We start from the raw sequence: 139,108 nt of genomic DNA on the forward strand, positions 1-139,108 counted from the left end.
TGGGCGAGGAGGCTCTGGGCTAAACCCACAAGAGGCGGCTACCCTGCCGACATCAGCGTTGTTGTGTCCAGTTATGCCAGGTCAGTGTTTGGTCGTCCCTGGCAGCCCCGGAGCTCAGCATTCCTGTTTCTGGAGAGACTGCCCCAAATTCAGGTTCGTTTGCCTACCACAATAGCCCAGAGCTCTCCTCCATCAGTAACAGCTGAACCTGACCAAATGGCAGATGCTTTTCAGTGAATTCAGGTACCAGGCAACTGGCTTAGCAGGATGGTTGCTGGAATGGAAGCAATAGTGTAAGGATTTGAATAGAGCCAAGAGATCTGAATGAGTCCCCCAGGTAGGAACAGTGCTCCACGGCCCCGAGCACAATGGGGCCCGGACCTTGACTGGGAGCTGCAGGTGCTAGGGGAACAAGAGTAATAATCAATGCTGATGAGCTGGTGGAAAGATTCACTCTTGTGAGTGGGTTACTGCCTCACTGGGGTTTTCGTCTGAGCTGTTGCACAACACATCAAGTAGCCGGGTAAGACACTGTCAGTCGTATTTTGCTGGCCAGGGAATTCCAGATGAGTTCGTAACTGATAATGGATCACAATTAATGAGTGGCTCATTGTGGCCATTCGCTTTGATATTTTGGTTCAGGAATGTGTGGATGAGCCTCCTTACTGTGCACAGTCAAATGGGTTACAAAAAAAGAAAAAAAAAAAAAAAACAACAACCCAGTACAAATAGCAAATAACTTGCCAAAATAAAAACTCCCACTGGATTCAAGGGATCCATCCTCACATTGCTGGAATATCACAGCACATGCAAAATGCATTGTGTGACCAAGTTCCTCCTCTTCCTTGGTGGGTCCTGCACTTATTGGCAGATTTGCTCGCCTCAGAGATTCATAGCAGCCCTCAGTTGGGCCACTTTTGCCAGTGGCTCACACCTGCCATTCACTCAGCTAACCTCGTCACTGGCCAGTATGGGGAAAAGGAGGAGAACAATCCCCGCAGTCTCTGCTGGCCCACCTAATGGGCCAGGGGACAGGCCAGAGACCTTCCCCTCTGGTGGGACCCACAGTCCAGGTCAACTCCTCTTATATCAGATAGAGAGGAGGGGGGGAACCTGGGCCCACCCTCCACTCCGGGTTCCAGCCCAGGGCCCTGTGGATTGCAGCTGTCTACAGTGGCTCCTGTAACAGCTGCATGACAGCTGCAACATCCTGGGCTACTTCCCCAAGGCCTCCCCCAGCACCTTCTTTATCCTCACAGCAGGATCTTCCTCCTGAAGCCTGACCACGCTTGTACTCCTCAGTCCTCCAGCAGCACACCTTCTCACTCCCTGCTCCTTGCAGGCCCTCCACTAACTGATGGGAGGTCCTTTTTAAACCAGGTGTCCTGATTAGTCTACCTGCCATAATTGATTCTAGTATGTTCTTAATTGGCTCCAGGTGTCTTAATTAGCTTGCCTGTCTTAACTGGTTCTAGCAGGTTCCTGATTGCTCTAGTGTAGCCCCTGCTCTTGTCACTCAGGGAACAGAAAACTGTTTATTCAGTGGCCAGTATATCTGCCTTCGGCTGGGTCCCAATATGGCTGGGGGGAATCTTTTAGCAGTGGGTGGGCTTCGCCCGCCCACTTCCTGGATCCCAATAAGACTACTCTGCTGTACCCAGCTGGCCTGGGTCTAGCACAATTGTCAGGCTCAGCAACACAAACTCATGGGCAGAAAGACAGAAATCTTGGTGCTGATATCTAACAAAATTTCCTGAGTCTAGCACAATTAACCCTGACGGAACTACAAAATTGCTGGATGCCAGGAAACTAGAATAGAAGAAATGCTACAGCCAGAACGCCAAACTTACCCCCGTGCAATGGGAGAGAATGTTAGACCAGGCGACTGGCAGTCAGGATGCCTGGGTGCTAGTCCTAGGTCTCAGACCAATTCTGCCCTCCTTATTCATACTGCTTTGCACCATCCCTTTGGGAGGAGTAACATACCACTCAGCCTGAGTACGGATGGGTGAAACTGGGCGCTCAGCAATCTTGGGTATGTCTCTTCACCTGTCTGTGTCTCAGCTTCCCCCTCTACCCTTTGGGATTCTGATCATATCTAACTCAGCAGACTGTTACCGGATTTGCTGTGAGCACCTGGCCGGAATGGTGCTGCAGAATGTTTGATTCTTCCCTGCGGCATTGGCTGCTTTTCTTTTCATTTTGATCAGAGCCCCCAGGTTAACTTTTTCTGAATCCCCCAATCAATGCAAGAAGGTAGAACCTGACCCCTGCTAGCAAATGAAAAACAAAGTTATGGATATGACCCTACCAAATTCACTGTCCATTTTGGTCAATTTCACAGTCATAGGATTTTAAAAATTGTAAATGTCATGATTTCAGCTATTTAAATCTGAAATTTCACAGTGTTGTAATTGTCGGGATCCTGACTCAAAAAGGACTTGTGGGGGGGGGTCAGAAGGTTATTGTAGGGGGGGTTGCGGTACGGCCACCCTTACTTCTGCGCTGCTGCTGGTCAGGTGCTGCCTTCAGAGCTGGGCAACTGGAGCGCAGCGGCTGCTGGCCGGGAGCCCAGCTCTGAAGGCAGAGCCCCCGCCAGCAGCATCGCAGAAGTAAGGGTGGCCTGGTGTGGTGCTGTCTGCAGAGCTTAGCCCTCAGTCAGCAGCCGCAACTCTCCGGCCGCCCCGCTCTGAAGGCAGCAGCGCAAAATTCAGAGTGGCATGGTATGGTGTTGCCACCCTTACTTCTGCACTGCCGCTGGCGAGGGGCTGCCTGCAGAGCTGGGCACCCAGCCAACAGCCGCTGCTCTCCAGCTGCCCAGCTCAGTAAGGGTGGCAATACCGGGACCCCCCTAAAATAACTTTGTGACCCCCCTGAAACTCCTTTTTGGGTCAGGACCCCCAATTTGCTATACACTGGTCTCCCCCCGTGAAATCTGTATAGTATAGAGTGAAAGCACACAAAATACCAGATTTCACGGAGGGACACCAGATTTCATAGTCCATGACGCGTTTTTCATGGCCATGAATTTGGTAGGGCCCTAGTTATGGAATAGACCTTCCCTTTACCATGGCTTTAATGCTACCCTTCGCCAGGAGCCTTTGCAAAACCCCTCCTTGAGAAGGCGCTCATGTGTCTTTCTACCTTCCATCCCTCCACCCCACAAATAAAAAGTCCTGATTGTTTGCACTGCCAAATTCTTCCTTTGCAAATGAAGGTCTGCACACCACACGTTTCATTTTACTGACTGGCCTTTATTCCCCACTCAGGCTTGGGAACTTCGTGCATAACTAGGTACGTTTCCCCTTCCTTCCCCAAAAAGGCATTTTCCTTCCAGAAAACATTATTTTGTCATTATGTTGACAGTCCCATGTGCATGCATATGGCTTCAGACACACACAGTCCAGGGGCTGAGTCTTGCCCCTGGCGCCTTCTCTCGTCGCTCACACCTGTGGAAATGGAATGCAAAGTGGGTGCACTGATTTTCACAGATGTAAATAAGGATGTGTGGGGTGAGGCCCTGGTGAAAGGAATCAGATCGGGAAGAGGGTGATTCTGAGAGCATCTTCAACCCCCTTAACTTTAGCCTCTCAGAAGGAAGCCTCTATCATACAGGGGATACAAAGAATGAGAGAAGCCGAGGTGGGGAGAGAAGGCAGTAAGCAACAGGAGGGGGATGTCACTTGGGGGAACCCTGCTGTTTATTGCAGAGATCCGCTTGTGTTGTTTTGTTGTCTATCTTTCATGTTAGTTACATTATTTTCCTTTTGTTCCCCGCCACGGCCCTGCTCCGGAGCCAAGAGGGCTGCAGAGACTGGGCTGTAGATCAGCTCCGGGTTTTCCTTCTCCCAGCACAGCACAGGGCATCTAGGCCAAGGTCACCCGGCAGAAATGAGTGCAGCTCAGTGCCTGTGGAAACAGGATTTGACAACAGGCTTTGTGTTTTCTTTCCTTTGTCAGAGCAGGGGCTGCCTGGCGATGACACACATCCATTCCTCCCTCCCACCTATTTGCCAGCCATCCCCAAAATCCTCGGAGCAGAAGGAAGTCCCAACAGCTACGCCAGGCAGTGAGGCGGGGAACTGACTGTCCCATCTGCCCAGATCGCACTGCGCATGGGGATCTGTGTGCAGAGAAGAGATGTGGTGGGCGTTCGGCACTTTGGAAATGTGACAGACAGACAGAGCCGTCTGCTCAGAGGGGTCAGAGCATTGTTGCTCCTTTGGATCCTTTAAGAGCGAAGGAAGAACCTGCATTTCAGGAAGAGGGAAATGCCACGGGCTGAATGTTCCGACCCTTTAAAATGCACTGTAATCCAGCCCTCCTGCTTTCTCACCAGGTCCTTTGGTCTACCCTCACCCCCAGAAACAAATGGAGGTGTCTCTTGAACTCTTTTGTAGTCTTGGCTTTCGAGCATCTTCAGCTCTGTGTTTCTGCTTAGTCCTTTGGGCTGAGTCAGTGCAGTTCACACGGAGACATTAGCAGATAGCACTTTATCTTACCAACCTTATGGATCTGCTCTGCTCCTTCGGAAAGGGGATGTGGCTCAGTTTCTAAATGAAAAGGGCCCGAGCAGGAATAATGGATCAGGGACATTGCCTCACTCAACCTTCCAAGACCTCGAGGGGCAGCTCTGACCTTTCACCTGTCTGATGGAGACTCACGGCAAGGGACACAACAAAAAAATCGCCTGGCAGGAGAGCAGAGGAGAGAGCGGGCAATGACGCCAGCTTCGCTGCTTGAATGGCTATAACGTTTTCTTTAACCCACTTTCCCGATTCAGCGTTTCTGCCATGTGTAATTTACAGCCATGTCCAGTGAGACAGCCGCAGCTTTACACGGGACACAGGCAAATTTGGGTCTGAAATGAGTGACGTACCTTGTCATGAGGGAGGGAGGGGGTTGTGCAGTCTGCTCCAGAGAGCTCTGCACTAGCTGCTTTCCGGTACGTCTGGCCGGGCGATTTCTGTAATCACCGTGCTACGACAAACCAGCTCTATTTTAGATTCTCGTGACAGGCTGTGGTTCTGAAGCACAAGGCCTGTTGCTAGAAAGGGCTCTGTCTTGTCATTTTATAGACTTTGCAGTGCAGCGCCTTTCCCGTCGGAGCCCAGCAACGGCAGCTCTCGCGAACGCACTCGGGACGTGCGACGGGACGATGTGGCATTATCACAAGTTTCTGTTTGATCTTCTTAGATGTACTTGGCATCACGTGTGGATTCAACCCCGGCTCATGCTGCACCGCAGAAAAAGTCTCACGTTAACGACTTTTGTCACAAAAGTCATTAACATAATAGGACTTCCACATCAAAATTGAATATTAATGCTACACCAGGCTGCGGCAGTAAGAAGGATAATTGCTCTAATACATTTTCCAGTAGGATTTTCGCATCATCGTAGCAATTGCATTAGCAAAACCGATTATTAACACATCTGAGACAATGGAAAGGGCTCATAGGAGTTAAGTTGGTTCCTTTTTTCTCAGGACTACAGCCTGAGCTGATGAGCTCTGTCTCTCCCCTTCGCCTCTCCCAAAAAGAAAAACGCCCACAAACCAAACCACAGACCCTGCCAGAATGGACGCTACAAGCCGTGGGAAGCAGACATCCAACTGGAAATGTTTATGGACAATTAGGAGATTGGGGGCCTGATCCAAAGTTGGTCAAGAGAAAAATTCCCCTTCACTTCGGTGGGCTTTGGCTCAGGTCCTGTTGTGTAAGTATTCGCAGCAGCGGGCACCTTTCGCTGTTACAGAGACGGCGAAGTGACAGTTCACCGGCATTACGTACAGCACACTGGATTGTCAGTGCAGCTACCACATGCAACAGTTGCGGGTTGCTTTCCTGCAGCCCCTCCCAGGGCTAACCAGAAAACTAAATGTCATGTGGCAACGCATTCATAATCCTATATACATATCTCACTTTCTCACACAGTGTTTGAACTGTAGACGGTAATGGGGGGGCTTCTCGTGCCTTTCATGAGTTTCATGCAGCTTTCCTGGATCTACTCAATCACAGCTACCTGGCTGAGTCTTTCATCAGCCCTTGGAATGCATCGGATTGCACCTGATGCCATAGATGTGTGTGTACCTGAGAGGGGGAAACAGAAAGAGAGAGACCTTGGGGTGAAAGTGGACAGCAAATTAGACACGTCTTTGCAATGTGATGTGAGTTTGCAATGCAACTCTGAGCTGTGTAATGAGAGACATCACCTCCCTGCAAAGATAGGAAATGATCCTCTCCATGCCTCTCGTGTGTCCCCAACAGGGGTATCCCCATAGCTGAGAAAGCTGTATATCCAGGATTAGAAACCAGCCCTCCTGACTCCCAGCCGTGTGCTTTCAAGACCAGAACATGCATCCTCTATTGCTCCTCATGTGCTCCCTCCTGATCTTTGTCAGCCTTTTTAAGTCTGGATGGAAAATGCATCCTAGAGAGGATGGCTTCGTCAGATGAGCACTAGCATACCAGATTCTCTAGAACCACAGGTCCAAACCTAGGGTCTGCTCACCCCTCCTTCTTTCTTCAGGGAGTTTATCAAGGAGCACACAGCTCACTCAGTGAGGGCATTGGGGTGAGGCCTTACAACCAGGGCCCTGTCTCTTGGGCATGGATGTTAAGATTCTGCAGCAGATCCTGGTGTCCTTGACTCAAACTCCCCTCATAGAATCATAGAATATCAGGGTTGGAAGGGACCTCAGGAGGTCATCTTAGTCCAACCCCCTGCTCAAAGCAGGACCAATCCCCAACAAAATCATTCCAGCCAGGGCTTTGTCAAGCCTGACCTTAAAAACCTCAAAGGAAGGAGATTCCACCACCTCCCTAGGTAACGCATTCCAGTGCTTCACCACCCTCCTAGTGAAAAAGTTTTTCCTAATATCCCTCCTTCTAATGTGGGGCTGTTTTGTCCACTTCACTCCCACCCTGCACCTGAAAGATGGCAGAATATACGTGGCATGGATGTAGTACATGTATAGATCTACACAGTGTATGTATGTATGTGTAGTGGGGGTGGATAGATAGATAGATAGATAACTTTGCTACACTAGAAAGTGGCCCAGAATAGAGGCCAGTCCATGCACAGGGAGCTGCCTTGAAGAAAACACAGAGATGGGCATGGCAGGGTGGAAGGGGATGCGATGGAAGGTGAGGTCTGAAATGTTGGCTAGGGGGAGATGTGCAGGGCTTTGAAGGCGTGACACACCCACGATGCACAGTGAGACTACAGTCTTCCATACTAAGTTCCCTGATGCCCACAGACCCCGTTAGTGTGGGGCAGGACAGAGGAATCCACACCCCCCTTTGGTGGGTGAAGGGATCGGAGTGTGTCACAGGGTTACATATTTTGAATACTAATCTGATTACTTGTAACTAGTTACTGTCACTCTAATCACCTGCTCAACAGCCCTTGGGAGCAGCATTGTGCTTAAGACTCACCATGGCCTCCAGTCCCACTGAGGGTCAATACAACCCTTGATCACACATAGCCCTGGGCGCAGAGATAAAACTCATTCATTCTGTGAATCTGAAATTAGTGGGAAGCCTGAACGCCAGGAGACCTGCCCTTCCCTTCCAGGCACTGTGCAAAGGAGAGGCTGATTGCTTATCAGACACCTGGCTGGGTTGGGCCTTGCACTATTTTGGCTTAGAGGACTCACATGAAGCTTGTGCCTTGGCATTCTCGCTCTCTTCTACTCACCCCTCTGCCCCGAGTTTAAATTTCCTCCCTTTATATGACACTTTTACCAAACGTGTGCAGCTTTTATTCTAACCACCCCTTTTTATAAGAATGGTCAGGGCTCCGGTGAGTCCCAGTGGGAAGGAGATGTTTCCTCTCACCTTGGAAAGAGACTAAACCCTGGCAGTGGAAAACTGATGAAACATCCAGAGCAGAAACTCATTCAGTGTCGCAGACCACCAGATTTGCAAATTAGCAAGTAAGCACAATGAGAATAATTTTAAAAGCCTACAATAAAATCACCCAGGATGCTGCATCCCAACCGCAGAATAAAAGTCGTGCACTCTGAGTAATACCAGGCCTCACTACTATTAAGAGGAAAGGGCTTAGTGATTCAGATAAAATGCTTGGAGTTATGAGACGGGGACATTTGGATTCTGCTCTGGATGCTTCCCTGGTGACTTGGACTAGCTCTGTGAAATCCTTGCTGAGAAGCAGGGTGACTGGATGGGATGTTTTGTCAGAATTAATTGGGGCTTGTGGATTAGCCAAGTGAGAATTAGAAAGGTTTTGTTGTGCTTATTGTTATTTCTATAGCTCTGCCTGTGCGCTGGATGCTTTACAGGTGAGTACAAAGAGGAGGTCTCTGCCCCAAAGCGATTGCACTCTAACTAAATGCTCCCTGCTCTCTGTGTCCCTGCAGTGGCAATAAACAACCCCCTTAAAGACTCTGGGCCTGATTCTTATCTCAAGCTGCTTTCACACCAGTCTCACTTCATTGTCTTCAAGTTACTCCTTGTTTACAGCAGTGTAAGTGAAATCAGAATCCAGATCTCACTTTTTCTATGATGTCACAAAAGGAAAATATATTTAATCTGCCAGATAATTAATATATAATATAATAATAAAATATAATCATAATATAATAAATTATAATAAATTAATAAACTGCCAGATGCATACATGTAGGCACAGGGGGCTGCCCTCATGGGTCTGTTTGCAGGACTGGCACCTAAAGATTCTCTGTATGACCTTGTCTGTCTTTTCAATGGTAAGTGCTTTGGGCCCAGCAACCTGTTTACTTGTGTCTCAGACCACACCCAGTGTAGGGCTGGCCCCCGGCATCTAGCAGGGAGTCCCATAGAAACTGGCCCCACAGGGAAAAAGTTTGCACTGTTAAAGTTGCACAGAGGGTCCAATGCAGAGGTACTTGGTTTCTGTACAAAGGAGGAGGGAGACAGGCTGTGGTGCCTGTGGTAAAGGCACTGGTCTGGGACTCAGTTGGATTCTTGGCCCTGCCACAGACTCCCTGTGTGCACTTGGGCAAGTCCCTTAGTCTCTCTGCACCTAGAGTGCCCACCCACACAAGCGATAATGCTGCCCACCTCCCACCATGTACCTGCCTTGTCTAGGCCCTGATCCTGCAAATGACTCACGGGCCTCCAGGGGGTTTAGTGGAGGGCCCTGGGTCACTGACCCTGCAAGGGTCTATGGCAGGATGGGGCTTTAGGCCTCTGTCTGCCGCAGAGCTCCCTAGTGCAGTCACATCCTGCACCCACCGAAGGCGGTTTTCCTGCTGGTGCAGATGTGACCAAAGCACTATTCCAGGGGCCTGGCTGGGTCTACAAGGGGGCATAGCTAAGTGGAGGGGGGGGTGTTGTATCTGGCTCCATGAATGTGCAGCGCCCTGTACCACCAGATCTGGCCGGGGCCCCTAGGTGCTACACAGCTGCCCACAGTCCAAGGGAGGGGAGCGGGAGACCCTGGCAGGGCTGGCTCCAGCGGCTGGGGGCCACCCACCCCAGGGAGGTCCGTGGCCTCCCCAGTGACCTGCCAGGAGGAGCAGGCAAGAGGAGCCCCGGGAGGCTGAGGCGAGCCCGGCGCCTTTAAGAAAGCGGAGCCTCCAACCCCGCCGGGCTCAGGGCACCGCTGGAGCTCGCTGTGAGGGAAGGAAGGTGAAAAACCAGCAGCCCCCCGAGAGCAGGGAAAGAGGGGCCGGTGCACCGCCAGCTCCCGCCAGCCCCGAGGGGAACGGGGGCTGGGAGGAATGTGCTGAGCCGGGCGCTGGAGGGGGGGGGGGGGGTCCCGGCTCCTGCCTTCGCTTCTTATTTTCGTGTGTGCAGAAGTCCGAGCAGCAAATCTCTGTTTCCTCCTCTTGTTTTGCGCGGTGCGATGTAGGGATTTCCTCTCCCCTCCCCCCAGCCCGGTTGGCTTCTGCAGCTGCAGCGGGGACGTTACTTTGTCTTGATCCCAGCAGACCCGGCCGGCTGCCAGGGCGAGGGCGCGAGCTCCGGGCCGGGGGAGCCGAGGGGCATGTAGCCGGGGCGATGCGCGCCGCAGCCGCACCATTTGCATTTGCCAAGGCGGACGAGCAGGAAGAAACGGGAGTTACCCCGGCCCGCGCCGAGCGCCAGGCAGGGCCCGGCCGCCGGCGGCTCCGCTCCTCTCCCGGGGAAGGGGGAACATGCGACTCGGCCCCAAAAAACCCAAACCCCGCCAGGTAAGTCCCGTGCCCGGCGCAGCGCCCCGCACCCCGGGCAGCCAGAGCCGGGCTGGGGCAGCGCCCCGCACCCCGCGATGCGGGGGGGGGGGGGGGTTGGCAATGAATGAAAAGCCCCGCTCAGCTTTGCAGGGGGGCCTGGGCTGCACGCGTGCCCCCCCCCCCCCGGCAAAGGCAGCGGCAGCGGGGGGGACAGATTCGCTGTTGTCGCTTCTCTCCCATCCGTGTTCTGTGGCGTGTCCCCCGGCCCCACTGGGGGGGAGCGCGGCGCGTCCCCGGCCGTAACTGGGGAGGCTCCAGCCCCCCGGGCGCGCTGACTGACCGGATTTACTCCACGCAGGCAGGTAGGGGACCCTGGCACCGGAGCAAAATCATAAAATAATCCCAGCCGAGCCGGCCCCAGGACGCAGCTTCCAGCTCCGCCGTGGAAAAATCCGGGATCCGGCACCAAAATCCCCCAAGAGCAGCAGTTTCCGCTTTCGGGAGAGCGAGCGGACGCATCAAAGCAGCATCCCCCCGAAATTGCCCTGCGTCCGAGGCGTGTTCCACCGGCCCGCGCTGCACGCCGGCTTCGGGGTCTCCAGCGGCCCCGGGCTCTGCCCTGCCCTGGATTTGGGCTTATCCCGCAGATCCGGCCCGGGAGTCGGCGACCTGGCGGTAGGTGCTTTGGGCTTGTTTGCCTTTTTCATTCTTCTTTTATTTTTTGTTCCAGTCTTTTTGCCGCATTTCCTTCTGCCCCCCCTCCCCCATTAATTCCTAAATGAATGGAGACTGAATTCCAGGGGGAAACTGACCCCCTTGCCCTGGTCCACTTCTACATCCACTCCCCCTCCCCCGGTGCAGTTCAAGGAGCTTTCATGGCGACCCTAATCCCCCCCCCAAAAAAAACACAACAAAGGGGGTTTAAAACCGGCCCCGCTTTCTCCGCTGCCCGCTCGCGGTGTCGTTAGGGAGCGGCGTGTTGTTTACTAACTTTGTGTAGGGACCAGCGGGATAATTGCCGCCGGCCTCCGCTCTCTTCCAGCGCCGAGCCAGGCCCAGCCGACACATGGCTCTCATTTCCAACTTTTTAAAAATAAATCGCTTCTGCTTTCATAAAACCGCAACGGCTCAGCCGCCGAATGAGCCTGGTCCCAACTTAACCTTTGTCTTCAGAGCGCAGCTGGCCTTCGGGGGGTTTTGAGCCCCGCAGCCTGGCCCGGAAAGTCTCTTTTGCAATTTGCAGGCTGTGTTTAAAGCAAGACTCACTGCGGACATTTTTGTTGTTGTTCAGAGACGAGAGATTTCTTCTTCTTCTTCTTCTTCTTCTGCAAATAAAATTCCTGGCTGGGAGTTTTAATTCTTGACTGGGTTATTTTTTAATAATTATTTTCGTCTTTGTACATTTAAAATCCCAGCAAGATTGTGCGAAAATAAATCGATAGAACAAAATATATCGTGTCTCCAGGTTTCCTTTGCAAATAGATTTACAGCGAACAAGGAAAACGCGAGGGAGGCACGGCTCGTGCTGCAGATTGCATTTAATGATTGCGCCCGAAAACAGGACAGGGTAAAGCGGGCAGCAAACCCCGGCTTCGTACAAACAAAAATCTGATCCGGGACCTGTAAAATCTGCAGGTTAAAAGCCCCGTAATGCAGCAATCTTTGCACGGCTATTTTTACGCTCCAAATGTGGGCTGGCAAACCAGCTGTTGTATACCCAAGGAAACCCACAGCTGTGTTTCCGTCCCAAACTGGGAAGCGAATTACAAATAAATACAATTGTCCACGCTTTTAAAACAATATAAAATTGCAGTCCAGATGGGGCTAAAATACTTATAAAAAGGAAGAAGTAAAACAGGGTTATTGTGCTTTCCTGGGCGCCCTAAAAATGCGGCCCCAACTCTCCAGTCTTTTGTTTCTGTTTTCTTTAAGGAGGCTGATCGCAGGAAGCCGCCACTAAAAGTTTATATCGACGTCCTGCAAATTCAGAGTAGAAAGTATATTTGTGCTAGTAAAACATAGATTTATGTAACGATTTTTAATTAAAGTGATCGACTTTTCTGTTAACAAAAGAGGTAGTGAAAGCCGGAGCTGCCAGGATTAAAGCTCTGGGTTCCGCTCACGGGAAGCGACCCCGCTTTGATTCACACACCCGCCGTCTCGTCCTCAAGCGGCTGTTGGTCCATTTCGAGGGAGTTCGGTCAGACTCGGTGTTTTGTGGCGTTTGTTTCTTCTCCGCTCTCCTCTTGGGCTCGGTGAAAGTCGGTTGCAAAGGGAGAGGGAAGGAGACTCCCCCCTCCCCCCAGGCTCGTTAAGAAAACCCGCGGGCAGGCTCGGTTCCGCTTGGTTCTTGTTGTTGTTTTAAAGCCAAGAAACAAGAAATGACAATTTTTTTTTTGGGGGGGGTGCATTTAGAGGGGCCTAGGGGCTGGTTCAGGCCGGAGCAGGGGGCAGCCTCTGACCTAACAACCCTAACCTGAGGTTTCTGTTGCCAGTGGGTCCCAGGCTAGTCTGGGGAGCCCGACCCCCTGGCTTGCAGCCCCGTTGCGCGGTGGATGAAAAGGCCCGGAAACGTAGCTGGAGGCGGGTTCTCCTCCCCAGGCAGGCGGGGGATGCGGAGGACGAAGGCGGCCGGGGGCAGAGCGGGAATGGGCAGGGAAGATGGCCGGCGGGGCGAGGGCGGCGAGCCGGGGAAGCGTGCGCCGGCTCCCGGGGGGCGCGGGGAGCTCTCGGGGGTCCCTGGCCTGCTCGCCGGGGCCCGCGTTCTGCGCGGCAGCGGGCCGGGTTCCGCCGAGCCGGGGGCAGGGGGCTCTCCGGGGCCTGCAGCCCACAGGGCTCCGGCCTTTCCCCGCCGGGACCGCAGAGCCACCGCGGGTCGCTGCAAGTTTCACAACAAAGCCCGGGGCTGCAGCGGGGCGAGGAAATCAACCCGCCAGGCTCCGCTAGGAGCTGCAGGCCCGCAGCGCCCTGCCTGCCCCACCGCCCCGGGCTGCCGGAGGGGAAGGAACCCGCCTTCCCCATGCGAGCTTGGGGATGGGGCCTTCCCAAGCCGGCTTCCCCTTCCCCGGTGCGAAGGCAGAGCTCGCTCGGTGGGCTGGTTTCGGGGGGCTTGTGGGGCTAATTCTCTCGCCTCCCTCCCCCCGTTTTCGGGGGCTGTGACAGAAAAAAGCAAAACCAAAGCTCCCCGCCTTTCTCCAGTGGGCTCCCCTGGGAAAGGCCGGTCAGTGCTAACAGCCGGGACCCACGGAGCCAGCACCCCACCAGCAGGGCCGGGGAGCAGGCAGGGCTGGCGGGAGAGGCAGGCTCCCGTGCAAGAGCAAAGCCAGCAAAGCGGAGAGAGCAGCCCCGACACCAGCCACGCTCAGCTTCCCTAAAAGCATTTCTTTCTCTTGGTTGTGGTTTTAAAAAGCCATTCATAATTGATGTGCAGCCTAGTCCCCCTGCGTGGCTGCTGGGTGCAGGCCTTGTGTCTTTTAGCCACACACACACACACTTTCTGATGCTGTGTGAGCAGATAAGGCAGGAGGGGACTTCCAGTCCTGGCTCTCCCCCCCCCCCCCCCCGTCTGGGGGGCAGCTAAAAGTCCAAAACAAAAGAGTTGAAAGAGAAAGCAAGGAGCTCTGGCCCCTTCTCCGGGCTGTAAGTCCGCCATCGGATGCCTGGGTCTGGTTTGCATTGAAGGGACAGGCTGCTCATTAGCACCCACCCCTCTCGGGCTTTTCCCCAGTTTCTTTTCAATGGGGATTGTGGATGCAAGCTGCTGGCTTGCTCGCTGTGTTTGCTCACAGTTGCACTGGGAGATGGAGCAGGAGGTAGCGTTAATTCAAACACCAGGAAAACGGAGGGCTCTGGGCCCTTTTTCTTGGTGACTTTGTGCTGGACTTGGGGCGGTGGGGGCAGCTGTGAATCCCCTCCTAAGGGAAAGAACATGGTCTGTCTGGCCCAAAGAATGTGAACCCCAAAATGCAGGAGCTGGGAGCTGGATTTGCTCTGTGCTGCCAGGAACGAACACACACACACACTCACTGCCCAGAGCTGTGACACCCACACCCCGGCCTGCCCTTTACACAACAATGAAAAAGTCAAACCTCAGCCAGCCGGAAGCCAAAGGAAAAGCCCCGGCTCTTCAGCCCTGCGTCCCGGGCCTCCTCAGCCAACCCCTGAAGCCAGCCTCCCTTTCCCAAGGCCCTGACTTATTCCATCCTGCAGGCCCAGCAAGCCTGCACACACACACACACACACACACACACACACACACACAAGTCAAACAGCGGCCCTAATGATCACTTAAGGTTGCGTTTGCAAATCCCATTCCTATTGGCGCGCAGAGCCGCTGTTCACGGGCCTGGCTGCCAGCTGCAGGATTCTGGCACTAATTGCGTGTTTATCAAAACATGCCCCCTTTTGACATGTCAAAACATATTTGTGCAGAACGCGGTGCGCCCCCCCTTCTGTGTGCTGCGGGAGGGGCGCTGGGTGACAGGCAGGGCTGGTGTAATATGCCTGGGTGTGCAGGTAGCCAGGACTTGGGGGTCCCTGGGATGCCCTGCAAAGGGGTCTTTGGGGTGCTGTAGGGACAAGGTGCATCTGGGAGCCTGTCACTGGGATTATTTATTATCACTCTGCATCTAAAATCCAGCCTCCCCTTCTCCCTGCCATGTGCTGGGGGCTTTCTCCCCTTGGAAGAGTCTGCTTCTTATTGAACTGGGTCGGCTGGCTTTGCTGCTTTTGCCACTCTCTGTCACTTCAGCCCCTTCCTTCCCTTTAATGTGTCTCCCCCCCCCCCCCCGCCCACGCCAGTGCCTGGGTCTCCTGCCTTTTCATAATAATTCCCAAACTCTGGAGTGGGGGCAGAGTATTAAACTCCCTTGAATTTACCCCAGCTGGGTCGCTTCATTAAGACCCTCACACAACAAACCCATGGAGGGGTGTGTTGGGGGTGTGAACACGCTAGGATATATTTAGCTGCACATTAGGACTCTGCATTGTACAGGGCATTAACTAAGCGTTTGGAAGTGGAAAAGCTCTTTGAGCTCCTAACCTAAAAACCTCTGCTCTGGGCTGATTGGACTCCAGGCCTTCCTCTCAAGCGGGGGGATTCTCTCCACTCTGCCCCCCCCCAGCTATAGTAAACAAGGGCACCATTTATGATGTGCGCGGGTGTCTGTATATGTAACACTGTATGCGACTGTACATGTGGGTGTGTGCGCTGAAATCCTGTTTGGGTTATAAAGGCTCACTGCCCCTTAGTTGTGTTTCAGTCCTTTCCTACAATGCAACAAGCTTGTGAGGCAGCGGCCAGGTTTCTTTTGAGATTAAAAATGTATTTGGGGCTTCAGTGCAACGTCTGTCTGTCCGTCTGTCCGTCCCCAGACACCTCAGCGAGGTAGATTTATTCCATTAACAAATTTGTCAGTCTCCTGTACAAAGAGGGAGGTCAGGGCTCCTGCAAGATGTGGCTAGCTCTGGGGAGGCCGGAAGGGGCGGGGCTGTATTATTGCCTTGGCTAGTGATGTTTATAGGTGAATGGCCAATAACTAGCCCGAACTGGTTTGACTGGGAGGGGAAGGTCGCCTTGTCAGGATGCTCTTTGCCTTTTCCTGGCTGCTGTCCTCTCCAGGCTAAGTCCACTGTGACCAGTGCAGCCAGAGCGGGCTTCCACCCCCCAAAACGACCTGTTTCTACCCTGGATATTTTGCGTTTTTATCACCCATTCCAAGCCCCCCTGCCCCCCCCCAGGCCCCCTCTTGGCTCTTGGGTCTCAATGGCAACCCAGACACCATAAATAATGCCCCTGCACAAGGTCTTCTGGCTTGCATCTGTTGGTGTTTAGCAAGGGGGGTGGGGGAAGCCCCTGCTCCTTGTCTGGGGTCCCCCGGGGCATGGGCTTGGACTGGGGAATAACCCCACGCAGCACTCTTGAGGCTAGCTCAATCTTCCTCCTGTCGGCCTGGCCAGGGGAGGGGAATGACTAGGCGGATGATTTGAGCCCCCCAGTTGGTTGATTTACCTGGCCCTGGCTGAGGCGCTTTTGGAAGGGGGCAGGCTAAGGCAGGTGCCACCCCCCAGAAAGGAGGGGCAGAGATACTGGCTTGAGGGACAGGTGGCAACAAGGTACAGCCCTAATTTGCGGGAAGGTCTTTTCCCGGGGTGTAGTCTGCAGGGCCTTGTGTCTCCTGCTGTCTGTTCTCCGGGAGACTGGAGTGTGGCCCATCGCCTGTCCTCCCAGCTCCCAAGGATGGGAGGGAGGCACACACCTCGAGGCTCTGGGGGGGTTAGTAGCTCTCTGGACAATCCCTCCCACCCCCGTGGGGTATCTGGTGCTTCTAGGGTCCAGAGACCCTCTGCTGCAGTCAGAGGGCAGCTTGCCCTGTGGCATCTCCATTGCGCAGAGTTTGCCCTGACTTCTGGACCTGGCTAGGTGAGACCCGCACAGGGGGACACGTTCTCCAGGTCCTTAGGCCAGCCCGGGTGGGGGGTCAACTCCCGATCTCTCGGCTGGCTAGCGTGGGCAGTGCATGTCGTGGGGCTGGAGATGGAGGGGCGAGGGACATGTAAAACTCTGGGGGCAAGGCACGATGTCAGGAAAGGGGTGGGTCGGTGCTTGTGTGGAAGGCAGAGACCCCCAGCAATACGCCCTGACTCATTCCCTCTGTGGGTTTTTCCCCCTCCCCCCCCCAGTAGCCTGTTTTTGTAACAAGTAATGCAAAACAGCGCTTATTTTCAGGAGATTGGCAGCAAGTTACAGCACGTGCTGACTTCCCCCCCCCCTCAGAAAAAAATGTAAAATTCGCGAGCCGGCTCCTGTGTTTACCGAGATCTCTGGGTTCGAGCAAATAAACACGGCTTTAATGGAGGGTCTGATTTATTGGATTGTTTGCATTTTGATCGGAGCACGAGGTTTTTTTCGGGGAGCGGGGGGGCGGGGAATTTCGCTTTTTCCAAAGCGCTGGATCTGGACGCTGGGGGAGGGACTGCTGCAAAGACCACTGCCCCCCCTCGGGTGCCAGGAGCACTTGGGTTTGAAGAATTAAGAGTCATTTTTTGTAGTCAAGAAATTGTTTCTAATTTGCTCTTTGACTAATGGCACTTGGAACAATGAGCCGGCCCCAAACAATTGCATTACTCAGAGGCGCCCAACGTGCAATTACCCAAATGCAGAGATTTGCATCTTGCAGCCCTATTAGGCAATTATTTAGTGTGCTGGCTTAATCTACAATATTATTTAACATACCGGGGCCCTTTCCCTTTCCAGATGGAGCGATATTCAATTGCAATATTTTAACCCATTTCCCCAGAGTGGGGAGGTTGGCGGAGGGCTGAGAATTTCCAATGATTGCATATTCATTTGGACAGGAAAGGAAGCTGCTTTGGGGTGGCCCCCCGGAGCAAAAAGCCGCTCGCCAGCCACTCCGGTTGGCTTAGGAGCTAGTCCAGGGGGCGACCCGGGAGCATGGAGAGGGCTCACCGCAGAACGCACAGCTCCAAACCTCCCCCAGCCATTAAAAAGAACCGGGCTGCGGACCAGACCCTGAACAGACAGAATCGCTGCAGAGCAAAGGGACAAGTCTGGCTTTCAATCTCCTTAGTGCTGCTCAAATAAACGTCCTGCCAAACCTGCAGCAGGGACCCGGGGCGGCGCTCGGAGGCTAGGACCGTGCCAAAGATTTCCAATCACGGGGCGGGCAGGGGGGATGTCGACAAAGCCGGATTTTTGCAGCCCCTTCCTCTTCGGTCTTTCCCCAGCGCGGTGACAAGCAGAGATGGGGGGGGGGGGCTTTGGGGCGCCAGGATTCATTTGCAAATCGCTGGTGAGGGGGTTGCTCAATCTAAGGCCACTCTCCGAGCAGTGTAAATATTTGTTTCTGGGCGCATTATCTGCGCTCGCTCTTGTCTCAAGGAAGCTAAGATACCAGTGCTTGGTTCCTGTTCGATGGAAAACATTTGCTAGGTCTGGACAGTTGAAAAATCGTCCTTCGGGGAAGCCTTCACTTCTGCTGATAGCAGGCTGCCCGGGTGCAGATACCCTCCGCCCCGCCTCCTTCCCTTGGTGTGGAAACTACCGTGATCTATTTCCCCCCCTTACTACCGCCAAAAAGTGAGCACACAGGCCCAGCGGGTCATTTGCCAGCAGACCCCTGCTTGGTCCACCAGTCCTGGCTGCAGCTCTTTGCTGTCACAACTGCTTGGAAGGAATTTTTTTAAAAATGATATAAATCAAAGTGCTTGTTTTATAGGTGGGGGCAAAATCTAGACGGGTTTAAAGCAAAAATCAATCCAGCGATGTTGGGAATCAGGAATAAACACTGAAGAAGGGCTGGGGAAGTTCCCTCCTGGTACATTTCACCCTTATTTTCCCCGGGCAAAGCGCGGCTGTATTTCCAGTCGGTTTTGTGCATTGTTCGTCTGGATCGTGCTCCTGGCCAAACAAAAGTGACCCCCTTTAAAAAAAAATCCCCTCCCTCATTGGTCCAATAAATAGACCAATCTTTTTAATGCTAAGAGTTTGGAGATTTTGCAACCCTCGGCCTAAGCCGGTGACAAATGCACCGCTCTGCTACTTGCCTTTGGGTAGAAGATAGAAGGGAAGTGTCAATCAGAAACGCTTCAGCGATCAGGGACAATCCTCTTTGCAGGACTGGCCTTCCTCAAGAGCAATCAGTCACTCTGCATTAATTACCCTTCCATCCATTCCCCACTGCAGGGCAACTGCTGCTTCTCAGAGACCTGGCACATTCGTTACATGGCATCACCTGAAAGAATGGAGCAATCCATCCCTTCCCCCCTCCCTCCTTCCCCAAAAACAAAGAGTCCAGAAAGGAAAAGGACTTCAGAAGTCTGGACCTTCGAATCCCTCCCTCCTGTAGGCAGCCCCGAGAGCTTTTCAGCCCTGCTAATGTCTCCCCCTCCCTCCGCCCCATATCACATCAATGTACAAGCGACAGCAGCCAGACAGAATTTATATTTGATAATGTTCAACCGGGTTGTTTGTGTTGGTTTAAACAGCTCTTTCAGTGCATTGCTTCTAACTCGCTCTGCTAGGAACCGCCTGGAAGTCACAGGCCGGTGCTGCTAATTTAGCCGGTGCTACAGTACCCTGAGAGCCAAATCCAGACACGCACCCAGAGGGAAAGCCGAGGCGTTGGAACCAGTGTTCCCCATAGAGACTAGGGACGCGGATTTGAGGTCTCGCTTTCAAAACGAGGAGCTCCTTTAAAAAAAAATTAGTGCAACTTGGAAAGACACAAAGTCCGCTTTCCCGTGCGGCTGGATTTCATTCCGGCGATCTCCAGCGAAAGCAAAGACGAACGCAATCTCGCCCGAGCCACAGTGCAGCCGCCCCGGAGAGCGGGCTGCGGGAGGGGAAGGGAAGGGGGTGAAAGAAACAGAACTTTTGCGGAGCTGAAATGTAAGCGACGCAAGGGGACTGGGGCCGAGGCACAGGGCTGGCGAGAGCCAGCCCGCGGGAACAGCACCAGAGAGGAAGGAGCCTGTCTCCTTGACATTTCCTCAGTTCCGATCTTTTATTTCGCAGGGGTTGGAGTTTCGCACCCCTGAAACGCGGCGTGTAGGGGCCACGCTCGGGACCCACACAGCCCAGAGCGGGACATCTATCTGCCTGCTTGGCAGCTGCCTTTCCCCCTTTCACACCCTGCCCCTGGGTAGCGGCTGCTGCTTTGCGAAGAGGCCCGACAGTGTGAGCTCGCTTCCGAGCTCAGCCACCCGCCAGCCCCGCGCTCTCCCCCGCTCGGACGCGGGTTTTCTCTTTTCCTGCTGGGCTTTTCAGTCCGATTTCTTACAGCGGTGTCAGCCACAGCAGCAGGCCGGCCCCCCAAATCTCGCTTGTATCCCCGCGGTCCCTGGGGAAAGCCGCCCCTTCGGGCCTGCGCCGCGCGTGTCGGTGTCTTTGCCCGGGCTCGGGCCCTGTGTTATCGGCCCCCTGTTACCACTGAACCGCTGCGCACCCGCCCCGAGCCCCTGTGTGTGGCTCAGCCGCGTTTTGTAGCCCGGGAAAGTCCGCCGGATCCCGCCGGGCTCTGGCCCCGGCTTTGCGCTGGGAAGAATCGGCCTTTCTGCGGGGTTTCTGGCCGCTCCGGTCTGCTCTCTCCCGCAGCCGGTCTGCGCGCTCGGTCTTGCTCCTAATTCAATTTGCTCCTTCGCCTAATGAATAGCTCCCTGGTAATCGAATCTCTCGTACGAGTTATTCTGATTTATTCGGCGTTTGCAATCAATTACAGCCTTGTGTTTTTAAAAAATAATTTTAATCGCCCTTCTATGGAATCGCTCCTGCCATTCACCACCCCACCCCCGGACTGCTAGCTGTGACATTGGCTGGTTTCTGCCCGGTTTATCCCCAGCACGCCGCCCCCCCCCAGGATCCTACGGCTGGGAAGATCCCAACCCAGCGCTCTGGCAGGGAAACAAATGGACGCGCCTGATCTCGTTAGACCCCGCGACTGACAATTGGGCTGAAAGGTCTGGGAGAGCTGGGTGCCTGCATTGGAAATGGGGGGGGGTCCCTACACGGATACCCCCCCCCCAGCTGCCCAGGCTCGCAGAAAGCCAGCTCGCTCTGAAAATCGCGATTGGCATCGATAGTTCCGCCCCGCCCTCCCCCTGCCCAGCCGCGGCAGGACCGGTCCCCTCGGACCTCCCCCCCCCACCTCTTACCGAGTTACAGCGCAGAGCTGCCGGGGCCACGCACCCCGCCGCGCTCCGCTTCCCGGGGCTCGCGGCCGCTCCCCGCACCCAGCCCGGCCCCGCACGCTGCAAACTTTCCGGGTGCACCGGCGGATTTTCTCTCCCCCTCCCCCCTTATCCTCCTGCTTGCCGCCCCCCCTGCAAGGGGAGGGGGCTGCCCCCCCCGTGCACCAAACCTGCATTGTTTTGGGAACCACTAACAGTGGCTGAGTCCGTGGCCCCTTTCTCTCTCCCTTTGATCCTCTCACTCTTTGCTCTTCTTGGCTCCGGGGCCAGTGGGGTCTGCCTCGGGGCCTCCTGGAAACAGCCCCCATCTTATCTCCTTTCATCAAGCGGCCCCGGGCCGCCTTGAAACCGCGGGGCCAGTAATTGCTTTTTTCAGGCAGCCCAGTGCGGACTGGCTAACAGCCAATCAGCGCCTTGTTTACACTGGGTGATTGACAGCGGGCTGGCAGGCTGCCAACCAATCGCTGCCATCCCGTGGAGGGCGGGGGAGAAACTTGAAATCGGTGGGGTTAACCCCTGCATTGCCAAAGGGCAATCGGGCAAGGGAGAATCTGCATTTCCGTGTGTCTTGCTAGCTCTTCAAATCTGTTTCTCACGGGGCTGGGCGGAGGGAATGGGAGCTACAGGTGGGGGCTGTGACCCCCCCCGCTGTAAATAAATCGCAGTGCGCTGGGCGTAGCGCAAATCCCCAGAATGGTCGCAAGCGCAGTGTCTGTTCTGGTGTCTGCCTTCGCTCCGGTTCGTTCTCTGCGAACCGACCCAAGCACTTTACAAACAACGCGGGGCTTTCCCAGGAACCGTCCAAGGGCGCGACATGCTCCCTGTGAACGCCTTTGGGGGGGTGGGGGGGAAGGGTCTAGCTGACGGGAGCGTGATCCTCCCTCTTGCCCAGGACGGGCAGGGTTTAATTTTGCTGGTTACCTCTCTCGGGGAAGAGGGCGAAAGAGAATGCATGGGAGCGAATACAAGTCTCCGGCTTCTCGAGAATAAAAGCACCGACAGAGCCTGTCCTGAGACGGGGCATGAGGCAGGTGACCGGGAAGAGAGTTGGCAGGTCGCTGTCCCCGTTCTGCAGCCCCTGCTCTTTCTAAAGCCGTTCCCGTATTCTCCAGCCGGCCTCCAAACCAGGACAGGAGCCCTAGCGTGCCAGGGGCCCATTAGAAGACTGCAGCACGTCTGTGTGAAAAGGGATGCTCGGTTTGGTGCAACGCCCACGTACCCAGCCCAGTCCACAACCCCGCATATCAGACTGCGCAATAGCTCCATGCAGTGGTTGCTACCAGGGCTTCCAGCTCGGCCCAGTCCAGCAAAGCAAAAAATAAAACGCTCCCTGCCCAGCTGCTCGGAGCGTGTGTGGGCTGGGGCGACTCCCTGGAAGAACTCATTGCAACCCCCCCTTCCCACCCCCCCCCCCAAACACCGACCCCCCCCCCCGCCGCTGCCTTCGCTGTACATCCCCATTCACCAAGCAAGCGGGGACGGGAGCTGCGCAAGAGGAGCTGCGCAGCTGCAAGGCTTGAATTAGGCGCCATTGGGCTGAGTAGTAGCCCTGCTGCTCTCTGATTGGCAGCTCGCTGGCCCCGCGCCAGCCTATTGGGAGGCCTGTTTACGCAGGGAGAGTGGCACGAGTTTATTACCGTGGCGGGCCAGACGTCCAATCAGCGACCGTGCTCACCCTGGGTGAGTGGCACGAGCTTATTAGTATGCAGGGAGAGTTGCTTGCAGGACTGAGCTGCGGGCTGGGGAGCTGCTGAGGCTGGAAGGAACCCACTGTAGGGTCCTTTCCCTTCTGCAAGAGCAGCCAGTGCATTTACAGTGCAACAGTCAGCACAGTGCAAATACCAATAGGAATACAATGCAAAGTCCCATTTACTGATTTAATTGTATTGCATTCACTGTGTGCAAGGAACATATCTCCAGTAAGTAACTGCAATTCTATTTTTGTTTGCTTTTTAAAAAAATGCTTTTTCTTTTTTTAGAATTAAAATAAAATCCAGGATTGTAAATTTTATTATTATTTTTTTCCATAGTGAGAACTTTTGGTGGTTGAAAATACCATGTTGCTATTCTTTTTCTTTTGAGAACATTCTGTAGTTCTGTGTGATGTTACATCTGTAAAAAAAAATTTGTTAGTAGCAGTGTTTTGCTTGGAACTGTTTATAACACATATCAATTGAAAATAATAATAAGACTAAAAAAGACATGTTGGAATACGCTACACTTAGCACCTCCAATGAAAAGAAATGCTACAGGGCATTTTTAATGGTTACAGTAAATTGCTTTCTCTACCCCTGGAAATTTGTACCTAGCGCCGGGTAGCACCAACAAAAATACAATTGTTTGCAAATTTTCTAATGCAATTCTAAGGTTTTTTAAATGCAGCCATGAATGGTGCTTTGCAAGGAAAAACAAACAGAGCCATTGTAGCACTTTAAAAAAGGCAATGGACGCAAATTTGCAGCCTTTCTGTTTAAAAAAAAAATAAATACGTGGTTGCAGCAGAGATTTAGCTTTGCATCGAGCGCCGAGGAGTGCTTTCTTTCTCCCTCAGCGCATTTGCTAAATTTGAATAGAGGACAAATCTGAATTAAAAAAAAAATCCAAAGGAAAAAACCCAACCCAAAACAAAATTAGGTTTGGGGGAAGGTGCAAGTTGAGGCTGTTGGTTTTTTTTATGGTCACACGGACTTTGCTTGTTAATTAATAGATTTTAAAGGAAGATTGAGTTGGAGATACTGGGGAGAAAATCCGGCTTTTTTTAAACCTTCGGGCTCGGTAGGTTTTGTTGTTGGTCGCAGGGAGGCCGGCTCGTTGCAAATCTGTCTGCGTTTGCTGGCCGTGGCGGTCGTTGTGTGTCTCCTCTCTGTCCGGGTCCGGGGGTGTCCCCTCTAATCGGGAAGCTGCTTTTTGTTTGTTTAATTTTCATTTGGAAACGCGAGCGGGGGAGGTTTTTGTTAGACAAATGCACAATCTCGGGGTGCAGGGCTCGAGGCTGCGCCTCTTCTCCGAGGAGCTGCGGCTGGTGGCGCTTTTTCCCTCTCGGTGCAAAAAAGGGGGTTGTAAAACCCAGCTAGAAAGCAGGAGAAAGCCTCGGGGTGGGGAGGAACACACCCGGCCCGCGGCCAGTCGGCCCCAACCCGGGCTCTCGCTGGGCTTGCTGCGAGGCCGATCCGGGCAGCTCCCCAGCGGCCCGCTCTCCCCGCGGCTGCCGGCGGAGAGCTCTCGCGGCCGGGCTGGGGCAGGCGCTTGCACCGCGAGCCGCCCCTAGCTTCTGCGGATGCAAAGCGGCGAGCGAAGGGGAGGAGGTCGGGGAGCCGAGCCCGGGTGCCTGCTATGGAGAGCCCGCTGCCTTGGCGCGGGGCGGGAGGGCGGCAGCCCCGGCGCTGCACAGCCCCGGCGCCGAGGCGAGCAGGGCTGGGCCGGACCAAACCCCCCCGCAAAGGCCCAGCAGAAGCGCGGGTCCGTGGAAGCCCGACTGGGCCGGGTCGGACTCGGGGCCGTTTGCGGTGGAATATTTGTTCCCACCTTCTCCCCGCGATGTATTTTTAACCGCTTCCCGCTCCGTGTTTTTCCTTCCTCGCATTGTTCCAGCCGCTGCTGACTCGAGCAGCCCCGGCCCGCCTGCCCTTGGCTGCCGGGAGACGGTCGGAAGGAGAGATTTTGGGGGGTGGGGGAGGGGATTTGATGAATGGGGTTTGGAGATTGGGGCATGTTTGAAAGCTGGGGGGGGGGATTTACCGAACCCCCGCCGGTCTCAGGCAGAAGAACAGCGGCTGGGAATATAGGTGTGTGACACCTCGGCCCCCAGCCCTTCTCCGCTGCCTGCTCCACCCGGGCCTGCAAACAGGACACGATCCTGACAAATAAGAGTAATAATTCCATTGTGCAAACAAAGCCGTAAGCGGACTGCGGGGCGGGGTGTCCAGCCCCCCTTCCTGTAACTGATCCCAGGACATTTTCCTGCTCACCCAGGCCCTGGCCAGATTGCTGTCCTTTTATTCATTTTAAAAATATCTGAACCCGAGATGAATCAGAGAGTGGGAATCTTTCCCTCTGCAAAACAAGCTTTCCCGTCCGCGTTGCTATGTGAAACCATTCACCCCGCCAGGCTGCTGAAACTGCGAACTGAGCTTTGTCTTGCAGGCTGCAATTTTTCCCCCTGTGAATTTCATATCTATATATTGCTTTGAAGTGGGTGTTTTCCTGTATTCTCACCCAGACCCATTTCCGCTGCTTTTTAGGTGATTTCGGCTGACTGCTGAGAAAAAAACCCCTTCCGTAAGATTCTTGCAAAGCGAAGGATCCTTCCAATAATTCCCTGTAATTGCAAAGTAGGAAATATTCGCTAGGCTAAAAGAGAGAGATTATGATCTCAATAGGGGGAGAAAAAACCCACCCCCCCTTTGTATTAAGTTGTAAGGCAAAGAGAGCTCATTGTGTTAGTTCGAATTTATTTACAATGCAAAAGCTCCCCATCTAAATATATACATAAAATACTTATCAGCTGTGCAAATATGTATTCACTTAATACATTGTGTTTTCGGTTATAGATTAAATCAAACACAAAAGTAGTCTGCAAATAAGACACTGTAGGGCTGGAAGCATTAAATATAGCAATTGAAAAGGGTATTCGCTAAATGAAAAACATCTTAATTGCTTTGTTGTTATGATCCGGGTTAAAATAATATCCTTTCTCCCCCCTGGAATGTTAACAATTAAGGGTAGTGAATCTATTATTCTCCTTTGGTTGGAGGTGAGATGAAACGTTAAAACAATACAGATTGAAGGAGAAGACTGGGCAAAAACGAGTGTCTGGGAGCCCTGGACTGGGGCGGGGGGCTGGGATTTGAACGGCGAGGAATGGTGTGGCAGGAGCAGAACCCACTGCAGGCTTCTCTCGGGTCCCGGGTGTGCCGGCGCTTTGTTTGTATTTATTTATACACGCAGGCAAAATGCAGGGAGTAGGGAGCTCGTGAAATTCGTAGATGCTACCTGACCGTTCGCTTTTTTCCCACATTTATGAAGCAAGACCCCCCGCCCTCCTCCTCCTCCTTTTGGCCTAATGTTACAGGCGCTGGGCCCGAGCCAAACAGCCTTGTGTGCAAACGGAGTGAATGCCCAGGAAGCACCTTACATAACTGTTTGGTCTGGGAACAGTGTATAGAAGAATTTAAAGCCCCGGCCTTGCCCACCGAAGGCAGGGTTTGCCACCGCGGTGGCCGGAGGGTGAGATTTATTTCGGGGCCAGCGGCACGAATTCTGCCCCGTCCTCTCTCTCCCAGGCCGGGCGCTGGGGTCTGCTCCTTGCACGGGCTGTCCGGGGGAGCCACTGGAGCCCATCGTGCGACTTCTCTCTCCCCCCGAGGGCGGAGGGTGGGGGAGGCAGGCCCGGCTCCTGCGGCAGAGAACTGACCCCGCCGCGGCCCAGCGCGACCTGCCCGAAAGCAGAGTTGGGGGGAAGCGTCCCCTGCGCCCGCGGGGCGGCTCCGCGCAGAGCTGGCGCTGGCTTGCCCGGGTAGTCGGCGGCTCGGAGAAGTACATTCTCCGAGAAACGGGGAGAGATTTTATTTTATTTATTTGTGTTTTTTTTCAACCCAGCCCCGTCAAAAGGCCTGACCCAGGCGGCCCGGGGCCCATAGATCCGGGGGGATTTTCAGGTCCGGGGGCAGGTTTTTGTCTTTCCCTCGCAGATGCAATTCACGTTTTGGGTAAAATGTTGCTCTGCCTTGGGGTGGGGGGCTGGTCTCCTCAAGTTGCCAGTTAAAAGGGGGGGCGCTGCCCGGGTTCTGTATTTTTAAAACCCTCTCGTGCCCCCATCAACGCCGCGGCTCGGTGATCAGCCCGGAGCCAGGGCCGGGGATTTCTCCCGTCCCCCAGGTGGGCTGCAGCCGGTTTCACGCTCTCTCTCCCCTCCGCAGAGGATGAGCCGGGACGCCAGGAGCAGAAGCGGGGCCCGAGCCCGCCGGAGCCCTGAAGGACGAGCGCTGCCCCGCTGAGGAGACGCCGCCGCCGCCGCTGGCCCGCCCGCCGGGGTGCGTGCAGCGGGCCCCGGCATGGAGGGCCGCGAGTTCGCGCCCCCGCCTCACCTCCTCGCCGAGCGCGGCAGCGTGGGCCACCGCAGCAGCGCCGGCCGCCTGGCCGCCTCCGGCCACAGCCCCGTGCAGCACCCGGGCCACTTCCAGCCGGGCAAGTTCTTCCCCGCGCCCATCTCCATGGCGGCGCACACAGGTCAGTGGGGTCCCCGCCCGTCCCCCGCAGCCAGCGGCCGGTGCACGGAGCCAGCCGCGGGTCCCCGGGCGGCGCGGCGGCCAGGCCGGCGGGAGGGAGCGCGCAGCTCCGCGGGGGGCTGCCCCGCTCAGTCCCCCGGGCCGCTTCCGTGCGGGGCGCTAGCGGTCTGTGTCCCCGAGCGGGAGCTGTTCTGTGCAGCCGCTGGGCTGGAGGCGAGAGGCGGCGAAAGGAAAAGAACCCCGCCGAAAAGCCCTCGCTGCCCTAAGAACCCGGGGAACCTCGGGGGGGGACGGGGGGGGGACGACAAGGAGGCGTTCGGGGGGCTGAGCAAAAGGGCTGCTCCGTGCCAGGACGCGGGGAGCAGCGAGGGGCTGGCTGGGGCCTTGCCGATTGGGGCAGTGGCGTGTGCCGGGCTGTGTTAATAGGGCTGGTCGTGTAGGACTAGAAAATCCTGTTTCTATATAAAGCCCTGAAGTGTCAGGGTGCGAATGGGTTTGCAGGGCCATGCAATAGCTTTAACAAGTGCCTCCGGTATCCTGCTAAAGGCATACAAAGTGTGGCAAGAAAAATAGACCCAGTGAGATGCAATAGGGTCTTTGGAGATCATCAGCAGTGGCCGTTTAATCAACTAATGCTTCAGAGCAGCCTGCAACCAGAGAGGGGTGAGGGGAAATCTATCAGGTACCTACTAGCTACATGCTTAATATTAAACAAAACACAATAAAAAACTATCAGCGGGTCAATTATATGCATGAGCAGCTCGGGGTTTCTGGGGAGGTAAGGTGTATTCACTGTCTTCGGTACTGATGTATATCAAAAGGGCCGGGGTCAATCCCCACTATAGTGCTGTTCTCAGGCCTCACTTAGTGGGAAACTGGCCTGAGAGAGGAGTAAGGGAAAATGGAACTGAGGCTTCAGGATTTGGCCCTCACATTTTGCTTTTGCTTCTGAATATTGTGGGCTTCTCAGGTTTCCAAAGGGTTGATCCGCCGTGGACTGGATTTTAAAGGGAGCTTCTGCTGTGTGCGAAATGAAAGATTGGAGTTAGAAATCTTATTTCCTCCATATTCCCTCTGCAAATGTATTTGCAAGTGGGAATGGTGGAATTCTTATGTGCTACTCTCAGCTGCCTCCGTATTAACCCACAAGTGAATATATTTTTGTCCTCAAAGTTTTTCTGCACAGACTGCTGGATTTGAAATCTGTTAGCTGTTTTTTAATGTCAAGAAAGAGAGGCTGTGGGAAGCTGCGTGTGCATTGTGTGTACGTATGAGAGATATTTGAGGATGGATGGATGTAGCTCTAGTGCTGCACAAGCATATAGCTAGCTCGGTTTGTTTACAGTTTGCTTTAAACATCAGAGTAAATGTTTTGCAGTTTTTTTAAACTCAGCAGCAAGAGTTATTATTGCTAGGTTGATGAACTGTGAATACTAATAAAATTATATCTGCTTTAATGGGATTACAATTAGTGCGTGGATTAAAAAGGACGGCATGAGATGGACTAGAATGGAGAATTGTCATCTGGGAGCGCAGTCAAAAGAAGACTGTAAATTTCCTAAAAAGAAAAAAATGACACACAAAAATTGCATAATTACTAATGGGCTTTTAGCATGATGAGATGAAAAAAAGTGCCAATAACAAACGCAATGATCTAGACATACTTATTCTTAAATGTGCTGTATTTTAAATAATTACATCATATGTTTGCAGAATTTTCCCTGGGTGAAATGTGTATTTCCTCTTACTGTTTCTTCCCTTCCCCTTTGTTTTTTTCAAAATTGCAATATGCTGATTGCAGCTCAGCCTTTCAGAAACAGATGCTCCCAAATGACACCAGGGTTTATTTTAAAATATAAAGCTGGACAAACAGGGCAAATTGTCAGATTTGTGTTTAAATCTTGTTTCTTCTGTGCTCCTTGGTTAGTGCCTCTAGTTCAGACAGTGCCCCATCCCGCTTCAGAGAAGGTTTGATCCAAAGCCCCACGTAGTCTTCACTGGATCAAGCACATAGTCCCTCATGTAGCGCAGAGAAACCCTCTTTCTAAAGCCCTCAGCGTTGTGTTTAAGTCTCATTGGGGAATTCGGGGGAGATGAGAAAACTTGCAGGTAAGCAAATTGGTGATTCCTGTAGAATAAATTATTGATGGTATCTTGACACTGAGTATTTAATTATAATACAGGGAACGACCTCACAAGGACCAGAGGCCGTTGAGTAGGAATATACCGACTAGACTGGATGGAGCTTTGCCAGTTTTTTTTTTAATCTGAAAAAGGTTATTAATGTCTCTTAACCCCCTGCTCTCAGCTTTTAAACATACACACATGGGATGTCTTAGGAACGACGACGAGCAAAACCTGTCCTGACGGAATTGTTTTGACTCCTTCAATTTTCAGGTTGAGATTTGGATAAAAATTGAAATGTACGGCTTGGAAGGCCCCCAAATGAGACAGATCCATTGGGGGTATATTGGTTCTAATAAGAAAAGCGCTGCTCAGAATGAACTTTGTTTTTATGTCCAGTCATTCTTCTAGTCAGGCAAAATTCCAGAAGGCATACATAGTTGATCGAGCATTTATTGTAACACTCCTGTTGCTGTGGAATTCTCTCCCCGCGGAAAGCTTTCCTCTCTCCCCTCAAACTGTCCTTTTTTTTTTTTTTTTAAAGTCAGCTGCAAAGACCTTGATTTTGGAGTTAGCTTTTAATGTTTCACAAATTGTTTTTCTTAAAACGGAGTGCTGAGAGTTTTATAATCCTGCTGTAGAAATTTTATGGTAAAGTGCTGTTATAGTAACCTTGTCACAAAAGGTGCAATTAAAATGTTTTGTAGCGTTATTTTTAGTGCAGTGGTAGATTTTTTTTTGTCTCTAATGCAGATGGTCCAAAGTCAAAGCTGTGAAAGTTGAGAGAGAGAGAGAGAGGAGCAGGGTTATTTAGCAGTCCTGCTGCCTCGAGCTGCTGAAATTTCAACATTGCTGTAGACTCTTATTTAGTAAGAGAGACATTCTTATCTTTTAGGGAAACCTCCAAATATAAACATTGTCTCTCTCTCCCCTGCCACCCCTCCAAGGTAGCTGCATGTTTCAGCGTTTTGGCTTGAATGGGGCTGACAATAAGAAATAATCTGTGAACTGCTGCAGCTAGGAACACAAATATAATCATCATACTAATTAATAAAGATTAATAGTAATCAGGAATGGCAGCCGTCTCTAGCAGGGACCATAAAGGACTGCAAGCCGAGAATTTCTGGTGGAGTACTTCCATCTTTTACTCCACCACCGTCCAAGCCCTGAAACTTGCAAGGAATAATAGATCTTCATATAGATTTAGCTATCATTAAATCCAGTAATTTCCTGGTGAGAAAAACCCTGTAAAGGGGTTTCCCCCCACTGCCTTTAGTGTTCTTCTTTTTTAAAAAAGAAAATACATTTTAGTAAATACCTCATTAACTGCATGACACCAGTGAGTGTTTTTGCAACACAGTTACCAGCATTAAATAGGTGCTAAAAGAGTTACTGTTCAAAGACATGTTCTAAAGACTCTAACCATCTTTACTTATAAATGACAAGTAGCATGAGACATCAAAGGCAATGCACAGCTAACAGCTAGGAACTGCCAGGGCTGATCTTTTGCACAAGAACTGTAAGATATACATTGTTATGCAAGGCAGCTGCGGTTAACACACACACTGGGAAATTAAAGCTCAATTTTGGAATGTGCATTTTTCCACTGGGAATTGCTACACCATCATGTCTGATTATTCCTATAAGAAGTGGAATTTTTCTATAGGACTATCCACGCTGGGTGATGCTAATTTAGTGGCAGGCAGAGCCTTGGTGCAAATAGCGCATCCTAAGAAATTGACTCCAGCAATTCTTAGAAACCTGCCCAGCCTTGTAGGAGAGGCTGTGTGACATATGGAAGTCCAAATGCAAAGAAGTCTGTTAAAATAACATGTATGAGTCTAAAAATACCCCTCCAGAAACTCGCTTAAAAAAAAAAGCCAAACCCAACAACAGAAAGATCTAAAAATATTCCGGGCTTTGGCAAGGCCCATGAAGTTAAATAAATTATACAAGAGCCATTCATGGGAGAGTCTCCACTTTCTCTTACGGGAACATTGTTCAAGCTAATAAAAATTATAATTTACTAGCCACCGAGCTTTTCATGAGTCTAAATTTAATTGGTTGGGCTTCTGGAGTCCATCATTTCCTGCTGGATTAGTAGATTTGTATTGGAGTCTGTGACACGGCAGAGAATGAAAAAAGGCAGAATCATGAAATGCCATATTTCTGGGCACAGGCAGGACAAGGAGACTTGCCCTGCAAACAGTTCCCTTTTGCCAGCCCGTGGGGTGGTGGAGTTTTGGGAAGGGGGTGCTAGGAAATGAGGAGGCGATTTGGATGCTCCGGGCCTTTGGAAGGCGACACGGTCATTTCAATTTGATAAATGATTGGACACCTTTGAGAGTATGTTTGAACAAACGAGATGCAGTCCAGCAGGCGGCTAGGATGTATGCTGTCAACTTACCTGTGTCATTAGTGCAGCCTGCGAGCATTAATAATGGGACGACAGAGCGCCTCGGAATACCCTGCACTCCTCTGCTTGGTACCCACAAAAGAGCCCTCTCGCCTCCCTTCAAAAGGGGGATGTCTGAGAGCAAAGTCAGAATCTCCTGCCCCGCCGCTTCAGGACACACTCCTCTTGTAGCTGCTGCCAGCAGTGAGCCTTCACAATAGAAACGTATTAAGGTAATGGAGCCCCCAAATGTGTGCTCGGGAAAGCTGGGTGTAACCCCTCCAGCTAGCCGTGGCTGGGTCTCTAAATTGGAGGGGGGAGAAGTAGCCCAGTTGGTTGCAAGGAAGAGACATTAGAACACCGTATGTTTACTTATTTAGCTGTTAACCCAGTTTCATTCTTTTCTCGCTGCTGCTCCATGGCCTGGCGCCGAGTGCTTTGGAAACGTGGCTAACGGTAATGAACGATGATTAATAATTACTCTCCCTGATAAATAACCAGACAAAATAGTGGGTTGGCTGCGGTAAACCGAAAAGGTGGAAAGACAGGCACAGAACGTTAATTGCAGGATAGGGCCGGATCCCCAACTTGTGCAAATCAGCGTAACTCCCCTGAAGTCAGGAAGCTGCCCGGACTTACACACGTTGAGGAGAGGACCCAATGTCTCGCCCACATCTGTCTTTTCCTTTGCTTTGGTACCGGCTGCCTCTTGGTCAGGGTTATCCACAGTGCAATTCACAGGGCATGTGTGGCCCTGAAATGAGGCCCTAGGGTTGTCTGTCTGTAACATGGCTCCCTCCCCTGGTGCCCCTTCAAGCGTGGGACTACATGTCCCAGAATACCTTGCAGATGGCTCCAAGGTTGTGGGTAACTTGGAGGATGCGCAGAATATAAGATAAAAAGGTTTCATTTTATTTTATTAAACCCATCATTCAAAGCTGGGAGTTAGAACAGCCAAATGCTTCGGTTTGCATCTGGTTTTGGCGCAAAGATCATGCAAATGAATATGTCAGAGAATATTCTGCAGCTCTGGCGCACAGGACTGGGAATCGTGACCCCATGGCTCCATTTCCAGCTTTCTCACTTCCTTGCTCTCTGAGTCTTTTCCTGTGCCTCAGTTTCTTCATCTGTACAATATGGAGACCACTTACCCACCTTTGTAAAGGGCGCTGAAATTTTCTAATGCAAGTTACTAAACAAGAGCAAAGTGTGATTTATGCATTATAGGCGCAGCCCTGTGTTCTGGGAAGTTGCCTGTGTGACTTCTGATACGTCAGAGTTTGGATGCTTGACATTTCTTATTTCTGATGCAATTACAGAGAGAAACAAACAGAACAGAACAGAATAGATTTTGTCCTTTGGAACCTATAGGGGCATATTTTAATTTTTCTGCCTAACTCCCATTAAAGTCACTGACAATCCCTCATGGAATATGCCCTGTAATATAGAACAGATTTTCTATAAAAGTCACTTTGTTCCACAATTAAAATTCTGTGAAGGAACTGAAAGATTATCGCTGAATCAATATGAAAAGCCTGCCAGACCCCATCGCTGTCTGGGAAAGAGACCGGAAAGAGTCCTGCTAGTAGCAAACCAGCCTCATCAAAGTTTTCCTGGTGTAAATCTGCAAACTTACTCCAACTTCACACTGGTCTGGCAGAGGGTGGATGTTGGCCTGGGACCTTGAATCTCACGTGGTGCTCAGACACCACGGTGGAAATGCCCATAAATAAATGAAATAAGGGAAAGAAGAAGTGGAAAACTTCGACAAAGAGGTTCTGTGAACTCGATACTTTACACGGAGTCTAAATTTTTGCCCTTGTGACATTTTTATAGGCTAATATATAGGTTAGCTCATGTAGTGCTATTTGTCACTGCAGAAAAGCTCTCTATTTGTTGTAATATATAATAATACTGTACCCTGAGAGCAGCAGCCTGGAAGGGATTTTACATAAGGCAGGAGCAGGAGTTTTGCTGAGGCCAAACATTGCTGAGTAGCTGAGGGAGCCCCGGAGCACTGCTGTGACGTGATCCTGGTGATTTCTGGTTTTCAATCAGGCCCCATCGTGTGTCAGTTACGAGCCCTCAGGGCCCAAGTTGCCAGCATCTCCTGCTCCAGTTCTCACTGCAGCTGTCTCGGTGGATTAAATTCCAGACTGGGATCGGTCCGAACACTTAATTTTTGTATTCCGGCATTCCCGAGAAGGGGATGGGTCAGAAACAGGTGGGGCCGTGTTTTCTTTTTTAAACGGGCTGGAGATTGTTTCTCTAATTTCCTAAGACCTTGGAAGCAGCCGAATCCACGTCATCGGAGGCTGGTGAATTGGGTACAGGAGCCCTTGATCGCACGCACACACACATACATGTGCAGCTGTGTGTGTCTTCAGCAGCAATTCACCGAGCAGGAGAGAAGCAACAAAACCAGTGCTGGGTGGGAGCAAGAATGAAGAATGGAACTTGAGGCAAACCACCTCACAACTGTCTTTTAATTACTTTAAGATTAAATCTGACTCATTTAAAGTGGGTGGGTGGGTGGGTGGGTGGGTGACTGTGTGTACATCCAGCCCCAGTCACACCGGCTGGGCGCGGTGGAAGACGACAGCCTTCCATCTTTTACAGGCACAGCCTGAGCTAGCATGAAGATCCAGGGCTGCAGGGATCAGTTAGCTATCCATCATCCCAAAAGGAGCTTTTCCTTCCTCTCCGCCTGTGTGTTACTGTGGCTTGCCGGCCCAGCCTCTGCATTGCATTTTAAGAAGTAGGTGTCAGAGTTAAAACAGATTTTGAGATTAACTTGTCTGCTCCTTATTAGGGACCCTCCTGCGGAAGATTACTGAGGCGGGGAGGCGGGAGGTAAATTCACATGTGTCAGGGAGAAAAAAAGCAGAATACGAAGAAACCAAAATCTTGTGGAATTACGCTGGAGTGGTTTCATCTGTTCATTAGTTATTATTTGGATCTGGGCAGAGACACTGGTGTGTGCATGTCTGTGGGGAGCCAGAGAGGCCGGGGCTAGATGAACGGTACGGCACCTTTTATGATCTCACCTGCGGACACTAAGTGTCTCTAATAAATACTGTTACGATTGCCCCAAAATATGAAATGAATGCTTGACCCCGGGGTGCCAGAGCGGCCACGCTATAACATGGAATTGGATTCCTGTTTCAGGGATGTGAATCTCTTTGATGTACTGAGGGATTTTTTTTTTTTTTGGTATAAATTTGTTGTTCATCATGGTGAAAGAGATATAAATATTCCAGCTGCCGGTGATGTCAGAGGGAGATCCTGTGAGTGATTGTGTGTGTCTGGGCATGAGAGAGAGAGAGCGAGAGAGATCCTGTGGGGAAGGGGGACGTGTATATTAGGAGAAGAAAAATGTACCGTGCAAGTCACTGATCTCTGTTCCCAGGGACCCCATGGTGCTGAGCCCCCAAGATCTGAACAAATGTCCCCTTCACCTGACCAACCCAGTGTCCCAGGGGTGCATGTAGGGGAAGGGGAATCTGTAGCTGTTAGCACCGGAGTTTAAACAGGCAGCTTCAGAATGGAACATAGGGAGGAGGCAGGGCCGGGCTGGGCAAACGAACTTGTGTTAAATGCACTTCCTGTAAATGCTGATAGGTTGTTTTGGAAAGACCCGTGGAGCGCACAGGGCAAAATGTGTGAATACTCCATTCTCCAAGAATGGGACTATTGGGCTGGTTTCTTTTTCATCCACTCTGTAAAATACAATAAAACAGATGGGCCCAGAGTTGCAAACTCAGCTCCCTTCTGCCCTGGCTGTACTGTACACCCAGGTCGGGATGTGGGAATCCCTCTGGACTGGAGAAGAGCCGATCCCAGGCGATCAAACCCCCATTTCCCCTTCCTTCCCTTCTGGGGCCTCAAACTGATTCTCCCCGTCACAGCTTATCGAACCGAAGGTGGTATCCTCATGTCTCTCCCCACCCCCGCTCTCTGCTGCCTGGGGGCTTGACCCACTTCTAGCCCTCCCAGGCCCTTTTTGTCCCCCAGGCTGGGACTGGAGGCAGGATGGCCACACAAACAGCCCTGGGGAGACATCTGGCCCATGGGTCAGACCAAAGCAGCTTGGCCCAAGTTTTGGGGACACATCTGAGCTCCTGGCTGGTCGCTCCTCAGCCCCGGATTTCTTAACCTGCCTCAGTGCCCAGAGGTGGGGGGGCTGGGCCTTGTGTTAATCCGGCTGCTGGTTGTGGGACGCGCGTGTTGAACCATCTCTCCCAGGCCGTGTCCCTGCCCAGTTCAGGGGCTGCGGGGCTGGAGAAATGCAGGGAGGTGGGGGTGACCCTGGGGGAGGCCGAGGAGCCCACCTGAGGTGCAGCGACCGCTTGCGAGCTATCAGTAGTCGCGAGGGAGAAGCAGCTGTTGGAGTCCAGGCAGGACCTGTTGCTCACAGGCCTCAGAGAAACCACTGTCCCCATGCTGCAGCGTGGTGGGCTTGCTGCATGCTCTCTGCAGGCGGGTGAATTGCAGCTCTTGGGCTGGGGCTGGGCTGGGCTGGGCAGCCCGTACCCACACTGGTGAGCTCGCCCCCCTGCCAGGGAGTCGGGGCTCAGCACTCTGGCTGAGGCAGGACCACAGCTGTGTAAAAAAACAAATCTCCGGGGGCAGCCGCGAGGGAAACACCTTGGGGAGCTGGCTCGATAAACAAAGACTCTTTCCACAGACCAGGCCAACGCCCCACCTGCAAAGAGCTGAGGCCTCTGCTGTGGAGAGCCGGCAGCTCCAGGGGCAGGCCCAGTTAGCCGGAGGTGCAGTGCAGCCAGGAGACCCGTGTTCTTATTCCCGCCTATGCCAGTGCCCTGCTGTGTGACCATGGTCAAGTCACTTCCCCTCCCAGAGCCGTTGTTTCCCCATTTCTAAAGTGAGGATGAGGAAACTCCCCTTCCTTTGAGACTACAGATATAAAGTACCATGCGCACCTCTTCCAGCGTCCTCTGAGATGGACAGACAGACGTCAGCAGGCATCAGACCACGCCCCATGTGAGCTGAGCTGCACCATTACCAGAGCCCCCTTTTGGAAGCCACCAGACGTAGCGAAATCCAAGCATGTGTGTATAGCACGGATCAAAGCCCAGTTCTGTTTTATTTATTTCTAGGGTAACTCAGAAATTCAGGAATACGTCATCAAATAGCAGGGTGAAGAAGCTCTCCTCGTGAAGCTGGAGTGGGATTCACCGAGTAAAACCAATATTTATGTTAGTGGGGCTTAGAGCTGGCCTACCTATCAGTTTTGCTTTATTGCTTACACTCTGTTTTGGTAATTTTTTTGTTGTTGCTTTGCTCGGGGCCTGAGAGAAAGGGGCTGCTCTGCCTTCTCGCCCTTTGTGGGCATTTTATGTATTTGAAACACTTTCTGAGAACTTAATGTAGCAATTCCAGGGCTGGTTCTCAGCCCTACAGACTGCAGCTCGTCGGCAAAGGCCCTTTGGATTTACCCAGGGTGGAAGTGCTCAGCCTTGGTGAGAGCCTCCTGCTTGTGTTCCAGAAACGCAGGGAGCAAAGCAGGCTGTCAGGAAGGATTTCCCGGCCCCGGTTTGGATGCAAGAAGCTCCAGGTGTGATTGTCTCCACCCGGCCCCTCTGTGCCCGCTGTCCTTCGCACCTGGCCAAAGTGGGCGTGACACCGCTCAGCTCAGAGCCGCAGCGTTTGACACCCCATGCGTGCGGGGCGAATGGTGACATGAGGGGTCAGGCGGGAGAAGCAGGGCCCGGAGCCTAAGCAGTGATGGGAGAATCGCACCCAGGGGCACGTGCGCAGGAAGCTCCAGGTGGGCTGGGGTTGGATTCAGCTCCCAGGGTTTATTGGCGGCAGTGACTGGGTTCAAGTAGCACCTTGCTGTGTGAGTCGCCCGGGGGCTGGTAGAGGCACCCCCCAAGAGATCCCTTCGCTGACCTGGTTCACAAAGCTGCCCTGATTCCAGCTGGCCCGGGGTGCTGTCTGTCCCCGCAGGGAGCAGGTGCCCAGTCGTCTTGCACTCCCTTGCATCCAGGGAAGAGCTGTGCATCCCCCCACTTCCTGAGTGCACCTACCCCTGGGGGGCAACCACTGTCCGTCCAGAACAGCTGCTTCCTGGCCCCGTTATGGGGATATCCAAGCACCTTACTGTCTTGATAGATTCCTCCTCCCCATGCAGCAAGGCCAGAGAATTTAGAGATTAAGGTCCCATTGGCACTCTGGCAGAGCAGGGATTTGAACCAGAGTCTGCCAAGTCCCAGGCTAATGGGATCACCAGTGCTGCGATTACGACCACAGGAGGGGAGAGGGGTGTGACCAGTGGGTCATTTCTCAGTCTAGACCCACATCCCCAGCAGCTTGTGTCTTGTTACTTCCCACGGGCACCTTTCTGCTGGCTCTGGAGTGCATTCAGAGTGGTACCAGTGTGATGATGGGGGAGCTGAGCTTGGCAGGGGGAGTTCTGGAGGTGTTTGCTCCGGTGGCTGTGTTTGTCTGGCTTTTTAAGCGTTGGGACGTGAAGTGGTGCTGATCAGAACCGCTCCTCCGTTCTCTCTCTCAGTCGAAAGGCGACAGATTGCAAGTGGCACTTATAACGTAGAAACTAGCTTGTGATTACCCATTGGATAACATTTTAATTGTACGTCTGGCACTCTGTCAAGCTAATTTGAACTGCATTTCAATATTACAGCATTTATTTAGTGCCATAACAATATGGATTAATCTTAAATTATAACACTGAGAAAATTGTATTACACTTATTTCCTATTTGCCAAATATTTAAAGGGGCAGCATTGGGTTAAAAATCTCATTATCTGAAGGGAAAAACAAAGGAAATTCATGTGTGGGGTCTGGGATAACACTTTAGATTGGCACAAGGGAAGGACGTGAAAAGACTGTCATTATTTACCCTGTTTGTTGGTTCTCTTTGCATTTCCGGCCTTTGGTGCGGAGTTATCTGGCTCTTGCTTCCTAACTAGGGTCAGTTTTCGGTCTCGTGCCTGGGCGCTGGTGAAAGGGGCAGGTAGCAGTTACTGCGAAGGGCTTGGGGTTTAACTTGAGATGCAAACTGGGTTTCATTGTTACAAAGAAAAATAATCAGGTGGTCGCTGATTTCTCTTGGCGCCAGGTTTTTTCTTTCTTTGTTTGTTTTTGTGTGTTTGGCCGAATCTTTTCAGATAAACCCTGGGTGTCTGATGTAAACGGCTGGGGCTGGGGCCGAGTGCAGCTTGAGCTGTCCTGGGAGCAGCTTTGAGTGACAAGTTCGGTATTTCTCCATCCGAAGGTTTGGTTCTTAGAGCAGGCAGGGGATGGAGGGAGTCCTCTTCCCCCTCCTCGGTGTTCATGGTTCACGCTCATGTCAGTGTGAACATGGCTACGCCCTAGGGCAAGTGCCCAAGGAGAGAGATGCCCTTGGGGGGGGGACAAGAACAGCCTTGCTTTATTTCTCCCCTGTCTTTCATGGAGCAATGGACACATGAACAGCAGAGAGGAGAGAAGGGGGTGTGTCTGCGTGTGTGTCTGCATGTGTGTGTGTTCACATGTGTGTGCACGCGCAGAACTGCATTCCTTATCTCCTTTTCTATGTATCTTTCCTTTCCTGGAGTTTCTTTTAGGAAGCCAGGTTTAGCATTTGCGGAGACACCCTGTCCCATGTGAACAAACCTCCCACCAGCTGACCCCACGGAACAGGACTGAAAATCCTTCCCGTCCTCTGCAAAACTCCTGTAAAGTAGGGAAAATGCTGCATTTCCAGGTCCCAGGATACTGGGTTTTGAGAGGAGCACAGCGTTGTCCGCCCTCGGGGCTTTACAAAGATCCAGCGCTCTGAGTGCAAGGCACAGGGGAGCCCGGGGAGCGAGCCCAGGCCCCCCAGCCTGTGGATGTGTTCTGCAGCCACCCGGCTGGCCCCACCCCACAGCTGTTGGATGGCCTCTGTGTCAGATGAGCTGCTGGCTTCAGCCCTTTCCCCAGGGGCAGGTGCCCAGATCACAGAAACACCAGGAGCAGAGGTGCTAATTGGTCCCTGTGCTGCCGAGGCCAGGGGCTGCAGGGGCAGGAGGGGTTTCTGCAGGCCAGGGCCGTGCCGTGCGTGGGGGGAACAGAGACTTGCTTTGCCTCTCCCTGTGGATAAATAAAGCAGCGGATTCCCCAGGGCTGCCCCCCGGGAATCTCTCCAGTGCGGACAGGACCAGGGGAGAAGTAGCCAGGACGCTAGAGCCTGGATGGCTCCAATGGGCCGGGAAAGTGGGTCCCTTCCCGAGTTCCCCCTCCCGGTGCCACGTGTACCGCTGGATCCAGCGTGCGAGGTGCTCCTGGCCCCGGCACTGGGGCATCCTGCAGGCAGAGCACTGGCCAGGACTTTCCCAGAGCCACCGGGGGTTCTGTGGGCAGCGTCGGCCCCCATCTGCTGGTGGTAACTGAGCAGGTGGCTGGCTCTGGCCCCAGCCCCCGTGCTCTGGCCCGGCTACACGGGGTCACTGGAGAGCACCGCGAGGTCCGTCGCCCTGCGCCGTGGCTGCCGGGTGGCATGTTCTGCCCTCCCTGCCTCCTGGGCGTGCCTGCCCGCGCTGGCTGCAGCGGGCTGCGGTGCACGGTGGGCTCGGGGCTGTCGGAGGCAAGGTGGGGAGAGCAGCGCCATCCGCCTGGAGCCCACGACTTGGCCTCAACGCCAGTTCACGAGCTGCAGTGACGCTCCTCTCCTTCCAGCACAGTCCAGCGCCTCTGGGCAGCCGTTCCCTCCTGGGCCCCTAGAACCTGGGAGGAACCTGCTCTCGTGGTCGTGGCCGTCCACAGCCCCCAGCCGGCTGTCAGGCTGGGGGCGCGCGCTGGTGCTGAGTCGGGACGGGGCGCTGAGGATCAGCACCCAATGGTCTGTGCTTGGGCCCGACAAACTTTCACTGTTGTTGTTTACAGAAGGCTTTGTTTCTATCGGGCTTTTAGCTGTGGCTCTCAGAGCACTTTGGGGGGGGGGAGTTGGTGCCACTATCGGGCTTTTAGCTGTGGCTCTCAAAGTACTTTATAAGGGGGGGAAGTTGGTGCCATGAGCTTCCACTTTGGGTGGGGAAACTGAGGCACGGGGTGGGGAAGTGACTGCCTGAGGCCACACAAGAACTGGGAGTAGAACTCACGAGTCCTGACTCCAAGCCTGTGACGGTCTAAAGGGCTGGAGGTTTGGAGAGATCCAGGGTCTGGAAGGCAGTTCCCACTGAATGCTCGGAGCTAGGCCAAGCCTTGGTCGTCCCTCGCACCATTGCCCCAGTGAAAATACTGGAGCCCCTGCTCCATGCTGGGGACAGAAATAAACAGCCTTGTCCAGGAGTTTCTCTCGCCCTGTCCCTGCCACACAGCCTGCTCCACCTTTTCCACGTTCGCTGCCATTTATTTTCCAGACACAAACTGTTCCCCCTGCCCCCCGTCTCTCCCCAGCACGGCTCCCAACTTTTCATTTTATTATTATTATTATTTTGCGATAAATTAAGAAGCATAATCAATATTTAGAGAAGCCGGGATGGATTTATTCTATTTGCATAAACGGATGGAGTGGATGTTTAGCCGATATTTCAGCATGTCAGGGAGCTTTATGGGACAAATTGATTGATGAGGAAGATGGGGAAAGATTAGATTGGAGAGGGCAGGTTGCTGATACTTGTGAGGACCAGCTGGGGGGGGGGAGGGGGCGGGCTGCACATCCGTGGTGGGGGTTGCAATGCTACTTGGGTGCTAATTTGCATCCCTCGGCTTTCCGTTCTGGTTATGGAACCTGCTAAATGGCTTTCAAATGAACAGACAGATTTCTGGGTTTGCCGGAGCAATTTTCACACGTTTTCAGGGCCAAAACTTCGAAGAAATGGTCTCCATAAAATGTAACATTGTCGACTCGGAACACCAGCTCGTGCCTTTGGTGACAGGCGTCGCCTCCAGCTCTGCCTTTCTCAGGGGTTTTCTTTTGCAGTGGAAGGGGAATTAATTGCATTTTCTTTGTTTGTTTTTCCCTATTTCCAATGTAATCTACCAGTGTTTTATTGGTGACAACATATCTCCAGATTATAGCATTTTAACAGCAAACTGAACCTCAAATATTTGTTCTGTTCGCTGCGCAGCCTGTGAGAGCGTCTTCTCTTTAGAGTAACACAGGGTGCGCCAGCTGCTTGTGTGGGAAATGAGCTGTATTATCCCTGAAAGATGGGGAAACTGAGGCACAGAGCAGGGAAGTGACTCACTGAGGCCCACTGAGGGAGTGAGTGTTAGAGCCGAGATTAGAACTCAGTGACCTGGATATCCTGCAGTGAAAGAATGAAATAAACGTGTATCCGACAAGGGGAGAGGTGGCCCCCAGGTGCTCCTGGCTCGCAGCTAGCCTGTCACAGTCTCCCTCTGTCTCCTGCCGCTGGGACGTCAGGATCAGTAGCATGCGTGTGAGGGTGGCGCTGTAAAGACTCTGGTGATTGGCACCCTAGAAATAACGTATATCAGGTTGCAGGGGCAGGTGAGGGGTCGCACTGGCAGATTTCAAGAGAATAGTGGGAGTCACATGGAAAAGTCCTGTTTCATCCTCCCCCTTCCCTCCACTGTCTCCAGATTCCCTGCGCTTCTTATATGTGGGGCAGCTCCTGGCTCGGATTAGTGCGAAATCCTGCGTTTGAGCAGTGTGGAGTGGCTCTGCTGGGGCTGCAGCTGGAGGAAGGACCCCGCTGCAGCTGGAGTCTCCTGCAGGAATAATGTCTGTGCCCCTCGGCTTGTCCCCCAGCTCTGGCCCTGGGCAAGGAGAGAGCGGGGATCGTCCCACCCATCATCCTGGGCTGGGCAGGGCAGGACGGTGCACTCCAGGGCCTTGACCTGGTTCTAAAGGGCCCCCTCCATGCAGGTCCTACTGCATCCCTGTGCAGAGCCCCGCCAGCCCAGGCCTGTCAGTTTTTTCCCCTTTAAAAGCCTGAGGAAGTGTGTAAAGCCGGGACCCCCCAGGCCAGGTGTCTCTGACACACTGCTTCTCGACATGGAGCCAGGAGGGCCGGGGCCCTGAGAGCTTCCAGATGCTGCCAAATTTCAGTCTAAAAAATATTTGCAGCCTTCCCAGGGCGAAGAGAGCCCTGAAAAGCCACAAAGTGTGAACGCAAGCAACATGGCTGCCTGTGTCTGCAGAGAGCCTGACGCCAGGGCTCGGGGAGGTGTGAACAGCCCCAGGCGCTGATTGGCTGGAACCGGAGTGTGAGCATTTAACTCTCTGGTGCCGTATGCAGCGTTGGTGCAGCCGGGCTGGTCCCAGGGTAGGAGAGAGACGAAGTGTGGGGAGGTAATACTTTTGTTGGACCCACTGCTGTTGGTGAGAGAGGGACTCGCTGTCCAGCTTCGCCAGGGCTTGGAGAGCTTGTCTCCCTCACCAGCAGAAATGGGGCCAATAAGAGAGATTCCTTGTCTCTCATTTAACTCCTTCCTTGCGTCCTGACCCGCCTGCCCAGCTGTCCCGCTTTGCCCGGTCCAGCTGGGGGGTATGAAAACCAGGGGTGTGTTGGAGAGCAGGGGACGGGTGCAGAACAACTGGACTCCATCTTCGCCCCGTAGCCGGGCCCCTGCACAGCGGACAGTGGGGCCCACGTGGGCTGCCTGTTCTGTAGGTCCCTTCTTCACCCCCCAGAGCTAGCATCTGTGTTAGCATAGGGCCAGGAGCCCCAGGCACAGAGCAGGACCCTGCTGTGCCAGGTGCTGGACAGACCCAGAGCAGAGTCGGTCCCTGCCCCAGCAAGCTGACGCGCTACATACAGGACAGGAGACAAGCTGGGGCCAGACGAGGGAGCCCAAGCAGACAGTAGGAGAGAGCTGGCAGGGTTACGGGCGGTGGCTCTCGCTTGCCAGCAACCACCCTGTGGCAGTGGGCTCTGGGGGCGTGGTAGCACACGGCAGGTCTACGGGGGGACCTGAAGGAGGATGGCGAGGCTGTGGGGAGCTCCTGGGGGCTGCCTGCCCCGGCCCGGCCCCCTCCTGCCCAGCCAAGAGGAGTCAGCCCCCTCCGCCTATGGAACCTTTCTCCAGCTGGCCAACGCTTCAGCTCAGCGCTGGCGCCGCCCTGCTCCCGCAGCAGGGAGCTGAGTCAATCTGGGAAGAACCAGGCAAGAACCCGGCCAGCAGCCTGGCCCAGCGGAAGAGGTTGTGCAACGTTCCCTCCCCAGCCTGCGGGAGAGGCGCTGCTTGGCCCAGTGGGGCTGGGCAGTTGCTCTGGCTGGGGGCAGACAGGGTGCTAGAGTCAGTGGGGGACCGCTGGGCCCCAGGGGATCGTGCCTGTGGGCACAGGGGGGAGGTGTTGCTGGGGCAGGGGGTGGGTGGCAAGGAGGGACAGGAAGGGAGGAGGGTGGGGAGAGCAGGGTCGAGGCTCAGGGCTTACGCCATGGCTGGTACCAGGCAGCACGGGGCTCCGAATCCCCTGCTGTGCTGGGGAGGGGATGGTCTCATGGCCAGGCTTCCCCCTGCCTCCGGGCTCTGGCTGGGTCCCGCCCTGTCCCCGTGGGGAAGGGGCAGGACGAAAGGGTCGTGGGCAGATGCTCTCCAGGAGGACAGGGGCTGGCAGGGGCCAGCCCAGCCCCCCAGGGTGAGCGGCTTTGGGGGCGAACGGGAGTGCGTTCCCTGGGGGGAGGGATTCGCTGCAGGAGGAGGGGAACCCGCTGGGCAGCTTGCTGGGTCTTGTCTTCAAGGCTCTTGATGTGGCTGGGAGGAATTCTGAAATGTACCCGGCGAAATCTAGCGCAGGCATTTGGCCAGTGTACACAGACCCAAGGAGTGTTTCTAGTCCATTACAGATAATTACCTGTCATTCAGGCCAGTTTAAGGCTTTTTTCTTTTGTGTTTGCGCCTTGCTCTCTCCTTTTTAAAAAAGTCCCTCCCGCTGCCTTCTGGCTGGGGTCGTGGGTCAGCTGTGGGTGTTAGCGAGGAAACGTCTCCTATAGGGGAATCCAGAGCCTGGGGGCATCAGCCAAGGAGACAGGGCCTGGTGGGGAGAAGTAATACGGGAATAATCAGTCTTGTGTCAACATGTGTTCCTATGCACATGCCTGTTGGTCTGACGTTAGCATGTGTTCACACGCGCATCTTCCCACACATTAGCACCAGGACAGTGCATGTCCATGTGAGCGGGCGTTCACACACACATCAGTGTTATTATGCCAGTGCATGTTCGTGTGTTCTCACACACGTCGTGTCTTGTTTGTATCTGCGTGTGTGCGCACAGACCTGTCAGTATCACACCCAAGCACGTTGGTATGCCCAGTATACAGCGATCCCAGTGGGAAGTGGGTGCACGCAGCACTGAAGGGCAGGATTGGGGCATTAGACTATTGGGGGGGCGCGTTGGGGGGGCAGATTTGTCCAGTGCCTGAGAGCACTGGCTAGCATCGGACAGGCTGGCGTTACCCAAAGCCTTCCGGCGGGCAGCACAGGAGAGACACAGGTTGCTCCCTGTTGGCTCTGGGGACCCCATCCCTGCTCAGAATGTTCTAAACCTGCAACAGACGAATGAGTAACTCACCCCCAGACTGGCTGCTCCCCCGGCTTCTCTGCTGGGGTTTGAGTCACGCTCTGGCATTTCTCTAGGGCAGCGACCCAGCCAGATAGTCCCCGGCAGGGAGGCGTCAGCCAGCAGGCCGCACGCAGGACTGGGAGCCAGAAATTCCCGAGGCCTAATCCTGGCTCTGCCACTGGGTGGTGGGGCCTCCTTAGGCAAGTCCCTTCCCTACCCTTTGCCTCGGTTTCCCTTTCCTGTCGCAGGGAGTTAGGGATGGCAGCTCCTCTCAGGAGCCTGCAGGTGAATGAGCTGTTTGCAAAAGGCTGTGCTAAGCTGTATCAGTAAGAAACTAATCCTGCTCTTCCACCCCAATGCAGGATGGGGGACATGGCCTCCCAAATGCCTGCGTTTCTCATGGGAGTCAGCTGGTGCTACCAGCCTCTGCCCTGGTGCGAGCTGAGACCCCGGGGCAGCGAAGGAGCCTGCGTGGAGGAGGGGCTGGGGCCTTGCCAGCTGTCCAGGAGGCTAGTGAGGCCTGTGGGTCTGGGCACCTGGTGCCCAGCCAGCTCCCAGCCTGCCCTGCCTGTAGAAGGGAGTGAAACACGGTTCCCACCAACAGAGATTTCTGGGGAGGCCCTAACTGGGAGGGGCCCCTGGGGTGGTGGGCACTGGGGAGAGCCTGGCGCTGCTTGTCTCCCGCCTGGGGGCTGGCCCACTCCTATGACTTTTCGCCCACCAGCCACCCGAGCAAGGGGGCAGGAGGCTGCTCCCCTGGCCGCTCTGCACTGTGAATGCCTCCCCACAGGGTTGCTGGCCTCATCCAGTGTCTGCTCCCTGGGTCCACTCAGGACGCTGCTCTCAGGGAGGGAGGGGCAAAAGCTGCCGAGGGGGGGTCAGCGAGGCTGGAACTGCCCCTTGTCTGACCTGCACTGGGAGGGGGGACGGGAGAGAGACGGGGCGTGTGGGATGAAGTGGGGAGCTGGTGTTGTTATTTACGAGCGCAGGGGCGGGCTCTGCCCGGAGAGGAAGGTTATTTCGGAGGTGTCCCCTCCCTTTCCTGGCAGCGCTGGTTTGGCTCCTATTGCTCCGCTGGAACTTGGCGGCTCTCAGCCACTGGCCAGAAACCTGCTTAGTCGCAAAACAGATGTTGCCTCCATATTTCCCATGTGGCCCCTGGGGTCTGCGGCCAGGGCGAGGCCTCCCCAGCGAGGGGGTTTTGAGGAGATGCCGAGCCCTGACCCGCAGCCCCAGCCCAGCTGAATGGACGAGCGAAACTTTCCATCCGCCCAGCGCATTTGTGTGAGTGTGAGAATTCGGTGCTCTCAAAGGGGAGGAGATAAGATGCAGGAAGGCATGGTGCAAGCTGCCCCAGGCCACAGCCCTGCCTTGCCCCTCACTCCCGACCCGTAGCCCCGGGCTCCCCACACACCCAGCTCTGCCGGTGCCCCTCACTCCCAACCCGTAGCCCCGGGCTCCCCACGCACCCAGCTCTGCCGGTGCCCCTCACTCCCGACCCGTAGCCCCGGGCTCCCCACACATCCAGCTCTGCCGGTGCCCCTCCCTCCCGACCCATAGCCCCAGCGCTGCCAGTGCCCCTTCATGCTGTTCCATTTCTCAGTGCCAGGCTCAGCTGCGCTGGTCAGTTGTGTTTAGGGTTCACCAATCCCCCCTTCAGGGGACTGTGCTGAGACCCGCCGGGCTCGCTTCACAAGGGTATGTGAAAAGCCCCCAAGCCTCCCCCAGGGCTTCCCAGCCTCCCTGCCCCTCCCCCTCATTCTTGGCAGGTGAGGAGAATGAGGCTAAACTTGTTTTCCAAGGTTTTGTTTTAACCCTTCCCTTAGCCCAGAGTTTCATGTGTTTCCTCTAAAAAGTTCCGAAGTCAGTTTGTGTGCGTGTGAGAACGTGTGTGTGTGCGTGTGTACACGTGTGCGTGTGAGAACCTGTGTGTGTAAGAATGTGTGTGTGTGCGTGTGAGAATGTTTGCACAGCCAGCCCAGGACAAGTGCAAACTTAGACTAAAGCCATCATTGCAGCCCAGTCCCCTGAGTTGAGTGCATGGCGGTTTTCTCTGCTGGCAGGGGGCCGCCATAGAGGAGCGGCTCCTGGTTCCATTCCCAGCCCTGCCACTGAGCTGCTGGGTGACCATGGACAAGTCACTCCCCTGCTCAGTACCTTGGTTTCCCCTCCCAGCCTTTGTCTGCCTGGTTCGATGGTGAACTCACCGGGGGCTCTCTACTTCTGCAGTGCCTGGTGCAGTGGGGGTCTGGAGATGGCACTGCAATAAATCATTATAATGCAGCTCTGCGTGTGCGCGTCTGGGATCCGGGGCTAGTTCTGGACGGGGAGGGGGTGTGACCCTGGTCAGTGACTTGTGGATAAATTAGGCTGGTGATCCGAGCCCCCAGGCATGTGAGTCAGAAATGCCCCCAAGCTCGGTCCCCCCCATGACAGAGCTACCCCCAGGGCTGCAGAGTGGCATGCAGCACCAGGCCCCCTTGCCCAGATACACGCCCTCCCGCTGGATCTGTCTCCTGGAAACGAAGCTTGTGGCTCCTGGACAAGCGACAGTGCAAGTGGCCGGGCAGGGTGCTCTTGGCTAGTGCGTGCCCCCAGTCAGAGTTCTGGGCCTGGAAGGGGCGGCACCGGACACCTCTGGCCCCTTCGGTAAATGACCCAGTGCCCCAGCGTCCCGGGAGGAGTCTCACGGGGAGGACTCGGGGAGGTTTGCTGGCCTGAGCGTGAATCTCCGGAGACACAGGAGGCCGTCCGTGCTGCCTCGTGCCCCAGGAACGCTCCATGAGCAGGGGGCATGGCTGTGGCCTGCTCTGCGTGTGCTGTGTCTGGCGACAGGGAGGGTGCGTGGGCCGCTCTGTCAGTCCCAGGGGATTTGGGTTTGCCTCATGCTGGCTTGGCTTGGGCTCCGGGTGGTTCTACACCAGTTCTGCTGTGGCTCTGCCATGGCTAGTGCCCAAGCCAAGTGGCCCAGAGCGGCCGGCCAGGCTCGGGGGTGGGAGCAGGTTCTGTCTGCTGCTGCGTCTCCCTTTTGCCCCGGGATTGGGCCCGCGTAGCCGGGACCCCAGCAGGGCTGGGGGAGACTGGGCAGTGTATGCCGTGCCATAGGAGTGGGGGGGGGACCCCATTAGCTGCAGCCTGGGCTGGGATAAAGAGAAAACCCTGCGCAGACAGGAGCCCAGAGCGCCGCACAGGGAAGCTCCCAGCTTGGCTGCAGCCTGGGGACCCTGGTGTGACTCACCCAGTGACCCCGAGCCCAGGCGGGGTCCCTGCTGCTCCTCCCGTCCCCCGACATCCTGCGCTGCCCACTCCCCGCTGCGCTGGGCCGTTCCCCCCGGCTGGGCGCAGGGTCAGGCACGGCTTATCTACTGAGGTTCATGGTAACTGACATCTTACGGAGATTATCTGGTGCGAGCAGGGACGCCAGCCCGCGTTAACAGAACGGAGCGTCACCGCACCGCCACTCAACGTGTGCCACTCAGACCTGGCTGGGCCGCCGACCCATGGGGGATTGTTCGGGGCTGCCTTTTCCTTGCGGCTCTTGTCTCTCCGCTCAGGGAGACGTGCGGTGCCGGGATGGGGATGGGGTTCGCTCCGGGCCCTTGAAGCTGGTGGGGCCATCCCTGCTCCCCATCCTGGAAGCTGGCTGCCCCTGGCACAAAGGGCCCGATTCTCCTGGGAGGAGAGCACTTGGGGCTGGCTGTCCTGTTTTATATGTCCGGTCAGGGAGCAGCAGCTGTTCCAGGGACCTCGGCGTCCAGTCCCATGGCCCAGCCTGGCTAGGCCCCAGTCGGGGAGGAGCCCCGAGCCAGGCGAGCGATGTGGGGGCCTGTGCATGGGGGGTGTGCAATGGACAATGCAGAGAGTGGAGGCTGTGACTGAGATGGGGGACGGGATGCGCAGCCCCAGCCCCAAGGCCAGCCCAGCCCTGTGTGAGGAGAGGGCCTGAGCTGGGGCCTGGTGGCAGCCTGAACAGACAGGCCGAGTGTTGCACAGGCCGTGGACCGAGGTCCTCTCTTGAGCCAGCTTTGCCCGTCCACCAAGGGGCCTAGCCTGACCCAAAGGGGTGGCTGGTTACTGCCCATCAGGGGGTGGTTGGGGTGGGCACCTGTGCCCCGGGTCTGACCGGGGCCCCCAGCCTCTTGTAAGACCTTGTAGGGTTTGCTAGCCTCCCTGGTGCTGCAGGATGCTCTAGGCCAGGGGTTCTCAAACTGGGAGTTGCGAGGTTATTACGTGGGGAGTTGCGAGCTGTCAGCCTCCACCCCAAACCCTGCTTTACCCTGAAACCAGGCTCAGCCCTAGCTCTGGATACTCCCTCCCATGCCCACGCCAGGAACTCACTGCCTTGGAAGGTGCAAACCCCTGCCCCTGGCGCCTAACCCTGGTGGGTCCCACCCTCCTGGGTCTCCCCTTGTGACGAAGTGGGACTGTTCTTAATGTTTCCTCTGAATAGTGTGGGGGTGCCTCAGTTTCCCCTGTGCAGTTCTAAGTATTTAGGTGGTGGGGTAAGGGTGTATGATCATTGCAGAGCCCTGGAGGGCAGGGGTGTGCAGGGGTCTGGACACAGAGAATGGCCGACACCCTGTTTCCTGGCAACTAATGGCCTGGGCCCTTCCCCCCTGCAAGGTGAGAGCTAAAGGGTTGGAGAACAAAGGAATCCGGTGACCTCCTGGCCTGGGAAAGGGACAAAGCCCAGAGGAGGGGGGCTGGAGAGAGTTTCAGTTTTGAGGCTGGCTGGGACATGGAGTGAAGTGCAGACTTGGTTGTCTGGCTCACTGCCCCCCAAAATGGACCCAGCTGAGGGGTCCTGTTCTCTGCATCTACAAGCTCTGTTTTAGACCATGTTCCTGTTGTCTAATAAACCTCTGTTTTACTGGCTGGCTGAGAGTCATGTCTGACTGCGGAGTTGGGGGGCAGGACCCTCTGGCTTCCCCAGGAGCCCCGCCTGAGCGGACTCACGGTGGGAAGCGCACGGAGGGGCAGAGGAGGCTGAATGCTCCGAGGTCAGACCCCGGAAGGTGGAAGCTGTGTGAGCTGTTTGCCCTGCAGACAGGCTGCTCGCAGAAAGGAGACTTCCCCAGAGTCCTGCCTGGCTTCATGGGGAGCAGTTCCAGAGCATCGCCCGGGGACCCCGTGACACCCTTCTGGGTTGCTGGTGGTTCCCTCCTGCTCTCCACCCCTCTGAGCACCTGACCCACCTTCTGTGGCATAGTGGGTTTGGGGGTTGGTGACTAGGGTGAGGGGCTGGGCCGCTTCAGCGGGTGGCACCTGCCAGTTTGGGGGCAAGGCCAAGTGCTTCTTGTGGATCTCAGGTGGGGAGGGACTGGCAGGCGAGAGGCTGGGGCAGTCTAGCCTCCCCCGATGCTCTGGGACCCCACCAGCGCAAGCCCTGCTCTCGGGTGGCAGGAGGAGAGAGCCCCGCCCCAGTTGGCCCCATAGTACGCTAATGGGAAGCACATGGGGCTGCAGGGCTCTCCCAGGGCTCTCGGCCAGCTGCCGCGTTCCCAAGCACTTTCCCTGCCAGGGAGAGGAGCTGTGGGTGGGGTCGGCTCGGCCTGGGCCTGGCTCGCTGGGTGGTGTGCAGGAAGGGAGGGTCAGTGCCCATCGGGGGTGCCCTGCACTGCCTGGCTCCCTCCTTCCAGCTGAGACGGGCTGGGATAGTCACGCAGCGGACACAGGAACAGCTTGTCCCTCTGCAGCCATCACCAGCCCGGACATGCCCGTCTGCAGGGGGCTACTTCCCCATCCATCCGCACAGCCTTCCCGCTACTCGCCCTCGCTGCCGGGGGCTGGGCCCAGCCATGGTGGGGGTGCCATGGGCCGGCTGTGGCTGGGTCTGGGATGGCAGTGATGTGGGAGGAGAGGGCTCCTGGCGGGTCTCGCCCAGGGTCAGAGCATGCGGGCAGCAGCTCCCGGGGGGTATAGAGTGGCACCCAGACTGTGGGGTGCTGCCTTGCAGCCAGGCCGGTGCCAGGCGCTCTCCAAGGGGAGGACAGACCTGGTGGGTTGCTGCTGAGACAGGCAACGGGTCCCCCACCCCGCCCAGCGCTGGGAGTAGCCAGTCCCGAGCGGCTCCGGGATAACGCACCTGCGAATGGCCTGGATCTGCCCCGGCTTGCCCTCGTCTGGGCACATCGGCTGGCTCAGGCACCTGACGGGGTGGGAATGGCGCCATCAGGGCCTGACGGGCAGGGAGGAGCTGGGGGGAGCCTAAGGCCCATCTGGGGAGACATCCAAGCCTGTGCTGGGGTCTCGGTCCCAACCACTAGGCTCCTCAGTCACCGCCCTGCCTAGGGTGAGGCCGCCGGGCGGATGGGGCCCCCAGCAGGGGTCTGGAGGCCTGTTGGCCGAACTCCGTGTGATCCGGCCCTGGCTAGGGGCTTCAGTCTGCTGGGCTACCTCGGCCCCTCTGGGCGGCCCACAGGCCTAGCGTGGAGAAGGGCCCGAGCTGGGCAGAGCGGGTGCCCCTCCCTCGGGTCTCTTTCGTCCTCTGGGCCATGCTCTGGCTGCTCTCAGCCCCCCTCGCAGGTACCAGGATCCCCCAGTAGCTGATACCCGGAGCCTGGCAGTGAGAGCAACAGCCTGGGAGGGGGGGAATGGGGCTTGGGGAGCAGCCCCTCCCCTGTGGCTCTCCATCTCTGTCCATGTGTCTCTGCAGCAGGCAGGCTTGGGACAGACGGACACGGGCTGAGCAGGAGGGCTGGCGATCAGCTGGCTGGGGTGGGGGCTCCTCGATATTGCTTGTGTCACAGGGGTGGATAAAAGGGGCTGTTATGTGGGCACTGGGTGCTGCTCAGTCCGCCTTGTGGACTCCCTCCAGCCCCTGGGGAAGACCTTCTCCATTCCAGGGGCAGGGAGTGGGTTCGGATCTCTGCTTTGGGGGCATGCAGGGAGCTGGGGGATCTCGTCACGGGGAAGCCTCTCTTGAGCTGTGCTGGATTAAGGCCAACTCATGGGAGCCGGTGTGTGCAGGGTTGGGAGCTGCTCCCATCAGCCACCCTGAATTCAAATCCAGCCTCTTCTCTCAAGGGAAAATGACTCGTTTTAGCCCCCGTTCTCCACATCAAAAAACCAACTCATCCCTGGTGACTTTGGTGCAACAGAGAATCGGGGCTGCGGGTCGGGATTGAGGGGCTCCGGAAGAGCTGGAGTTGGGGGGAGCCCAGGGCTGGGCTAGCAGGGGGCTGCGGGTCGGGATTGAGGGGCACCGGCAGAGCTGGAGTGGGGGGAGACCAGGGCTGGGCTAGCAGGGGGCTGCGGGTCGGGATTGAGGGGCACCGGCAGAGCTGGAGTGGGGGGAGCCCAGGGCTGGGCTAGCAGGGGGCTGCGGGTCGGGATTGAGGGGCACCGGCAGAGCTGGAGTGGGGGGAGCCCAGGGCTGGGCTAGCAGGGAGCTGCGGGTCGGGATTGAGGGGCACCGGCAGAGCTGGAGGGGGGGGAGCCCAGGGCTGGGCTAGCAGGGGGCTGCGGGTCGGGATTGAGGGGCACTGGCAGAGCTGGAGTGGGGGGAGCCCAGGGCTGGGCTAGCAGGGGGCTGCGGGTCGGGAATTGAGGGGCACTGGCAGAGCTGGGGAGGTAGCAGGGAAGATGCTTTGGCTCTGGTGAGTGCTGTTTCCATGAGCGCATGGGTCCCCCAGCCTGTCAGCCCCCCGTTCCCCCCGGGGCAGGCCCAGTGCTTGCCCAGCGGCCCCCGGACATGCTGGTGGTGGGAGGACTCACTGGCCAGCCCTGTGCAGTCAGTAGCCATGCGGGGGTGTGGCCCTCCCCCTGCTCCAGGCTGCGGGTGCCCCCGCCTGCCCCTGCCCTGCAGGAGCCCCCAAGGGCCAGCATAGCTGTGGTGTGGATCCAGCAGCCAGTGAGAACCGGCTGCAGGCTGGGTGGGAGAGCTGGAGCCAGGCCCCGGCCGTGGGAAGGACACATCCTCCCTGCTGTTCTGGGGCTTTCCCCTAAGGATCCAGGAGTCCTGGAGAGGATACCCCGGCCAGCTGCAATCCGGTGCTGGGATGGGAACTCATCAGCCAGCAGTGTGCAGGGGTAGGGGGCTGTGACAGCCTCCCCCCCTGCCCGGCTGCTGCCCTGTGCCCCGCTGGCCTGGCGAGATGGGAGCAGCACGGCCCCCGCTCTCCCCCTCTCCGTTCTCCTGGGGCTCTGAGTGTGGACAGGAGATTTAAGGTGGATTTTTTTTACCATCACCTTTGAGCTGGGGAAAGGGGAAAGTATTTAAGGTGGAAATGTTTGTTTCTTGCTGCTCTGTGGGGTTTGACCTTCCCAGGATTTGGTTGTACATTGAGGTCGGTCCGTCCATTCCCACGCTCTCTGTCTGTCTGTCCTGTGCTCTGGCCGCTCCTGCAGCTGGCCCGGCCCATCTGTAAGCACGCGGCACGCCCCGAATACAGCAGGCACCAGCAGCTCAGCAGAACTCGTCTCTCTGGACCACCCCGGGGGCTCCCTCTCCCCGCCCGGGGCCGCGCCGGGGACTCCCTCTCACCTGGGGCTCTCTCCCTGCCGGGGGCTCCCTCTCCCCGCCCGGGGCCGCGCCGGGGGCTCCCTCTCCCCGCTGGGGGCTCCCTCTCCTCGCCTGGGGCCGCGCTGGGGGCTCCCTCTCCCCGCCTGGGGCTCCCTCTCCTCGCCCGGGGCCACGCTGGGGGCTCCCTCTCCTAGCCCAGGGCCACACCTGGGGCCACGCCGGGGGCTCCCTCTCCCCGCCTGGGGCTCCCTCTCCTCGCCCGGGGCCGCACCGGGGGCTCCCTCTCCTCGCCTGGGGCTCCCTCTCCTCGCCCGGGGCCGTGCCTGGGGCTCCCTTTCCCCGCCCGGGGCTCCCTCTCCTGGCCCGGGGCCGCGCCGGGGGCTCCCTCTCCAGGCCCGGGGCCGCACCGGGGGCTCCCTCTCCCCGCCCGGAGCCCCCTCTCCCTGCCCGGGGCCGTGCCTGGGGCTCCATCTCCCCGCCCGGGGCCGTGCCTGGGGCTTCCTCTCCCCGCGTGGGGCTCCCTCTCCTCGCCTGGGGCCGCACCGGGGGCTCCCTCTCCTCGCCTGGGGCCGCGCCTGGGGCTCCCTCTCCTTGCCCGGGGCCGCGCCGGGGGCTCCCTCTCCCCGCCTGGGGCTCCCTCTCCTGGCCCGGGGCCACACCTGGGGCTCCCTCTCCCGGCCCGGGGCTCCCTCTCCCTGCCCGGGGCCGCGCCTGGGGCTCTCCCCGCCCGGGGCTCCCTCTCCCCTCCCGGGGCCGTGCCTGGGGCTCTCCCCGGCCTGGGGCTCTCCCCACCCGGGGCTCCCTCTTCTCGCCCGGGGCCGCGCCGGGGGCTCCCTCTCCTGGCCCGGGGCTGCGCCGGGGGCTCCCTCTCCCCGCCCGGGGCCGTGCCTGGGGCTCTCTCCGGCCTGGGGCTCACTCTCCCCACCCGGGGTCTCTCTGACGGTTCCGGTTTCTTTGGTGGGTTGATGGTGTTGCTCTGCAGAGCAGGGCCCGGGGCTGGGAGTGAGGGAAAGGTGGGTGCGTCTCCTCAGCCCTTGGCAGGGCTGTGGGGGCAGGGCTCTGGCGGGGCGGGCGGGAGCGGGGGGATTGCTTGGGAGTGTGTGAAAGGAGGGGGGTGGGAACCTGGCGCAGGCCTGGCCGCGGGGCTCGGCAGCCAGACCCGGAGCCTGGGGAGCAGAGCCGGTGCCAGCGGCCTGTGAGTCAGCTGGTCGGAAATGTGGGGGGGAGTGTGAGAGCGGCCGGGGGGGCCCTGTTCTCAGGGAGCCCCGAGCCAGCCAGCGCAGAGCCTGGGTCGCTTTGCCGCCTGCTTCCCAGCTTCCAGAGCAGGCTGGGCCTGGAACGTCGGCTGGCCCTGCCCAGCACATGGCAGCTCTGGCCCCCTGCCCAGCTCCTCCTGCTGCCCGGCCCTGTCGCTCCCTGGGGGGAGCTGGGGTAAATCCCCCACACACACACACACTGAGGAGCTAGACTGGGGGGAAAGTTAGACTCTGAACCTGGCTCAGCCGATCAGATTACTCTGTTAGAGAACCCTTGTTGGCCCCGGGCCGCGGCCCAGGGCATGGGGAGTCCCGGGGTGCCGGGATGGGGCAGCTTGGCCACGAGCCTTGGCCGGAGCTTGATGTGTCGGCCCCTCTCTGCTCCTGCCCTGGGACACCACAGCCCCCTCTCCCCCACCCCGGGATGCCACTTCCCCTCACTCCACCCCGGGATGCCGTGCCCCCCTCACACCCCCAGGATGCCACACACCCCTCTCATCCCCACCACCGGATGCCGCGCCCCCCTGTCAGCCTGCCCCCCAGGATGCCGCGCCCTTCTCTCATTCCCCCCAGGACGTCATGCCCCCCCCTCCTCTCACCCCCCTCTGCTCCCACCCCAGGACACCATGCCCCTCCTCTCCTCCTGCCTGGGATATCATGCCCCCCTTCATCCCCCAATCTAGGACACTGCACCCCCACTCCACCCACCCCAGGATGCTGCACCCCTCTCTCAGCCCCCCCCCCCAGGACCCTGCTCCCCCCTCTGCTCCCACCCTGGGATGCTGCACCCCCCTCTCCTATCACCCCAGGTCATGGTGCCCCTCCCCTCTCCAGTGTGAGCTCCGTGGTGGCAGGGCAACCCAGGCTGAAGTGGTACACGGCAGGGTGGGGGTGGCCCTGCCTGCCTGGCACCTGCTCTGGAGAGGGGGCACATCCGGTTCTGGGGGGCCAGGCTGGCACCTCTACCCCGAGCGCAGAGCACTCCCCCTCCCCTCTCGGTGACTCAGTGATTCCTGGGTTTGGAATCCAGCCCCTTGCTGCTTCTCCTGAGCTGTCTGCTTGCCCGGGCCCTATAATGCGGCCTGGCTCCTGGCTGGAGCCACGGATGCATGGAAACACTTTGCCTCATCGCATCTGATTTAAATCAAGCTCAGAGTGCTTCTAACCAGGCTGGGCTTGCCAGGGTATGGTGGGCTCATGGGGTCTTGCCTAGCACTCGGGGCGGGGAGGGGGGGCGGGGAGCGCCTGCGGGCAGCGTGTGTTCGGGGGCGGTTTGCCAGGGCTCAGTGAGTACTGGGGGGGCAGCTGTTTGTGGGGAGAGCTGGGGGGCCGAGGATGGGAGAGACTGACCCCACGTTCTGCCAGTGTGGCCATTAGAACTGTCCTCTGTCTTGAGCCATGAAGAGCCGTGGTGGGGCTTTGCTGGGGATAGGCCGAGGGGCAGATGGGGTGACACGGGAAGATGTTTGCAGAACAAAAGCATGTTGGAGCTGGGAAGGGGTGGGGAGTGAAAGGGAGGGTGAGGCAGAGATCCAGGGCTGGGAGCATCAGCCGAGCTCCATCTTTTCATTAGCTGAGATCTCCTCTCCCATGGTCTGTCTCCTCCACTTCCACTTCTTGGCTTCCAGCCCACCCATCCTAGCCCCTTTGCCTCCCCCTCCCACGGTGAGCTGGCATGGGGTGCTCTTGGCCCGCAACGCTTCTCTTCCTTTGCTAGCACAGAGCGTGGGGCTGGGAAGGGGGAGCGAACGCCAGAGTCTCCGACCCCAAATGGAGCAGGGAAAGTCATTGTCTGGCTCTGTGATGGCAGGAGACTAGGAAATGGTTTGGCGGGCGCGGCGGGGTCCCAGCCAGAGCCAGGGGGCCGCCAGCCACTCCGGGGCGGTTCGGGTGAAAATCAGGAGCCAGTGACACTTAATTGTAAAAGGCCGGGAGTCTGGAAACACCCCACCCCTGCCGTCTGCTTCCCCGGCCCAGCCAACCCCTGTGTGAAGCCACGGCCTACGGGCTGGAGCCCTGGCTAACAGAGAAGTGAACAGGCCCAGCACCGGGGGCTGCAGGTCGGGTCTGAGGGTTATTGGTCTAGCTGGGGGGGCCTGGATGGGGGGGGCAGGGGAGGAGGGAGATTCCCGGGAGGGGGGAAATCCTGAGGGGGTGCCCAAATGCTCCAAGCTGATGCCGTGGGCTGGAGGGGCTGGAGAACTGGGAGCTGAGCTGAGCCGGGCCCTGCCAGCTGAGGACAGAGGGCTGAGCTGGGAGCGGCCGTGCTCTTGAGCCATAGGGGGCAGCTGCCTGGTGAGGTCCCTGGGGCTGGTGAGTGCTGAGGACTTGGCGGCGCCAGCCCCTTCTGTGCCCACATACATGGCCCCTGCCAGGCAGGGGGGTGGCTTCCAGGGTTCGCGGCAGGTTTGGCCCCCGCCCTGGGGGCTGGGACAGAGCTGGGCTGGCTGCAGGCGCAGGGGAGCCTGTCTTTGCCATCCTATCCCTGCCTCATTGCAGCTGTGGGTGGGCGCTCCTTGGCAACGCGGGTCGAGCCCCCCATCGCCTGTGGGGGCTGAATGCTGCTCTGGGGAGTAGGTGGGGGGCGTGGGCCCTGCCTTGAGGCCATCGCCTGCCCCATGGTTGCCAGTGCAGGCTCTGGGGTCCTGGGCTCCCAGCTCCCTCGCTTGGGGTCTGGCCTCCACTTGTTCCCAGGCCCCCCTGCTCCACTGGGAATCCCCCATCGCTGCCTGTGGGAGGGCCCAGGCTCCCTGTTCTCAGAGCCGCAGCCTGGAAAATCCTTCTCCTCCTTGGAGCTGGGCCCTGGCGTCCCGGCCCCGCTGGCTGCTCGGCTGCCCCGGAGACGCGCACTGAGCAGTGGCCCGGGCGCCCGCCCCCAGCACAGCTGCTGGGCGCGGCCTCGCCCCGCCTGCTCTGCGGTGCCCAGCCCCAGCCCCTGGCTCTGCGAGCGGGAAGGCTGGGGCGAGCGTAACCACATCCCGACACTCATCCCCGAGGCATCCTGGGGATTAGCTCCGGAGCGTGGGCTGGCTTAGAGAGCAGAGCTCACTTCCTCCCCGTGTGGGCGTCTGGCCAGGCCCTGCCGGGCTTCCCATCAGGGAATGACCCGCTCCTCAGCCGCACCCCCGGCTGCAAACACATGTGCTGGGGCGGGGAGAGGACCGGGGCCAGCCTGCCCGGCCCTTGGCTACCGGCTGCGATGTTTCCAACATGATCTCACAGGCCGGTCTTCCACGCTCGCCTCCTCCTCCAGCCCGCACCTCCCCAGCGCCAGCCGCTCCCCAGCACCGCTGCTCTCCCGCCCATCCGGGGGCCTGCAGGCTGGGGAGTGTTGGACCTAGCCCCCTGCCCCCGTTGCTGGTCCGGGTGAGCACCTGGCATGGGGTGTGTGGTCCCTGCTGGGGGGTTGGGGCTGCCAGCCCCCGGCCAGGCCCTGAGGTGTGGGTGCTGTGTGTGTTACAGAAGACAACTGCCTGCTGTCGGGTGGGTGTGGCAGGGCTCGGAGGGGCATACCTGGTGTCTCACAGGCTGGGGGCCGGTGGGGCTGGACACCTGCTCTGCCCTGGGGTGCTGCCAGCTCCTAATCCAGAGCCGGACGCAGGAGGGCCTGGATGGGGCTGCCCCGCGGCCCACGCACGCTCGCGCCCCGGCTGACACCCGCCTACGCAGCCTCTCCACCTTCGGTGCTGGGCCCAGCCCATGGAAGCGCTGGCCCTGGGCTGCTCCTTGAGGGCACTGACTGCAGCATCTGCTGCCCGACATGTGCAGGCATGAAGGGGGGTGCCGAGCTGTCCTGCTGCCCCAGTGGCACTTGCCCTTCGGAGCCCGTGGCAGTGTGAGCAGGGCCCGGAGCTGGGAGCCTCAGGGACGTTCCCTGTGCGTGGCCAGGCGGCTGGGCCCCCACACCCTTTGGCAGCTGCCTGGGGAGCGAGGTGGGGGGGCTGTACCTGAAGGGCGCATCGCTCCCTGGACAGTCCTGCCGGCCTCCGTGACGACACGTGTGGGTGGCTCCTGGGCTGGGGGAGGGGAGCTGGGCTGGGCGGGTCACCATGGAGGGAGTCCCGATGGGGCTGCCTGGGGGAGACGTGTGGAGACCAGCAGGGGCTCCCTGCCCAACAGCTCCGTGGTCCTGCTGAGGGGAGACCGAGCTGCCTGCTCCCCCCCGATCAGCAGGAGCCGAGGGGTGCCCGCTGCCACGGGCGGGCACACAGGGGCACTGTCGGCTCCTTAGAACCACCGAGATGGACGGACCTAGCCATGTGCACGTCCCAGAACAGGCAGGTGAATGCAGCCCCACAAGTGCCCACAGACGTGTACATGGAAACGCTCATGCGCCCTGCACGCCTGTGCCAGTTGGTGCACACACCCAAACGCCTCCCCGTGAGAGATGAGCCCTCACCCTGGGCTCAGAGTGCAAATCGGAAGGGGCAGATTTCCCTGCGTTTCCGCGATGGCCCTGCGGCTCCACACGGCCTCCTTGGTGGGGGTGGCCCTCGGGGACTTCATGGAGCCGAGGGTGAACCTCCCAACAGACGTGGGTGTGAGTGGGTGTGTGCATGCCCGGGCATGTGGGCACTCATTTTCTGGGGGAGCGTGAACGGGTCAGAGCACGTGGGTGCCCGGGTGCTGCTGTGTGGGTGCCCACGTGGATGACCCTGGCCCTGGCGGAGCTGATGGTCCTTTGTTGTGTTCACAGCAGGGAGTGGATTGATGGGGAACACGCCCGCCTCGTCCTTCATGGGCAGCTTCCTCACCAGCAGCCTGGGCTCGGCCGCCCCCACGCATCCCACGGGCCCCGCCTCGTCCCCCTCGGAGCCGGCCTACCGGGGCCCACACTCCGGCACCTCCCAGATCTGGTTCTCACACTCCCACGAAGGTAAGGGCTCGGTGGCCCGGAGCGCCACAGGTGAACTGGGGAGGGAGCGGGGCACAGGAGACAGTGGGGACATAGGGAGCAGCAGCAGCCATCCAGCCTCGACTCATTGCTCCTCCTGGCATACCACAGGGATTTGGCCAGTGAACCAATGGCAGCGAGGTGCCTGCCCGCCCTCGGGCCATGTGTGCCAGATGTGCCAGGTGCATCCTGCTTCCCAGGGCCACGTGTCCCCAGATGTGTCAGGTGCATCCTGCTGCCCAGGGCCACGTGTCCCCAGATGTGTCGGGTGTGTCCTGCTGCCCAGGGCCACGTGTCCCTAGATGTGCCAGGCGCACCCTGCTGCCTAGGGCCACAGGTCCCTAGATGTGCCAGGTGCATCCTGCTGCCTAGGGCCACAGGTCCCTAGATGTGCCAGGTGCACCCTGCTGCCCAGGGCCACGTGTCCCCAGATGTGGCAGGCGCATCCTGCTGCCCAGGGCCATGTGTCCCCAGATGTGCCGGGCGTGTCCCACTGCCCCAAGCCACGTGTCCCCACATGTTCACACTCAGACGTCTCTAAGACCTTTGACTTGGTACCACACAACATTTTGATTAAAACACTAGAATGAGATAAAATTACCCTGGCACACATGAAATGGATTAAAAACTGGCTAACTGGTAGATCTCAAAATGTACCTGCAAGCGGGGAATCACAATTGAGCGGGTGTGTTACAGTGGATCCCGCAGGGATCAGTTCTTGGCCCTACACTAGTTAACATCTTTATCAATGACCTGGAAGAAAACATAAAATCATCCCTGATGAATTTACCGATGACACAAACATGGGGGAGTGGGAAATAATGCAGAGGCCAGGTCACTGGTACAGAGCGATCAGCATCACCTGGTAACCTGGGCGCAAGCAAACAGTGGGTATTTTAATACAGCTACATGTAACTACACATCTGGGAACAGAACGCTGGCCATGCTACCAGGCTGGGGGGCTCTGACCTGGGGAGCAGAAACTCTGTAAAAGATTTGGGTGGGGTGGGGAGGTGGAATTCAGCTGAACATGAGCTCCCGGTGCAACACTGGCCAAAAGCACCGATGGGATCGTGGGATGCACAATGGGAATCTGGAGGAGGAGCAGAGAGGTTATGTCACTGCTGTTCTGGGCACTGGTCTGACTGCTGCTGGGATCCTGTGTCCAGTTCTGGTGCCCTGATTCAAGACGGATGTGGATAAATCGGAGACAGGTCAGAGAAGAGCCACGAGAATGATCAAAGGGTTAGAAAAGCTGCCTTGTTATGACAGATCCAAGGAGATCAGTCTATTTAGCTTAACAATGGGACGGTCCAGGGGGGACTGGATCCCAGTCTGGAAGTACCGACCTGGGGAACTTTGATAACTGGCTCTTCAGTCTAGCAGAGGAAGGTCTCACCCCATCCAGCGGCTGGACGCTGAAGCTAGACACAGTCAGCCTGGGAATAAGGCAGACATTTTTAATGATGAGAATAACTAACCACTGGAGCAATTTCCCCAAGGGGGCCTGGTGGATTCACCATCACGGGCAATTTTGCAATGAAGGCTGTATGTTTGCTAAAAGCTCTGCCCTAGGGATTGTTGTGGGGCAGGTCTCTGAGTCTGGCCTGCGTTATCCAGGAAGTCAGACGAGGTGATTGCAACGGTCCCGTCTGGCCTTGGAATCTATAAATCTGTGTCCCGGCGGCCCCCCTGGCTGTGCATCCCCAAATGTGCCAGCCACCCGCATGGCTCCGCGTCCCCAGATGTGCCAGCTGCCCCCAGGGTCATGTGTCCCCAGATGTGCCGGGTATGTCTTTCTGCCCGGCTGGCTGTGTGGCCCTGCCCCTCAGTTGGGTTAGCTGTGCCTTAGGAGAAGGGCGAGGGTGACTTTACTGGCCCCAGCCAGGTGCTTTTGGTAACCCCATCTCTGGTTACCATCCCAGGGGATGAGCATGTCCGGCGGGGCAGGGTGGCACCGAGGGGGTTAAAGCTTTGGAGGCGCTGGATCTCGGCACGGTTGGCATGCAGAGAGGTCATTGCAGTTGGCAGTGTGAGTGAGCGGTGGGCTCTGTGCTGCTGGCACCCGACTGCACTGTAACGCGACGGTTCCTGCAAATCAAGTGTTTAGAGAGGCGATGAGGTGTGTGTGTGGGAGGGCGGGGCTCTCTGCAGCCCTCTCGCCCTCCTGGGGCCTGTGTGTCTCTGGCTGGGGGGTTGGCGTGACGGGGCTTGGAGGGGCATGATGCTCAGGGACCTGACGGCTCAGGACTGAAAAGTGTTAGAGAGAACTAAGGGGGGGTGGGCAGGGGAGCCCAGGACAGCTGTGCCATGCCCCAGCTTCCCCTGCCCCAGACAGTGCCTGACAGTGCCAGCTCCCACCATGGCTTGTGTGATGTGCACACACAGGGACTGGGCTGAGGCCAGTCTGACTCATGCCACTTGTGACCATTGGAAGTGGAATCTGCTTTGCCAGCTCGCTGTGCCGGGCACCCTCCTGGCAGCACCCCGGGGGCCGTCCCCGTCAGTGCAGTGCACGTGGCCTGGCGCTTCCCAGGCAGGAGTCCAGCATGGAGGCCGCGCTGCAGTGTGAGCTGGGCCCGGGCAAACCGGCCCCTTGGCCAGCAGCTCACTGGGTCGCTGGCCAGCGTGGGGGTGGGTCTGTAGCAGGCTGTGGGGAGCGGGGCAGGTGCCAGGAAACAGCGCAGGGAGCAGCCGGCATAACCGACACCAGGCCCTGAGCTGCAGGTGCCTGCGGCACTGGCTGCCCACGGGGCAGATCTCCGCGATACGCAGCAGGGGCTCCAGGGGAAGGGAGAGGGGCCTTGGGTGGGCGGAGGAGTGAAGGGCCCCTCCCCCTTTCCAGAAGCAGCCCGGGATGCAGGGGTGACCACGGCCTTTCACCCCACACCCAGCCCAGCCGGAGTCACTATCCCAGGCTCCCGGAGCTGGGCTGGGGTGCTATCGCCCACTCGGGGGCTGGCGCCTGTCCCTGCCCCCCACCGCCCGCTCATCAGCACAGAGCCTCTGTGGTTAAACCGGCGACACCCCGGCTTCCTGTGCCACTAACGGCCGGGGGGAGGGGGATCCTGCTGCCGCAGACTGGAGGGGGGGCTCCTGGCTCAGCCCCCCAGCCACGCTGCTCTGCATCATGGGGGTTGTGCTGGGGAGATGCAGCCTGCCTGCCCCCCACACTGGCCCCAGGGAACTGGTTCACTCACTGGTGGGGAGCAGCACCCCCCGTGCCCACTCTGGGCTGGGCAAACCCCCAGAATTCACGGAACTGACTGTACGTCCGATCCCAGCTCACTCCCTAACCCCAGCCTGCTACCCCCTCCCCCAAAGGAGAACTACTGGTACCCCAATGGACAGCTGGCTCCATTCTCCAGCCCCTCCCCATGCCCTGCCAGCTCTGCTGGTGCCCCCAACTCCCGACCCGCAGCCCCCTGCTAGCCCAGCCCTGCCCTCTAAACTCTGCTGGTGCCTCTCAATCCTGGCCCGCAGCCCCCTGCTTTCTCAGCATTGCCCCACCCCAGCGCTGACGGTGCCTCTCACTCCCAACCCGCAGCCCGTTGCTGCCCTTCCCCCCGGCCTGGGTTTGGTGCTGAGTCTGCAGTGTCCCCACCTGCTCCCTGTCCAGTGAGCTGGGTCAGCGCCGGGAAGTGAGGGAGATGCAGAGTTAAGGAGCGAGGAGCAAGGTGGTATTGGCAGGATGCCCTGGCACCGAGCCCGGCTGCTAGTTTGAACTGGTGCCAGCTGGCTTCCGGCATGCCGGGGCTTGCTCAGCACGTCGGCCGGGGGCGGGGGGGCGCAGCGCACGGCTGCATGAGCAAGATCACGAGAGGCCTTATTGACGGGCAGACTGGCTGAGCACCGGCAGCTAATGAAGCTGAAAGGGGCCGGTGCGCGGCATGGGGCTCATAACTCAGCCTTCCAGGAGGGCGCTTGCGCCAGGCTCACTGTTGCGCTAGAGGGAAGCAGAGAGGGGGCCTCACAGAGCCCTGGGGGCTGGGTGGGAAGGGGGCAGCAGGGTGGGAAGGGGCATGGGTCTGCGTGAAGGGGGGCGGGAGAAGATGGGGCTGCAGGCACCTGGAGTAAAGCCCTGGCATCTCACTGCAGGGCCCGTGAGCTGTCATCTCAGCTCTTTTCACCAGTGACACAAGTCTGGAGGGTCTCAGCATGGGGCCCGTTGGGGTGGGGCAGGGTAGAGGGGTGGAGGTGTGCGATGGGACTGGCACATCCCTGGCCCAGAGGCTTGGTTGGTCTCTCTTTGCAGCCCCAGGTTCGACTTCGCTGTGCAGAGGGGCAGGATGGGGCTTCTGGATCTTGGCAGAGCGCTGCATCTCAGCCCTGGCTAGTGGGAATTTCCTGCTCCACGCAGACCTGCTGGGCCCTGAGCCCAGACCCCACTGCGGGGCCCCATTGCGCCAGCTTCCCTGGGAGGCCCTGAGCCCTGGGCCAGAGGGGTGGGGTGTAGCTGTGTCCCATGGCTGGGAGCAGGGGAGCCACCAGAAGCAGTAATGGGGAGAGGATGGGCTGAACGGGGGCGGGCCATGGGGCTGGCCGGGGTGTGTGCCGGAAGCCTGCCCCTGGTGGAGGCAGGTGGGACTGGTGACCCCAAGGGTAAGAGTGAGTCTACAGGACGCCCCAAAGGAAACATCTAAAAATGTTGGGGGAGGGGTCCAGGCCAGGGCTGGACAGACACAGGTGGGGTCCAGGCTTGGAAGAGGGTCAGAGTCTGGGGTGAAGCTGCCCCAGGAGGGAGTGCAGCAAATTCACTGGGCCCAGCCCCATCAGCAGCTCCTGGTCCCATCCCACCAGAGGGAGGGGAATCACCCGGGGCCCTACTGCCACTGTCGGACATTTGTGACTGTACAGGGAAATTGCCCCACCCACCACTGAAATGCAGCCACCTCTGGGCTGCCACGCAGCAGCTGTTTAATCGCTCCAGCAACGCAGCCAGGACAAGGAGTGAGGGAACCAACATGCCCCGCTGAAGCTGCACGTGAGTTTGGAGCAGCAGAACGGAATTGCCCCTTTGGGATCTGGCCAGGATGTGGACGCTGACGCCCTGGCACAGGTGGAGGTTGAATGACTGCAGGCTTCCTGGGTTTGCTGCCCCTGGGAGGGACAACCCTGCCCAGCTCAGCGTCCCCGCTGAGGGCTTGGGGCCAGTGTGCATTGTGCCTCCCAGTCCCCATCTGTGCCCAGGGCTTGGGTCTATGTCTCTGTGCCCTTTGCCAGGCACTGACTCATCTCAGCCCCGCTCGCCTGGCAGCCTGTGACCAAAGCTCCCAGCAGGGACAGGTTGGGCCCCTCCAGGCCTGCTGCAGCATATCTCACCAGCAGCCTGGCGTGCTCAGCTCCTGGGCAAGGCAAGCAGGAGCGGGTGTGTTCCCGTGCCGAGGCTGCTGGGCCGTGCAAGGCTGATGTGTGTGGATTATGGCTGTGCTCACATCACTGCGTGTCTGTACACGTGTCTCTGTGTGTGTCTGTGTCCCTCCCCGTGTGCACGGCCATGGTTGGGTGTGGGTGGCAGGACCTGTGGATATGCCTATGTGCTCACGCATGTATGTATCTGTGCGTGGGGGGGGTATATGCTCACGCGTGCGCATTTAGGCATGTTATAGCCACACTTGCTGCGCGCTCTCCTGGTCCCCCCTCCCCGGTCCCATGTGTCTGCTGTGCGCATCCAGCTCTGGGTGAGCTCCCTGGCAGGGCTGGGTGCGCTCAGGTTTCGGTGAGGTCAGGAGTTCTGAGCCGCAGGGAAACCCCTTCCCTCCCCCGCGGTTATGTGTGTGCTCCCTGTGACGATGTGACGCAGCAGGGAGGGGGGAGTGTTGACCTGGGAATGTGCCCTGGGGACGGGAGACCTGAGAGCCTGTCACCTGAGCCAGGAGGGGGAGGGGGAGGTGACACCTCTGCCCAGGAATGTGGACGGAGGCTGCAGCAGGGAACCTGCTGGGTGGGTTTAGTTTCAGTTTGGGGCTGGGTGGAGGAACACAGGGAACCCCAGGGCTGGGGTCTAAGCTCCCTGCTCCCCCAGAAGGACTTCACTGAGGGGTCCTGGGTGTACCCACAAGCTCTGTTTTGGACTGTGTTCCTGTTGTCCAATAAACCTTCTGTTTTACTGGCTGGCTGAGAGTCTCAGTGAATCCCAGGAAGAGGGGTGCAGGGCCTGGACTCCCCCACACTCCGTGACAACTGGTGGCAGAGGTGGGATCTACTGCACCCCGTGAACGGCGCTTCCTGCAGTAAGTGACTGGGGAACAGTAAAACGAAGGGGGATTGACGGGGACCAGGCGTGCTGAAGATTCAGAGAGAGACGGTTTCAGGGGGCGGTTAACCCCTGGGAGTGTGTGACCAGAGAGAAGGACTTTTGCAGTAACAGGGTCCCCCGGGGGATTGCAGCGAGCGGTCCCAGGGGCGGAGGAGTCTGCAGCTCGACCCTGGCAAAGAGGTGGTGACCTCAAGAAGGACTGGCACACTAGGGGCTTTTCCTGGAAACCGTGGACAGCTGCCCGGCCTGCGAGTGGCCAGCCGGGAGATGTACGCTAAACGCCTTAAGAGCGACCTGGTGGAGCTGTGCAGGCAGAGGGGGCTGCGCGTCGGGAGGTCCACCAAGGAACAGCTGATTGCCCAGTTGGAGGAGAGGGATCGCTTGGATGACCCGATCCCTGTCCCTGAGGGAAGCCGCCCGGCGGACGCAGCGTGGGCCCTGGGGCCTGACCAGGCTGGGAGGGGTCAGACTGCTGCCCAGGACACCCCGAGACCCTTCCTACCTATGCCTGGGGGAGGGGTTGTGGGAAGCCCAGCGAATACCGAGGGCCCCCTGACCCCAGCAGCCAGCAGGGGATCCTCCCAGCGGAGCTCCCCATCCCTGGAGCGGATGCGGCTGGAATGGGAGAGGGAGAGGAAAATGAGGGAGCTGGAGGATCATGAAAAACAACGTCAACATGAGGAGAAACAACGTCAACATGAGCAGGAGGAGAAGGAGAAACAACGTCAACATGAGCAGGAGGAGAAGGAGAGGGAGCGTCAGGAGAAGGAGAGGGAGCGTCAGGAGAAGGAGAGGGAACGTCAGGAGGAGGAGAGGGAACGTCAACATGAGCAGCAGGAGAAGGAGAAACAAAGACAGCATGAACTGGAGCTGGCCAGGCTGAGGAGCAGTGGGGCCCCGGCTGCGGTGAGTGAGGGGGGACCCAAGACTGCAAGGAGCTTTGATAAGTGCTTCCTGGCCCAGCGGAAGGAGGGGGAGGACATAGATAGCTTCCTGACGGCCTTTGAGAATGCCTGCGAGCTGCACAGGGTTGACCCTGCAGACAGGCTCCAGTTCCTCACCCCCTTACTGGACCCCAAAGCCGTGGAGGTCTACAGCCGGATGACAGGGGCAGAGGCAGGGGACTATGAACTGTTCAAACAGGCCCTGCTCCGTGAGTTTGGGCTGACCCCCGAGATGTACCGGAGAAGGTTCCGGAGTCAGCGTAAAATGCCTGAGGTCACCTACCTACAACTGGTCAACAGGATGCAGGGATATGCCCGCAAGTGGACAGCGGGGGCCCAAACTAAAGAGGACCTGCTTGACCTGTTTGTACTGGAGCACCTGTATGAACAGTGCCCTTCCGACCTGAGGCTGTGGCTGGTGGACAAAAAGCTCGCGAACCCCCAGCATGCAGGGCAGCTGGCCGACGAGTTTGTGAACAGTCGGTCAGGGGGTAGCCGGGAGGAGTCCCAAAAGAACAGGCCCCCCCCGATGCAGAGAGAGAGTCACCATGGGGCCTCCCAGCGGGGAAACAGGGAGAACCCCCTCCAAAGGGGAACGCCTGGTGTCGGGCCCCTCCGACCCGTTCGAGGGGACCAACGTGACCTGAGCTGCTATCACTGTGGCCAGAGAGGCCACGTATGGGCCCAGTGCCCCGGGCTCCGGGACAAACTGAGCAGACCCAACCTACCCAGGGTTAACTGGGTAGGGACTCAGCTGGACGAGGGGCAGGCGACCCAGGAAAGGGGGGCTACCAGTTTGCCACCTGCTCAGGAGGGAAGAGTACCCCCAGCCAGCCCCGCCAGAGGGCTGGAGGCTCTGGACTCAGGGTGCTCGGTTTACAGGGTGGGTGCGGGGCTGTCCCTCCGGAGAGAGTGCCTTGTTCCCCTGGAGGTGGATGGGAGGAAGGTCAATGGATACTGGGATACGGGCGCGGAGGTGACGCTGGCCCGGCCCGAGGTGGTGGCCCCAGATCGGGTGGTGCCCAACACCTACCTGACCCTGACGGGGGTGGGCGGGACCCCATTTAAGGTGCCCGTGGCAAGGGTACACCTGAAATGGGGGACCAAGGAGGGCCCCAAGGATGTGGGGGTACACCACCATTTGCCCACTGAAGTTTTGATGGGGGGAGACCTAGAGGACTGGCCAAGCGACCCCCAGACCGCCCTGGTTGTGACCCGTAGCCAGAGCCGGCGAGGGGCACTGCGACCTGACCCTGGGGAGGGTACCACACTGGAGGCGCGAGACCCTACTCGGGTGGGGAGGGAGCGCCGAGGGGCACGGCTCAGAGAGGCTGCGGCCTCAGACCGGGCCACGGAGGGGGAACCGGGCCCCATCCCTTCCCCAGCCGCTGAGTTCCAGGCCGAGTTGAGGAAAGATCCCTCCTTGCAGAAGCTCAGGGACCTGGCCGACCTCAGTGAGGGACGGACCATGAGGAGAGGCTGCCAGGAGAGGTTCCTGTGGGAGAAGGGGTTCCTGTACCGAGAATGGGCTCCCCCAGGGGAAGGGGAGTCCTGTGGGGTCAGGAGGCAGCTGGTGGTCCCCCAGAAGTACCGCCGCAAGCTCCTGTCCCTGGCCCATGACATCCCCCTCGCAGGGCACCAGGGAATCCGGCGCACCCGGCAGAGGTTGCTACAGAACTTTTACTGGCCCGGGGTCTTTACCACCGTCCGGCAGTATTGCCGATCCTGTGACCCCTGTCAGAGGGTGGGGAAGGCCCGGGACAAGGGGAAAGCGGCGTTGAGACCTTTGCCCATCATAGAGGAGCCTTTCCAGAAGGTGGCCATGGACATCGTGGGGCCTCTCAGCAAGACGACCCGGTCGGGGAAGAAATACATTCTGGTGGTGGTAGATTTCGCCACCCGCTACCCCGAGGCAGTGCCCTTAGCTTCCATTGAAGCAGACACCGTGGCAGATGCGCTCCTGACCATTTTCAGCCGAGTGGGGTTCCCCAGGGAAGTCTTGACAGACCAAGGCTCCAACTTCATGTCGGCCCTGCTCCGGTGCTTGTGGGAGAAATGTGGGGTCCGGCATGACTGGGCCTCAGCGTATCACCCCCAGTCCAATGGGCTGGTGGAGAGGTTTAACGGGACGCTAAAGATGATGCTGAAAACCTTTATGAACCAGCACCCGCAGGATTGGGACAAGTACTTACCTCACCTGCTGTTCGCGTACAGGGAGGTGCCCCAGGAGTCTACCGGATTTTCCCCGTTCGAACTGTTATATGGAAGGAGGGTGAGGGGCCCCCTGGACCTGATGAGAGACGAGTGGGAGGGGAAGGCCACTCCCGATGGAGAGTCAGTGGTGGAGTATGTCCTGACCTTCCGAGAGAGACTGGCTGAACTCATGGGCCTGGCCAGGGAGAATCTGGCCAGAGCCCAGAGGAAGCAGAAGGTCTGGTATGACCGCACGGCGCGGGCCCGTGCCTACGCCACCGGGGATCAGGTGATGGTTCTCATCCCCGTGAGAAAGAACAAACTACAGGCCGCCTGGGAGGGCCCGTTCAAGGTCATCAAGCAGCTCAATGAGGTAAACTATGTGGTGGAGCTGTCGAACTGGGCCCACCACCGCCGGGTGTACCATGTGAATATGATGAAGCCATATTATGCCAGGGGGAATGTGGTGTTAGCTGTGTGTGGTCAGTGGGAGGAGCAGGGAGATGACCCTTTAGTAGATCTATTCCCTGGGACCAGAGCTGGTTCCCCCCTGGAAACAATCCCCCTCTCGGATCAGCTCACCCCTGCCCAGCAAGCTGAGGTCAGGGGGGTGCTGCATCCGTACCGACAGCTGTTTTCCAACCAGCCTGGACGCACTAATCTGACTGTCCACCGGGTGCAGACAGGGTCGCACCCGCCGATAAGATGCTCCCCCTTCCGAGTCACAGGGAAAACTGCTCAGGACCTGGAAAGAGAGGTCCGGGACATGCTGGCTTTGGGGGTGATCCAGCCATCGGCCAGCCCTTGGGCCTCGCCGGTGGTGCTGGTCCCCAAAAAGGATGGGTCAGTCCGGTTCTGTGTGGACTATCGGAAGCTCAATGCCATCACTGTATCGGATGCCTACCCCATGCCCAGGCCGGACGAACTCTTAGACAAGCTGGGAGGAGCTCGGTACCTTACCACCATGGACCTTACAAAGGGCTACTGGCAAGTGCCGCTGGATGCAGATGCCCGGCTGAAATCGGCCTTTATCACCCCTCGGGGGCTCTATGAGTTTCTGACCCTGCCTTTCGGCCTCAAGGGAGCGCCGGCCACCTTCCAGCGCCTGGTGGACCAGCTCCTGAGGGGGATGGAGAGTTTTGCCGTGGCGTATATTGACGACATCTGTGTCTTTAGCCAGACCTGGGAGGACCACGTGTCCCAGGTTAGACAAGTGCTGGACCGACTCCAGGGGGCTGGGCTGACTGTCAAAGCGGAGAAGTGCAAGGTGGGGATGGCTGAAGTATCTTACCTGGGCCATCGGGTGGGGAGCGGCCGCCTAAAGCCGGAACCGGCCAAGGTGGAGGTGATCAGAGACTGGCCCGCTCCCCACACCAAAAAGCAGGTCCAAGCCTTTATTGGGATGGCAGGATACTACCGAAGATTTGTGCCCCACTTTAGCGCCATAGCCACCCCCATCACTGAGCTATGCAAGAAGGGGAAGCCAGACAAGGTGGTCTGGACCGAGCAGTGCCAGGAGGCTTTCCGGGCGCTGAAGGAGGCTCTGGTCAGTGGCCCAGTTCTAGCAAACCCAGACTTTGACAAGCCCTTTGTGGTGTTCACCGACGCCTCCGACACGGGACTGGGGGCGGTGTTAATGCAGGAGGATGAAAAGGGGGAGAGACACCCCCTCGTGTACCTGAGCAAGAAGTTGCTACCCCGGGAGCAACACTACGCGGCCATCGAGAAGGAGTGCCTGGCCATGGTGTGGGCCCTCAAGAAACTAGAGCCCTATCTCTTCGGGCGACACTTCACCGTGTACACCGACCACTCTCCCCTGACCTGGCTGCACCAGATGAAAGGAGCCAACGCCAAGCTCCTGAGGTGGAGCCTGCTCCTGCAGGATTACGACATGGACGTGGTCCATGTGAAGGGAAGTGCCAACCTGATAGCGGATGCGCTGTCCCGGAGAGGGGGCCCCGAACTTCCCCAGGTCACTGGTCACAGTGACCCCGCTCAGTTCAGTCTCGAAGGGGGGAGAGAGGAGTTGTCACGGAGTGTGGGGGAGTCCAGGCTCTGCACCCCTCTTCCTGGGATTCACTGAGACTCTCAGCCAGCCAGTAAAACAGAAGGTTTATTGGACAACAGGAACACAGTCCAAAACAGAGCTTGTGGGTACACCCAGGACCCCTCAGTGAAGTCCTTCTGGGGGAGCAGGGAGCTTAGACCCCAGCCCTGGGGTTCCCTGTGTTCCTCCACCCAGCCCCAAACTGAAACTAAACCCACCCAGCAGGTTCCCTGCTGCAGCCTCCGTCCACATTCCTGGGCAGAGGTGTCACCTCCCCCTCCCCCTCCTGGCTCAGGTGACAGGCTCTCAGGTCTCCCGTCCCCAGGGCACATTCCCAGGTCAACACTCCCCCCTCCCTGCTGCGTCACATCGTCACACTCCCCCCCCGTCCCCCCCCCAGACTGAGCCAATACCCCTGAGGCTGGGCAGGTGCCACTCGCAACCACGGCCCCTCTCAGAGCCACAGCCCAGCCTGGGGGGCTGCCCTGGGCCACTCGCTGGGCCTGGGGGCTGGACAGTGTGACTGGGAGGGCCCTGCCATGGGGGAGGGCTGGATTTGACCCCTCAGTGCCCAGTGCAGGAGTCAGCCGGTTGAGGCTGGGCTGGGCCCGGCTGGCAGAAGCTCTGGATCTCCTGGTTCCTCCCTGCTCCTGTGCCCCCTTCCCCTCCGGGCAGAGATGGGTGCACAGGTGTCCCGAGACAGGCACTGCTGCCAGTGGCAAGGGATTCTGGGTAACCGGAGAGTGCCGGGCTGAGCCCACTCTGCTCTGCCCCTGGAGCTGGGTGAGCCGGAGCTCAGACCCCTGGCCTCCTGAAAATCCCCCTCCCTCACCACTGCACCTGCCACCTCAGCCATGGGGAGGTACCCTGTGGGTACCTGGGTCCCAGAGGGCAAAGGGAACCCGCCCCGAGGGGGAAGGACTCCCTGCCTGCTGGCCATCCCTCCCCCAGCTCTGCTGGCTGAGCACAGACATGGGTTTGGGGGGAACGGGACCTTCCAGGGCCTCCTGGGTGCTGGGGGAGGAAGGCGCCTGCACCCTCAGTTACAGCTTGGTACGGCCACGCGCCCAGCAGGGGTGATCCACCCACCGGGCGCCGAGCTCCAGTGCTGGTACCCAGCGCTCGGGGCTATTCGAGTGGGGCTTAGACCCCTTGCCATGCGTTGCGTTTGGGCCCCCACGACTCCCAAAGCACGTGGGTGTCTCGCCGGCTGCGTCCGGCTGGCTGCGTCCGTGTTCGTGCGTGTCTGTCCGTGTGAGTGTCTGCATTCATATATGCATGTTTCTGTGTCGATAAGTGGACGTGTCAGTGTCTGTCTCTGTATGCGCACGTCTGTCTGACCCAGCCATTCACAGCTGTCCCGGGACACGGGGTTCCCAGTTCTCGGGCAGGGTACTCGAGGGGGCTGGGCCCTGCACAAGATTCGGGGCCTGCACTGGCCCCAGTGTGAGGACACAGCACAGAAGCCTGGCCGGACTGGGGGTGGGGTGGGGAGAGACAGGGAGTGACAGCAGGAGATCAGGCATCTGGGCCTGAGGAATTGACAGACTTTGTTGACTGAAATGAGGGCCAGTAAAACTTCTAACAGCAGCTAATGAAAGAGGGACAGCTGCAGGGTTTGCCCAGCCCCGCCCCGTGGCACGGCCCCTGGAGATGGCAGGTGCAGCGCGGGATGAAGGTGGCATTGGAGGTGGCAGAAAGGTGCCCTCGACGAGGCAGTAGTGGATGTTATCGAGGGTCCTTCTGACTGGGGCCAAAGGGAAGAGCTGCCGGAGTCAGATGGGGGCTAACAGGCCTCAGGCTGGAGCAGAGCCCCCGTTAGCTGCATGTGGAGGCTGCGTGATCCTGCCTTTGCTGTTTCCTGACTTCGCTGCTTTCTGGGCTCTGTGCTGCCCGGGTTTGGGTGCGGCCTGGGCTAGCCAGCTGCTGCTCGTGGGGGTGTAACGGGCGAGATCCATGGGGCTGTCACCACGTGGGGAAGAGGGGGTGCTCTTGGCCTAGCGGTGAGCGCTGCTGTGTGCCCAGAATCTAACGAGAACTGCCCAGCTGCTTTGGCGGATCACACAGCCTAGCAAGGGTGGAGTTGCCCCGTGCCAGGGCCAACCACAGGGCTGGGTGGTGCCGAGTGCTGAGGGCTACGGCAGGGCTTGAGTGGTGCCAAGGGTCTGTGCGGGCACAGGTTCTGGTGCATGGAGAAATACCAGGTGCCCCGTGCTGGTCCCTTGGCCTTGGAGAGCACGGGGAAGGCACAGCACAGTCCCCGGTACTGAGGCACTGTCCAGCTTGCAGGGGCAAGTGCACAGAAGCCAGCGAGCTGAGCACTCATGTGTGTGCCAGCTCGCTCCCCCTCTTGTGAGGGCTGCCAGGGCGCTGGGCAGACACGCCAAGAGGAGATCGGGATGGGCTAGCGCGGGGGGGGTGTGCATTGTGCGATTGCAGGTGCACTGACCAGATCTGCCTCCGCCGCAAGACTGGCATCCGGGGGATTGATTGAAACACAATGGGACTGTGTCCTCTCCGCTGGCTCTCTCCTGCCTTGCCCCCCGTGTCACCCCAGCACCTGCGCACCGGGGGGGGGGGGGAGTGTTGCACGCAGGGGGCCCAGGTGCGAATGGCGGGGAAGGGTGTCATGTCACCAGTGTGCGCAGCTAAAGGCCCCAGGGCGATCTCCCGCCGGCCGGAGCTGGGTGGGGTGGGGCTGTCTGACTGCTGGCTCTGTGGAGAGCAGGGACCTGGCTCTGGGAGCCCCGCTCAGAGCCCTGACAGCAGCAACCCGCCCAGGGAGAAGGGCCAGGAGCCTGGATTGTCCATGCAGGCTTTGGTGTTCCTGTGGCCCATCTGGGGGAGGTGCCCAGATGCTATGGGGATGGGCAGCAGGGCTAAGCCTTATGACAGAAGAATGCACTGGGGGTGGTGGTGGTACCATTTACTGAGGGCGTCCCACTGGCCTGCGCACGGGCACCTGTGCTGTGCTCATGACCTGCCTGCCCGTCTGTGCCCCACCGTGGGGCCGGCTCACTCGCTTGCTCTGTCTCCCCAGCTCCGGGGTACCCCAGGTTCTCGGGGAGTCTGGCCTCCACCTTCCTTCCCATGAGCCATTTGGATCACCATGGAAACAGCAACGTCCTTTACGGCCAGCATCGGTTCTACGAAAGCCAGAAAGGCAGGTACCAGGAGGGGCTGGGGCAGGGCCCCCCAGCCTGGAATCTGTGCTCCAGTGGCCGGGCTCCTGGGCCCCAAGGCAATGGGCGGGGAGGGGCTGCCGGGGTGCCCTGGGAGGGGACCAGCCGAGCCCAGGGGGGAAGAGGCAGGAAGCCACCTGGAGTTCTTGGCACAAGCCTGTGCCCCGCGAGAGCTTCCTGTTGGGGATTTGGCCCACTGATGCTGGTGGAGCAGGGCTGGTTACCCCAGCTGATGGAGAGATACCCCCGGTCCCTGTCTGGAGAGTCCGGCCCCGCCATGTGGCAAAGGAAGGGCCAAGTCCCCCTCGCCCCCTGCCCGTGGCAGGAGGGGGCAGCACGCAGGCCCACACAGGGAGACGGCCTGGGCAGTGCAGGCCGTGGGTTGGTTTGCGATGCCCTGGCCCAGCCCATAGCCCTGCGCTGGGACGGAGTATCGAGGGATTTGGGCAACAGGCTGGTTTTTTTCAGCCACTTGGACCAAAAAGTGGGGAACTTCTGGTGGGGGGTGGGGCGATTTGTGGAGGTGCTGGGCGGGGGGAGGGTGGGTTAATGGAAGTGGCAGTTTTGGATTGGGAAGGTTGGGGGTGCTGGAGTGGGGAGGATTGGGGGACTAAGGGGGCTGGGATGAAGGGTGCTGGGGCGGGGAGGGCTGTGGGGCTGGGATAAGGGGGTGCTGGGGGGAGGATTAGGGAGCTGGGATGAAGGGTGCTGGGGTGGGGAGGGCTGGGGACAGGAAGCTGTGGAATGGGGGTGCTGCCGAGGTGGGCTCCAGCATCGCTGAGGCGACTGCCATGGCTCTGAGACGTCGAGTGCCTCCTGTGGGCGAGGGGGGCTGCAGCGTAGCACAGGGTCAGCGGGGCCTGGTGGTGGGCGAGCGCTGGGGAGAGAACCAGCTTCCAGCCCAGCCGGGGCCGTGTCCCGGGCCCCGTGGGGAGGCGGGCGCCCATCGGTGCAGAAGGCCCCACGCTCACCGGCTGCATTTGCCCCCCAGATAACTTCTACCTGCGGAACCTGCCAGCCCAGCCCACCCTGCTGTCAGCCAACCACAACTTCCCCAGCATTGCCCGGGCAGCCCCCGGCCACCCCATTGGGTCCTGCAGCCGTGACCGCGAGGCCAGCCACGGGCTGAAGAGCCACAAGGAATACGACCGCTACCTCCTGGCCAAGGAGAAGGCGGGCAAGGGGGAGGCCAAGGAGAGGCCGGCGGAGGAGGACGTGAAGGAGCGGCACAAGTTGGTGCTGCCCATGACGCCCGAGGGGCACTGCAAGGAGGGGGTCCACCAGAGGAGCTTGTGCGAGAACCGGGCCAAGCACCTCAACTCCTGCCTCCTGAGCTCCAAAATGCTCAATGGTGACGCCCACAAGGCCGTGCTGCCCAGCTGCACGGGCGGTGCCCTGCCCCGGCACGCCGGCACCGCCATGGCCCAGAGCCGCTGCCCCAAGGACGTGCTGAGGTCGGAGCGGGAGCTGGCTCCCCACGAGTCGCCCCAGCCCTACAGCGAGTGCCTGGAGCGGCGCCAGATGCTGCACCACTCGGTCTCCTACACCGTCCCGTCCAGCCTGCCCGCCATCCCGCCCCCACTCAGCACCTCGGCCGCCACCTTCCCCTGCCTGCAGCTCCACTCCAGCCCCGACGGGCTGTGCCCCTTGCAGGACAAAGCCGGGCGCGAGTTGAAGCTCAGCGGGGCCACGTTTGTGCCGTCGGTGGGACACTTAACCGACAAGAGCCGGTCTTTCCAGGTGGCGTCCGAGGCCTGCAGCCTGGAGCGCGGCGAGGCCAAGGAAAGGCACGAGATGGGCTCGGAGCACATGGGCGCCTACAGCAACTCCTTCCACCATCTCAAGGTGGAGGGCAAGGCGGAGCGGAGGCTGGAGTGGGCGCAGGGCTCCAACGCCCGGCTGAAAGGCCTGGAGTACCTCAACAGCGGCGGCTCCGAGGCCCCCTTCCCCAGCCTGCCCCAGGCACCCAAGGGTGGCCTGGAGAAAGGCAGCTACTTCGAGGTGGCGCCGTCTCAGGACTGCTCCCGCGCCAGCCACCAGGACGCCCTGTGCGTCAAACTCAGCCAGTCCTGCTGCACTTTAGACAAGGGCTCCAAGGAGTGCCAGGGCCAGAGCGCGCAGAAGGTGGCGCGGATACGGCACCAGCAGCACGTGCCCCCGGAGCTGGAGCTGGCGGGGAGCGGCTCCGAGGCCAGGAGGAAGTCGATGGGCTACAACGGAGCCCCCCTGCCCCCCTGGGGCATGCAGGGGCAGGGCGCGCCCATGCCCATGGGCGAGGAGAGGAAGAGCTCCTATCTCGACCCCTTCAGCACCAGTTTGCAGCAGGCTGCATTGATGACTCAGGGCTCGGTGCTGAGCCAGGATATGCAGAGCCCCCCTGACGAGGTGTCGGCCATGAAGAACCTGCTGAAATACAGCAACCAAGCACTTATCGTGGGGCAGAAGGCTCCCTTCGTGGGGCTGGGCACCCTCAAGGGCAGCTGCGCCCAGCAGGACGGGAAATTCCCGGTGGGGAAAGGGCAGCAGGAGCTGGAACGGCCGGACTGTGCCCGCAGCAGAGACCACGAGCTGGCCCACGGGGAGGGCGAGGTGCGGCAGCCGCCCGTGGGCATCGCAGTGGCGGTGGCGCGACAGAAGGACACACTGAGCCGGCCGGAGCCCTCATACGGCGCCAACTCCAGCCGGCAGGGCCGGGCGACCATGGGCCTGAAAGGTAACGGGGTCAGGCCAGCCACACGCCGCCCCGGGGATGGGCAGCCCCATGCCTGGGAGGAGCAGCAATGGTGGGGGGTGTCTGCAGGGTCGGTGGTGGGGGGAGGGCGCTTCCCAGAAACCACGAGGATCCGGTTCTTATTGCCAGCCGGCATTGCTCCAAGTTCATGGCCCCCGTGCCTCTGCCCGGAGCCCCGCTGGGAGGGGCATGGCCGTCCCCGGGGGAAAGCACTGACAGGCCAGGGAACCCTGCACTCAAGCCTGCTGCCCCCTGCGGGCTGCACAGTCCCCTGGGCCCCACCCATCAGCCCCTCTCTCTGTTTTCCTCCCTCGAAGCCCAGTGTCACCCTCGGCTGAAAGCCCCCCGCTATTCCATCCTGAGCCCTCCCCACCAGTGCTCTGCCAGTCAGTGCATGCCCCTCAGCCCCGACCCACAGCCCCTGTTAGCCCAGCCCTGCCGGTGGCCCCTCAGTCCCAACCCGCAGCCCCCCCATCCAAGCCCTGCCCCCCCCACTCCTTCCACTGCCCCTCAGTCCCAACCCACAGCCCCTGCTAGCTCAGCCCTGCCCCACACAGCCTTGCTGGTGCCCCTCAGTCCCGACCCACAGCCCCTGTTAGCCCAGCCCTGCCCCCCACACCTTGCCGGTGCCCCTCAGTCCCACCCACAGCCCCTGCTAGCCCAGCCCTGCCCCACACAGCCCTGTCGGTGCCCCTCAGTCCCGACCCACAGCCCCTGCCCACCCCAGTCCCCCACACCCCTTCCAGTGCCCCTCAGTCCCAACCCACAGCCCTGCTAGCCCAGCCCTGCCCCACACAGCCCTGTCGGTGCTCCTTAGTCCCACCCCGCAGCCCCCCCATCCCAGCCCTGCCCCACACAGCCCTGCCGGTGCCCCTCAGTCCCATCCTTCAGCCCCACCCTCAGGTTCCCAGCCCTGTGCAGTGTCCTGTCGAGAGCGCATGGCAGCCCCAGCTGGGGGGTGAGATGGGCACAGGCAGGGGCAGGCTGAGACCCCGTCATGTGTGTCCCGATGAACACGGGAACCCAGGGCGAGAGGCACGTGCCTGGCCTGCACCCTGGGGGGGGGGGGGGGGAGAACGGGGTGGGGGGGGTGAGGGATTCTGTTCCTCACGTCTCTCTCTCTCTCTCATCTCCCTCTCGCGGGGCGTCCTGTAGCCGGCTCAGCACGACCCATGCACGTCATCGACCTGGAGGCGGAGGAGGAGCGGAGCCGCCTGTGCGAGGAGCGACTGGGGATCACGGGCCGAGAGCTTCTTCTCCAGTAAGGAGCCAGCGCGCCCTGGCACACGCCGGCAGGAAACTCAGGCTGGCTGGCCTCCCCACCCCCTCCGGGGCTGCCCGGATCCCACGTCCCCGGTATTTCTCTGCCCTGGGTCTTAAATGGGCCATGGGTGGCCCCCAAGGCCTCTGGGTTCTGGTTGGAGCAGGGCCAGTAACGGGCTTTGGGCAGTGGGTGGGTGCCGGAGGGGGGCTAGGCTGTGCCAAAGTCTCTAGCTTCATTCTACAAACCATGGGCCCAATCTGGAATGGTGCAGCCTGCTGGCAGCTCGTGCCGGGGCCCAAGGGTGCTCAGCCCCCCAGGATTGGGCCCGTTCGCAGCTGCAAGGAGCAAGGGAAGGAGGCAGCAATCTCGGAGCTGGACGCAAACCCTGTCACTCCCAGACCCTGCAGCTCCAGGGCCGGGCAGCGCAGGCCAGGGATGCAGGGCACCAGGACACCTGGGTTCTGTTCCCATCTCTGCCATGGGTGTGGCCTTGGGTGGGGGTCTGTCGGCCCCCCCATTTCCCACCTGTAGAGCAGGGGTGGGGCGGACCCTCCCTGGGAACTGCTTTGCCCTTGCTATGTGCATGGAGCCCAGCGCATGTCTCTGGCTCAGGGCCCAGTGTGCGACTCACATGGCAGCTGGCCCAGTGCAGGCGCCTCGGGCTGGTCCCGTCCTGGCTAACGAGGCAGAGGGAGCCCAGAGCTGGCTGGACAAGTGACCGGCATGGTGCATGCCTGGAACCATGCCTGGGGGCAGCCAGGTGCCCGCGTTGTCGCCAGGCATCTTGTGTCTGTTTCCAGCGATGGGGGCAGCTGTGGGCAGAGGTGGGGAGCAATGGGCACGGTCAGTACAGATGGCTCCAGGCCGACCTGTGGCCCCTCTCACCCTGTTCTGTGTCTCCCCTTCACTTTGCAGGGAGAACAAAGACCTCGTGGACTTTGCCAGGATCCACCCATCCAGCGGCTGCCCAGGCGATCTCACCCCCCACCTCATGATTGCAGGCGGCTCCTCCCTCCAGGCCGGCCAGTTGGGTGGGGACCCCGCAGCCCACGCACACCCAGCCCACACGCACTGGCTGCCCCGGACGCGCAGCCCCTCCATCTGGATGGGGGGACACTCATATGGTCAGTGCAGGGCGTGGCCAGCTGGCCGCTGCTGGGGAGACGGGGTCCCTGGCTTTGCTCCAGGTCTTTGGGCCTATCTGGGCCCTGGCATCATGGGGGCTGGGCATGCTGCCAGCCACACACCTCTGTTGGCGCCCCTCAATCCCCTGCTGCACCCGCCCTGGCCTCCTGTTCGCAGGCACTGTGGATTGGAGCCAGGGCTCGCTGGGGTTAGAGTCCTCCAGACTCCTCCGGGTCCTGCTCTAACTCAGCTCCCAGCAGCCGTGGTCTGGGCGTCCCAGCTGCCACACGGAGCCTGGCGCGTGGCCCGGGGGCTCGCTGCCCGGCCCGGGTCTGTCATTGACAAGTCCCTGAGTCTGGCCATGGTGCCAGCCCGCTAGAGTGGGTTGCTGGGAAGGTGCCTCTGGCTACACCAGCCCCCATGACCCTTCTGTGTTTGTTCCCTCCACAGGCATCAGCCACCCGGCCTTGCATCAGAACCTGCCGCCCGGCTTCCCCGCCTCCATGCCCAGCACCATGCAGTCCGTGTTCCCCCTTCCCCAGGACCCCCCAGCGCAGCTGGTCATCCTGCCCACAGAGCCGTCAGCCCACGGCGCCCCCCACACGCTGGGTAAGGGCAGCCGCCAGGGGAGACGCTGCCCCTTGCGGAGCGTGGGCCCAGCGCCTGGCTCCCTCTCGCCCGGATTCCCTCAGCCAAGGGCTCGTCGGAGAGGGGGGCATGACTGGGCTGAGGCTCTGTCTAACCCCCTGCTCTCTCTTGGCAGCTGATGTTATGGACCAGGCCTCGCTGTGGCCGCCCATGTACCCGGGCCGGGGCCCCAGCTCCCACCTGCAGCACGCGGGCCAGCTCCCCGTCTACTCGCGCTCGCAGTTCCTCCGGCAGCAGGAGCTCTACGCCCTGCAGCAGCAGCAGCGGGCGGCCCAAGCCCTGGAGCTGCAGAGGCAGTCGCAGATCCAGGTCGGGGGCAGGGGGCCAGCGGGGAAGGGTGGGGGGGTGTTCGGAGAAGGGAGGTGCAGGTACACGGCTCCTCCCAGCCCCTGGCGGCCTCATGCCTGGGGAGCCGGCACTGGGCAAGCCGGGCTGGGACCATCTGGTCTCTCTGGGGTGGGTGTCGGGCTAGGGCGTGAGGCCAGTTTGTCTGGAGCATGGGGCTGGGTCCTGGGGCTGACCTGTCTGGGGTGTGGGGCTGGGACTAGGCCCTGGGGCTGACCTGTCTGGGGTGTGGGGCTGGGACTAGGCCCTGGGGCTGACCTGTCTGGGGTATGGGGCTGGGCTGTGGGGTGACCTGTCCAGAGCTGGGCCGTGGGGCTGACCTGTCTATGTCCTTGCCCCACAGCGGAAGGCGGAGGAGCAGCCTGGCGAGCTGGAGGAGCCAGGCCACGAGAAGCCCCTCAAGCCGTCCCACAAACCAGTTGCCTTAACGCCCCCCACCAAGGGCCTCTCCTCGGCGGCCCCCTGCCCTGCCAAGCTCTCACCCTGCTGCCACTCGCCCGCCCTGCAGCACCCATCAAAATGCTCCTCGGCGCATCCTGCCGCCCCCTGCACTTTACCCGTCTGCCCGGCGCCCAGCTCGGCCATTGCCCCGCGCTCCCCGCCCGCCAGCCCCGGCCCCTCGCCCAGCAACAAGGGCAACGAAGCAGAAGACAAGCGGGTGGAGGGGCAGCCGCCCAGGGGCTACCCCAAGTCGCTGGAACCAGGTGGGGAGCATGCTGGGGCTGGGGTTGGATGGGAGCCATTGGAGTGCCGGGGCCTGAGCCCTGAAGCAGACAATGGGGCCAACCCCATTCGTGTGCCTGAGGCCAGTCCTGTGGGGTGGGGAGCTGGGGCCTCTGGCCATGGGGCCGGGGGAGGCCATGCTGAGGGCCTGCCCCAGCCCTGGTCAGAAGGATCCAGCCTTGTCAGGACAGCAGCTGGGCATCATGGTGATGAGGCCAGTGGGGTGGGGGGAGCTCAGGGCCACCAGGGGCAGGATGAGGTGCCCTGGTGGCCCTGGTTCTCCATGCTGGGATGGGTGGGGTGCGGGGCGTTTGGCAGTCAGCCCTGTTTGTGGGAGAGAAGCCTAAGGGAACATGTGGGGCGTCAGCGAGGCCAGAGCCTCCCCGTCCGGTGCAGCCCGCCATGGAGTGGCCCAGTGCCCAGGCAGGCAGAGGGGCTGGAGTTGATTGGCGCCCGCTAGGGATCTGGCCCCAGGAATCCACCAGGCGCTTGCGGGCCGTATGTGCCTCGCACTGCCCGAGCTCCCTCCCTGTGCCAGCCGCTGGCCCTGCCAGCCCTCAGACAAGGGCATTTAACTTAGCTGGCATCACCGCCAGCATTTACATTGGAACCGTGTGTTGGACGTAGCATCTGGTCCCAGGGTTACCATGGGGATACCCGCCAGCAGGGTTAATGGGGCTCGGTGCCTGGACTGCAGCCAGCTCCCCTTCCCCAGCACCGGCTAAGGCCTGCCTGCCGGGCCGGAGGATTGGGGTGGGGAGCTCCGGCGGGGAGCAGGCTGGGCAGGGGGTGGCCTGGCCCCCCTGAGGGGCTACCTGGGATCAGAGGGGCCTATCGAGTCATCCCACGCACCCCCCTTGTCCCAGCTTGGGAGGCACAGACCTGGCAAACGGGTGGGCCAGTTAGACACGTCCCCTGGGCCCCTGGTGGCTCGGGGCTGGGGATCCCAGGCAGGCAGACACCAGGCGCCTCTGACCAGCTGGCAGGCCCATGGGGCTGATGGGAGAGGGCAGGGGGAACATCCAGGCAAGGGCCTCAGGGGTGGGAGACCCCCAGATACTGAGTAGGGTGGCGGGGGTCAGAGCCCTCTCCTGGAAAGCGTTGGGGATGGGGTTGTGGCTGGCCCCTGGCGCTGTGGGGTGCGCGGTCCCCTCCCCTGCCCTCACTGACTGCGCTGCCTTGCCCCACAGACCTGCCGCCTGGATACAGCTACCCCGCCGTCAGCATGGGCTACTCCTCGCCGCTGGCCGTGCATGCCGCCGAGCCGGCCGACCCCGACACGATGCAAAGCGTCTCCCCGGCGGCCGAGCCCGAGCAGTCCCGGACGTTCCCTCCCACGGAGGAGCCGTGCCGTGCCAGCGCTGCGCTAGAGGAGGCCGGGCGGGCGGCGCAGGGTGCCACGGCCGAGCCCAAGGCCCAGGCTGCCATGGGCCAGCATCTCCATCACCACCTCCTCCTCCTCCCCCCGGGGCAGGCCTCCGGGGAGCTGGTGGGGGCAGCGTCAGGGCGGGGCCCGGTGGCGGAGCTGGGAGACATGCCCTACGGCCCAATGCTGGGGGGGCCCAGCTTGGCCTCGGCTCAGGGAGCTCTGGAGGAGAGCGGGGGCCTGGAGGAGCAGCCGGGGGCAGCGCAGCTCACCGGGGCACAGGCAGGCCCCACCCCGAAGGCCTCGGAGGATGCAGCCGGGGAGGAGCACGCGGCGGGGCGGGAGGCCGGCTGCGAAGAGGAGCAGGAAGGCGACTCCCTGAGCCTCCTGCGGGCGGGCAGCGGCCTCCAGGGCTCTCTGAGCGGGCTGGACGCACTGATCATCGCGGGCATCGACCTGGGAGACCTCCCGGCCCTGAGCCCACCCAGCGTGGCCCCCCCAGCGGCTCCCCCCTCGCCCTGTCCATGCAGCTCAGGGATCACCCTGCTCAGCGAGCTGGCCGACCTGGAGCTCCAGCGGCAGAGGTGTGACGCGGCGGTGGGAGGTAAGGAGCTGCCACCCTCCTCCCGGGCCTTACATAGGGCCCCTCCCTGGGCTGGGAGCCCCCCCATTGCAGCCCCTCTGCTCTCTGACCCCTCCACTCTACAGAGTGGGGATGGCATCGGGCCGGGTGCAGTGTAGGGTTGGTGTGGGGTGGGGTGGGCGCAGTGTGGGGTTGGCACCAGGCCAGGCAGCTGCAGTGCAGGGTTGGCATCAGGATGGGTGCAGTGTGGGGTTGGCATTGGGTGGGGTGGCTGCATAGGGTGTCAGGGCGGCCACCGCGGGGCAGTGGCCCAGTGCAGACATGCACCATCCTGGCTCTGAGAAGGCGGCAGGGGCTAGTCTCTGGGGGCTGGCTGGGCCAATCCAGCTCCCTGGCTCACTAGGGGCAATGGAGACCCCCGGGTACCAGCACTGCCAGCTCTGCTGCCCAGCACAAAGCGCCAGCACCCTCAGTTCTCTTGGGATGTTCATTTCCCCACAGGCCCGGGTTATGGGGTGCAGAGAACCTGGGGGGCATGGGGCTGGGATACCGGAATCACTGCCTTCAGCTGGGGAGACCCTCTTCCCCCAGCCTGCCTGGCCCCCCCGCCCTGTGCTCGCGCGCCTGCCCCTCAAGGCAGAGAGGGGGCTGGAGAGGGAGGGGACTGAGCCAGCTCTGCTTTCTGCTGCCAGGGGGAGGCCCCAGAGCTTAGTGTCCCCCAGGTTCCTCCCCAGTCCACATAACTCCCCCCCAGTCCTTTGCCTTGGTCTCCTCCCCCTGCTGGGGATACTGTGGGGTTCTTGGGGCGCTCAGATAGGGAGCAGGGAAAGCACACCTCCCCCTGCCCGGGCCAGACCCAGCCACACCGGGGGCGGGGTGTTAGAGCAGCACGTGGGCATCACTGCTGGAGGGGGTACACACAGGGGAAGGGTAACACCCAGAGCCCAGGGGGCAGCCCCTGGAGAGAGGTGAGGAGCCAGGTCCCAGCGTGGCCCTGCTCTGTCTTGGTAGTGCTCCCTACCTGGCCTGGCCCTCAAGCCCTTGTCCAACTGGTTGCACTCTGCCCCTCTCCGGGCCCGTTTCCCCCAGACATGGCTGCTCCCTAGCGGATCTTGGCCGAGCGGCTCCGTGTCCCACACAGGCAGGATGCGGCTGGGTCCCTGGCATGCCCCTCAGGGCGTGCAGCGGAGCAGGGGGGTGGCTGCCCTGCCAGATGCCAGGGTGCTCTGTGTGTAGGAAAACCCCCCACAGAGAGGGGCCTGCCTGGCCCGGGTGAGCTGCAGGCTGTGTTTGAAGAGCGGCAAACGCGCAGGTCGCTCGCCAGTCACCCAGAAAGGAGAGTTCACCGCGGCCAGGCACCCCCACCCTGCTCGCAGCGGGCACAGGTGCAGCGCACCGGGGATGTCCCCTGGGGGCAGGAGTTGGGCAGGTGGTGGGGTGCCAGTCTTCAGGTCCAGCGTCCCTTCTCCCCTGACACCTGGGATTCCTGGGCTCCCTACTCAGCCTGACCCCTCGCTGCCAGGCCAGGGGGGTTCCTGAGCCAGGGCTCTGGGAGGAGGAGGATCCGAGAAGGGGCACCAGGCTCTGAGTAGAAGGAGGAACCCCCTGGGCATGGCCCCAGTTATATGAAAAAAAGGGAAGGGAGCAGATGGCCCCCCAAAGCCGTTCCCATCTCTGAGCCCCAGGGAACAGACTTGGGGGAGCATCCTGTCCTGAGGATGGGACTTTCCCCACTCTAGGGCTGGGGATCCTTTTGGGGACCTGGGTGTCCTGGCAGGAACAAGGAAACCCAAAACCCGACTGCAGCAAGAGCCGGGGCAGGGAATGGGCACTGGAATGGGAATGGGCATCGGAGGGCAGGGAATGAGGCGTCAGAGGGCAGGGAATGGGCACCCAGCACACGGGGGTTTGGCCACGGGGCGCAGCGCTTAGGGTGCAGGGAGCTTGCCGGGACTTTGTCTCTGGGATCGAGTTGTTTATTTCCTTAAATTCTAGAGGCAGAAAATCCCCAGGCATGCGGAACCAAAACAACCCAGCATCACCCCCCACTTCCCCTGCCCAGCTGTGTCTGGCCTAGCCATGGTAGATACAGGTTTCCTGGAGAGCACAGGTGGGCCAGGTCTGGGTCACCAGATCCCCACTCCAGGGCTTTGGCTGCTGCTAGCAGCTGAGGTTACTGGGGGCTCCACACCCACAGACATGGCCCCCCAGCCAGCCTGGCCCAGTCGTCCCACTCACACGGCCCCGCGCCACGCCATGGGCCCTCCTAGCCCACCGTCACTGCAGGGCTATAAATAATCTTCTGCTGTGCACTGACGGTTCTCCTGCCTCCCACAGTCGTTCGGCCAAGCAAAGTCTGTTCCTTTCATCTCTGCTCAGACGGTTACTGTTCCCAGAACCCGCCCGCCCTGTGCCCGCAACGGAACGGAAACCGCACGCAGGCATTCCCGCCCGCTCCCACTGTTACGCCATGCACACCCGCCTGCACGTGTCTGCGCCCTCCCCGTCAAGGCCACACTGTCACACGCACAGGCGTGCTCAGCGTGCCAGGCCAGCAAACCCCTGCACACATGTGCACGGGCCCTCGGCAGGAGCATACCCGCAGTACGCCTTTCACACAGGTGTGGCCAAAGCCAGCGTCACTCGCCCAGCCGCGCACGGAGCACACAGCTTTCCCCATGCTGCCCGCCATGTGTGCACTCGCTTCTCGTACACAGCCCATGCCAATCACACGCACACGCATGGGCGCAGCCGTCCTCACTGAGCCTGGCTCCTGAGCCCAGTCGATGGGCCAGACGCTAGTGCTGAACCCCCCCTGCCTCTGGCATCATGCAGTCCCGGGGCCTTGTCGTTCCAGTGATCTAGCACGGACCAGCCTGGGGAGAAGCTATGTTGCCTTGGGCCCTGGGGAACCTGTCCTCTCCCTGCCCGCTGCACCGGCGGGACACTGCCCCCTCCCCACCAGCCACACCCACGGGACCCCGATCCCGCACGCCCCCCCCAGCCGCACCTGCGGGACCCTGCCCCCTGGAGCCTGTCCTGGGATGAGGCCTGGCTGGCTGCCCCCCACATCCAAGCTCTCCCCCCATTCTGCCTCCTCCTCTCCCTCCCATAGCCAGCCCTGACTCCTGCCTGCCATCACACAACCTTTGGCCTGGAAAAGCCCCCCGCCCCCGCCAGGTGGCTGCCAGGACCCTCAGGCCAAGGTATTTGGTGTCCCTGTAAACTCCCCTCGGCTGGATTGCTGCTCGGTATGCCAGAAATAAACAGCCTCAGAGTGCCGGGCTTGGCCCGGGGCAGGGAGCCAGGCAGTGGGCAGCACAGGGAGGGGAGGTAGCCGATGCCCATGGCAGAGGTTCTGGAGCCTGGTGCCCGGGCCCAGGGCCCATCTATACCAACTGGCTGGGTCTGCCAGCAGGCGCTGACATTCGGGGCTGCAAAAGGCCCTCGGGGGTGGACCCCTCTTTGTGCTCCTTCCCTGCTCGGTGCTGGGGGGTGGGCTAGTGGGGTTGTTAGCTAATGAACTGAGTGCCTCTGAGACAGCGGGGAGGGCTGATCCCTGCTGGGGGGCAGCTCTGCCTCCCCTGATCTCTCCGCTCCCCACAGCAGAGGACGAAGACTTGGTGGCCGTTAACCTTCGGAACCTGGCGACCATTGCTGCCCTGGTGGAGGTGGCCGGTGAAGAGAGCAGCCCTCCCTGCCTCAGCCCCTTGGCGACCCCCCTGGCGCCCCGCACACGGGGCCTGCGACGGAAATATACCTGGACCCCCAAACCCAAACCCGTGAGTGCCAGCCTTGCTGCCCTGCCAGTGCTGCCCCCCCAGCCTCTGCAGTACATGCCAGGGCCCACCCGAGCCACGCGCCAGCCTGGATTCCAACCGGCAACCCCCAGGGAAAGGCCCCCAAGCCCTTTCCCCTCTCTGAGTCCCAGGGCCCCATGGCGGCGTCTCTCTCCGCTCCTGGGAGCCCCGTGTTCTCTCCCCCAGCCTCCCTTTGGCCTCTGGGGCCCTGGGCCCACCGACAGTCGAAGGGCCCACCCAACGTTTAGTCCGGGGTTGCCCAGGGCCCTGCCCGGCTCCTGCCACACTCCAGAGCTAAGTGCGTTCCCTGGCACATGGGGACTCCAGGGCGCTCCCTGTCTCGCCAGGGTCACCCATCGGGCTCCTCCCTGAGGGGCCCAGGTGCCTCGCCCTGTTGGGACGATGGGAACTGGAGCCATGGGGACCTGCTGGCTGGGTGGCGTGGCCCGTCCCCGACAGATGGATCCCCCCTTGCACCTGGGATCCTGGAGAGAGGGGCTGTCCCAGCTGGAAGGGGAATGCACCCGGGCTTCTCCCCGCCGGGCAGCCGAAGCTGCTGCTGCCCTTGGCCCTTTGCTGGGCTCCAAAGGCCGATTCAGGCGGAGAAGGGGGGCCAGGCTGGTGATGCCAACGAAGGGAGCAGCTGGATGCCCGGCCGCCCAACCTGCAGGCCCTTGGCTCTCCTGCCTCACGCTGACGCTGGGCCTGCCCCGCCAGGTCTGCCCCCTGAAGGCCGCCATTGAGCAGCTGGACACGCAGGAGGTGGAGATGCGGTGGCGGAGCTGCAGCGCCGCTACAAGGAGAAGCAGCGGGAGCTGGTGAAACTGCAGCGACGGCATGACCATGAGTACGTCCCCCTCTGCGCACCCCGGCCATTGGCCTTTTGAAGCCCCACCCCCTCCCACAGCGACAGCAGGGCACGGGCCAGGAGGCCAGTCTGTGAAAGGGGCGGGGGATGGGGTGTGGGGTAGGCGGGGCGGGGCGGGGGGAAGCCGGCACAAAGGAAACACTGCCTGGTGTTCCAGGAGGTGTCAGAGCCCCAAGGAGAACCTGTAATAGCAGCAGAAAAACAAGGCAGGTGAAAAGTCACTAGTGTGATGAGTTTGGGGGCCGTTCTCAGCCTACTCCATGCAATGAGCCAGTCAGTGGAGAAGACGCAGGAGCCCAGAGCAGAGGGCAGGTAGGGGCGAGTTCTCAGTGAATCTCCTGGCGTCACTCTGCTTTTGTTGTGGCTGGTGCCCACAGGCACGACGAGAGCTCGCGGAGTCCAGCGCGGCGCGGCCCGGGGCGGCCGAGGAAACGAAGCACTCCAGCACCCTCGGCACCTTGCGGCAGAACAACGCGCTCAGCAGGGCTGACGGCAGAAAGTCAAGTGAGTGACGCTGCGTGTGGTGCTGTCGGGGAGGGATTATGGGGCTATGCCAGCAGCTGGGGCCCCTGGCTCCGGGGGTCGCTCGGCCCCAGGAAGCCCTGTGCTCTGTCTCCAGGGGTGTGCTGCATACAATTGCCTTGTGGCATGCGAGGGTGGGGGCTCATTCCCCATCCCCGGCATGGTAGATGTGTCTCTGGGCGCCCCTGCTTGGTCGTCTTAGCGAACCCCAGGCTGAAAGCCCACAGGGCAGAGAGCCCTTCAGGGCCTGGTGGGGCACGCCGAGTGCTGGGCACTGCCCTGTGTGTGTGTGGGCCTCAGCTGGGACTATAAACCTGTGGCCCCCTGCACTCGGCAGGAGCGTGTCCTGGTGTCCTTGCTCTCCTTCCTGCTTCTGCGTGGCACTGCCCGCCTCATGGCTCCTCATCCCCAGAAACGGCAGCGTTTCGGGGGCAGGAGATGCGGTCACCGTGTGTGCAATCGGCAGAGTGCGCTGGGATCCAAATGGGGCTGAAGAAAGGGCTGGCTGGCTGCAAGGTTGGCTTCCTCCTTCCTCTCTATACAGTGTGCTCCCTCCCCAGCCCATCGCCGAGCCGAGCGGTTCCGACTTGCCTGCACTGTTCCAGGGAGCCCCCCCGCTTCGAAGGGGAAGGCAGCGTTGCATAAAAGCTTCTTTATCTGTGCTGTATAAAGTCATTGGTCACGCTGCAGTGCTGTTCATTGCTGCTGGCGCTTTATTATTATCCATTAGCCGCCCGGCGCAGTCATTCTCGCACTCACGGGCCCTGTATAATTGTCCTTCTCTGCTACAAATTGCCTCTCCCGGCAGGCCCATTTGCATAAATCCTCCGAGCTAGTCCAAACATGATTGGAGTGTGTGCATGCAGTGCATCAATCCTGATGATTTGGTAATAATAGTTAAATCTGTACTAAATGGTTCCTTCAATTAAGACAGAGAAAAAAAATTAATCTCGAGGTTTTATGTCACAAAACATTAGCAAATGGAGTGAAGGTTAGAGTTAAAAAAAAAAAAAAAAAAAAAAGCAGTTCGTGTTGGCTTAGGGTTGCAACATGGCTCGACCATATGGCTGGTGGGAATTCTCCTGGGCTGTTTGGACAACTGGTTTTGCTCCCTCCGCCCAGTCCAGGGGAAAGAGGAGAAATCTCCCCACCCCCATCCTCAAAGCTCTGCAGCCCTCAGAAAAACAGTACGCTGAACACAGGGCCAGCTCCCTGGGAGGAGAGTCCCAGCCAGAGACGCCACGCGCTGCCCCGACTGGCACCGCCGGAGTGCCCCGCCTGTCAGCCCCGCACTCCCTGTAGCAGGTCTGTGTCCTCTGGTGACTGGAGAAAAGGGCTTCCAGGCTCCTCCGCAGGTACCTGGGCTGAGCACGACTGCCCTCATGTGAGAAGCCGGGCCAGGGCTGCCCGAGCTGCCAGCTCTCTGGTGGGGAAGGAGGGGCAGAAAATGCCATGGTGAGGCCCAGGGCAGGGGACTGGCATACCTGGAAATTCCTTCCCAGTTCCAGATCTGGCCACTTTCCTCTCCTGGTGCATGGGCCAGAGTCACTGGAGCTTCTGCTTTCCTGGAGTTGCTGATAAAGGACCCAACAGGAACCTGTGTGCACGCACACAAATCTGTGCCATTGACCCGGGCGGTGGCCAGACTAAGGCGTGTTCCTGCTGCTCATTGCACACGCGTGTGCTCATACACACACTGTCCTGCACGGATGCAGCCACACAGACCGGCACACTCACGTACGTGTGCTCCAGTGCATGCCCATGGACATGCTCATCCTCACACAGACACGTCTGTGCTCCAGTGCACACACACAAGTGCACAGTCACACAACCCTCCACTTGGCCAGACCCGCCCACTGCACACAGCCACGCCCCATGTTCATGCACCCACACACGGCCTTGCGGCGGGCTCCCTATGCTCACCCCTGCACTCTGCACACCTGTGTGCTCTGCACCCATCGTGCTGACACCCCCCCCAGCTCACACACTGCTTGTGACCCTGTGTGCACGCACATCTCTGCACAGATGCCCCCTGCCACATGCACTGGCCCCGCACCCCAGGAAATCTGCCTCTGCAGGCTGTGAGTCTGCAGCCCCACTCACAGGCCCTGCCCCTTCCTGCGTGCCACATGCGGGATCTTGGCCACAGCCATGCGACAAAGGCTCCTCCAGCAGCTGCAGCTCTGGCCCTTTGGCTGCTGTCCTGTCACTAACATTCCTGCCTCCTCAGGCTCCCCAAGGGCGCAGAGCTGTCTGAGCAGAGATGCCCCCCAAAGCCAGACACTCCCCTGGGGCAAAGCTGTGTTCTTGGGCCATGGAATCTCCTCGCAGGGCCCTATTCCTCCCTGGCTGGCCCAAGGGCCCCGGCTGGTGACTTGGGGAGCTGGGAGCATCCCTGCTTCCCCTCCTGGCTCTCTGGTTAGCTGGGGATTCCCTCCCTGCTGCCTGGAGCTGACACTGGGTGCTAGGGTCACGCAAGGGCGCCGGGTCAAAAGGTTGAGTGGAAGCGTCGGGCTGTGCCAGAGGAGTGTGAACAGGAGCTGCCTTGTGGTTGCGGGGCCAGGGGACAGCCTCAGACCCTAGCCAGGAAATCCAGGGCAGGGGAGCAAAGTCAGCTTCCCTGGAGCTTGGGGCTCAGCACCGCTCCTGGCACGGAGGGGCTCCAGGTGCCAGACCTTGGAGCAGCGAGATGCCCTGGTTTGGGGTGGGCAGCAGCGCTGGGAAGAAATGAACAGGGAGGGTAAATTAGCCCCATTCAGGGAGCCCCGGGGGGGGCATTCTCCCCCACCCACCCCTGGGCTTGAAATCCCGGTGGGGTGGCTGCTCCAGCTCGTGCCCAGATGCACGGGCAGTGCCCGCAGAGCTGCAGGCAGGGTTGTGGAACCGCCAGGGTGGGCACTGGTGTTGTGTGGGACCCAGGGTCTCTCCGGCTGACTGCACAGTGGGGATGGGGGGCGTGGCTGGTTCTGGCACCTGACCCACAGCGTCTCTGTGCGCTGCTCCTCGGGAGGTGCTGTGATCTGAGTGCTCGGGAGGAAGGGGGGGCTGATACCCACTGAACTTGCTCCACTTGTGACCTGCTCCCCATCCCAACCCATCCCCCACCCCCTTGGGCCCAGCTGCCGATCCCAGGCCCTGCCTGGTTTTTACTGCAGTCTAATGACTAAAGCAATTAGTCAGTAATAAATGCCCCCCGCCCCGGGAGGGCAGCACCTGTGCATCTCCCACAGTCTTCGGGGGGGTCTCCCCACCCCCCGCTCACCAGTGGCAGCACTGACATCCTCAGACGGGACGGGCCAGCCCCACGTGGGAGCTGCCTTTCCCCTGCCAGCCCCGTGCCCATAAAGCGCCCTGACAGCTGGGGATGGCCATTCATTTTTGGTGAAAGAGGCGATTGTCCTTGGAGCTGGTTCTCCCCCCGCCCCCACCCCCCCTATTAATTAGCTCCAGCAGCAGCCGCCTCACGGGCTCTGGAGGAATGTGGCAGGAAGGCACAAAAGCCCAGGAATGTCCCCGGGAGAGGACTCCCCACCCCGCCCCCAAAAGGGGAGCAGTTGCGGGGTGGGGGTGCGGGGGGTGGATCTGGCCTGCCCCAGCTGCGGCCTGCATTGTGTTCATTGTTGGGTGGGGGGATCCCAAAGCAGCCCATCCCCCGCCCCCAGTCCCCAATACACCTGCCAGGGAAGGAAGGGGCACAGGGCCAGTGCCTGGGAGGCTGAAGGGTAATGACACTTTGCATTGTCTGTGCAGCCTCTCAAAGTACCACAATGGATTTTGCCTCCCAGTTCCCCTCTAGGGGTGCAGAGACGTCTCAATGGCCCCATTTTATACAGTGAGAAACTGAGGCACTGAGAGACCTGGCGACTTGCCCCCAGTCGCATTGCTGGGACAAGAACCCAGTGCCAGGCCGGGGTGGGAGTTTGGAGCCGCTCTGGTTCTCTGCTCCAGCATGGACCTGGCTCATCACCAGCTGTTTGTCACGGCCCTTGGCTCCATAGAACGTGGCTCTGGGCAAAGGGGCCGGGTGGAGGCAAGGCAGATCCCTCCCCCACCCCCCTTGGCTGCCTGGTGCTGGGTGCAGTTCACAGTGCTGCTCAGGGCCCCAGGCTCAGTGGCTGTGGGGAGCTGGTGGTGCTGGGCTAGGAGCGTTCCTGGGAGAGTGCTTGGCTGAGGGGGCTTGGGAGGTCAGGCTCTGCACAGGGCCACAGGGCCTGGCAGTGAGGCTGACATTGGGGTGGAGGCTGGCTGGGATTCCTGGGGCAGCCGGGTGGGCGGCAGGACAGGGTTCCTGAGGTGGGGCTGGCTGTGGGGCGGGGCTCCTGGCAGGGTGGGACTGACGGCAGGGTGGGGTTCCTGGCAGGCTAGGGCAGATGGCGGGGTGGGCAGGCTGGTGGCGGGACTGGATTCCCGGCACCCCGGGACAAGGCCCGTGTCTCGGCGGCTCTGCACGCCCGGTGCACTGAGGGCTGCTCTCCCCCGCTCACAGGGCCGTGAAGACCAGCCTGTCCCTCCTGTGCTCGGAGCTGCGGAGTGACGGCGAGCCCAAGAAGAAGCGGAGCAGGATCGCTGAGGCGACCTACAGCAGCCTCAAGGGCGCCCAGGTGAGTGTCTGCTGCTGGCAGGCTCTTGCCAGGAACAGCCCCACCGGGCTGGCTGGGGGACGTGGGGGGCCGAACTGGTGCCAGCCCAGAGCCTGGCGCAGCCACACCACCTGCCCCAGAGAGGAGCCTCCAGCTGGATGCTGGGGGAGGGCGCTGGGCACGGTGCTCAGGGTCTCTGGGGGGCTTTGGTTGCTCCACACATGGGGCCCTGCCTGGGGGGCCCCATTTCCAGCCAGCCCCAGCCGGGAGGAGCAGGGATGAGCACCGCTGGGAAGACCAGCTCCTCTTCTGGCTAGCGGGACGGGAGAAGCCATTGGTGAGGGGCCGGACGGCAGGGCAGAGTGTGGCGGTTGGGCCCGCAGGGGTGGCTGGTGGCTGCTCAGGGCTGTGCTGTCTCCGGCCCACGCAGGACAAGGTGCGGTGCAAGAAAAGCAGCTCCCAGAGCAAACTTGCTGCCAAGGCGGCTCACAAGGTCTCCCAGCTGAAGCAGAAAGTGAAGAGCAAAGGGCTCCCAGCGGGCATCAGCCCCTTCCGCAGGAAAGAGCCCAGCCCCGGCAGCAGGATCCAGAAGAAACTCTCCAGGGCCAAGAGCGCCAAAGCCGCGGCCTCCACCAAGTACCCGCAGCAGGACCTGGCCAGCCGGGAGACGGCTCACTTCAAAGCCACGCCCAGCGCGGGGGCAGCCAGCGCAGGTACGGGAGTGGGGCAGGGCATGGGCCAAGGGTGCGGGGCCACGGCACAGTTGGGTCCCCTTGGCACCCAGCCCTAGTGCTGCCCCCCCTTCATACTGCTGCAGGGAGGCCCTCGCTGCTCCGGGCAGGCCCTGGGCACAAGTCTCAGCTCCATGGCTGAGGGAAGGGGCATCCCTCCCTGGGCACAGGGCAGCCTGCAGGGCAGGGCTGCTGTGGCAGCGAGATGTTCCTGGCTGCTGCTGCTCTGCCATGCTCACCGTGGGCTCCCTGGGGTGCCAGCTCTGAGAGAGGGGCAGGGGGCTCCCCAGGGCTGGGGGCCGTGCACAGAGGTGAGCGCTAGATCTGCAGCTATTGGGGGAAGGGAGGGGAGGGGAGGCCAACGGATGGAGGAATCTCTGTGGGACGAGGAATTTAAAAATAGCTCTGTCTGCCTGGCCCGGGGCTGGTTCCTGAGGTCGAGCCCGCAGCTGCCAGGCAGGGTTATCGGGCAGCCAGGCCCTGACACACAAGACTGGGAAAAACCCTCGGCTTCCTCTCCCCAAAAGCCCTTTGGTCCGGCAGAACAAAGAGAGGGGCCCGCCTGGGCAGGATGCAGGAAGGAGGAAGCTGGAGCAGGAAGCGCTCGCTGCGAAGGAGCAGGAGGTGCCATCCCCGGGGAGCGTCCTCCCCAGGTGAAGGGGCAGAGAAGTGGGAAGGGCAGATAAGACGAGGAAATCCAAGGCTCTTTGTGCCGGCCCTGGTTGTGTCTGGCTGCAACAAACCTCTCCCGGGTGCCCAGCCCTGCCCAGCATGGCTCTGCTCTGCTCCTGACAGGAGGGATCCTACTTCCCGACTGGCCACTGGGTTGGGGCCACCCAACCGTTCTGGGGGTATCCCCAGGCAAGCCCCAGGATGGCTTCCAGAGACTCCCCCAGCCACTCTCGGGCTGGCCTGTGGCTGCAGGCCAGGTGCTGCCGGCAGGAGCTGAGCGAATTCGGCTGAAATTCCCCGGGCACCAGGTCGCACCCCATGTCCTGCCATGTGGGACTTGCTGAGTCCCCTGCGGCTGCCCAGTGGGTCCCTTCCTGATCCCAGGGCCGGGCAGGGCAGTGTGGGGAGACGGGGCTGGGTGGGGACGGCCCCCCATGCCCCCTCTGGCTGGTGCTCAGCCTCACGCCCGCCATTGCAGTCTCTTCCTCACCCCTCCCGGCCTGGCCTCCCCCTGCAGACGCAGACTACGAGAGCGAGGACGGTGCCGCCCTGTCGCCCGACGAGACCCTGCCTCCCTCGGTGCCCCCCGCTGTGGTCGGGCCCTCCCCATCCTCGGTGGTGAAGATGGAGGCCAATCAGAAAGCAAAGAAGAAAAAGGAAAGGCAGGGGTTGCTAGGTAACGGGAAAGGCAGGCCGGGGGTACCGGGGATTGGCAGGTGCCAGGCACAGGGAGCACAGGGCAGGGGGCCCCTGGCACAGACCCTCCTGAGCGGGGGGCAGGCCATGGAGGCTGAGCTGCCTTTGCCCGGAGCAGGGGCAGCACGTTGGAGGGGCTCATGCTGGCACCATCCGTGCTGTACCCAGCACCTGCCCCGTCTGCCTATCTCAGGAGGCAGCGAGCGAAGCCAGATGCTTTGCTCGGCAGCTGCCCTGATGGAAACGTGTGGCCGGCTGGCCATGGTTCAGAGTCAGTGCCGGGAGAGCACCAGGTCGGGGGGCACCGTGCAAAAGGAGTCCCTGCTTCCCCTGCGGGTGCCCAAGGATGCTGGCCCACATGCCAGCACTGGGCCCCTGCTCCGTGGTGGGCTCGGGACAGGCACAGGCTGGCAGTCATCAGGACCCCTGGCCTAAGCAGCCTGTCCCTCCCCTCTCTCCCTGCAGGGCCTTGTCGAATCTCCAGCCCAGAGGGCGAAGTCAAGATCAAGCGGCGCCCGGGGAAGCCTGGCGCGGGGAAGCTGGAGAAAGTGCCCGCCAGGAGGAAGACAGGGGGCTGCGAGGGGGTTGCTAAGAAGAAGCTGAAGGGGAAGCCCAAGGAGAGCCTGCGGCAGCTGGTGAAATCCGGCGCAGGCAGCCTGGCAGCCAGCAACAGCCCCTTCCCCGGCACCGACTCCAGACAGTTCACACCCAGGGAGGATGGGGCCAAGATTTCCAGCGAGCGCTTGAAGAAAGCCACCCGCAAGACCAAGGTGCTGCAGTCGGCCCTGCGGGTGAGTGCTGGGGGGCTGGGGGCTCCTGTGGGTGAATGCAGGGGGCAGGAGGGCTCTTGTGGATGAGTGCTGGGGGTTCACAGGTGGGGGGCGTGTTGTTTGGTGCAGGGCAGTGGGCTGTGGTTGGGGGTCTCTGGGCCACAGCCAAGCACTGTCAGGGCCGGACGCGGGCAGGAGCTGGCTGTGCGCTAACTCCCACCCCCCTCCGCCCCTCCCCGGCAGCGGAAGAATGGGGCGCTGGCCCTGGCCCTCTCTCCCAGGAATGCCAAGGCCATCCTCAGCAAAGGCAAGAAGCTGGGCAAGGTGAAGAGCAAGGTGGCCACCAAACAGGTAAGGAAGCCAGGCAGCCCTGCCCCCCACTGCAGCAACCCCTCCTCCACCTTTGCCAGCCCTGCCCCCCACTCCGCTGCAGCAATCCCTCCCCTACCTCTGCCAGCCCTGCCCCCACCCCCACTGCAGCAACCCCTCCCCCACCTCCATGAGCCCTGCCCCCACCCCTGCTACAGCAATCCCTCCCCCACCCCTGGCAGCAGCCCCCATGGCCCCTAGTCTGTGGCATAGGAGCCAAGCCCTGAACCACATCCTGCCCAACCTGCCACGGTTGGGAAGAGACGCTGAGGCCAGCTGCCTGCAGCCCCCTGACTAGTCACCAGCCACCCAGCCGTCCAGAGATAAGGGGCTGGTCAGGGGCCTGTGGGCACAGAGCCATCTGGAGAGACAGAGCTGGCCTCAGGGCAGCGGGGGCTGTAGTCCTGTCCGGGGCTGTCTTTGGACCTTAACGGGGGACTGGGATTTGGGAGGAGCCGTAGGGAGAAGACCCTTGGGGCCATCCCTCCCTCCAGACGCTCCCAGGCTTCCCCCGGGCCCTGGAGACGTTCTCTTCCCCAGGCTGGCTGGGCTGCAGGCAGAGCTGAGCTCCCTGCTGGTGCTGTCGGGAGAGACCCAGGTTCAAGGCCTGGCTGAGCCACTGATATACTCAGTGGCCTGGCTGGGGGCTGGGTGAGGGGCTCCCTGGCAGCCCCCAGACCACAAGGGGGGGGTTTGCTCACGGCCCCCGGCACTCTGTCCCCACAGTGCAAGGGGCGGGCAGTCAGCAAGCTGCTGGAGAGCTTCACCGTGGAAGACGACTTCGAGTTTGACGACAACAGCAGCTTCTCAGAAGAGGAGGAGAGCCCTCGGCTGGGGGCTGAGCAAGGCGCAGCCCACGGTGAGCTCAGCCACCCGGGCAGAGCCCAGGGCTGCCAGGCCACTGGGGGATGGGGGAAGATGGCGCCATTCTCCAGCAAATGCAGCCTGGGGTGTGGGATGAATGGACACAGCTCGGGGGGGGGGTCCAGGGCAGAGGAGTCAGTGCTAAGGCACCCGACTCAGGACTCCTGGGTCCTCGCCTGGCTTTTTGTGTGACTGCCCTGCTCTGTGCCTCAGTTTCAACCATGGGGCTCTCAAGACTGGGGCTGTGGGGCTCAATCCAGTTATGTCTTGCAGCACTCTCGGATCCCTGGAGCGAGGTGGGGCCACAGAGTGGCGGGCCAGGATCCCAGGGGGGAGGGAACAGTGCACCCCACGGCTTGTTTCAGCGCTCTGTAACAAGAGCCAGCATCCCATGGGCAGCCCCCAGAAGCCAATGAGCATGCTCCGGATCCCTAAGCCACGGGAGGGTCTGTGAAGCGTGAGCGTGACGGTGGTGTGACTTGCCTTGCGGGCACGGTGTGGGCAGGGGGGCAGGCGCTGGCCGCCTGGGGGACTCATGCCCCATCGTCTCCCCCAGCGCACTCCTGTACTATCCGCAAGGAGGACCTGCGGGACGGCCTGCACGTGCTCATCCCCAAGGAGGACAGTCTGCTGTATGCCGGCAGCGTCAAGACCCTGCAGCCTCCAGACATGTAAGGGCCACACTGGCATGGGGGAGAGACGCGGGGGGACCCACAAGGAAGGAGATGGACGGATGGACAGACAACCCCTGCACGGGTGGGGCTGCTGTGATGCCCCTGGCCCGCCAGGGTGGGTTGCCCTCTAGTCCCTTTTGGATTTTCCCTGCCGTTCTCCCTCGGAGAGGCCACTGAAAGCGATGGTTCTCTGGGAACGCTCTTGGGATACGAAATGAGTCCTGTCCCGGCCCAGCCCCCCACACCCTGGTCCTGTCTCTCGCGCTGCTGCTGTGGCTGGCCCTGTGACCCCAGACTCCCGTCCAGCATAGCCACTCACTGGGCTCCGGGCCTCTCGGGCCGGATGTCCCACCTTCCCCATTCTGGGTGAGCTCCGAAAGCAGAGGCGAGCCCCTTCCTCCTGCCACGCTGGCCTGACCCCTTTGTTCGCTCAATCCCCCCTGCAGCTACAGCGTTGTCATCGAGGGGGAGAGAGGAAACCGCCAGCGGATCTACTCCCTGGAGCAGCTCCTGCAGGAAGCCGTGAGTGCTCTGCTCACCCTGGGTAAACACAGAGCTTGGCCCGGAGTCCCGGGGAGGGAAACAACCTGCCTCAGACAATCGGAAGGTCCCGGCCATCTGTGCAGGGCAGCCTTCAAAGCGCGGGCAGGAAGGGAGGGCTGGCGAGCGGCCGGGACAGCGGGGGACAAACAAGGGCAGGCGCGCACAATGCGCTGGGGCCAGCGGGGGACGGGAGCCAGGCCGGGACAGCAGCAGAGCACCCCGGGCAGCGGCTGGAGCACACCAGGACTAGCTGCCCCAGAACCTCACTGGTTCTTTGCCCTGTGTGCACTTCCCAGGCAGAGCTCTCCCCATGTGGTGCGACAGACACCTTCCCCCACCCTTTGCAGGGGAAAGAGGCCCCAGCCCTGCCGAGGAGCCCCCAGTGACCCGCGCTCTTGTCTCCTTCCAGGTGCTGGACGTCAGACCCCAGTCCAGCCACCATCTCCCGCCAGGCGCCAGGGTGTGCGCGTACTGGAGCCAGAAATCCCGCTGCCTCTATCCGGGGAACGTTGTGCGAGGTGAGGAGCCTGCAGGGTGCAGGCTGGGGCGCAGGCGCTGGGGTAGGAGCCGTTTGGGCTGTGGGGCAGGGCGAGCACTCCTGGGCTGGGGCTAAGAAATGCAGGACTGAGGCTGGTGCTCAGGTGCCAGGCAGGGGTCCCTGGACAGGGGCAGCGAGAGGAGAGGTCAGCAGGGCTGGCATCTCTCTGGCACACAGCTGGGAGCTCAGCTCTGCCAGGGATACGGCCCTGTGGACATGCCTGGGCAGACAGGGGCTGGACAGAGGGAGCACAGAGCGAGTGCCGGGCGGGGGGAGCTGGGGATGGGCCTGGCTGGAGGAGGACGCTCGTGCTGTGCGCGGATGCGACTGTGGCCCAGAGATGCCCATGCCATCAGCGCGTCCCTCCCCCTTCTGCTGCCTCTGGTGCAGCCTCACCTGCTCAGGGCCTTGTCCTCAGCGGGGCACCAGGCTGCTCTGGCAGTGGGGTGGCCCCCCCCACTCGCCCGGCACTGGGGCTCCCCCTCCCCTCTCCCCCCACTGACAGCATGTCCCCCCAGGTCCCTCCAGCGATGAGGAGGAGGAGGACCTGGACTCGGTGGTGGTGGAGTTTGACGACGGGGACACAGGCCACATCTCGGTGTCCAACATCCGCCTGCTGCCACCGGACTACCAGATCCAGTGTGAGCCGCCCAGCTGGGCCCCGATGGGGGGCGGGGGGCCGTGCCCTGCCTGGGGCTGGGGGGAAGCCCCGCAGAGAGGCACAAGTTGGGTATGCAGGGCCAGGGGCCAGAGTACTCGCCTCGCACTGCCAGGGGGCCGGGCAGGGACTCAGCCAGGTCTCCCTGCCCCTGGGGCCTGGGCTGGCCCATCTGGCTATGGGCACGAGTCTCCCCCAGCCCTGACGCTCGTTGTGGTTACAGGCACAGAGCCCTCCCCCGCCCTGCTGGTATCCAGCACATGCCGGCGGACGAAGCGGTCTTCCAGCGATGCCCCCCCGCCCAGCGAGGCTGTCCCCAGCCTGTGTGTGGACGGGCGTGAGAGCGCCGAGCCAGCCAAGAACTCCAGCAAGAAGGCCGCTGGCAAAGAGAAAGCCGGTAGGTAGAGCTGGGGGCTGGGAATTAGCCTCCCAATGGGCCAAGGGTCCCTCGCCTGCTCTGCTAAAGCCAGCCAGCAGAGCTACGCTCTTCCCTGGAGGGAAAACTCCATAAGGGCTTGGGACTGGCCTAGCAGGGAGCTGCGGGTCGGGAGTGAGGGGCACCAGCAGAGCTAGGGTGGTGGAGCCCAGGGCTGGGTAGCCGGGGGCTGCAAGTCAGACTGGGCTGGCAGAGCTGCACCGTGGGGGCCAAATGCACCCTGCTGGCATCCTGCTCCTCTCCAGCCAGCGCATTCGTCCCCGACTTGAGAGCTGAATTGAGAGCGTGTGCGGGGCTCGGTGCCGGGGGCGGCACAGTTGGGAGGCTCTGGCTGTGGATCAGGAGCCTGGCAGAGCCCAGAGCTGTTCCCAGCCACAGCAGCGCCTTGGCACCCAGGGCCAGCCATCGCCCTGACCTGGCTGTTTCCCTCCCCGGCAGGTAAAGCTGATGTGCTGGCCATGGGTGCCAAGGCGCTGCCGCCGGCTGATCACTTCCTGGGCCGGCGTGGCAGCCCCCTGCTGAGCTGGTCGGCGGTGGCCCAGACCAAGCGGAAGGCGGCCAGCAAGAACCCAGCCGTGCTGCAGAACCTCTTCCAGCTCAACGGCAGCAGCAAGAAACTGCGGGCCAAAGAGGCGCTTTTCCCCGTGCACAGCGTGGCCACCCCCATCTTCGGCAACGGCTTCGGTGCCGACTCCTTCAGCAGAATCGCCAGCTCCTACGCCTCCTTCGGTGCTGGCGCCGGCCTGGTTCTGCCCGGTGCCCAGAAGCTCTTGCGGGCCAAGAAGGTGGAGAGGCTGGAGGCGGAGGTGGGCAAGGGGGGCAGGAGGAAGTCGGGCAGCGAGTACCTGGTCAAGCTGGACCATGAAGGTGTGACGTCGCCCAAGAACAAGAACTGCAAGGCCCTGCTGATGAGCGAGAAGGACTTTGGGCCCAAGCTGGAGCGGCCCCTGCCCAGCCATGGCTACGCCCACCCAGCTTTGGTGGGCAAGGACAAAAAGGGGCGGGCCCCCATACATCAGCTGCCCATGGGGCTGGCGCTGCGCAAGTACTCGGGCCAGGCCGACTACGCCCTGAACTGTGACAGCGACTGCCACAGCTCCTACTCCGACATGGACGAGGACGAGGAGGCCAGCGGGCTGGGCGCCAACGTGCCCTCGCGCTTCATAACGCGCCTCTCGGTCTCCTCCTCCTCCTCCGGCTCCTCCACCTCCTCCTCCTCTGGCTCCATTTCCACCTCCAGCCTGTGCTCCTCCGACAACGAGGACTCCTCCTACAGCTCCGACGACGAGGACTCCACCCTGCTGCTGCAGACCTGCCTCACCCACCCCGTGCCCACCCTGCTGGCACAGTCCCAGGCCCTGCACTCCAAGAGCAGCACCCCTCAGAGGTGCTTCATCGCCAAGGCTGCCGCCGCCAGCGCCAAGGCCAAGCTGAAGCGCAAGGAGGCCCTGAGCTTCTCCAAAGCCAAAGAGTTCTCCCGGAGGCAGCGGCTGCCGTCGGTGGAAAATCGGCCAAAGATCTCCGCTTTCCTGCCGGCGCGGCAGCTCTGGAAGTGGTCGGGGAACCCCACGCAGGTAGGTCCAGCCCCACCTCCAGGTACATCTGGCCACGCCCCTGGCTGTATCTGCCTCCGCCTCCCAGTACATCTGGTCCCGCCCCTGGAAACATCTGGCCCCGCCCCTGGTATGTCTGGCCCCGCCCCAGGGAAGCCTCAAGGACAGGGCAGGTAGAGGCCTCCCATGCGATTGTCACTGGCTTGTTAGCGTGGGCACTGCCTGTAGGTGGGACGAGGGGCAGGGCGCACCCTTAACGGGGAGCTGCTGGAACAGGCCAGCACCTCCACAAGCAGACCCCTGCCAGGGAGGCACAGTCACTGCTTGAGGGGGCACCGGCTTGGCAGAACTGCCCCACCCCCACCAGGGGCACCCTATCCCCACCGCTAGCCCTGGGCCTGCCCTGTCCTGCTGGGAGCCCATGGACTCGCTGAGGGGGCCTGGAGCCGCTGCATCGCTACCAGCCCCCCCGCCGTCCCACCAGGGCAGCCGTGCCCAGGATGCCAGTGTGGGGCGGGAGGGTCACGAGCTGGGGCCTGACTGCATCTCCACCCCCCGCAGAGAAGGGGCATGAAAGGCAAGGCCCGGAAGCTGTTCTACAAGGCCATCGTGCGGGGCAAGGAGACGCTGCGCATCGGCGACTGTGCCGTGTTCCTCTCGGCCGGCCGGCCCAACCTGCCCTACATCGGGCGCATCGAGAGCATGTGGGAGTCGTGGGGCAGCAACATGGTAGTGAAGGTGAAGTGGTTCTACCACCCCGAGGAGACCAAGCTGGGCAAGCGGCAGAGCGACGGCAAGGTGAGGGGGTGGGCGGCTGGGCATGGACCCTGGATGGGGCGGGTGGCCGGGCATGGACCCTGGACATGGGCAGCGGTGCTGAGCAGATGGGTGCGGGACAGGGGCAGCTGGGCGGATGGGGGCGCTGGGCAGCCAGGCATGGGATGGGGCGGCTGGGCATGGGACAGAGGTTGCTAGGCAGATGGGCACAGGATGGGGGCGCTGGATGGACAGGCATGGGATGGGGGTTGTTGGGCAGAGAGAGACGAGACAGAGATTACTAGCTAGATGGGCACAGGATTTGGATACTGGGCAGATGGGCAGGGGATGGGACGTGGGGCAGACAGGCACAGGACGGGGTGGCTGGGCATGGGATGGGGGTAGCTGGGTGGACAGACATGGGATGGGGGTTGCAAGGCAGATGGGCACAGGATGGTGTGCTGGGCTGCCAGGCATGGGAAGGGGCACTGGGCAGACGGACACAAAATGGGAGTTGCTGGGCGGACCGGCACAGGACGGGGCACTGGGCGGATGGACACAGGGCGGCCCCTTTCCCGAGAACCCGAGGGCTGTACTCAGAACAGGATGCCACGGAGCTCCCAGCATGGCGGACAGGGCCCAGTGTCTGCGTTGGGCCGGGCCAGCAGCCTGTCCAGTGGCTGAAGCCCCTGGGGCCTGCAGGGGACCCTCATCCTGCTCTCTGCCCGCAGAACGCGCTGTACCAGTCGTGCCACGAGGACGAGAACGACGTGCAGACCATCTCGCACAAGTGCCAGGTGGTGGGGCGGGAGCACTATGAGCAGCTGACCAGGAGCAAGAAGTACCAGGACCGCCAGGACCTCTATTACCTAGCGGGGACTTACGACCCCACCACAGGCCGGCTGGTGACTGCCGACGGCGTCCCCATTCTGTGCTGACCCCGTCAGGGGCGAACCAACCACCCCCCGGCCACTCACCGGCAAACACGCAGGGGAAAGGAGCCGGGAACCGGGGCCAGGAGTGGCCGGGCACCCTAGGGCCTTTTGCCTCCCTCTGTGGGTGGGCTGGCCAACGGAAGGGCTGCGCTGACATCGGGGAAGCTCTCCCAGCAGCACCACCTCTGCCCGTTGGAGCCAGGCCCGGTAATTATGCAAACCCCCGCCCCCCGGCACGACTCCGGCAGCTCCCGCGGAGCAGCGACCCGGATCCCGGCCGCAGGGCAGAGCCAGCCTGGCTCACCAGAGACCTGCACACAGAGCTCTCCTTCCCGTTGGCAGGCACGGAGAGATTTGAATTCAAGCCATACTGTCCCTAGTACCTCGGACTGTTTGCCAGCAGGTAAAGCAGAAATCAGGTGTATTATTCTATTTATTTCTCGTGTAAATATTGTATTTCTTCCGGGAAGTTTTATGGAAACAGAGAAACCGACAGACAAATGGGGGGCGGGGGGGGGGTTGCAATGCACTGTTTGCCCCCAGCCGGGCTGAGGCCAAGGACAGCTGGGGTTTTTTGTACATAGGGAGGGAGCAGGGAGGGCCCCGGCGCGCTCACCCCGCTGATGGGACGGCGCCCGCCTGGCCGGACTGTGTAATATAGACCCCCTGGGGCGCGCTCCCTCGGTCCTTCGGTGTATTATTATTATTCTTATTCTGATGCTAGTGACCCCGGCGCTCTGTCGGGGGGCACGTGCCCTGTGACGGGGGAACAGAGAGAGTATATATATTATTATAAACTTGGGCAGTGAGGCCAGGCCACGCTCGGCAGGGAGCGCACAGCCCGAGCTAGCTTCCCTCGGGAACCAAACACGCCCGCCACGCACACGCATGCAGCCGCCACACGCACAGACCTGCCGCTCCTGCATGCACCCACGCCCCACACAAGCAGGAGACAGAGCCGGGCTAGGCGTCTCCCTGTGGCTCCCAGCCGCGCCAGGACCCTGGTTAAAGGACGTGGGTGGATGTGTGCAGACGGTGGGAAGGGGGGGGCATTCGCATGTGGACGTGGGCACGCGGAGGGGTGGGCACGCGGAGGGGTGCGCGGGTGCTGAAAGGACAAAGCGCAGGGGTGCCTGGCAGCACCGCACCCCCTCTCAGTTGAGGCCGGGCAGCCCCAAGCCTCTTTTCTGAATCCCATTAATCCATTAAACCAAACTAACCCAGACCCTCTCAGGAGAAGACATAGGGGCCTGGCCGGAGCCAGCGCTGCCCATGGGCCGTGGCTGCCCCGATGCCCTGGTCTGGGGCCCAGCTGGAGCCGAGATGTCTCTTTCCCCTTTGAGTGCCCTCGGGCCTGCAGCTCTGGCAGTGGGGCTCAGCAACCCCCCAGCAACCCCCCAGCCGGGCTGCTCACGCAGGGCAATTGGGGCTTTTCCGAAAGCAGAACCCAGTGAGAAGGTGCCCAGGCAGATGGGGCTGAGTCAGCCGGGAGCGGGTATGGCACCCTGCTTAGATCCCATTGCCCTGGCATGCCGAGTTAGCCAGAGGGGCAGTGGGTGGCTTCCTGCAGTCAAACCAAAGCACCACCACCTTGCTCACCCACCCCCACGGGGGCTACGCTGGGAACCGGCTGGGACACTCAGGAGCAGGCCCCTGCCATGGCCGGCCCCTGCGCCTGCTCTGTGGGGGTGATGTGCAGACATCCCAGCTCTCCCACCGAGGGGCTGCCAGAATGTCTCCTACTCCCCCCATGACAGCCCTGCCCTACAGGGAGGTGGCACCTACTGGGCACACTACTGGGCTCCGTGTGGCCCATGCCAGCTCGGGGTAGCATGGCCCCACTGAGCGGGTTGGGCACCCCCAACCAAGGACCAGACATCCCCAAGCTCCCGTGCTGCCCCAGGGCCTGGCAGTCTTCCCAACTCCCAGGGCCGCAGCAGGGGCTGATGTAATGTGTTCTGAGGTGCCCCCGCAGCCCCCACTCTCCCAATACTTTGCTGTCTGTGGTTTCTGCCCACTCCAGTCGGGGACCCGCGCCCTCACTGGGGCAGGGGGACGCTGGCTCGTCCCAGCCCCCCCTAAAGCTCCAGATAGAAGAGAAAGGAGCCTCCCTTCCCCCCGGTGGTCTCAGAGTAACCCAGATTCCTGATGAGCGCGCGAGACGCCCCCCCGGACCCTCCCCCTCGAGTGGCCGTGCCCCCCTCCCCGTGGCCGCGCTATGCTGTAAATGTGTAAAGGGCCGTTCTGCGCCGAGGGGAGGGTTTTTTTCAATGTAAACACTAAAAAACTACAACAAAAAAAGGGGGAAACACCCCAGTTTTCTGAACAGCAGACGATGTAAAGGCCTTTTAGTATGGAACTTTTCTATCGATAACTTGGCTTATGAATAAATATATGAAACCTTGCTGGGCGCCAGGTGTTCATGCCTTGTGGGATGGGGCATAGAACCAGCCCCACAGGGGCAGACAGGCACGGGGCACAGCTCTAACCTATGTACGGGGGGTGCCAAGCCCTGGGGGTGGGCTGTGAGGGGAACGGATCGGGAGTGCCCTGCGCGGGGGGGTGGGGGGGGTATCAGAGGGAGGATCAGAGGTGCCCTGCCTTTGGGGGATGTTGGGGTGAGGATCAGAGGGGAGGATTGGGGGTGCCATGCACTGGGGGGGGAGGATTTTGGGGGTGCCGTGCACTGGGGGGGCATGCCAAGGGGCATCAGTAACATGGGCGGGGCTATGGAACAGTTACAGTGACAGCCAAGGGCCAAGTGTTGCACTGGGGAAAGCTGGATGCCAGGACCCATCTCCATGTGACTGCACTTTGCCTTAGCACTACTCAGAGCAGGCCAACAGGACACCTAGGTTCTAGTTCCCAGTTCTGCCACTGATGCCCTCTGCAGCTTGGGGGGTGGGGAGGGTGGCTCTGTGCCTCAGTTTCCCCTTCTGCCTGAGGGGTCTCAGTGGCCTCCCCAGAGGAGAGACTGGGACTCACACAGGGGCGTGCTTTGAGATCCTTGGCAGAGCAGGAAGGCTGAGCACTGTCTGGGTTCAGGCCCTGGCTGGCCTGGTGCAGCCCACCCCCTTCTCCAGCAGTGTGGGGTCAGGGTCACCCCATGGCCTGATTGCGGGCCAGGCCCCCTCCCAGCCGAGCCACTTGCAGCATGGGGGCTGTAAATCCCAGCACGGCCCCCCGCAGCTGCTGGCTAATGACTTAGTTTTATATCTTAATTCAAAATTTTATTGCCCTCTTCCCAAGCGCAGAGACAGAGAGGTGTAATTAGCAGCCAATGCAATTACCGCCCGCCCCCTGCCCGCCGGGCCCGGCTCCAGCACCACGCTCAGGAAGGGAGCTGGAGCTGCTGCTGCTGCTGGCACAGGGCGGTCCGGATGCCCAGGGCGAGCAGGGTCTTGCTGGCCCTAGTCCTCCTACAGCCATGGCAAACACATCTGCTCCCCCAGCTCGACAGACAGACACGGGGGTGGGATAAATCGATACACAGGCTGGTGCAGTGAAATTAATGGGTGCACTGATAACAGGCAACGGCAGGGGGCATTGGTGAAATGTTAGGGTGTTCTCAGTTCCAACCCACATTCTCCAGACAGGGAAACTGAGGCATCTAGCTGGGACCTGACTTCCCATGGTCACACTGTGGGTCAGTGGCAGATCAGTTACAGCCCCCAGGTGCCCTGACTGCCAGTGCCACACTCAACCCCCCAGACCCCAGCATGACCATAGAATACCATTCGCCAGGGCATCACGCAGCACCCAGCTCCTCTCTGGCTGTCCTCTCCCGGCCCCCTCCCATGCCAGGGATGCTACCCCATTGTCAGGCCTCTGCAGGGACCGTCCCTATGGAGAGCAAGTCCCGCTGCATGGGGCTTTGGGGCTGGTGTGGCCAGAGCACAGCACTGGGACCCAGACAGGGCAGATCTAACCTCAGTAGCGAGACACCAGGATGGGGGCAACTGTGGCTCCCCACGAGCATCGACGGGCAGGGGCGTGAATGCCCCCAGAAGTGGGGGCATGTTGCTGGGGGGCAGGGGTCCAATGTTCTGTCTTCTCCTCTCACTGCCAGCCACAGCACCCCAAATGCCTGCCCCCCTTCCCCACCGGCCCAGCTGCTCCACGTCAGTACTTTGTGTCTCCGCGCTGTGTGGAAAGTGATCCCGCCCCAGGGGAGGCCAGCATGCAGGCCGGGGATTCAGCATTCAGCCCAGCACTGCTGCCCGGGCCCCCGAGGCCACACCAGCCCCTTTGTCCTGACAGCCGGCTCAGCTTAATTCTGCCCAGCCGAAGAGAGATGAAATTAAACAGGAGCCGGCCCGGCCCGCAGCAAGTCTGGCGCAGAGCGGGGAGCTGCATGGCCACAGGCTCGGCTCCACCCCATCCCAAGCTGGGGGTCGACACCAGGAAGCGCTGATGGTTGGATTGTTACAAGGGAATGGGCCCCACGGGGCGCGCCGCCCTCATCACAGGCAGGCCCAATGGGCCATGCAGCCATGCCTCCTGGGCAGAGACCTCCAAGGCCAGCCAACCACTGACTCTCACCAGCCTGGAGCAGGCACAGGTGCCAGCAAGCGCCAAGGACCATGTCACCTCTCCGTGTCCCATGCACCTCCATCCCAGCCAGGGTCCACAGCCCCCTGGGGTCAGGGCTTGAGGTCTCCATCCCTACTTCGCCCATCCCAGGCACTACAGGAGCAAATTCCTCTCCCCACCCGCCAAGGCCATGGCCAGGTGCAATTCCCCTCCCCCTTTCTGCCCCACTCCCGTCTCCCCTGTGCCCTCCCCCCCGGAGCAGGGCCCGCACTGTGTGGGGGGCAGCGCCCAGAACACACAGGGTTAAAAACGAAGCGCTGGCCTGTGACCAAGACAAACGAGGCATTATGGGAGCTGCCACAGCAAGATAAATGGTGGCACCGGGTGACTTTGATCAATAAATGGGACATTGGCGCAGGTAGAGATGACAAGCGGGGCCGATCGCAATTAGTTTTTAATACCACAAACCAATTGGGGACGAGGGCACATTAATTATTCATCCACCAAGCACTGGCCTCGCCTCCTACCGAGCTGCGCAGAGAGCAGCAGGCACCCCTGGCCGGTGCCCCACAGCCACAGGAGGGGGGGTCCGCAGGGATGCCGATGGACAGAGATTCTCCCAGGGGACCTAATGGGCAGTGCAGGGTGCCGCGTCACCCAGCCAGGTGCCCGCCCAGCCTTGCCTGCGGAAATGGGCTCTTGGGTCAGTCAAGGGTGAAGCGGAGAAGGGTGAGTGGGGAGGGGAGAGATGCTGCAGGAGGGGCTTTCCCAGACATGCCCCCCCAAGCTTCTAAGCACCCCATGGGCAGCCTCCCGCCCCCCCCAGGCAGCTGCCACCTCTCACCCGTCGGGCATGAGCTGACTCCCACCACCAGCCCATGATGGGCACAGACTGGTCAAGCCACCCACATCTCCTCTCTGCCCCCAGTGCCCTCTGGATGGTGGGGCTGGAGTTAATCCCATTCTGGGGCTGGCAGCCCCATGCACCCAGACCCCCTTGTCAAGTGCCAGCTGTTGCCCAGGCTCCCCACAACCTCCATCACGGCCCCTGCAGCCCCAGGGCAGGAGGCTCCCTCCCGGGCCAATGGCGATGGGCCCAACCTCCTGCCCTGCCCAGCCCAGCTCCAGGCTGGCCCCGATGGGCCACAATGGCCACCTGCAGCTTCCATGTGGTCAGGCAGGGATCATGGCGGGAGGGGAGATGCCAAGCCTAGTGGGGGAACGGGGCAATGGGACATGAAGAGGCATGAGCGTGGGGGGAGAGGGCAGAGCACTGTTTTATCTCGAAGACAGAAAGCCTGAAAGTCCCAGCACGGACCCTGGTGCCCCCAGAGCCAGCAGGCACCGGAGTCCAGATTGTCCAAGGGAATTAGGGCCCCAAGATACAGAGAATACCAGGCACATTTGAAAATCACCCTGGGTGCCTGTCTGCACCTTTAGGCCCCTAACTCCCTGGGGCAGCCTGACCCCCAGAGGGCATCATGTTCCACCTGGACAGTGACCCAGTGCAGGGTGCTGCCAGGCAGAGGGGAGGGTCCCTGTCCCAAGGAGCTCCGAGGCCAGAGTGGGGGCACCCCTGTCACTCCAGGAAAGGCCTTGCTGCAGCCCAGCTGGCTCCAGGGCAGAGGGTGGCCAAGGAACAGGGGTTAAACCCCAGCAAGTTCAGCAGAGACCGCGCCGAGCAGCCATTCCTGAAAGTGCCCAGTTGCGCCAGAGGCCCCAGCAGGCAGCACCCAGGGGTTCACTCCACGGGGCGGGCCTGGCCACCGTCTTTCCCTGGGGCACTGGAGCCTTGCAGCACCTGTTACAGCCTTGGGGCTTAGGGCAGGGACCCGGGATTCCTGTCTTCCACCCTCAGCTGCCCCCGGCGCCCCACGAGAGGGGATGCCCCATCTAGAACCAAGGGGAGCAATGCTCTGCAGAGCCCTGTGCGCTCACGGGGCCCCTCCTGGCCTGGGTAGTGCCTCCATATTCCCCAGCCATTTCTCTAGGCCAGGCTGGGGAAGCTCCCGGGAAGGGGGCACCATCCAGTCAGACCCACGGGTAGCCCCAGGCTCCCACCCCTGCTGCCAGCTCAGAGGGGAGCCTAGCAGGCACTTTTGGCTGGACACTAGTCCAGGCTTCCTGTGCACCTGGGAGCAGGCCCCATGCAGCCAGCTCAGGCTAGGAGACACTCCTGGGAGCAGGGTCCTGAAGCCAGGGGCAGCACTGTGTGTGATCCCAAGCAGCCAGGGTAGCAGCTCCCTGGCACCAAACCTGAGCCACTTGCCCAGGAGACCCTGCCAGAGGCCTCATGAGCCAAGCCAGTGAGCAGAGGGCCCTGAACTACCACCCCAGGGCACGAGGCGTTGAAGGGGAAGGGCTACTGGCCATGGCCAGGGGAGTCAGGGCAAGGGGTGACTTTCTGGCTGGACAGTCCCTGCAGGCACCTCCCGGGCCCAGTGCCGGGCAGTAGAGATTGTCTACAGGAAGGATCCAGCGAGCAGTTTGAGGGGCTGCTCCTCCCACGCTGGGGCCAGCAGCACCCCAAGGCTGGAGCCGGGGGGTGCCAAGGAGCTGCAGTGCTGGATGGCAGGAGCTACAGAACAGCAGCTCAACAGGGACTAGCCAACCCGCCTAACAAACGGCCCAGGGGCAGGGCTGGGCTAGCAGGGGCCTGCGGGTCAGGACTGAGGGACATCGGGGAAGCTTGCATCACTCCAGCCTGCGCTATCGCTCCCCCATTGACGCTAGGGCCAGGCAGGATGGGTCTGTTTAGGGACCATCATGGAGGTGACGGACCCAGCTTTGGAACAGCCCCTAGGAGAAGCCTGTCAGTGGGCCCAAGCCCCTCTGGGTCTCACTCCTCCTCAGGGGAAGCCCTGTGGTTTCCCACCTCCTTAGACTGCACCTCAGGGCCTGTCCCCTGTGCAGGATTAACGCCCCTCGCCCATAACGACTGACACACACTGCTGGCAAAACAGTTGGTTTATTAGTCACCCAGCACCGCCCAGGAAACCCCCAGGGTGGCACAGAGAACAGTGAAAGCACAGAGCCTCCTGGTCAAACCAGAGCCCGGCTAAGCTGCAGTAAACCCATGTTCTGGCTCCATCTCTGCCCGGCCAGACTCCAGGTGAGACCCCGACTTCTTCCAGCAGCCAGCTCTCGTCCCCTCCCGGCCTTTGCACTCAAGCAGGGATCCTCGCTCAGCTCCCTTAAGCAGAGGCAGGGAAATCCAGCTCCCTTGGGGCATCAGCTGGTAGGTGATCGCATCCTGATGACTGGCTTTGCCACTGTCTTCACAGATGCTCCATTGATCTCGGGTCTGAAGCCATGTCTGCCCCCAGAGCAAACAGCTCACTGGGTACTCATACAGCACAGGGGAAACTGAAAATATTACAGAAAATTCCCACTTTCTCCTAGGGCCCATGAGAGCGTTGCTCCCCACCCTACCCCAAGGCCACAGGCTGGGCTGGGCTGACCCAGCGCTATGGCCCAGCTCCTGTTCTCCACACTGCCCAGTGAAGTGGATGGGGACCTGGGGGGGGTCTCCCTCTCTGCCCCCCCAGTAGGGGTACAGGCTACAGCTGAGACAGACACAGATAACCCTGCCTGTATCAGCACAGGGCAGATATCTCTGGGTCCCAGCCTAGCTTACCCCTTTCCCTGCACAGCTCACCCAAACGGGGCACAGGCCAGCTGCTGGCTCTGGTATCTGCACACAGGGGCTGCTTGGAGGCTCCCGAGGGCAGGTAAGATCAAGGGGCTGCACCACGGGGAGCTCTCCCCACAGGACCCCAGGGAGCCTGGCTTGACGAGGTCCCACTGCAGCTCCCCAGCCCCAGCGGATTTCTCAGTGGTGCCCTGTAACACTGAATCAGCCACAGCGGAGCTGGCTGGCGGCCAGGCAGCTGCTGGCAGGCCAGGGCTGTTGCGGGAGCTAGGCTGCGCCAGGCTGTGCAGAGGGAGCCTTTGCCATTCCCTCACCCATTAATGGGGCTCCATGCTGGGCAAGCTCTGGTGCATGATGCCTGGGGTGCCCACACAGGCACAGGGGGTGCTGCAAACAAAGCCCCAGCCAACAGCTTGGAGCCGGGATGAGGCCTGAGGCCCAAACCCCCTTTCCTTGTGAGACCCTGGTCCATCTGCCACCTATCCCCAGAGCCCTTCAGGCAGAGACCGGCCAGGTCCCCTCTCTTCTGGGGAGGGCTGGAGAAGGCTGCTGCTGCAAACCAGAGAGAGAAAGGCCTGGAGTCTTGCTCCCCAGCATGGGCGGCCAGGGCCTGCAAAGGAACGAGTCAGTCCTGAACCTCTCCTTGTTCACCCACATGGGAGGCCTACTCTGAGGGGTGTCAGATCATCCCCATACACAGCCATTGTTCCCCTGCACTGCCTGGCCCAAGGACTCCCCACCCATTCAGCCAGCCGAGCGGAGCACGGCCCAATGCACTGGCACCACAGGGATCCCACGTCAGGGAGCCGGCCACAGTGGCTAACAGAGGGACAGGAGGGACCCCTGGCTGGGCCGGGTCAGGCGAGGCTCCCTGCACCCAGGTTAGTCTGCAGCTTCTCAACTAACCCCCCTTCTGAGACTCCCCATCGGGCTGGACTGTGAGCTGCCTGAGCAGAGACCAGGGCCCAGTGTCAGGCTCTGCCCTTTGATGCCAGACGCTGCCCCAGCCATGCAGGGAGAACCCGAGTGCCACATCCTTCCCCTCCCAGCCTGATCCCTGCTGCTGCCCTTCCCCACAGCTCCGATGGGCCAGCTGCAGGTGGCCAGCAGGCACCCGTGGCATGGGATTCCTCCTTTGTATTTCAGGCAGCAGCTCACTGCCTGAGGACTGCGGGAAGAGATGAGCCCTTGGCATGGCACGTCCCACCCTGCAGCTCAGCAGAGCCACCCAGTGGGGGAGATGCCCCGGCACAGAGCAAGGATGCCGAACCGCCCCAGAACCTGCCAACAAAATAGCCCTGTGTCACGGGGATGGCAGGGCTTCCCCCCCCCCCCATGGGCCCAGCTGGGCACCCTGGCATGGCCAGCGCTGGGCTTCCCTCCGTGGCCCTTAAACATGCTGGAGCGTCAGCACCACAAGCCATGACCCAGGACTGGTCCTGGGATGCCAGCCCCCTTCCCCCCAGGGCAGGTGTGGCTCTGGGGTCACAGGTGCCCCCCAGGAACCCACTCGAGGAGGGAGGGGAGGAGAACTGCAGCAAACTCCAGGCTTAGCCCTTCACCCTCCCCCTGCCCCTTCAGCGGGACGCAGAGCTGGGTGACTCCAGGCAGCTGGGACCCAGCCCCAATCGGCAGAGAACGCGCGGGTTCAGGCCCCCGTGCCAGCAAGCGGCTCAGAGCAAGGCGTTAGTCCAGCATCGGTGTGTGCGTTTAACTCCAACATGCAGGGAGCTGCGGGTCGGGATTGAGGGGCACCGGCAGGCAAGCCCAGCCCTGGGCTTCCCCATCCCCACAGCTCTGCCAGTGCCCCTCACTCCCGACCAGCAGCCCCACAGCATCGCCTTCCTCAAGTCAAAGCCATAATGACCCAATGGCACAAGGCAGGGGGTTCGCTGCAGCCTGTGCTGAGGAAGGCCACCTCGCAGAGTGGGGACAGGAGCAGCGCTGCCTTCGGGGGCTGATCACAGGGCCATCGGAGAAGCTGGGTCAGGGGCCAGCAGGAGTGGGAAGTGACCCCTCCAGAGCCAGCCCCCCCCCCCCGCCCCAAGCAGGGGGGAAGGGAGGGGGAAGCTGCCAGCAGCTTGGTGGGGCCTGGAAAGCAGATCCAGGCTGGTTTTGCTTATAGGATCAAAAGTGAAGGCAGTGAGAGCTACAGGGGATTTTAGATTAAAGAGCCTCCCAGAGCCTCAAGTCTGCGCTCAGATGAAGAGCTCACCAGGCCTCAGAGGGGCGAGAAATTCACCAGGCTGAGCCCCTCCGGGGGACTCTGGAACCAGGAACCCATGGATCCCCCTTGTGATGCAGCAGGGAGGGGGAGTGTTAACCTGAGAATGTGGCAGGGGAGTGTCACTGGGGATGGGATACCTGAGAGCCTGTAACCTGAGCCAGGAGGGGAAGGAGGGATGTAACACCTCTGCCCGGGAAACTGGACAAAGGCTGCAGGAGAGAGCCTGCTGGAGGGGTTTTGGTTTCAGTTTTGTGCTGGGTGGTGGAACGCAGGGAACCCCAGGGCTGGGGTCTGAGCTCCCTGCCCCCCCAGAAGGCCTTGACTGAGGGGTCCTGGTTGTACCCACAAGCTCTGTTTTGGACTGTGTTCCTATTGTCCAATAAACCTTTGTTTTACTGGCTGGCTGAGAGTCACGGTGAATCCCAGGAAGGGGGGTGAAGGGCCCGGACTCCCCCATGCTCCGTGACACCCCTTCCCCCCTAGCTCTGGCCCCTGCTCACAGGCTACCCCACCGTTGCTTTTAGTGCAGCCGCCAGGCCAGGGGCACCATGGGCTGAGCTAGGGGAGGGGGCCCCAGCGGGCAAGGACCAGGGGCAGGGAAAGCATGGCCCCCCAGCAGCGGGGGTACAGCTTGAGGACCAGGCTCGGGCAAACCTGCTGATTTGGAGCCAGCCTGTCTCAAGGACGCGTGGCAGCACAGGGCTTGGCACCGAGGGCGAGAGGAAAGCCGGCCTCGCGGGCAGCTGGGGCAGAGCACGGGCACAGCTCCAGGAGAAGGCTCATTCCTTCAGGGAGAGGCACCCGGGATGCCACGGGGTCAGACCTGCAATCAGCACGCCATCCCCACAGAGCCTGGCAGTGCCAGCTTTGCCATGCTGCACAGAGGGGCTGGGGGAGGGGCAAGCTGGGGCCTGCAGACCCCCAGCTGCGGTGGCCAGAGGACCCAAACACCAGCACATGGAAGAGTTTCTAAAGCACTTCCAGCTGCAGGCCTCCGAGCGGCTGGGAGATGGCGCCAGGGCAGGGTCAGGCCTGGGCAGAGAACCAGGCGTATCCCCCAGAACCCCACAAGCGAGGCTGCAGCCACCCCCCGCCCCCATACAGCACCAAGCCTGGGCACATGCACGGGGGGCTCCCTCTGAGACCCAGGGAGTTGCTCCCTCCAGCTGCTGCACTGGGAGAAGGAAGGGTGAGTGCAGCCTGGCCCTGGAGACATGCCCTCCTCCAGCAGCAAGGGGTTAAACTAGACCCAAGAGCAGCCCCCCACCCCCCGCCCCGGCCTGCCCGTATCTCCCCGTTCCCACCAGCAGGAGGCGCTGAGCCGGGAACGCCCCTGCCAGGCTGGGGAAGCTGGACATTCCCAAGGGATGAGCCCGCCTCATCCCGACCTCGCACCCACCCCCAGCACAGGGCCACGAGAGGGGGCAGCTCCCTGTCCTGGGGCAAACCGCGGCCCTTCTCTGCCTCAGTTTCCCCACCTGTGGATGGGGGGGAGGAGGGGGAGCGGGGAGCCTGCAGCGCTGCGGGGGGCCCGCCCAGAGCAGGACCGACCCCCCGATCCCTGCCCCGCGGCGCCCATCCCCGGGGCATCGGGCCGCGCGCCGGCCCCCGCCTCCGAGAGGGAGGAGCGCGAGGCCCCGCCCACAGGGTCCCTCCATCCCCCACGCCGGCCGCGCGCGCACGCGGCTCATTGACGCGGGGTGACGTGTACAGGGCTGAGCGATGGACGGGCCCCCAGCCAGCCAATGGAGACCCGACTCGCGGCTCCTTCCCCCACGTGGGGCAGGACGGGCGGCCAGCGTCCGCCTACCATTGGCCCCGCGGCAGCCAACCAGAGAGTGTCAAAACGCAGCTCTGCGCGACCATTGGCCAGCGGGGCTCCCTTTTGTTCTCGCCACCCTGGTGCCGTTAACACTTCCCTCCCCGCAGGCTGGACCAGGGGCAGCCGCTGTCCTCCAGGGGGCGCTGGCTGAGCCAGGAGCCCCGGGACTAGCACGTGCCCCTGGGGTGAGGGCTGCCCTGCACCAGCCCCCTGCAGGGCAGGGCATTGCCAGGGCTCCAGCCGCCCCCAGAGCTGGGGAATCAGCAGCCTGCTCCAGGGAGAGCAATGGAGGCGGGTGGACGAGGGCCAGGTCCCACAGGCAGCTGGTGCAGAGACACCCCCCCCCCCCCCAGGAGCCTGCGAGGGGCCCTTGACCCACCCTCAGCGCCACAGACCAGGGAGACTCACGGTGGCAAGCAGTGATCCAGGGCTCAGCCAGCGCCTGGGCCTATGGGCGGCAGCATGTCCTTCGCCCCGACAGAGCCCCCCCAGAAAGCCAGCACAAGCTACGGTGCTCCTAGCCGGACAGAGCCAGCATCACTCCCAAGGGCAACAGGCTGGGAAAAGGGGAGACCTGCCAGCGGGGCACAATGCCCTTGGCTTCCTAGCTAGGGGGAGGACTCTCTGCAGAAGCCCTTCCCCCGCAATCCCCCTTGCTGGCAGGGGTGCACGCTCTGCAGGTGGCTCAGTGGTGCACAGGGCAGGGATGCAATGGGGAGTACTCAGTAGGACCCCCATAATGCCCCCACTTCCTCCCCACCAGGGCAAAAATGCAGCCCAGGAAGCTCCCAGATCAGTCAGATGGGTGGGGGAAACCATTACGGGAGCCACGATGACCCCCACCCTCCCCACTGCCACAGATGGGCCCTGGGAGGCCGATGACCAGCCCCCCCAGGCCAAAGGAATTGAACCCGCTGTTAGAGCAGAGCCAGATCCTCTGCACCCAGGACAGTACCACACACGGGGGCAGGTGAGGCCAACATCCCTTAGGCCCTGCTGGGATGCTGGCAGGAGGTCACTGGGGCTATTAATGGCTCTCCCCACTGCCCCGACAGCAGAGCTCCAGCTGCCCCGTTTGCCTGGCTCTGTGCGGGACAGAGAAGCTAGGCAGGACGGTGAGAGGGACGGATCTGGGCATTGGCACAGTCGGCAGCTTCATCTTTGGGGGCTACCAGGCGCTGCACTGGGCATGCATCGGGCCACTTAGGTTCTGCACAGGAAGCCTGAGCCTAGAGGCACCCACCCAGCATCATGGGTGCACATGGCCCCAGGCCATAAGTCTGCAAGGCTGCCCGGGGAAGCCCTTCGTCCACCCACCCACCAGGGCTTCTCTCCTGCACCCCCAGGCTGAGCCACACAAATCTATCCCAGTTTCCGCCACTAGGTGGCGCCCAGCAGGCCATCGCTAAGGGCAGGGGGCAGCTGGGTGGGGGGTGGCTGAGAGTCCTGGAGACCCAGGGCTTCTGAACCGGGGCCAGGGGAGGAGACAGGCAGCCACGGGAGCCTGAGGATGCCCAGCAGGGAGGGCAGCTACTGGTTGGCTCCATGCTGGTGACACCGTGGGCACGGAGGGTCTAGCTTGCTTTGCTGCACAGGGGAGGCAGGGCCCAGGAGAAGGGCTGGGTGCCCTGCCCCACAGCGCATTACCTCTTTGGGAGGAAGGAATGGGAACCCCACACACGGCAGCCGCTCCTTGGGCTGGGGAGAGATGCTCCATCCCCGAGGCAGGGAGCAGATGGCCCTGAGCACGACAGTTGTTGCAGCACCAGCCCCTGGGTTTGGCTACAGGCCAACGAAGGGTTAAGCCCGCCACCCATCACTCAGCAGCCACAGGGACCCCCGCCCCCGCCCTGCGCAGGGAGGCAGGCCGGGAATTCCTTCCAACACCACGGTATAAAAAGTCACCGACTAAGCAAGTTAACAAGTGAACAATCAACCGCAGCCAAGTTGGCTAGAGTGAAGCCGTGACGAATGCCAATTGAGAGACAAGCAAGGGCTGTGGTGGGATCGCTACTGCCCAGCCAGCCGGGCGCAAGGCACAGCGTGCAGAGCAGGGCCAGGGCAGGAACAGGGGGGCCTTGACAGATGCAGCCGGCATCCCTCCCCAGCTCCCCCCCCTTCCCCAACGCGTACCTCCTGTACTGCGCCAGGGCTGCCCTTTTCTGTGGGGCCCTTCTGGATGGGCTGCAAGGCGCAGCGCCCCATCCAGAAAGGCCATTACCGCATGCACCGTGATGCGGTAAACGCCCCCTGCCAGCAGCCCAGCTCTCAGACAGGGGGTGCAGCCAGCAGGGGGCATCACAGAAAAGGACACTGTCCCCCTCTCTAGGGACCGCCACGTCTTCAGCCCTGTTCCCCCATCAGATGCACCTACCTGGAGCTGGTGATGGCCCTGGGTCCCTGATCTTCTCCAGCCAGGCTCCCTACAAAGTGCATGGACACACCTGTTAGGAGCCAGACATCAGGCTCCAGACACCAAGCCCCCACCCTGAAATCAGCCCCTTACCTTCCCCAGGCTCAACACAGCAGCTCCCTACCTTGGGAGCTAAAGGATTGGCATAGCTCCCCCTCCTCCTTATATAGGGAGTGGTGTTGCGGGGAAAGCTGTCCCTGTGGATTACCCGTTCCCACTCAGCTAGTTCCATGCACCCTGCTGACCAACCTGCCTCACGCCTGAGGGAGCTGGAAGTGCCGCCATCTGCCAAGAGCAAGAGAGAATCTCGAAGAACTGGGGGGCGGGCACCACCCAGTCTGGTTCCCAACGCCACACAGCCACAACCCCCCTCCTGAGGCTGCCCCCGCTGGATCTAGGGGGGGTCTCCCAGCCTGTTCTGCTCCCAGGAGCCCCTCTCCCCGCAACCCGTCTCTCTCAGGGTGCGAGGGACAGCCCCTGTTCGGGGAGGGGGGCAAGCCCTGGCCATGGTGACGGAGTGGCAGGGGCCCCACTTGCCGCGTGGAAACTGACGTTGCCATGTACCGTCCCCTGCTCTCCGTGCAGCAGGTCTGAGGGGCACGAGCCAGGGGTCTCTCCCGAAGCCAGGGTCAGGCCCAGGGCCTGAGCCCTGCAGGCCAGGCTTCTCTGGGAGCTGGAGGGGGCCCAGAGTGCCGGCAAAGAGCAGCTGCCGCTCACCCCCTCTCCTGCTCACCAAGCCCCGAACTTGGCATCTACCCTGCAAGAGTGGAGGCATCCCTCATGTCCTGGCCTGCGTGGAAGGCACACCCCCCTCACGGTGCCAGCAATGGCATTGGCTGCCGCAGAACCCCCAGGGCCTGGAGCCGACACCTCTCGGAGTCTGCCTGGATCACAGCTTCTGTGGTTTGTCCTAGGCTCCTCCAGCGGCTCCCGAGGAGCAAAGGGAGAGGTGGCAGGTGGCTGCCCTGTGCCCACTCATGCCAGGGGAGAGCTGGGCCTTGGGACTCAGATCCTCGCAGGCGGGCCAGAGAGACCAACCCCTGCTCAGCAGCAGTCAGCGAGCAAGCAGGTCCCCTCAGATCTGGGCAAACATCCCTCCATGGCCAGCCTGTGACCAGCCCCCGGCCTCCCTTACTCTGTGGAACCTGATGGGGAGTGCGGAGCCCCATGGGCACGTCTGTCACTCCCAGACACACCAGCATCGGCATCTCCCCATAACTGACGCAGGAGGGTGGCAGTGTCGAGAGACACTGGCTCTGAAATGGGGGAAGGGGAAGGGCAGGATGATCCCCACCACAGTGCCAGCTGGGATGAGCTGGGGGGGCTCTGCTCCCCCTTCACAGCTGGTAGCCCCTTGGGCAGTTTGCTGAGCTCACCATAACTTCTACTGATTCTGGTTCCATGAATTAATGATGCAAAACTTGCACAGAGGCCTCCTGCATTGAAATATCTGTGTCTCCAGCCAACAAGCCTGTGCCCATCATCAAGGTATCTGGGCCCTCTCTGCCGCAGTAAGGTTTGGTGGGGTCTCTCGGCCGCATACACGCATTTACATGCATGCCCAGCAGGGGGGGAAATCAGACCCTTGCTTTGCACTGGAGTAAGTGCTGATCCAAGGCATAGCCTAGCAGTGAAGCAGGCCCACTGAAAGTGGGGCACATGGTTGCACCAATGTGAGGCCCCCTCCTTTCGGTTTGAAACTGTTTGAGATGAGCACAAGGCAGGAGCAATTTGGACACAAACACAGTGCAGCCAGTGCTTGTAATTTGATGATGGTCTTCATAAAACCCCAGCTCCTGGAGTCCTGTGAGTCACTGAGAATCTTGGCTTTCATTGAAAAAAATCAAATCCTTGTGACTGGAGAAAAACCTGAAATTGTGAGTTTGGGTGCAACCAACAGGCTCCAGAACCAGAAGGAAACAAACCAGGACCCAAACTTCATTACAAAAATAAATAAAATTATTTTCAAGCCAATCATGGTGATTGTTTTTTTACCATGTAGGATTGTTGTTCATAAAGCAAATGCATTTTGCTGCTTCTTTCTTGGGAGAACAGGCTGATGGGGTGGGGGGGGTGAGCTCCACCCGGACTGGGGCTCTGCATTGTTGGCACAGGTGATGTCTTTGACAAATGAAATTTGCTCCTGGACATCGGCTATTTCCTTGTAAATGTCCATGCCAGCGTTTGGCATTCCCACACCACAGGTGGCAGGGGGCACGGCTGCAGTAGCCTGTCCTGCCTGCGGGATAGCGAGTGCCTGGCACATTATCAATAACACTCATGCTGCGGTATCAGACAATGGGCAATATTAATAATTCAAACCACATTGGGGATGGTGCAGCTCAGGACTTTGCCAAGAAGCAGCTATAAATTCTACCAGGCTAGAGCTGTAAAAAGTGAAACAGGCCCAGCCCAAGGCCCGGGGGCCAGACAGATGGATCTAGTCACACGCTGGGGCCGAGGCAGCTGGGGCCGAGACTGGCCACCGGGCAGAATGCGACGCGAGCGCTGCCTGGAGCAGGAGAACCTGGGGGAGAGGGGTTTCTGGGGGACAGGGAGGAAGCAGGACGTGACAGCGTCGGTCCTAGGAACAGCGAGGGCCTGGCTGACTCCCCTACTTCCCTGAACCTCCTTGTTGGGATCCCCATGGGCGGAGAGTCCAAACCCTGCATGGATGGTGAAGCAGCCAGGCTCACGTAGGCTCACGGCCAAGGGGGGATTGCAGGAGGTGTGGGAGGGGGGTCATCTCTTCACCCCACTCCCTGCCCTCACCCAAGTAACTCCCCCCCCCCCCATGTCACAGCAACAGGCAGAGAGAGCTGCTGTGCCCTGTGCCCGCTGCAATTGCCAGGACACAGTGCCCCAATGGAGCCCTGGGACAGCCCTTAGCACCGGCTGTGCTGCCCCAGGCACCCGCTCTGCAGGGGGGGCAGGGAGTCCTGGTCACCGACTGCGTCCCGCTGTGGGCTCGGGACACCCCACGGAGACACGTCTGAGCTACAGATTTTCCCTTCTTCCATGAAAAGGCTCCAATCAATGTCCTAGCACCCCAGCGAGTCCCCCTAACCCCAGTGGATCCCAGCGCCCCAAGGGGGTGTTCCTAGCACCGTCACAGCACCCTAAAACCCTGACAGAGTCTTCCCAGCACCCCGGTGGGACCCCCAAATCCCCAGTGCCCTGACAGGACCCAAAAACCCTGGCAGGGTCTTTCCAGCAACCAAGTGGGGCCCCTGCACACTGACTGGAACCCAGCACCCCAACAGGAGCACCCCAGGCAGCCTCCCTCTCAGGGCAGTGGCTCAGATGGGCATCTGCACACTGGCTTTGAGGAGTGTTAATCCCACCACTCCGCTCACCTGTTAGCACTAAACCTGCCGGCCTGCGCTCCCCACCCCCAGCTGCTGTGCCAGGGGCACATAGCCTCCAGGAACCTCAGTGCCAAAGCTGCCACATCCTTTATGGGGCAGTAGCCGCCCCACCATTCCCCCAGCCAGCCATTCACTTTTACACTAAGGAACTTTGCTTGGTTTTTCTTGGTGAACGTTTGCAGCTCATAAGGGCGGGGGACTGATGGGGCTGGCTGGCTTCACCCACCCCATCTCTGCTGATCTTCCATAATCCTGCCGGCAGGCCCCCCAGCCAGCCCAGCCCTGGGCTCCCACCTCTGCATCCACTGAGGTCTGTCAGTGCCCCTCAACCCTGCCCAATAGCAGACAGGTGACGTAGGCTGCGGCTGGAGCCAGGGGTGGCTGGGTGCTCATCCCCTAGCGTGCAGGGCTGATTCCTGAGGGAGGCAGGTGGTGTTCAGTGCTCTTTGGCAGCAGGTTGGGGGCTCAGTACCCCCTGAAAACCAGCCCACAGCCTGGGCATGCAAACTCGCTGGACATTTGGGCCTAGATTGCTGTGTGACTCAGTTTCCCCCAAGGAGACTGATCTAAAACACAGTGGGTTGTGGGGCCCAATGGGTTAAAGCTGGCCCAGCACTAGGAGCCAGCGATGCTGGCTGCCTTTCCCTGCAGTTATGTTCAAGGCCCTCTGCCCCCACCCCCACTCCAGGCTGTCCCGGAGGGACCAGCCCTAGGGCAGGGAGGGGATTTCCACCCCCTACCCCCCAGCTGGGGCTGTCAGCCAGGACCAGGAGAGAGGGAGCCGTTTCTGCCAGGCTCGCAGAGCAGCAAGCCTGGCTTGGGCCAGCGCCAGCGCCTGCCGGGCACCAGGCTCCGCATGGCTCAGCAGGGAGGCAGCCACCGTCCTTGCCAACTGCATGAGCGCAGCCGCTGGCAGCGAGCTCTTCCGGCCAGAAACCATCTCCCACTCTGTGCAGCACCCGGCACGCTGGGGCCTGAGGGCGCTACCATAACAATAACGACCAGCCTGGCGAGGCCTGCCAGCTGGGAGAAGCTGAAACCCCAGGCACGTGTCTGTGCACCCCCCGTCATCGCTCCAGTGGCTAAAGTCAGAGGAGAACCCAGAGAGCCATCTCCCGCATGGCACCCCCAAACGCCTGGCCGGCTGGAGCAGTGCTGCACTGCCCTCTAGTGTGCACCCTGGGGATGACAGACTGGGTTTGGAGCGGAAACTCATCAGCGTTGGGTTCAAATTGCTCGTGGCATGGGAAGGGGATGGTGATCAAAACACTCCCAGGCCTTCTCTGGCAGGAAACGCTGCCCCGCCACCTGCCTCCGGCCCATGTTCTACACTTGGCTGCAAACAGCGCAGGAGCCAAACATACAAACCCACCAAGCTGTTTGCAGGCCTGTTGGAGCTGTGTTGGCCCCAGGATATTAGCGAGACCAGGGGGGTGAGGTAATAGCTTTTACTGGCCCAGCCTCCAAGGATATTTACCCAAGCGAACCCAGCCACTATGGTTACACTCGCCTGGGGAAAACTGACACGCACAGCTGTAGAAGTGAGGCTAGACACATCAGCCAGGGACAGAGATTGCTTCTGTCTCGGCAGCCTCCACAGACCGGCAGGCAGATGGGGATGGGATGGGACAGACAGACAGACAGACAGATGGCTAGATCAGGGACATTTGGGGAGAAATCTAACAGCTCCTTTACTCTCAATGAAATACGCTTGCCTGGAGGAGCTCTGGGGGAAGAGAGCAGGAAAAGTCCCCATTGTTTGTTAAAAATCTGAACAAAAAATACCAGGGCTATGTTCTACTCCAAGTTACTTCAACAAAACAGGGAGCCAGGGAGCTATTTTTCGCTTGTGTCAGGCCCCAATTTCAATTTGATTGTAATAGACGTGGGCCTTAAAAATAAACAACCCCTCCCCTCAGCTAGAATGGAAATGGTTTCATGAATGACTTTGTTAATTTCTGTTTAAACCAATTTTAAAAAAAAAAGTTTAAACTTTCACCGGAAATGCTGAGGGGTGGGGAGGAGTCAAACGGTGCCACTTCATGCTGGTGCAGGAGGGCTCTTGAATATAACACGCACCTCAGGGCGCCCCAAAGCCCAGCGGGGGGCAGCTGAAGCGAGGAGATGCAAACTGGCCACAAGGCATGCCCTTAATGGTGACTCCGGGAAGAACTTAGCAAGGAACACCAGGGAGTCTCCAGTACGCGAGGCCTCACATGGAAAGTGGCCATCTCTAGCTGAGAGCTGGGCTCTGGTTCACCACCAGCTACTGGGCTCAGTGCAGGAATCACTGGTAGGATGGGCCCAGGGGATGAGCTGTGAAATCGACCAGAACCAGGAAGTGACACTAACTGTCTGTGTGACCTTGTGCTCCCCCGTTAGTCTGTCTGTCTCCAGCTGGTGTTTCTTTGGGGCAGGGACCGTCTCTGTGCTGTTTGTACAGTGCCTAGCGCCGCGGGGTCCTGGGCCATGCTGGGGTTCCTCGGCACTGCACTGGTGAAGATAAAGAACAAACCAGCAATATGGTGGCCTTACTTGGCTAACGGGAGTCTGACGTGGGAAATTCCTCCTGCCCTTCCCTGGCTGGAGCTCTCAGGAGCTGATCCAAGCAAGGGCAGCATTTGAGTTGCTGGGTTGTACTCTGACAGCCCCCCAGGGAGATTTTTCTGTTCCTAGCAAATAAATGACTGGCCAGCCAGCCAGACATTGGCCCAGATGGGATCCAGTGACTGCTGGCTCCCTGTGACCAGCAGCCCCCGGGGAATCGAGTGGGGGGTCAGACGTTGCATTGATGAGCCTGCAGTTCCCGGGTGGGTTAACGTTAACGACTGCACCAGGCAGCTATTAGCAGGGCCGCCACTGCATTACCCGATACCCCGTGGAGTCTTGTTTGGATGCTGCCACCCTTCTGGCGCCAGGGGAAAGCACCGCCCGGCCCGAGCTGGGATCCAGCAGTGCCAAGCCCCAGGATTCTGGGAACACAGGGTGCAGCAGGCTAAGCGTCCGAGCTGTGCAGCTAGTGACCCACCGCGATGCCCCAGGTACCCGGGGACAGCGGCCTGGGGAGACGCCCAGAACCTGGAGGCTGGAGTCGGTGCCGTGGGCCGTGATGGCAGCAAATTGCAGGGCCCGAGTCCTCGTTACCTGGCTCTTCATTGCCGCTGGGCTGAAGCGGGTGTGAAATGCACCTGGGTCCAAACGGCGGCATGCTCCAGCCGGGGAAATGTCACCACATGAGTGCAGGGCGATGCACCATCTGGCCCCGTGCTCTGAGTGACCCTCCCATAACCACGCAGGAGAGGAGCCCATGTCAGGTCTCAGGAGTGGGCCAGAGTCCTACGCAGCGCATGAGCCAGGGCAGCATTTGCCCGTTGGGTCTGGCCTGTGTTTGCTTGAGGCGGTGAGCCCTGGGGCAGGGGCTGCAGCTCACCTCCATCCCCTTCCCGGGTCCCACAGCCAGGGGCAGGGGCTGGGGCTGTCCCATCTCCCAGGGAGTAGCTCTGCCTCGGGCACGGACTCTAACCAGAGAGCCTGGGCAACTTGCCCCGCTCCCCCTCCACGCCCCAGCCCAGCTGGTCTCCCCAGCACTAACCATTCACCTGCACAGCTGGCAAACTCAGGGTAATCGCACCACCTGGGGAGGCCTGCCGGCACTCAGCCCCCCCGAGTGACGGGGGGATCTGTGCGGAGCTGGCACTGCAGAGAGGTGCGGAGTGCCTGCCTCCAACTCCTGGGTCCCTGCCAGAGAGCGGCTCTCCGACAGGCACTGGGGAGCATGCGAGGAGCCCTTCCTGGGCTGCTGGGCAGCACGCGGGGGGCCGTTCCTCGTCACTCTGGGCCGGCCTGGGCCTGGGCCGCTGCGGGGTAAAGCTAGAGCAGCAGGGGGTCAAGGAGCCGGCGTGCCCCTCAGGTGTGTGAGAGCAGCAGGCCAAGCCAAGCCCGAGGCTGCAGCACCGCAGGGTCACCCCATCCAGGGGGAGTTCCTGCAGGTTCCAAAGGCTGAGAGATTTCAGCCCCCTGAGGACAGGCCCCCTCTTTCCTAGGGCTCTGTAATACCCACAGGGCCCCTGGCACCACGTGGCGGTACCGGCTCTGGGGACCCAGGGCGGGATTGCCCTGCTCAGCGGGCGAGACCCAGGGGTAGGCAGTTTGGGCTGGGGGGAGGGCACCAGCATCTGAGGTGGGGAAGGGGCAGGTGTCTGTTCTGTATGAGACAGGCCCTTCCCCAACGCTCAGCCCTTCTGCTTCTGGGGAGCACGGCCCCAACCACCCGCAACGCCCCCGTCCCTCTTCCACTTGCCCCCCAGGGAGGATTTCATGCCCCTGCTGAGTCAAACGACTCAGACTCATCCACAGAGCAGCTTGGGGTGAACTGGGTGCGCGTGTGTGTCACCTGGATGACCACCGTTCTCTGCGGGATGGAACGGGAGCAGCTTGCCCCTGTGTCCAAGGCCTGCACTGCTACAGCTCCGGGGGCCGGGGGGGAGGACGCAGAGCACCTGGCGTGCGCAGAGCGATGCAGGCTGCCGAGTCCGCATGGCTGCGTTACGACAGCCTGAACTCTGACCTACCCCTGCAGCCCCCATTCTCCGGGCAGCAAGATCCCAGGCGTGACCATGGCCGGAAGTAGGCGGCTGGGAACACGAACCTGCATAGGGTGAGGGAGGAGACTGTGTGCGCCCAGTAGCTGTAAAAGAGTGTAAATGGGACCCTGCGCAGGGCCCTTGCCTTTCCCCTCAGGAAGCCAGCAGGGCCCCTGCTCTCCAGCCCAGTCCTGAGAGACCAGCCTAGCTGGCATCTGAACAAAACCACTGTGCAACTCAGCCCTGTCCGAGGGCCCCGTGGGTCGGGACTGAGGAGCAGCGACAGACAGGGGTGAGCCTGGGCTGGGATAGCAGGGGGCTATGAGTCAGGATTGAGGGGCAGAGTGGGGTGAGCCCAGGGCTAGGATCTAGAGGGACTGCGGGTCAGGACTGCCGGTTCTAAGTTACCCCAACAAAATCTTTGAAAAGATTAAAAAACAAACACTAAGACTAAAACTGCTCCCTGGGGCTGTGTGTGGGGGTGTATCCCCCAAAAGCCACAGCAATGCTCCCTGGTGGGCACACTGGGATGGATCCCTGCAGACAGAGGCCAGGGCCAGCCCGTTGGGCAGGCTGCAAACCCGCACAGCAGGCCCCAGCCCCTGCCCCCTGAGCGTGGGAACAGAGCAGGGGTGGGAAGCTGCAGGAGATTGGCCTTTCATACACAGGTCTCTGTGCCTCTTACCTGGAGAGGGGCAGGGCCTGGGAAGGGTCGGAGGCCAGGCTGTGGCAGGAGAATTGCTCCCAAGGGCAGCGGAGGAAGCAGGTGGGAGGGGAGGGGATTCTTACACGCGGAGGGCACCGCACTCCTCTCCTGGCACATCTGCGCCATCCCTGTGACCGGAACCAGCGCCCCGGCTGGAGCCCACCACGTGCCCGGCTGATGCAATGAGATGCCACCTGGCTCCCATGGACTGTTTCTCCTAACCAAGGCTGCTAATTCTGAGCATGTTAACCAGATGTTGGCCCCTTGGCACAGCACCCCCATGCCCATCTCCCCCACCCACAAGGACCTGGCACCATGGGCATTTGCTGGGCTAGTGCAGCCTCATTGGCAGAAGAGAATCAATATTTCCCAATAAAAGGGGAGAGCAGAATTTATTAGACAGACCCCTCTGGGGCTCCACATGTGACATCTGGCTGCTGAATTCTCCGAGAGGACAGGCCCTTTATCCCGAGACAAAAGAGAGGCCAGGCAGGGAATGCTGGCGCCGCGGGGACCCTGTCAAGCCCAGAGAGTTGGGAACAGAAAGAGCCTGGAATCAAGAGAGCAACGGGAGGCCGGAACACAATGTCGGGCTCTCTGCAGCCGCTCTAATCACATTACCCATCGGCTTATCGCACACGGCTCGGCATCTCGGACAGGCAGCCATCGCCACCGACCCTGCTCTCCCGCCTGCACACTGCTGCCAGGCTGTGGCGAGGAGAAGGTGCTGGGAGAATTTTCCTGAAGCCAACTCTGCTCTGGGGATTCGCTACCAGAATAAGCCCAGCTCTGACCCGAGCCCCATCTGGTGAAATGACTTAGCGCAGGCTCGCAAAGCCCTGCTGAGAAAGCCCGGAGGACTTTTCAGCAGAGTGGGGTTATTGATTTTTTTCTTCCTTTTCTTTAAATCTTCCTGTCAGGCAAATGGTTAATACTACGAGAAGAGAAGAGAAGAGAAGAGAAGAGAAGAGAAGAGAAGAGAAGAGAAGAGAAGAGAAGAATTCCACATCTCTGCAGAGTCACCTTTGGCTCCTGAACGTCCTCTGGCACCGGGGCTCAGAGGGAGACGGAGAACGGCCATGGCCAGCAGGTGTCCACTGCCGTGACAACAGCAGGACTGACCTGGAGCCCCTGGGACTGCCGCATGAGGGAGGGCCATGCAGCACCTGGGCGGCAGCGGCAGGAATTTCCGAGGGTCAAATCCAAGGTGTTGATGCTATTTTGGTCCGGTCTTTGCTCAAGCAGAACTCCCAGTGACTCCAGGGAGGGAGGGACTGAGCACCAATTGCAAGAGGAAGCTCGGCCTAGTGCTTACAACCTGTGCTGTGTCTCAGGAAAGCCAAGTTCAACTCCCAGCTTCGCCACAGACTCACTCGGTGACCCCAGCCAAGTCACTTTGCCCAGATGGTTCAAGTGCTCCACCCCTGGCAGCGACAGCAGCGGCCAGACTGCCAAGAGCCCAGGAGTTCGCCTAAATGGAAATGTCAGTGACAAAATGTCCATGTTTGTCAACGAAACCCACTCCCCACCCTGTGATTTGGCTTCAGAGCCACAATTTTCAGTTTTTTGATGAAAACCCCTAACCCTAACCCCTCCAGACTTGGCCGTCATTACCTCTTGTCTCCATCGGCATCCCTGAGATCTGTAACACGCCGAGCCAGTCCTGACGCTCACGTCCCATTTCCACCCAGGCCTAGCTCCGGTGCAGAGTCCCGGGGTGTCGAATTTATTCCCGCAGGCAGCCCTGTGGTTGTCAATGGGACCAGTCTCACGGGCTGAGAGTCACCCACGGAGTAACATGTACACGTGTGAATGAGGAGGTCACTAGCCACCTGCTATTCTCAGGACGTTGGATTCGATTGTCTTCCCCGCTCACCTCATTTCCCTACGCACCGCATTAGCCTGCAGGACTTCGAAGCTTTGGTAAAGTTTCCACCAGTCACCTCCTCTCCACCCCTCCCCTCTCTCCCTAGTCCCATTTCTCACCCCACCCCTTCCCAGTCCCCCCTCCCCCAATCTTGCCTTCTCTCCCTTCCCCTCCCCACCCCCGCCTCCATCTTCCCTCTCTCCCTACCCTACCCCTCCACTCACTCCCTTAACCTTTCCCCACTCTCCCCCCTCCCCCAATCCTTCCCTCCACCCCCTCATCCCATTCCCCACCCCCAACATGCCCACACAGCAGCAGTAGCCATGATATTGATACATTTCATTTCTCTCAGGACTGGGGGAGACGAGTCGCTCCATTCCCACCGAGGCCCCGGCAGGGCAGGGAGCCCACAAAGTAGTGTTTGACCTTTACCAGGTGTCAAGGCTGAATCCCCACTCTGTCACTCTGAGTGCAGAAGGTGGGGGCCCGCAAGGATTTTAAAAATTAATACTTGCTCCTCCAGGCTGGCATTAAACTCCCAAGGTTACAGCTTCTCTCTGACCTTGGCTTGGTAAACGCAGCCACCACCCAAATGCAAAAAAACCCCTTTGAACCCAGGAAGGAGCACTTACGAATTCCTCCCTGTGGGGTACCCTCAAGCCCTTTCACACACCCCTCCAGGGAAGAGCTGAGAAAGAAAACAAAGGGAATCAGCTGTGGCTATCAGCTAATCAAACAACATGCACAAACCTCTTAGGACGCCGGAAATCCAACCCTGTTCTTAAAAAAGGTAAATTTTATTAAAAACAAAAAGGGAAAAAATCTATCTGGAACTCAGGCTTTTTGGTAGATCTTAAAAGAAACAATTATAAAAATGAAGCGCCCAAAACAGCTTTCTTGGGGGTTCCGCTTAAAGGTTACAAGCAAACAAAAGTATCAGGGGTTAGCACAGAGAAGATCCACAAGCCTGAAAAAATAAACAGAAATAAACCTGATCACGTCTAGCTAAACATTCTGATCTACGTACACATTTGAAGTTCAGATAAGTAGTTCTAGGTATGATCTGATGATTTATGATCATACCTGGCTTAAGCTTTACACTGCATTCCTGCTGCCCTCTGTTCCCCTCTTTCCAGGAGAGCAACAGACAAAGGGAAAAAGAAAAGGAGGACTTGTGGCACCTTAGAGACTAACAAATTTCTTTGAGCATTAGTCTCTAAGGTGCCACAAGTCCTCCTTTTCTTTTTGCAGATACAGACTAACCCGGCTGCTACTCTGAAACCAGACAAAGGGAAAGTTTCGTTCCTCATTTTAAAAAGTTCTAGGCGTCCCATTGGCTGTTTTGGTCAGGTGCCCACCTTTTTTCCCCTTTACCTGAGGGACTTCTTAACCCTTTACAGGTAAAGCAAGTAGAGAACAGCTACCAAGAGGGCCTTTATAGCTAACTGGCTGGCTGGGTGTCCATAAAAGGAAGCTACCCCCATTTTATTTATTACACCAGGTTGATGCAGTTAATGGCAGCCACTACACGTCCTGGCGGGGTTCTCCTTGTACCTGGCTCCTTTTCCGTGGAACTGCTGCTGAGCCGGGTGCTCGCCTCCTGTTCTGTGAAACCCCTCGTGGGTGATCAGTCACTTGGCAGCCACTGGGAGAGAGCGCCAGTGCTCACCGGTGCCTTTCGGAGGGGCCCTCTGCTCTTGCTTGAGCATCCTCATTCACTGCAGCAGCTGTCGAGCCTTCAACAAATGCCGTGCCATGGCCTCAGGCCCGGCCTATTCCTCCCACAGCCCTGGGAGTCCCCCTCGGCAGACAGGGCCGGGTTCTCCTGATACAAAATTAACCCGAAACACACAAAATGGATTAAAAACTGGACAACCGTAAGTCTGAACATGTACCGGTAAGCGGGGAATCACCATGGAGTGGGCGTGTTACCAGTGGGGTCCCGCAGGGATCGGTTCTTGGCCCTTCGCTATTTAACATTTTTACCATTGACCCGGGAGAAGACAGAAACTCATCACTGATAAAGTTTACCGATGACTCAAAAATTGGAGGAGTGGGAAATAATGCAGAGGCCAGGTCACTGATACACAGCCAGCTGGTATCGCTTGGTAACCTGGGTGCAAGCAAACAATGGGTGTTTGAATACAACTACACGTAACTACACATCTGGGAACAGAGAAGGCAGGCCATGCTGCCAGGCTGGGGGGCTGTTTTGGGGAGCAGTGACTCTATAAAAGATTTTTTTGGGGGGAATCAGCTGAACGTGAGCTCCCAGTGCAACACTGGCCAAAAGCGCCGATGGGATCGTGGGATGCACAACGGGAATCTGGAGGAGCAGAGAGGTTATGTCACTGCTGTTCTGGGCACTGGTGCGACCGCTGCTGGGATCCTGTGTCCAGTTCTGGTTTCTAGTATTTTCAGCTCTTAGATTGTCAGCTCTTTGTTCTGGGTTTGTACAGGGCCTAGAGTGATAGGGGCACCAGTCATGGGCCAGGCCTCTAGGTGCTACTAATACACCTTCTAACACTGCAAATGTACAGCACCTAGCGCAATGGATGCTTGGCCCAGGACTGGGGCTCCTAGGTGCTATGGTAACACAATTAATGGATGTCCATTGACATGGCTCAGGCTAGTACATAGCGTTATTTGTGTGTCTCACTGCAGTGCCTAAAGGAGCTGGCTGAGAACAGGAACATGCACGTAGCGTGAGACAGTCCCTGCCCTCAAGAGCTTACAAGCTAACTGGCCAAAGCCAGGAGGGCAAGCAAGTGCCCCAGGTCGGTGGCTGCGCCAGGAACAGAACCCAGGTCCCCTGAGTCCCAGGCTACTGCCTTAATCCTTGGACCGTCCTGTCTAAGAGCAAGAGAAAGGGTTCTCTAGGGTGTAGGGCCTGCGCCTGGCCCTTAGACAGGGGAAAGCCCTGTTAGGGGGCTAATTCCTTCACCCACTTACTTCCCTGGTCCTTCTCGCATGAACAGAGAGCAACAATTCGATGTTTATTGGGGTGAACTTCCAGCAAGCATGATTCCAGTTTCCTTCCTTAGCGTCCCCCTTCCCAGCTCTGACACCACAGAGCCTTACACTTGTATCCCTGTTCCCATTCCTGCCCTTAGCCAAACATGATTCCAATTTTCCCATTCCCTGTTCCCATTTCCCCCATCCACCCACCCACTTCCTGATTGACTGCAGACTATATAGGAAAACTTGAGTTCTGCTTAGCTATACCTTAACCAATCATTTTCCTGAAATTTAACTAACCAATCCTAACATAAAAAGAAAAAAGAAAAGGAGTACTTGTGGCACCTTAGAGACTAACCAGTTTATTTGAGCATGAGCTTTGAAGTGAGCTGTAGCTCACGAAAGCTCATGCTCAAATAAACTGGTTAGTCTCTAAGGTGCCACAAGTACTCCTTTTCTTTTTTCTTTTTACGAATACAGACTAACACGGCTGTTACTCTGAAACCAATCCTAACATAGTGTAACATGATTATTTAACCAATTATATCCCACCACCTTAATTAGTTCACACCCAGCAAAATTAATTATACAGCAGACAGAATCAATCACAGAACCAGACAGAGATTATACAGACAAACAACAGGGAAATGGGGACTACAGTGATAGAACAAACACAGAAATGAGGATTTCACATCCCAGCTATTGATAAGTGAGTTCTTGCTAGACAGGATGCTATCAAACTAAGTTTCCTTTTACATCTTCTAGGCACTTCCCTTTCTCTGGAGGCGACAGGCACTATCAGGACAGGATTGTATCCTAACAGTCCAATAGCACCTTCTTTCAGTGTGACTAGTTTGGGATGTGAGGAGGTGACCGGTCGCTTCCCAGCTTATGGCTGCCTCTGTCACTTAGCCAAAGGCCTTAGCCTAAGAACAGGGCTTCAGACTGTCACAGTAAGAGAAGGCCCTTACACCGGCAGACAGTGACTTTGATTCTTTCTTTTATACCTCTAACTAGCCAAGTGATAAGAATACACCTAAATTCTTAGAGTATAGGCCTTTACAGACAGGCCTGAATATATCCTAACAAGCCCACCGAACGCAGAGAGAGGCAAACAGCACAACACCCCTTTATCTGCAGGAGCCTGAGGGCGGTCACACACTTGCATTAATTCAGGATTGGGATCACTAAGAAATCCCAGCGTAGGGCCAGCTCCTCAGCTGGTGTAAATCGGTGTAGCTCTACGAAGCCACACAAGTCAACCGATGGAGCAGCTGTCCCACAGGAGTTAAGAATCTGCAACCCCCTCCCCCCACATCATTCCAAGGTCTGGCTCAGCGCGTCCCTTCCCTCCCCACCCCCTTGCCACGCAAACCCAAGGTGCTTTGGGAGGCCCGAGTGCCTCGCCCCTGTGGCATTGCCATATATGTCCAGCGAGAGACCGACGGGGTGCGGCAAGCGACGTGAGAAGCCGCCCTTGGCCGGAACGCCTGCAGCTCTAATACGAAGGTGCAGGATGATCTCACAGCTCACTGGTCTGGGATGCAGAGTACCAGCTGCTCTGACTAAGCAGCCACATCCTTCCACTCCCCCTGCACATTCCCCTGCAGACTTTCTTTCGTTCTTTTTTTTCCTGGAGTGATTAATGTGCAAACATTCTACCTAGGAGGTTAAGAACAGTACATCATATCCTGTAATATGCGAACACTTGAAAGGGTATTTAGAGCTAAGGCCTTTGTGGATACATAGAAGCAAGCGGCTGGCTGCCAACTAAAATTTCTCCAACAGATTCCGTGTATTTAGCTTGACATCTGTTAGGCATTCCAAACGGCATCTCTGAAGACTGAATTGTTTTTCCATGGCAGAGGAAATCTTCCTGCCCCACAGTATCCAAACCCAGCCTTCCACTCTGGTTGGGAGTTACCCATTCCTCTTGTTCATTTTTAAGGATATTCATGGGTGAACAAAACACGTTGGCTCCTCCCCCCCCCATCTCCCTGGCAAATCACATGTGAGACAGGTTATGACTCTATTATGGCACCGAACAGCTTGGCAAACATTGCCACCTGGTGTTTTTCAAATCCACCCCCATGGTGAAAACCTAGTCTGCTGTGCCAGTGGAAATGCCTAATGCACCAGACACAGGGCACTAGCCCCAAGCCCTCCAGTGGGACTCAGCACTGTGCACAAGTTAGAACGGAAGCCAGGTGTGTAACAGGATTCAAAAGTGCGGGACTGCTTCTGTGTAGACACTCGCTTTGTCCACAGGAGGGGTTCTCCATGGGCATAGGTACTCCACCTCCCTGAAAGGCAGTAGCTAGGCTGACAGAATTCTTCCATCGACTTAGCACTGTCTACAGTGTGGATTAGTCGGCTTAACGTCACTCAGGGGTGTGAATTTTTCACACGCGAGTGATGTAACTTTTTAGTGTAGACCAGGCCGAAGAGCTCTGGCAGGTATATAAACCCTCATTCTCCAGGGCCCAGCTGATCTCTAGCTGGTGGGAGTCAGGAAGAAACTTTCCCTGCGGGCAGGTTGCCTCATGCAGGATTTCTTCCTCTGAAGCATCTGGTGCCAGCCACTGTCAGAGACAAAACACTGGGCTAGACGAACCCCAAGTTTGATCTGGCCAGTTCTAAATTAGCAATTGATGAAAACATGCTTGTTTAAGGTAGGATTTTGCATGGAAATACTTTCCATTGAAAGCAAGCTGCTCCTCCCTTAGCATTTTGTTCAGCCCGCAGATCTGAAAGCTTGGTTGGTGCGAAGCATTCAGCACCTGCCATCAGGGAGACGGGCCTGGAAGTGAAGTTTTTAATTAACATAGGTATTTGTACCCAGCTGCCATCAGGAGTCAAGACCGAGAGACTCAGGTGGGGTCCTCAGCCCCAAGACTGGGCTTTCCCTCTCCAGATCAGTGGGGAGCCCCTTGCCTCCATCGGGAGGGAAACAGAAGGAATGAATTCCAGGGCATGTCATTATGGCTGGGGCTACACAAAGCACTAATCCCACTCACTGTTGCTAAGGTCAGGTACGAATCTCTGTAATGGTGGGAAAGGCAAATGCAGAAAAGACCTATGCAGGAGGCCTTGGAAAGGGAGAATAAAAAAATCCAAGGAAATTAGAGTCCCTGGAGAACCTCCCAAACAGTGCCCAAGTTCTGGCTAGCAGTGAGTGACAAGGGCCCAGATGACCAATGGAAAGGAGGAGCCTAAATACCTCTGTGGATCTGGACCAAGCAGCCTCGTTGAGTTCTGCTTTTCAAATCATGTGATTTTGCTCTCCTTAGCCTAGGACTCCAAAACACCTGTAAGGTAACAGCCCAATCCTCTACACCTGCAGCCACCCCAATAGCCTGTGCTTATTGCCCTCCCTGCCCCAACCTCACCATACTCGTTACCCCACATCATCACATGCCCCAGGGGTAGCTGATCATCTTATTTCTATGTGCAAGGAGAGACTAAGTGGCTGAGAAACAGGCAGTTCATTGGAGCGTCATTGTACAGAACCCCAACTGCAAAGCTGATTTATTTGCCACAGCAGCTTGTGTGTGACAAGGAAAGTTATGTTGGACTGTAAGCTCAGTTGCCATGGAGCTTTAACACAGCAGCACCACTGTTTAACATTTAACTGCAAGGTTTTGAACAGTGGTACAGCAGTAATTAGAGAAGCAAATGCAAGAACCCAATTGCAGCTCTGCCACTGACTCACTGCAGGACCTTCAGTATTTCAATTAATTAGCATCTCTTCTCCCCTGTTTAGAACAATACACTTACCACGCAGGGATTTGGTATGAGCTACTGTTTGTGCAGCACATTGAAATTTACAGCCTTCTGTTGAATGCTCCATGTTATGGAAACCATCCAGTTTTCTACATGGCGCCTCTGCATATGGCTGAAAACTCATCTCTTCTGCAACAAGGCAACTGTCTACCTAAACAGGAAGCTCACTGATGCTAAGCCCTAGAAGCAAGCTGTATATTTCAAACCCTATAGGGTTCCATCCATCAGAACTTTCGTCCTCGGCAAAAGTAGGCACACTTGTTGAATTCATCAACTTCCAGCAACCCTGCCAAAGAGCAATTGAAGTTTAAGCCACAAACTGAAATGGGTCGTTTGCAGGATCACGCCTGAACACAGGCCAGAAGTTACTAGCATTTCTAGGGCCAAGACCTATGCTTGGGGCATCCAGGCCCCAGCTATTGCAACCATTATATATGCAGTGAAAGGAAGGTTCAGAAATTCAGGTAGTGAAGTACATTAACATGTTTATACTACTCGAGTTACCAGGAGCTGCTGAGTTTTTCTGATGGGGAGGGGAATTATCAGGCATCTAGTTACTGCCCTGTGCACCAGCATGAGTCATTACAGGGAAGAGTTGACTCAGCACTGCTAGGGAGTTGATTAGCCCTCGAGCCAAGCTCCCAGGCCTGTGATTCTGTTGTGTGCCCCTTTCACAGCAGGATCTCCATGAATAATGGTGTGAACAGATCACCTTTCCTGCAGTAGGGAAGAAGGGCTGTCCTAACTAAAGATGCTTTCTTGCCCCTCTACTAGCTTTGAGGGGGAGTTAGTGAGCCAAAGCAGGCTCGCTTGGCCCAATGGAGTAGTTCACTCCTATCTTCAAGAACCACCAACTGATGTTACATCTCTGAAGCTCTCATGTATCCTAGAGGCCTATTCACCCTGCTTTGCTCTTTATGCAAAATTCAAGCTGGCTTAACAGATGTCAGAAACATTAATGGACATTCAGTATCCTCTCTCCCCCTGCGTAAGCCAGTAGGGCCTGATCAATGTTGATTTGTTATGCTGTTTAGTGGCACCAGGCCATACAAGCCAGGGGATGTTTCTCATCCCTGTACTAGAGACCAGGGAGAGACCAAGAACTTGAAATTATTCTGAAGCCTGTGGATCTAGACTAGCTTGAGACATTTGCTAATAAACCAGACTTCCTTGGCAAGGAAATTCCATTTTTAGAGCTCTAGATTAGGATCAAGTCACTGTCTGCACAAAAGCTAGCAATTAAGGTAGGAAAGGAGAGGTTTGGCTTTACAGCCAGCGTAGGCCAAGGAAGCCAGTCTGAGCTTGACAAATTGAGCTGTCAGGCAAGCCTGTACAAGAAACTGAGAATGTCACTGAATGTTTAACAAAACTTGCACGCTATTTAAGTCTAACCCAGGACATGGGAGTCCAAGATCCTTCTCCCCTTCTGAAGAGACACACACCCAGAATAGTTTACTGCAGCGCTTTATTCTCCCTTACATGATGTCTTGGGCATTACAATTTCTCAACTTCAGGATGACTTACAAATTTTGGTTTTCTACTGTCATGTGAGAACATTAAGGCAACATACAAAAATCTTACATAAATTAAACTTGGTGTAAAATTTACAGGTGTAAATGCAAAGTTGCAGCAACTCAAGTTGAGTAACTTTTGCCCCAAGGATGTTCTGCTGGGGTACAGGAGGGCTAAGAAAATGAAAACTGGTTCATAAGGCTTGGACAATGTTTTCCAGCCTTGCTAGAACGGCAGCAACAGAAGTAAGTTCTTTGATGAACTCCTACCAGCCTCTATACCAAAATCTGGAATACTTAGCGCTGTATGTATTGGAAGTCTGACCTCAAATACCCTGTACAAATCAGTCTCAAGCCCTGCAGAGTTTAAATGAGGTGCCACTAGTCAATACTAGCCAGCTATCAGAACTACAGTGTCACAGGCAGATTCTCTTCCACAAATACAAGTTATCCCTAGCATTGGGTCACAGGAGTGATGGCACCTGTACCAAGGTTTAGGTCAGATCTGTACAGGGTATTATGCTAATACGTATACCAAGGGACCAGTTAACTTGACTACAGGGTCAAGTCAGTGACAGCTCAATCCAACACCGATCTTTGTCTCAGATACAGACTTTCCAAGGGCAAGTTTCTTTTGAAAGAAGGCTTAATTCCAGTTTTATGAGGCTAGCATGAAGTGTATAGATTTGCCCAGGCAAACATATACTAGTGAAAATTCATGCAGCAAATGCTGTGCATCTGCTAGCAGTCCATTTAGAAGCATTTACGGTGGACAATGGATGGGCCAGACTCATCATATTCCTGCTTGCTGATCCACATCTGCTGGAAGGTAGAGAGGGAAGCCAGGATGGAACCACCAATCCAGACAGAGTATTTACGTTCAGGTGGAGCAATAATCTAAAAGTAAACAAGAGGAGAAATCAGTCAGCTGCCAAGATCGCCTTTCTAGATAGTCACCCTCCATAATGCATTGGCTCTATTCTTTCAGAGAGTTTTAATTACCTTAATTTTCATTGTACTGGGTGCCAGAGCTGTGATTTCCTTTTGCATTCTGTCAGCAATTCCAGGGTACATTGTGGTACCCCCAGACAATACTGTGTTGGCATACAGGTCCTTTCGAATATCTACATCGCACTTCATGATAGAGTTGAAAGTGGTCTCATGAATGCCACACGATTCCATACCTAGAGACAGGAGTGGTCAGACTTAGTACACAGGTAGTTACCCAACTACAAAAGCACCATCCCAACCCCAGCTTTAGGTTACAATCACAGGCAAACTGGAAAGATAACACTTGCAGTTCATGAGTCTCATTGAATCACTAGTGTTCTAGACAAGGACTGGTTCTCAATATGGTTTGGCAGATACTTACCCAAGAAGGATGGCTGGAAGAGGGCCTCTGGACACCTGAACCTCTCATTGCCAATGGTGATCACCTGACCATCAGGCAGTTCGTAGCTTTTCTCCAGGGAGGAAGATGAAGCAGCAGTAGCCATCTCCTGTTCGAAATCCAGTGCAACGTAGCACAGCTTTTCCTTTATGTCACGTACAATTTCCCTTTCAGCTGTTGTGGTGAAGCTGTAGCCTCTTTCTGTCAGAATCTTCATGAGGTAGTCTGTCAGGTCTCGGCCAGCTAAGTCCAGACGCAGGATGGCGTGAGGCAGAGCGTAACCTTCATAGATGGGCACAGTATGGGTAACACCATCACCAGAGTCCATAACAATACCAGTGGTACGACCAGAGGCATACAGGGACAACACTGCCTGGATAGCAACATACATGGCTGGGGTGTTGAAGGTCTCGAACATGATCTAGAAAGAGAAAAGTTGTTTTACTACAAGAAATAAAAATCCCTCAAGCCAATGTTAGAAAACATGCTGGCATGCAAAAATTGATGTGTTGAGAAAGGAAAAAGCAAAGAAACAAGCAGAAATAGACAAAAGAAACCTGAGACTTCAAGAAGGAAATGCCAGGAGTACAGAATCCTGAAAATATTGAAAGAACACTTGGTTTTTAAAAGATGTCATAACTCAGAGATGGTTTGTGAAAAAACAGATGAAAGTAGATCACTGTTGTACTGCAGCAAGTGTACCTGTGTCATCTTCTCTCGGTTGGCCTTGGGATTCAGGGGAGCTTCTGTCAGCAGAACAGGGTGTTCCTCAGGTGCCACACGAAGCTCATTGTAGAAAGTGTGATGCCAGATTTTCTCCATGTCATCCCAGTTGGTGACAATGCCGTGTTCAATAGGGTACTTCAGAGTCAGGATACCTCTCTTGCTCTGGGCCTCATCACCTACATAGCTGTCCTTTTGCCCCATGCCAACCATGACACCCTTTAAAACAGAAAAGAGAAGCCCCAAGTTTAAGAGGCCCCATCTTTATAATACCTGGCAGTCTTCTACTAGAGTGCTCTCATTTGAACAGCACTGATTCCACTGCTGGGCTACTAACCTGGTGTCTTGGGCGTCCAACAATGGAGGGGAACACAGCCCGAGGCGCATCATCTCCGGCAAAGCCAGCTTTGCACATACCAGAGCCATTGTCAATGACGAGTGCTGCAATTTCTTCTTCCATCTCGGAGAATCTGCTTGAAACAGGAACA

General features: G+C 59.4%; 2 protein-coding genes and 1 long non-coding RNA gene across 4 annotated transcripts in view; 1 reads left to right on the forward strand and 2 right to left on the reverse strand.

The window, feature by feature from the left end:
• Positions 1–26,904: 26,904 nt before the first annotated feature.
• BAHCC1 (BAH domain and coiled-coil containing 1) lies at positions 26,905–105,301 on the forward strand. The gene is given in 29 exon segments (XM_074972132.1): positions 26,905–27,094; positions 59,512–59,691; positions 74,193–74,315; positions 75,326–77,047; positions 78,221–78,326; positions 79,245–79,453; positions 79,905–80,063; positions 80,218–80,411; positions 80,791–81,151; positions 82,361–83,140; positions 86,729–86,901; positions 87,637–87,691; positions 87,694–87,766; positions 88,165–88,217; positions 88,220–88,295; positions 92,796–92,916; positions 93,320–93,602; positions 94,810–94,968; positions 95,454–95,779; positions 96,002–96,109; positions 96,854–96,986; positions 97,548–97,662; positions 98,112–98,187; positions 98,618–98,726; positions 99,265–99,387; positions 99,628–99,801; positions 100,279–101,414; positions 101,955–102,191; positions 102,881–105,301. Coding segments are annotated over 29 exon segments (7,746 nt in total). The 5' UTR covers positions 26,905–26,919; the 3' UTR covers positions 103,088–105,301.
• A 5,274-nt stretch (positions 105,302–110,575) lies between these two features.
• On the reverse strand, positions 110,576–117,890 carry LOC141998361 (uncharacterized). Its single transcript, XR_012641824.1, has 3 exons — positions 117,825–117,890; positions 117,693–117,741; positions 110,576–110,983 (listed from the first exon to the last, which is right to left on the reverse strand). It is a non-coding gene; the product is annotated as an uncharacterized LOC141998361 (long non-coding RNA).
• Positions 117,891–136,444: 18,554 nt separating this feature from the next.
• The window catches only part of ACTG1 (actin gamma 1), a 3,646-nt gene continuing 982 nt past the window's right edge, over positions 136,445–139,108 (reverse strand). The window contains exons 2-6 of one of the 2 annotated variants that reach the window (XM_074971581.1): positions 138,958–139,090; positions 138,600–138,839; positions 137,880–138,318; positions 137,510–137,691; positions 136,445–137,404 (exon numbers count right to left, since the gene is read on the reverse strand). In XM_074971581.1, coding sequence (XP_074827682.1) covers positions 137,261–137,404; positions 137,510–137,691; positions 137,880–138,318; positions 138,600–138,839; positions 138,958–139,080 — 1,128 coding nt within the window. In that variant the 5' untranslated portion in view covers positions 139,081–139,090 and the 3' untranslated portion in view covers positions 136,445–137,260. Of the gene's footprint in view, positions 137,405–137,509; positions 137,692–137,879; positions 138,319–138,599; positions 138,840–138,957; positions 139,094–139,108 lie in introns of both variants that reach the window. The other variant, XM_074971582.1, reaches the window with a different exon arrangement.

This window comes from Natator depressus, chromosome 14 (assembly GCF_965152275.1).
Source record: "Natator depressus isolate rNatDep1 chromosome 14, rNatDep2.hap1, whole genome shotgun sequence".
Lineage (NCBI taxonomy): Eukaryota > Metazoa > Chordata > Testudines > Cheloniidae > Natator > Natator depressus.